Source organism: Stomoxys calcitrans, chromosome 2, assembly GCF_963082655.1.
Source record: "Stomoxys calcitrans chromosome 2, idStoCalc2.1, whole genome shotgun sequence".
In the NCBI taxonomy this organism is placed as follows: Eukaryota; Metazoa; Arthropoda; class Insecta; order Diptera; family Muscidae; genus Stomoxys; species Stomoxys calcitrans.
In genome coordinates, this window is record NC_081553.1 from 13,802,789 (window position 1) to 13,946,967 (window position 144,179).

At 38.6% G+C, this 144,179-nt stretch overlaps 2 protein-coding genes and 1 long non-coding RNA gene across 5 annotated transcripts; 1 reads left to right on the forward strand and 2 right to left on the reverse strand.

The window, feature by feature from the left end:
* Window positions 1-5,095: 5,095 nt before the first annotated feature.
* LOC106087266 (protein phosphatase 1B) lies at window positions 5,096-58,534 on the reverse strand. 3 transcript variants are annotated; one of them, XM_059363111.1, is made up of 6 exons: window positions 58,081-58,534; window positions 34,565-35,583; window positions 29,009-29,126; window positions 20,400-20,502; window positions 13,554-13,608; window positions 5,096-6,094 (listed from the first exon to the last, which is right to left on the reverse strand). In XM_059363111.1, exons 2-6 carry the CDS (start codon window positions 35,375-35,377, stop codon window positions 6,080-6,082), a joined length of 1,104 nt encoding a protein of 367 aa, XP_059219094.1. In that variant the 5' UTR covers window positions 35,378-35,583; window positions 58,081-58,534; the 3' UTR covers window positions 5,096-6,079. The 3 variants fall into 3 exon arrangements, with proteins under 3 accessions (XP_059219094.1, XP_059219095.1, XP_013107707.1); XM_059363112.1 differs by lacking the exon at window positions 58,081-58,534 and adding an exon at window positions 46,701-46,921; XM_013252253.2 differs by lacking the exon at window positions 58,081-58,534 and adding an exon at window positions 40,447-40,636.
* A 4,200-nt stretch (window positions 58,535-62,734) lies between these two features.
* LOC106091430 (uncharacterized) lies at window positions 62,735-63,475 on the reverse strand. The gene is made up of 2 exons (XR_001221998.2): window positions 63,267-63,475; window positions 62,735-63,198 (listed from the first exon to the last, which is right to left on the reverse strand). It is a non-coding gene; the product is annotated as an uncharacterized LOC106091430 (long non-coding RNA).
* Window positions 63,476-65,375: 1,900 nt separating this feature from the next.
* LOC106091429 (uncharacterized) lies at window positions 65,376-66,117 on the forward strand. The gene is made up of 2 exons (XM_013257949.2): window positions 65,376-65,563; window positions 65,626-66,117. Exons 1-2 carry the CDS (start codon window positions 65,544-65,546, stop codon window positions 66,071-66,073), a joined length of 468 nt encoding a protein of 155 aa, XP_013113403.2. The 5' UTR covers window positions 65,376-65,543; the 3' UTR covers window positions 66,074-66,117.
* The last annotated feature ends 78,062 nt before the right edge of the window (window positions 66,118-144,179 follow it).

Consider the following 144,179-nt stretch of genomic DNA (forward strand, 5'->3'; position numbering starts at 1 on the left):
TCGAATCATGGATCGCATTTGTCGAGTTCTATGCGCAGTATCTCTTTTTAGGCAAACAAAGAATACTGACAGCCCAATTCTGAAAACCTCCTGGGAATAAACTCCCAGGGAGAATTAATTTCTCCCTCGAATAAAATCCTCCTATTCTGATTGAATGGGGAGAGAGAATTTCGGTTTCTCGAAAACAGCTGTTTTGCTTCAGCCTTTTATATGGGAGTTGTATCAAGCTATTGATCGATTCAGATCATATTAGACACGTATGTTGAAGGTCATGAGAGAAGCCGTTATACAAAATTTCAGCCAAACCGAATAAGAATTTCGCCCTCTAGAGGCTCAAGAAGTCAAGACCCCAGATCGGTTTATATGGCAGCTATATCAGGTTATGTACCGATTTGCACCATACTAAGCAGTTATTGGAAGTCATAACAAAACACCTCATGCTAAATTTCAGTCAAATCGGATGAGAAGTGCGCCCTCCAACGGATAAAGAAGTCAAGATCCAAGATCGGTTTATTTGACAGCTATACCAGATTATGAACTGATTTGAATCATACTTAACACGGATGTTGAAAGTGACACCAAAACACTACGTGCAAAATTTCAGTCAAATCGGACGAGAATTGCGCCCTCTAGAGGCTCAAGAAGTCAAGACCGGACGAGAATGGCGCCCTCTAGAGGCTCAAGAAGTCATGACCCAAAATTGGTTTATATGACAAGCTATACCAGATTATGGACCGATTTGAATCATACATAACACGGTTGTTGAAAGTGACAGCAAAACACTACGTGCAAAATTTCAGTTAAATCAGACGAGGATTGCACCCTCTAGAGGCTCAAGAAGTCAAGATCAAAGATCAGTTTGTATGGCAGCTATATCAAAAAATGGACTGATTTGGCCCATTTACAATCCCAACCGACCTACACCAAGAAAAAGTATTTGTGCAAAATTTCAAGCGTCTAGCTTTACTCCTTCAAAAGTTAGTTTGCTTACGACAGACAGACGAATGGACGAACGGACGGACAGACGTGCGGACATGGCTAGATCTACTTAAAATGACATGACGATCAAAAACATAATGACGTAATTAGTATACCCCCCTCCTATGGTGGAGGGTATAAAAATGTATGCAATGGAAAAAACTAAACACCTGTCAAAACACGCAGACCTAAAAACCATCACGCGCAGCCTATAGATGGCAAACATCGACCATCTGTACGAGGAGGCCAAGATTCTTAAAGTTATCCATATTTAAAAGCCACAATGGTAAATACCAAAATAACATAAAAATAGACTCCATACCAAGGCGTATTTATCAGGTGGCCGCATCAACCCAGCTGATAGATATGTCAATTCATTTTTGAATACGCCTTACAAAAAAAAACTTCAAAATAAATATTTTTTAAATTGATTTTTGTGTTTACTGCTTTTATGATTCTTAAGCTTAGATTATAATATGATGGCACGCGTCTAACAACCTTAATCGCTGTAAGCTTCACTCAGGAAACCCAAGTCCATTTTGTCGCCCCAAAAAAGATTGAAAAAACGCAGAAGAACCCAGATAAAATTTACGTCAGTACAATGTCAGACATTAGAATGAAGAAGCCAACATGCATGACAAAACGGCGGCCAGGCGGGCTGGAGAGTTCCCTCTAATCTGCCATTTAAAGCCATAGTTGTCAAGAATGGCTAAAGGACTATGTGTCTGAAGATAATTTAGACATATAAAAGCTATTCGTTTAGCCATAATCCTGCACTTACCCCCTCAATTTCTGGGCAATGCCACAATAGTTGCCCAACCGACTATAACTCATCCTCATCTCCAATGTAAGTCCGTCATGTGTCCGGTATGTCGTCAAAGTCCTGACAATGCAATGAGTGAGGTAGCTTCAGCCCATCTAGGAGAAATCCCCTGAACACACCAAATTACCTCTTTGGCCAATCTTGCCACACGGGCATACACCATTATGACAACGTCATCCTCGTAGCCAAAAAAATGTAACTGTCCTCTTCAAATGACCGGAAAATTCCACGAATGTCCAAGAGGATCAAAAAGCCATAAAAAACACCTCTGGTTAAATCTTGCTTTGTGATCCCTTTGCTAGAAGTACGATAATTATTCTGCAACATTTAACATCAGCTTCTGCAACATTCAACATCAGCTTCTAGCGCTACAAAAACATTGTGCCTTCTTGATGGTTTTGTGGGTGAGCCTTTGAAGCTATTGGGAGTTCTTGCTTGACACTCAAAAATATATAAACTTCTTGCTCTGATTGGTCGAAGCTGTATTCGAAATGTCACGGCGAATAGAATTTTATTCGCTTTCTTACAAATTCGGACATATTAAGTTCCCAAAAAAGATGCTTTGTTATGGCAATTCGCCGATGCGGCCACCTAATTAAATACGCCTTGCTCCATACTCTTTCGACGAACAGGGCTGCTGTGGTTTAGAATGCAATTATCGTCAAATTTAACTGTCGACTTTGACTGACGTCATACCAAAAATGCAGAAGAATTTTCATATTCGCCAACAATAATACCATTTTGTAAAAGTTTCGAAATATGGGAAGGGGGGCGGACCCTCCCCCTTACCCCAAAAGTACTACCCAAAAATAAAAGTGGAGCGATCAGGACAATATGGGATTCAAATGAAAGGTATTGAAGAGTAGAGTACGAATTTCATAATAAAAGTTGGGTCCACGTACCTGGGGGCCGCCCAAGCCCCAAAACCCCTTAAAATAGGTTTATTTGGCGATCATGACAATATGGGACTCAAAGGAAAGGTATTCGGGAGTAGATTACGAATATGGCAAGGAAGAAGAAATATGCTTTAAAATTTATTGATATCGGAAGGGGGCGGACCCTCCCCGTTACACCAAAAATACCACCCAAAATCACAAGTCTACCGATAAAGACAATATGGATATGAAATGAAAAGTATTGAAGAGTAGAATACGAATATGGTATTAAAAATTTGGTCCAAGTACTCAGGAATTCGCCCTAACACCAAAATGTCTAAAAACAGAAAAATTGGTCGTCCATATCAATATGGAGCTTAAATGAAAGGTATTCGAGAGTAGATTACGAATCTGGCATACAAAATTAGATCGAAGTATGGGGTGGTCACCCCACCCCCTAAAAACTCCCCAAATGGGCATATGACCCACCATGACTATATGAGACTCGGTTTGTTTGTTTGTTTCGTAGAATCAAAAAAAGGAAACATAGGTTATATAATTTTTAGATATCGGATGGTGGCTGACCCTTCCCCTTACACCAAAAATGCCACCCAAAACCAAAAGAGGACTGATGGGCATTATATGGGTATCAAATGAAAGGTATTGGAGACTAGAAAATGAATATCATGTTAAATTTCAGGTCCAAGTACCCAGCGGGCCGCCTCAACCCAAAAACTCCTCTAAACAGAAATATTCGACGTTCCTATCAATATGGGACTCAAAAGAAAAGTATACGGCAGTAGATTACAAATATGTCAGCCGACCATGGATTCAAATGAAAGATATTTGGATTCAAATGAAAGATATATAGGATTCAAATGAAAGATATTTGGGAGTAGATTCAAAATATGACATTAAAATTTGGGTTCAAGTCAAGGTGGCTCTTTTCCTCCTATAAATACGTCGAATAGTTTAATTGACCCACTATGGGACTCAAATGAAAGGTATTTGAGAGTAGAAAACGAATTTGAAATCCAATTTGGGGGGTACGCCCTAAATCACCGCTTAAACTGAACTTCATTTCCGACTATAGCAATGTGGAGCTCAAATCAACGATATTTGGGAGTAAAGAACCAATTTGATATCTATTTTCAGGTGCCGGTGGCCTCCCCAGCCCCAAAACATCCTCCAAACGGTTCATACTTACCGACCCTGACAAAATGGGGTTCAAAGTAATGGAATTTGGGAGTGGAGATGATTTTGATGTCCATATTTGAGTCGAAATTTCGAAAACCCCAAATATTTACCAATACAGTAATATGGGGTTCAAAAGAAAGTCATTTGGGAGTAGAGGAAAAATATGCCTATGAACCAAGCAGGGCCAAACTTTTTACACATCTATGAGTGCTTTTTGATTCAAGTTGAGTTTATCAACGATAAGGGGCCGATTTTTATAGCCGAGTCCGTACTGTGTGCCGCAGTGCGACTCCTCTTTGGGGAGAATTTTTACATTAACATGCATGGTATGGTGCCTGGCAAATGTCGCCAGCATTAAGGGGGGATTTTGTCCGAAGTTCCGCCAGAATTCGAACGCAGGCGTTCAGTGTCAAAGGCGGATATAGGCTACAGTAGCACGATATCCACTAAGTGAGGGGCTAAGTGTCTCCACTCTAAATAGATATTGGAGAGTTAAAGAAGGCGCAGTGGAGCGGACCCTGTCCAGCTAGTAGTTTATATAAAATATGAGGCCTAGAATTCAATACATCGAGGTATTAGACAAGGTAAAACCAAGTATATTTTCCATCATACGGTACAGGGTATATCTACAAATTGAGATTGGCATAGGTTACGAAAACCCACAATTTGCATTCAATTTCAATTTCTAACTTCATAATGATATCTTAGTTATGCAACTTCATTTTAGCTGACCGAAATATGATTTATAGATTGCAGTTCTTTAGTGAATAGACCACTTGTATAGACCAGAAGTCGCTTTTTTCGAATCGTCTACCTTGTTTTCCAATATTCAAGCGGCTATCCAGCATTTATCTGCAAAGGCCAAAAACTAATTCCATATAAAATGCATGCAGACATTCAACATGTTTACAAGTGGCAAGGAAATCCATATTTTACAATCTTTAAAATATATTCCAAATTTGTATTTTCTCCAAGTTAGAAAAGATTGGTTAAGTAATATGATTATTCGTAAAAAAAACAAAACCATAAACAAATAAGAAGAGTAGAAACTTAAAGGAATCCCTGTGTATGTGCAAACACATAACTTTTTTCATTTTCTCGTTTTTGTTTTTTTAATATTGTGTATGTTTTCCCTCTTTTTAGATTTTTGTTTTTGTTTTTAATATATATATGTATATATATATGATTCCTATTATTAAAACTTACAATTAAAGATTATAAATTGTGTTTTTGTTTTGTTTCATCTTATTCAACTTCTTCCGTTTCTGTAGTATGTCCTTTTTTTGTTGTATGTGTGATATTTATTGTTGCTGGGTTGGTAATTTTCGGTGTTTCATGTGTGTGTGTGGGGGTGTTGTATGTTGTTGTGAATGTGTGTGTGTTGTATACATATTTTCGTATATATAAAAAAAAGAAAAATATGTTTGGTTTTTGTTTAATAACTTATAAATTAGTTTGTTTTGTTTTTAAGTATACGTGGTTTTTGTTTCACTTCACTGTCTCTCAGAACTTGGCGGAGTTGTTTTATATGTGTTTGAGTGTGTTGGTGTTGTTTGGTTGCTTGATGAAATGTGACTGCTGCTGCTAAAAACGTTTTTCTTTTCTTTATTTATTAGGTATTATTATTTATTTTTATTTATTTTTTTTTTTTTTTTTTTGAATGAATGAATTTGATTCTTCTTCCTTGGTATTTTTGTTTGTTTTGTTGCTATTATTTTTTTTTTTTGTGTTTTGTTTTTCTTTTTAGTTTAAACTTAAAAAACATTTGTAAATTATTGTAAAAATTAATTATAATTCTTTTTGTGGTTGTTCTTGTTGTCACTACGATACTTGAGTATGGTTGTGTGTGCTAGGGCTTGAGGATCATTCTGTTTTTCTTCTTTTTTTTTGCCTGGATTAGACGTTCTCTTTAGGGAGGGATGTTGTTGATGTAGAGTGGGCATTTTCATGTGTTGTTGGATTTTGATGGTTGGTAAGTTGTAAGGTATGATAAATAAAAGAGGGATGGCGGGCATTATTCTTCTTAGTATGGATTGTATGCAAAAATATTGTTGTTGTTCATTATGTTTTGCAATTTTTTTTTTGGTTGTTGACATCAGTTTTTGTTTGTTTATAGATGATGTTGTTGGTTTTACGGTTTACAGTTGGTTTCTTATTAAATTTGCACTTTATCATATATATAAAAATCTTTTTTTTTTACCGGGTTTCAATGTGATGCCGTCTAGAAGAGAAAAGAACAGAAAGAAATAGAAAAACAAAACATAAATATTGTTAATCACATGAGACACATGCATATGTTTTTCATTAATGGCTCAATATAGGTACAAATGTAAAAAGGCACATACATATGGCAGTAGAACAAAAAGGACATTAATTTTTATACTAGTTTAAGTAATAAAAAAGCAATAGAAAAAAAGTATTTTAAAAAATAAAAACACTAAAATAAAAAAAATTTGGATACCCACAACCTCGGGTATATATGCAAACCACCTTTCACCAAAATTCGGTGAAAATTGCATACCTTATGTCCCATAGCAATTATATCGAAATATGTGCCGATTTGGAACAAATACTAATAAGTACAAGTCATTGTTCAATTGTGTATAACATAATATTTGTCTTCTTATATATTTGTCTTCTATATTTATATCTAAAAATAAACCGATCTGAACCATATACGACACGGATGTCGAAAAGCCTAACATAAGTCACTGTGTAAAATTTCAGTGAAATCGGATTGTAAATGCGCCTTTTATGGGGCCAAGACTTTAAATCGAGATATTGGTCTACATGGCAGCTATATCCAAATCTGGACCATTTTGGACCAAGTTGCAGAAAAATGTCAAAGAGCCTAACACAAAACACTGTCCGACGAATTTCGACGAAATCGGACAATAAATGCGCCTTTTATGGGCCCAAAACCTTAAATCGAGAGATCGGTCTATATGGCAGCTATATTTAAATATGGACCGATGTGGGCCAAATTGAAAAAGGATGTCGAAGAGCCTAACACAACTCACTGTCCCAAATTTCGGCGACATTGAACAATAAATGCGCCTTTAATGGGCCCAAAACCAAAAACCCAGAGATCGGTCTTTATAGCAGCTATATCCAAATCTTTACCGATCTGTGCCATGATGCAGAAGTATGTCAAGGCGCTTAACTTAACTGACTGTCCCAAATTTCGGCGACATCGGACAATAAATGCGCCTTTTATGGGCCCAAAACCTTATATCGAGAGATCGGTCAATATGGCAGCTATATCCAAATATGAACCGATCAGAGCCAAATTAAAGAAAGATGTGGAAGGGCCTAAGACTCACTACCTCACTGCCCCAAATTTCAGCGAAATCTGATAATAAATGTGGCTTTTATGGGCCTATGACCCTAAATCGGAGGATCGGTCTATATGGCAACAATATCCAAATCAGACCCATCTAGGCCAAATTAACGAAGGGCCTAACACAGCAAAATCGGATAATAAATGTGGCTTTTATGGGCCCTAGGCCCTAAATCGGAGAATCGGTCAATATGGCAGCTATATCCAAATCTGAACCGATCTGGGCCAAATTGAAGAATAATGTCGAAGGGCCTAACACAACTCACTGTCTCAAATTTCAGCAAAATCGGATAATAAATGTGGCTTTTATGGGCCTAAGACCCTAAGACGGCGGATCGGTCTATATGGGGGCTATTTGAAGATATAGTGCGATATAGCCCATCTTCGAAACTAACCTGCTAATGGATCAAAAAAGAATCGCTCCATGCCATTATGGACATACACCTAAGCCAGTAATCGAAAAAGAAAATTTTAAGTAAGGAATTACGTGCTACTAACAAAATCCCTAATTGTTTTCCATAACAACAAACCTAAGTTGGTTCATGTCATGTGTCGTTGACGTCGGCGAGTAGGAATTTAAGAATGGAGGATGGAGACAGTTGGCAATATTGCCGGAAACTAATTCCACACACAAATCGTTCTCTGGACACAGTCCAATGTATCTCACCATATATCCGATACGGCAGAAGCAACCGCAACTACAGAGCAAGGATTGATGCCAAAGTGTGACCTGGGACTACACGACACATGTCACCGGTTTAACTGCCTGGTCAGACCAGTACCGGATTGACCCGGTAACGCTTTCAAAAAATACCCAAGGCAAGTTTTTTTCCTTCGCTTGCATGAAAGCTATATCTAAAGTTAAACCACTTCGCCAGAAATAGCGGAGGAGGAGGATTTGTGACCTACCCATAACTTCAACAGCCTGGTTTCTAAGTCCTTAAAGTCATCTGAGCAAAAAGATATTCTGATTGAAAATACGGTCTGTACTCAATACACAAACATCCATAGTCGATCCGTATACATAAAAATGGCTCTATATCTTTTCCTTTAAGGAAAGGCAAAAGTCGAGCGGTGTCGACTGTATAATACCCTACACCTACCCTATAAATACAAAGTGGGAGCTATTTCTAATCAGAACCAAATTTCGAGAGAATCAGTTAACAAATGAGCACTTTATTGCAATATTTCTCAAAATCGGACGAACATATAAATCTGAACCGATTCTGACTTCTTAAATATTGCGGTAGACGTCGAGTAAAGCGTTGTGTAAAATTTTGGCAAGATTGGTCAACAAATGCACTTGCAGTGGCTCTAGAAGTAAAAATCGGGTGATATACATATATGGCAGCTATATCTAAATCTCGTTTCTATGAAACGCACCTGTAATACTTAGAGTCCCAAGAAAATCTTTCCTGCCAAATTTCTAGAGAATTGGTTAGCAAATGAGCACTTTATTGCAATATTTCTCAAAATCGGACAAACATATATTTGGGAGCTATATCTAAATCTGAGCCGATTTCGGGCAAACTTTATATGGTGATCGGTCCTTTGGGCCGGATCGAGTTTGCTCACCTACAGGAGCTTGACGAGGATCGCCACATCCACATGAAAATGTGGCTACAACAACAAGAACAACACAGTGTTATATCCAAATCTGAACCAATTTTTTCCAATTTCAAAAGGCTTCATCTTTACGCAAAAAAAAAATATGTACGAAGAAGATCGGATGAAAATTGCGACTTGTAGTTTGTATACAAAATAACATGAACAGACGGACAGACAGACAGACAGACACAGCTAAATCGAGTCAGAGAGTGATTCGGAGTCGATCGGTATAGTTATAAATGGGTCTATCTCTCTTCCCTTTGGGTGTTACAAACAAATGCACTAAGTTTTTATACCCTGTACCACATGGTGTAGGTTATAAATATATGGAAAAAAATATCGGAACCCTCTTTTCCAACTATAGACTAAAAAATAAAAATAAAAAAACTATAGACAAAAAAATAAACAAAATAAAAACTTTAGACTAAAAAATAAAAAAAAAGTCAGAGCGTGCTAAGTTCGGCCAGGCCGAATCTTATATACCCTCCACCATAGATAGCATTTGTCGAGTTCTATGCGCGGTATCTCTTTTTAGGCAAACAAAGAATATTGAATACGAATTGTTATACTATTGGTGCTCTATCAAATTATAAACCGATTCGGACCATAAATGAATGCTGAACATTGTAGAAGTCATTTTGTAATATTTCAGTTCATTCGGATAGAAATTGCGCTTTGTAGGGGCTCAAGAAGCAAAATCGGGAGATAGGTTTATATGGGAGTTGTATCTAGTTTTTGATCGATTCGGACTATACTAGACACGTATGTTGAAGGTCACGAGAGAAACCGTTGTAGAAAATTTCAGCCAAATTGGATAAGAATTGCGCCCTCTAGGGGCTCAAGAAGTCAAGATCAAAGATCGGTTTATATGGCTGCTATATCAGGTTCTATACCGATTTAAGCCATACTTATCACAGTTATTGGAAGTCGTAACAAAACACCTCATGCTAAATTTCAAATCGGACGAGAATTGCGCCCTCTAGAGGCTCAAGAAGTCTAGACCCAAGATCGGTTTATACTGCAACTGACCTACACTAATAAAAAGTATTTGTGCAAAATTTCAAGCGGCTAGCTTTACTCCTTCGAAAGTTAGCGTGCTTTCGACAGACAGACGGACGGACATGGCTAGATCGACTTAAAATGACATGACGATCAAGAATATATATACTTTATGGGGTCTCAGACGCATATTTCGAGGTGTTACGAAAAGACGAAATTAGTATACCCCCATCCTATGGTGGAGGGTATAAAAAAGCTTTAGACTAAAATATAAAAAAAACTAAAGACTAAAAAATAAAAAAAATAAACTATAGACTCAAAAATAAAAACTATAGACCAAAAAATTAAAACTATAGACTAAAAAAAACAATATACAATAGAGTGACTAATTTTTGATTTTTTTTTTCAAAAATTATTTCCTGTTGCAAGAACGAATGAACTTTTGCCTATATTGACTAAAATAAAATGTATTCGTGAGCTGATAGCCATAGTAATATAAGATACAGAGATATGATGTAAAAAAGTCATCACCTTAATATACAAATTTGCAAAAAATATATACATATCAATATGTAAAGATAACGCAAACATATGTATAAACATGAATTAAAATATTTGTAAGTAGACAATTAAAAACAAGATCACAATATGCGAATGATTCCTTTTTATTTTATGGTTTTATGTTTTAAACCATATTTGACATGAATGTTGGAAGATGTAACAGAAGTCTACATGATAAATTCTTCCAATTCGGCTAACAACATATCTTTGAAGGTTATCGCTATGGGAGCTACACCAAGTCATTTACAGAATTGAACTATCGCATTATTGAAATCGTAGTTTATATGGGAGCTACAGCAGGGGAAGAACATATTGGAATCATGGTAGCTACAGCAGGGTTAGGAAGTCATAATAGAACTCAACATGCAACATTTCAACTGTGTTTGTATGGAAGCTATATCAAGCAATGCACTAATTCAGAACATCGATTAGAAAACATAATGTACAAAATTTCAACCAAATCGCATTGCACGAAATGAAGAATTCTATCCTATGTAGCCTGAAGAAGTCTTTTTGAAAGGTCTCACAATATATTGTATATGGTAGAAACATCAGGTGAAGGACCGCTTCGGACTTTTTAACCAAAGTATAGAAATTGAAGGCCACCGTAGCGCAGAGGTTAGCATATTCGCCTAAGACGCTGAACGCCTGTGTTCGAATCCTGGCGAGACCATCAGAGAAATTTTTCAGCGGTGGTTTTTCCCTCCTAAAGCAGGCAACATTTGTAAGGTACTATGCCATGTAAAACTTCTCTCTGAAGAGGTAAAGCACTGTGGCATGCCGTTCGGACTCGGCTATAAAAAGGAGGCCCCTTATCATTGAGCTTAAACTTGAATCGGACTGCAATCATCGATATGTGAGAAGTTTGCCCCTGTTCCTTAGTGGAATGTTGCATAGAAATTGTGCCTTCTAAGGACTTAAAAACTCATAAAGGCAGAGCCGTGTATATGGAAACTGTATTATGTTTTAGAGCAATGCATGGCGTGGACGATACACAATTATAACCAAAAATAGGTTAGGAATTGTAAACGTAATTTCATATGCTCAAGATGTTAAAGGACAAATCAACACCGAGAAGGACAAATCAACACCTACCATCTCTTTGTTGACTACAAAGCCGCCTTCGATACTCCTTTACGTTCAAAGGTATTTCAAGCCATGTCTGAGTTTGGTATCCCTGCAAATTAATAAGACTCTGCAGGATGACACTTGCTGATACGCGTTCCTCAGTAAGAATAGGAAAGAATCTCTCCGAACCATTTAATACCAAACGAGGTTTCACACAAGGAGAGAGCCTATCGTGTGATCTCTTTAATATCCTGTTGGAGAAGATTATACGAGATGCAGATGTGAATAGATATGGCACACTTATCACAAGAGAACACATGCTACTCCTTTATGACGAAGACATCAATATCATAGGTCGGTCACCGGAAGTAGTAACTGCAGCCTTTGAAAGAATCGAAAGAGAGTCAGTGAAAATGAGTCTGGCAGTAAATGGAGATAAGACGAAATGGATGGTTTTATCTCCCAAAAAGCCTTGCACAACCGAGCAGATAAAGAAAATGGAGAAAGTTGAGAACCACAACTTTGAGACAGTCAGTAATTTTATCTACCTCGGCACCGCCGTAACCGAAACGAATGACACCAGTTTTTAGATAAAGCGAAGAATAATACTGTCAAACAGATGCTACTTTGGACGAAGTAAGCAGTTTAGAAACAAGGCCACCTCTCGACAGACGAAGATTACACTACACAAGACACTGATACTACCCGTGCTGTTATATGTTTCTGAAGCAGGGGTACTTGTGAAAGCAGATGAGGCAGTGCTTGGAGTATTTGAGAGAAAGATTCTTCGTAAAATATATGGACCAGTTTGTGTTAACGGAGAATATAGGCGACGTATGAACCACGACCTGTATGAGCTGTATGACGACGATAGCATAGTTACACGCATTAAAATATATCGGCTGCGTTGGCTAGGTCATATTGTCAGAATGGATGAAGAAGCTCCAGCAAAGAAGTCTTTTGAAGGCAAACACGGTGGTAAAGGCAAACCGGGAAGACCAAAAGCCCGATGGAAAGATCAAGTTGGTGTCAGAGATTTTAAAATGAGCGCAGAAGATCGAGGCGCTTGGAACGCTATTCTACGTTCGGCTAGTGGAACAAATATTCTGTCATAGCCAATTAAATAAAGGTAGGAAGATGTTAAATTGAGAATTTGGTTTATATGGGAATCCAAACATTTATCGATTAGGAGCAGATGCAACGCTGTTATCCGACAGATACCAAAACGGAACCAATCCCATGGCAGCAGGTTGTACGTACCGGATTTGGCCGAAGGAGTCTTTCATCGGCAAGGGCTGCCGCTTCAGTGTACAACACACTGGTACAACAACAACCAAGACGGAAGGATAGATATGGCTAAGGCGAATTGAATGTCAGGACGAACGAATATAAACTATTGGCCATGCCTCATATATGGGAATATCTCTTATAGCGTACAAGATAAAAGCCCTGCTATATATTTTTTTAAATTTTTGCAAAATATAGTTTAAATATAAAAGCAAAAATGTTATGTATATATTTATATATATATATCGTTTTCCAACAAGAGATGTTATTTGAATCACCCGGTATGGACCTGTAAGCGTGGTCGTTACAGCCATTTGGCCAATATTCTTTTTCATTAACGGCACACATTCTTCTTTTTATGAGTTTTTTTTTTTCGAGTACTAAAATAACACCTCTTATTGGAAAACCCTTTATATCACTAAAAATGTTATTATTGCCTTCATTCTATGTTACCACCTCCACCATAATTAATAGTTAAAGAAACAAAATAAAAAAAAATTAAAAATAAAAATTAATAATTAAATGAAAATTGTAAATGAAAATAAAAAATAATTTAAAAAAAATTAAATAAAAAACCGAAAAGGGTTTGGAGAAAATTTTGAAATGAAATCATTTGTAGTTAGTTTAAATTGAAATATTTTTTTTAATTATTCATACAACTCAAAGCCAAAAACTAATCAATCAACTAAATCAAAATGAATAATTATTATTTGGTTATTAAATTATAGTTTAAGCAGTGCCTCGCTATTATGTCCATGATGAAGCTGAATTATTAATGGATAATTTGTTTCTACATATTATAAAATATATTGCGTACTTCACACTGTTCTTCGGGGAACATTTCCTTAAATATCCGCTCTATAATATGATACCTGCAAAGAAAAGGGGGAAAAATATACAAACATTAGTATGAACAAATAAAATGTTTGGACACATCTTAAATATGAAAATCTTAAATATTACAGTTTTATACTATATAATTGTAATAACACTGTCGAACACAACAAAAAACAAGTAAAAAGGCGTTAAGTTCGATCAGGCCGAACTTTGGATACCCACTGCCTCGGGTATATATGTAAACCACCTTTCGTCAAAACCCGGTGAAAATGCATACCTTATGCCCCATAGCAGCTATATCGAGATATGTTCCGATTTCGACCAAATACTAATAAGTACAAGTCATTGTTCAACTGTGTATAACAAAATATTGGTCTTTTTAGTAGCTGTATCTAAAAACAAACCGATCTGAACCAAATACGACACGGATGTCGAAAAGCCTAACATAAGTCATTGTGTAAAATTTCAGTGATATCGGATTATAAATGCGCCTTTTATGGGGCTTAGACTTTAAATCGAGATATCGGTATATATGGCAGCTATATCCAAATCTGGACCGATTTGGGCCAAGTTGCTGAAATATGTCGAAGGGCCTAGCACAACTCACTGTCCCAAATTTCAGAGACATCGGACAATAAATGCGCCTTTAATGGGCTCAAAACAGAGAGATCGGTCTATATGGCAGCTATAGTCAAATCTCGACCGATCTGAGCCTATTTGAAGAATAATGTCGAAGGGCCTAACACAACTCACTGTCACAAAATTCAGCGACATCGGACAATAAATACGCTTTTTATGGGCAGCTATATGCAACTCTTGATCGATCTAAGCCAAATTGCAGAACTATGTTGAGGGGCCTTAACTTAACTCACTGTCCCAAATTTCGGAGACATCGGACTATAAATGCGCCTTTTATGGGCCCAAAACCTTAAATCGAGAGATCAGTCTATATGGCAGCTATATACAGATCTGGACCGATGTAGGCCAAATTGAAGAAGGATGTCGAATGGCCTAACACGACTCACTGTCCCAAATTTTGGTAAAATCGGACTACAAATGCGCCTTTTATGGGCCCAAAACTTAAATCGAGAGATCGGTCTATTTGGCAACTATATCCAAATCTGGACCGATCTGGGCCAAATTGAATATGGATGTCAAGGGGCTTAATACAACTCACTGTCCCAAATTTTTGGCAAAATCGGACTATAAATGCGCCTTTTATGGGCCCAAAACCTTAAATCGAGAGATCGGCCTATTTGGCAACCATATCCAAATCTGGACCGATCTGTGCCAAATTGAAGAAGGATGTCAAGGGGCTTAATACAACTCACTGTCCCAAATTTTGGCAAAATCGGACAATAAATGCGCCTTTTATGGCCCCAAACCCTTAAATTGAGAAATCGGTCTATATGCCAGCTATATGCAAATCTTGATCGATCTGGGCCAAATTGAAGAAGGATGTCGAAGGCCTGTCCCATATTTCAGCAAAATCAGATAATAAATGTGGCTTTTATGTGTCTAAGACCCCAAATCGGCGGATCGGTCTATATGGGGGCTATATCAAGATATAATCCGATATAGCCCATCTTCGAACTTAACCTGCTTATGGACAAAAAAAATTAATCTAGGCAAAGTTTCAGCTCATTATCTCTATTTTTAAAGACTGTAACGTGATTTCAACAGACAGACGGACGAACATGGCTAGATCGTCTTTGATTTTTACGCTGATCAAGAACATGTATACTTTATAGGGTCGGAAATGGATATTTCGATGTGTTGTAAACGGAATGGCAAAAGAATATACCACCACCCTTTGGTGGTGGGTATTGTAACAGGGAAAATCACACAGATTATGAAAATAACCAAACAAGAGGGGGAAGTTCTCCCCTTATCGAAATTCTTTTTAATTTTTGACTTACAATTAATGGTAATCCTTTGAATTTGGGTGTATAGCAAAGGCCAGCCCAAGACCATTCATTTCTACGTTCAAGACACACTAACAATCATAGAGTTTTTCAAGAACTGAAAAATACCACGTTGTATGAGACAATTGAGAACTGAGTAAAACAGATAAACAAGACACCTAATAACGAGATGAGTGAATGCATAAAATGAGCCCTTCGGTGAAAAGAAAGATTGATTCGGATTTCAGTGAGTGCACGTTACACAATGCATGTATTTGGGTACATATTGCTTCAGATAAAGTACTATTTTTCTTGTCGTCTGCTTTCATAGTACGAAATTCGTACGAAGACAATGTGGTTGATTTGGCAAAAGCATGTGTAAACACACACACGCCTATTTTTTTAAATATAAGAAAACAAACGGTTTGAAAACAATTTGTGTGATTAGTTCATATTTTGAAAATGACAGCGAGACGCTTTCACAGCGAGTAATTTCTCATAACTCACTGTAGCGGTGAAAAGTTCGAAATAAAAATACTCCCAAGCACTGAATGGTGGTTGTTTTTCAAAATTATCTACTCAACACCAACTTGTTCGTTTTATTTACTCTATCTTCAGGGTGTCGCTCTTCAGTAGTCTTCAAATACAACATCATGTGGGTTCAGTGTTTACGAATTCAGCAAAAACCGTCACCAATGAATGGATTTTGTGCAGGCCTTTGATGTATAGTGTCTTCAGCAATATTACTGACAGTACTGCGAGGAATATTTTTGTCCCACATTTTAGCCCTCAAGCGATTCACAAAATGGGTATGAAGGTTCCTTTTTTAATAAAAAGAGCTTAAAACTCTTTTAAAATGGATGTGTAGCTGATCACAATGTTCTGCAAAAATGTTCGCGCAAAATTTCACTAAAGGTCTCTGAATGCACCAAATTCCAAATTGGAATTTAGCCAAACTACCACAATTTTCAAAGAAAAAATATTTCCCATCAAATTTTAATGAGTCTCCGAAGAAATGAAATCTGTCAATATAATACAAAAAAAAAGTTTGCCAATGAACATTGCAAAATTGATTAATTTATAACAAAAACCAGTAAGGAAAGGTAAAAGTCGGGCGGTGTCGACTTTATAATACCCTACACCTACACTATGGGTACAAAAAGGTAGCCATATCTGATTCTGAACCAATTTTGATGGACCTCGGCGTATGTTTTCAGATGGGTTATTAAATAATCCGTATTAAATCTCGAGCAAATATGTTCAAACTGTAATAAATACGGTGGATAAATGACATTATTGCAAATCTGACGAACATATATATGGCAGCTATATCTAAATCTGAACCGATTTCTATGAAATTCACCAGTAACGTCGAGAGTCATTAGAAAATCTTTCGTGCCAAATTTCGAGAGAATCGATTGCCAAATAACCATTTTATTGCATTATTACTGCAAATCGGACCAACATATATATGGGAGCAATATCTAAATATCTACCGATTTCAACTAAATTTTGTTGATATTGTGGAAGGCGTCGAGGAAAGCGTTTCGTCTTTGGTTAGAAGATTTTTCAACCATATTAGATGTGATGGCTTCAAGGGCCGTGCGTTGGTATGTTGTATTTGAATCGTACTAATAGCGAAAACGCATCTATGATACAATTACCACATTAACCAAGCTCGACAACCCTGCTTATTAGCTATACTTTTCCCAATGCATGTATTTTTGTGTAATGACAGACATTTGTCTGTGGCAAATTACACTTCTTCCGTACTACACATGATTTTGTTCATCTGTTGGAAGTTGCATTGATGGCTTCGAACAACAACAAATGTAGAAGGGACTAATGCAGCTTAATAGAATGAGAAATGAACCGTTCTTCAAAAAAACAGAAAAAATATGACAAAAAAAAATTTTTTAATTAAAAATGAAAATGTTTTCAATTAATGTTTTTTTAATTGAATATGCATTTTTTCTAATTGAAAATTTTTTCAATCACCTTTTTCCAAACATTGATTGATATTCATATCATTTTCGCGATTGAAGTAATTTCAATAAAAAAACAAGTAAAAGCGTGCAAAGTTCGACCGGGCCGAATCTTATATACCCTCCACCATGGATCGCATTTGCCGAGTTCTTTCCCGGTATCTCTTTTTAGATAAACAAAGGATAAAAGAAAAGAATTGCTTGGCTAATTGAATTGATTTCATCCAAATCGAATAAGAATTGGGCCTTTAAGGGGCTTAAGAAGTAAAATAGGGAGATCGGTTTATAGGGGAGCTGTATCAGGCTAAAGACCTATTCAGACCATATTTGGCACGTATGTTGGAGGTCATGGAAGAAGCCGTTGTTTCTTCCAAATCGGATAATAATTAGGCCTTCTTGAGGCTCAAGAAGTCAAGATCATAGATCGGTTTATATAGAATCTATATATATATAGGTTATAAACCGATTTGAAGCATATTTGGCACAGTTGTTGGAAGTCATACCAAAACACCTCATGCAAAATTTCAGCCAAATCGAATAGCAATTGCGCCCTTTAGTGGGTAAAGAAGTCCAGATTCAAGATCGGTTTATATGGCAGCTATATGAGGTTATTTACCGATTTCAACCATACTTTGCACAGTTATTGGAAGCCATAATGAAACACGTAATGCAAAATTTCAGCTAAATCGGATAGGAATTGCGCCCTCTAGTGGGTAAATAAGTCTAGATTGATCGGTTTATACGGCAGCTATATGAGGTTATTTACCGATTTAAACCATACTTGGCACAGTTGTTGGAAGTCATAACAAAAGACCTCATGCAAAATTTCAGCCAAATTGGATAGGAATTGCGCCCTCTAGAGGCTCAAGCAGTCAAGATCCCAGATCGGTTTATATGGCAGCTATATCAAACAAGGACCGATATGGCCCAGTTACAATCCCAACCGACCTACACTAATAGAAAGTATTTGTGCAAAATTTCAAGCGGATAGCTTTACTCCTTTGAAAGTGAGCGAGCTTTCGACAGACAGACGGAAATTTTGTAAAAATACTTCTTATTAGTGTAGGTCGGTTGGGATTGTAAATGGGCCATATCGGTCCATGTTTTGATATAGCTGCCATATAAACCGATCTGGGATCTTAACTTCTGAGCCGCTAGAGGGCGCAATTCTCATCCGATTTGATTCTTATCCGATTGAAATTCAGTATGAGGTGTTTTATTACGACTTTCAACAACTGTGCTGAGTATGGTTCAAATCGGTCCATAACCTGATATAGCTGACTTCTTGAGCCTGTAGAGGACGCAATTATTATCGGATTTGGCTGAAATTTTGTACAACGGCTTCTTTCATGACCTTTAACATACGTGTCGAAAATGGCATGAATCGGTTTATAGCCTAATGCAGCTCCTCTATAAGCCCATCTCCTTATTTTATTGGGTTGCCCAAAAAGTAATTGCGTATTTTTTAAAAGAAAGTAAATGCATTTTTAATAAAACTTAGAATGAACTTTAATCAAATATACTTTTTTTTACACTTTTTTTCTAAAGCAAGCTAAAAGTAACAGCTGATAACTGACAGAAGAAAGAATGCAATTACAGAGTCACAAGCTGTGAAAAAAATTGTCAACGCCGACTATATGAAAAATCCGCAATTACTTTTTGGGCAACCCAATATATCCGAGGTGGTGGGTATCCAAAGTTCGGCCCGGCCGAACTTAGCGCCTTTTTACTTGTTTGAAGTACATATTGTACCCCTTAAAGTTGACATAGTTTGTTAAAACTTCAATTAAAACGCAGCTGTCCTCTCCTCAAAATAAAAAGAACAAATGAAGGTATTTAAGCATATTTTATATACCCTCCACCATACGATGGGGGTAAACTAATTTCGTCATTCTGTTTGCAACTCCTCGAAATATTCGTCTAAGACCCATATAAACCGATCTTGGGTCTTGACTTCTTGAGCCACTAGAGGGCGCAATTCTCATTCGTTTTGGTTAAAATTTTGAATGAGGTATTTATTATGATTTCCAATATTTGTGATAAGTAGGTTGAAATTGGTCTTAACCTGATATAGCTGTCATATAAACCGATCTAGCGTCTTGACTTCTTGAGCCTCTAGAGGACGCAATTCCTATCCGATTGCGCATGAAGTGTTTTGGTATGACTTCCAACAACTCTGCTTATCATAGTCCAAATCGGTCAATAACCTGATATAGCCCCCATATAAACCGATCTCCCGATTTAATTTCTTGAGTCCTTACAAGCTGCAATTTTTGTCCGATAAGGCTAAAAATTTGCACGTGGTGTTCCGTTATGAATTTCAACAACTGTGCGAAGTACGGTTCGAATCGACTTTGAGCGAGCTTTAGCCCCGATTAAATTCAATATACCCGTTTCTGTCGCCATGATTAGGAGGGGATAACCACAGATGGACAGTTTTATTCCCACCACCATAGGATGAGGGTATACTTATCTAGTCTTTTCGCTTGTAACACCTCGAAATATTCGTCTAAGACCCCATAAAGTATATACATTCTCGATCGTCTCGACCTTCTGAGTCAATCTAGCCATGTCCCTTCGTCCGTCTGTCTGTCGAAATCACGATACCGGTCGAACGCGTAAAGCTAGTCGCAATTTTTACTAGATTTGGCTGAAATTTTACACAATCACTTCTACTATGGTCTCCAATATACAGTTCAATTATGGTTCGAAATGAACCATAACTTGATATTGCTCCAATAACATAGCAATTGTTTTCTTGTATCCTTTGTTTGCCTAAAAGGAGATACCGTGGCAACAGCTCGACAAATGCGATCCATGGTGGAGGGTATATAAGATTCAGCCCGGTCAAACTTAGCACACTTTTACTTGTCTGTCCTTAAAAATATATATTTTTTTTTTTTTGAAAAATTAAAAATTTTGTTAAAATCAACTTACTTTGAATGTAAACCGCCACCTGGTGGAAGACCCTCAATATTTTTACTTTGTATAGCGTCCATTAGTTCACAAATATATGTGAAATCATTGGTTTCGATTTCCTCTGCAAAAAAAAAGAAAAAGACAAATAAATAAGTTAAAATCACTGGGGTAAACACAACACATTTTTTTGCAAAAAAGAAAACTATTTCCAAAAATATTTTAACAATGGAAAAAAACATCGAAACAATATAAAGGGTATTGTCTTAATAACTAAATACGCCTGCAACATGCCATACCAAGAAAAAACAGCTAAAACGAATTTGTCCGACAATACCAAAAGGGAGTGAAAGGCCATGTCTAAAGCAAGTGATGAGATTTTATGATGTAAAGACCACTTATATTTGTATTCTTTAGGTTTTTTTTTTCAAATGCTCTTACAGTTGTGATATGGAAGGGGTAGAACTTCAACAATTAACAATTCAAGTTGTAAAAAGTAAACATTGCAGTCAGGTTTAGGTTTCATATATCATCCTCATCATTGAACTTTTTGCCTTTTTATTTTCACTTTTTTTTTGTTTTTGTTAAAGGTGTTCTATTAAATGGTGTTAGCAGACTCTTGGTTGTGGCCTAATACAGGTGAATGGCAATGTTCTAGAAATTAAATTTCTTCATTTCACATGCAGGCAGATAAATATGACAATTACAGAAAAAAAATTAACTAACTATATATAATAATATATGTACATAGATAAGATTAATACAACGTAGAGAAAATAAAATTATAGCCAAATATTATGTTTTGAGTAATTAAAAATTTATAATAAAAAACATACCTTATGCTCACTTTAGAACACAACAATTCACTTTCTCTTGTAACAACGACAACAACAACAACACACAACACTGTGTCTCAAGCGTTTTCAAAGGCACACATAGTTCCAAATAGTCGTTTTTTTGTTTTTCTTTAGATTAATTTAACATAATTTTTTTTATACATTTTTATTGAGTTGAAGGAAGAAGGGGATTTGAAAAGTTTTTGCAAGTACTAATGCATGGTATATATGATTCTAACCCAGAAAAATTTCAAAATTTCTATATTGATAGTCTTTGAAGTTGTATGTATAGTTTTATAATTTTTTTTTTCTAGATTTATTTTCCTTTTTTGCAACAAATTACATCAGTCGTTTATTTTCTTTGAAAACGTATATACAGCTGTGGTCAAAATAATAGCACCATTTACATATTAACTCGAATTTTTATAGTAGTTTACTTTAAAAACTTTTTTGTTGTTGTTTTAAAAACTTCATTTAGCTTTAAGATTTATTAAACAGAAGAATTTTATGAGGTTTTAGATTATTCCACAATGTATTCTTTTTAAATTATGAAAACAACTTAAAAATCTAGCAGTCAAAACAATAGCATCGATTAGCATGTCCGCCTATGACGCTGAACGCCTGGGTTCGAATCCTGGCGAGACCATCAGAAAAAATTTTCAGCGGTGGTATTCCCCTCCTAATGCTGGCAACATTTGTGAGGTACTATGCCATGTAAAACTTCTCTCCAAAGAGGTGTCGCACTGCGGCTCGCCGTTCGGACTCCGCTATAAAATGGAGGCCCCTTATCATTGAGCCTAAACTTGAATCGGACTCCACTCATTGATATGTGAGAAGTTTGTCCCTGTTGCTTAGTGGAATGTTCATGGGCAAAATTTGCAATTTGCTAAAAAACACAATGGAAACTTAAACCATTTCAACATTTTAAGTAAACATGGCATTAATAAAAAACTTTCAATATTTATTTGAATGTCACTTGTTCAAAATGACAGCTTCGCAACGCTTCCCCATTGAAATGACAAGATTTTCATATCTTTCTTGGGAAATGGAGTTCCATGCTTGTTGGTTTACGAAAATGCACTCCCTTCTCAATATCTCTTCACAAATTTTCAATCGGGTTTAAGTTCGGAACTTGTGCCTTGGCAGAAGCCAATCTTCTAGATATGCGCTTAATGGAAAGTATATGCACTTTTCTTGGACTAGCAAACGGCTTTTTAGTAAAGGTGTGATAATTTTTTGAATCTGGTTAAGCCTTGTATTTGAGAGTGTTTATAATCATTTTGTTAGAACAACCAATTAATTTCCTTAGTTCCGAATAAAATTATCATTAACAGAAACCAGATTTTTATAAAATCTCGATTTTCTGTACTATACTGTATTGCGGAAAATTTAACAGATTTGTAATCAAGGCAAATGAAATATAACTTTTATATAATTCAATTCATCCAGCACAGATAAAGGGATTTAAAACGTCAGTTGGTGCTTTTTGCATTATTTTGACTGCTATAATAGTGACGCGAACACAAGTTATTGATAACAACTTGTAAACAAATATCATATCTTGTACTAATCGATACGTTTTAAAGAGATAACACATTTATCTAACGTTTGAATTGCTTTTCTGCGTCCATTGTATGCCAAAAGCTAGGTAATGGCATTGGTGTTATTATTTTGACCGCAGCTGTATATACAACATTCGAGTTTTCTTTGGTTTTTCTTTATGAATTTTTGTTTTGAATTGTTTAGAGCATACAAAAAACTGTGGTGAGCATAAGGTTTTACAATGTAGTTATTAGGGTAGGGTGATTTGTTTTTTTTTTCTTCTACTAATCTATACTTGAAGTAAATAAAATTAAGTACACATGATAATACACTATAATCGTGCCATTAAGTGTGGCACGATTTTCTTTATAATCGATTTTTGTTTTTGTTTTTCTTATTGGAAGTATGTATTTAGGCTATGCTATCATAATCTTATAATATAAAAATGATTGTGATTTGTTTTTTCCTTATTATTTTTATTGCACACTTCTTTGGTGATAAAGTGATTACTCATATATACTTTAAACACTTTTTGGTATATATATGTATATATATTTCTTTTTCTAATTTATATTGGCTCTATTTTATGTTCCTTTGTTTAAACATATTTGGTGTATCATCTTTTGATTGTTTAGAGATTATAGTTATATATAAATATATAATCATAAGAAATATTCCTCTAAGTGAATATACAAATATTTATTTACACTTGTAGTAGGCACACAATACACACATTCGACTTAGTAATATACTGGACCAAAGGCCAATAAGGGATATATCGAATAAAATTTAAAAAAAAAAATAAGTAAAAACCAGCCATGGGAGAAGCCGTTGTACAAAATTTCACCCAAATCAGTTAATAATTTCGCCCTATAGAGGCTCGAGAAGTCAATACCCCAGATCGGTTTATATGACAGCTAAATAAGGTTATGGAACGATTTGAACCATACTTTGCACAGTTGTTGAAAGTCATAACGGGACACGTCGTGCACAATTTTTGCGAAATCGGATAGCATTTGCGCCCCCTTTAGGCTCAAGAAGTCAAGACCCCAGAAGGGTTTATATGACAGCTATATCAGGTTATGCATCGATTTCACCCGTACTTGGCACAGTTGTTGGAAATCATAACAAAACATCTCATGCAAAATTTCAACCAAATCGGATAAAAATTGCGTCCTCTAGTGGCTCAAGAAGTCAAGATCCCAGATCGGTTTATATGACAGCTATATCAGGTTATGGAACGATTGGAAACATACTTGTCACAGTTGTCAGAAGTCATGACAAAACACGTCGTGCAAAATTTCAGCCAAATCGGAAAGGAATTGCGCCCTCTAGAGGCTCAAGAAGTCAAGACCCAAGATCGCTTTATATGACAGCTATATCAGATTATCAACCGATTTCAACCATACTTAGCACAGGTGTTGAAAATCATTAAAAAAACCACCTAAGGCAAAATTTCAGCCAAATCGGATAAAAAATGCGCCCTATAGAGGCTCAAGAAGTCAAGATCCATGATCGTTTTATATGGCAAATAATTGCAAATTTTGCTCATGAACATTCCATTAAGGAACAGGGGCAAACTTCTCACATATCAATGAGTGCAATCCGATTCAAGTTTAAGCTCAATGATAAGAGGCCTCCTTTTTATAGCGACACCTCTTTGGAGAGAAGTTTGACATGGCATAGTACCTCACAAATGTTGCCAGCATTAGGAGGGGAAAAACACAATTTTTACTGATGGTCTCGCCAGGATTCGAATCCAGGCGTTCAGCGTCATAGGCGGACATGCTAACCTCTGCGCTAGGGTTGGTTTAGTTTACCCATATTTTGGACAATTCTTGAAATTCGAGTTCTTTTCCTAGTCCTCTTTCAGACTCTTTTCCTCTTTTTTTGCCATCAGATTCCGCATCCCGTAAAACATTTCACTATATATTGATTAACTTATTGAACTATAAACTAGAATATTTGGAGGATCAATCTTATCATGTATATCTTTTGGCTGTTTCTATCTGATCTTTCAAAAAATAACAAATTTGTTATGACTACTCCTATTATCAATCCTACTGGGCAAAAATTGAAATTGAAAATCATCTCAAGAAGTCGATTGGAAGAGCATATATAAATGATGGTCTAACCAACTATCAATGATTATTGAAAAACCGATGACTCCACAAAGAGAGACCATTTGGTGCGGTTTATGAAATTATTTCCCCCTTATTCCGGTTGGCGATGGCGTAATCGAAAGTCGAAATTTTTACAGAATAGTATTATGGTTGTCGAAGACGAAAAATAGTTTACATTTTTGGTATCACCTAAGTCGATTTCGACAAACGATCGATAAATAAGTTAATTGCATTCTAAACTACATCGGGCCTGTTCGTCGAAAGAGTATGGAACCTACTTTTATATAATTGTTCTTATTTACCACAATATTTTTCTACTATCAAACTGTCGAAGCCGAATAAGTTACAGAATGCCATCAAATGTGAAATTCGCCTTCCACTACGACTGGTGTCGATATTCGCCTTCAACAACGAGAAAAGAGTGATTATTCCTTATAAATTGGAAATTTGCCCATAAAAAATCCATTAGGAAAGAAAAATTTACACGGATGATATCCTCAAAATAGTCGCCTGTATTGTGAGTGGATAAAAACCGCTGACTTTTTTTTCGAAATTTCCCGACAGGATTCGAACTCAAGCGTTGTTGTTGTAGCAATGTGTTATACACAGAGGCGCTAGACTCCATCGGGTCAATCCGGTACGTACAACCGGCTGCCCTGGCGTTCGACTTCATAGGCGAAGGTCACCGCGCTACAATGACTGTGCCTTACTTCTTCGAAAATGAGGTCACCAAAGCATTTACCCTAGAAGGAGCTTGGATTCACGGTTACCCTGGAAGCGGTTCGGTTCACGAAATTTCTTACGGCCAAAAATTAAGAATGTCGACCTGGATGTAGTGTAAACAGAATGCTTTTGCAACATAACCAATAAAACTATGGATACTTTGCACGCCCAATGGTAGAATTATGTGTTATGAAGAGTCAATGTTCACTGGCCACAAAGATCATATATTTGTCATCGTTTGACTCCTTCTTTGGGAACAACAATCCGAGAACAATTGTTCGGCACATTAGCTCTGGTGAATCTCAATTATATGTCATTGAAAATATACACCATCGAAGTTACACCGCCAAAATCGTGACAATATTTTGTTTCCAACATATTTGTCATTTATCTGGAGGCCACCGTAGCGCAGAGCATGGCCGCCTGTGACGGTGAACGCCTGGGTTCGAATCCTGACAGGAACATCAGAAAATTTCTCAGCGGTGGTTATCCCCTCCTAATGCTGGCGACATTTGTGAGGTACTTTGCCATGTAAAAACTTCTCTGCCGCTCACGGCCGCGGCACACCCTTCGAAATCGGCTATAAAAAGGAGGTCCCTTATCATTGAGCTTAAAATTTAATCGGACAGCACTCATTGATTTGTGAGAAATTTGCCCCAGTTCCTTAATGGAATGTTCATGGGCAAATTTGCTTTTACGAATGTCATAGATCGCCCTTTCACATTAAAAATAATCAAATCGAGTTATCCGAGTAGCATCACACATTTGCCTAACATTTCAAAAGGTTTTTGCTTCGCTTTTCTTTGAAGCATTTATCTTAATGGTCTATAGTTAAATACCAAAAAAAAATTTTAAATATCAAAATTTGTTTTTAAATAGCATTAACTTCGTCAATTATGGTTAGACCATGCGATATCAAGCTTTATTTGGACCATATTTGAGGTAGTTAGTTTTATAATATCCAAAGGTGACTTCGTTTCTCACTTGGTTACAGAAATGAATGTGCCAAGGAACAATCGCAGACACTATGTCATCTTCAATTTGTGGTATATGCAAAAAAAAAGCCCCCAAGTTTTCCTATAGAGCCTAGGTAACGAAAATATTGCATTAGTTTACAAATTTGTTGAGTGATAGATTTTTTGGTTCTCATATCGTATGAATTATGCAAGTGCGACTTGGGTTAAAAGAAAACAAATAAGAGCGTTCTAAGTTCGACCAGGCCGAATCTTATATACCCTCCACCATGGATCGCATTTATGGAGTTCTATGTGCGGTATCTCTTTTTAGGCAAACAAAGAATATTTAAGAAGAACTGTTATGCTATTTTAGCTTTATATCAAGTTATAGTCCGATTCGAACCATAAATGAATGCTGAACATTGTAGAAGCCATTGTGTAATATTTCAGTTCATTCGGATAAGAATTGCGCCTTGTAGGGGCTCAAGAAGCAAAATCGGGAGATAGGTTTATATGGGAGCTGTATCATGCTATTGATCAATTCAGACCATATTAGACACGTATGTTGAAGGTCATGAGGGAAGCCGCTGTACAAAATTGCCAAATCGGATGAGAATTGCGCCCTCTAGAGGCTCAAGAAGTCAAGATCCCAGATCGGTTTATATGACAGCTATATCAGGTTATGCACCGATTTGCGCCATACTGCTATTGGAAGTCATAAAAAAAACACCTCATGCAAAATTTCAACCAAATCGGTTGAGAATTGCGCTCTCTAGAGGCTCAAGAAGTCAAGGTCCCAGATCAGTTTATATGGCACCTATATCAGGTTATGTACCGATTTGCTCCATACTGTTATTGGAAGTAATAAAACAACACCTCATGCAAAATTTCAACCAAATCGGTTGAGAATTGCGCTCCAGAAGTGAAGATCCAAGATCGGTTTATATGTCAGCTATATCAGATTACAAACCGATTTGGATCATGCTTAACACAGTTGTTGGAAGTGATACCAAAACACTACGTGCAAAACTTCAGTCAAATCGGAAGAGAATTGCGCCCTCTAGAGGCTTAAGAAATCAAAACCCAAGATCGGTTTATATGGCAGCTATATCAAAACATGGAACGAATTGAACCATACTTAGCGCATTTATTGGAAGTGATACCAAAACACCACGTGCAAGATTTCAGTCAAATCAGACGAGAATTGCGCCGTCTAGAGGCTCAAAAAGTCAAGACCAAAGATTGCTTTATATGACAGCTATACCAGATCATGGACCGATTTGAATCATACTTAGCGCAGTTGTTTAAAGTGACACCGAAACACTACGTGCAAAATTTCGGTCAAATCGGACGATAATTGCGCCCTCTAGAGGCTCAAGAAGTCAAGACCGGACGAGAATGGCGCCCTCTAGGGGCTCAAGAAGTCAAGACCAAAGATTGCTTTATATGACAGCTATACCAGATCATGGACCGATTTGAATCATACTTAGCGCAGTTGTTTAAAGTGACACCGAAACACTACGTGCAAAATTTCAGTCAAATCGGACGATAATTGCGCCCTCTAGAGGCTCAAGAAGTCAAGACCGGACGAGAATGGCGCCCTCTAGGGGCTCAAGAAGTCAAGATCCCAAATTCGGTTTATATGGCAGCTATATCAAAACATGGACTGATTGGGCTCATTTACAATCCCAACTGACCTACACTAATAAAAAGTATTTGTACAACATTTCAAGCGGCTAGCTTCACTCCTTCGAAAGTTAGTGTGCTTGGCGCATGGCTAGATCGACTTAAAATGACATGGCGATCAAGAATATATATACTTTATGGGGTCTCAGACGCATATTTCGAGGTGTTACAAACACAATGACGAACAAATTTGATTGAATATTTTTAGTAAATTTTCGATATTTTTGGGTATGATAGCCTCCCTAAAACAGTCAATCAAAAATAATCTAATAGAGTTAAGGCTTATAGAGAGCGAATGAAACAAATCGGAAAATTCACCTAACAAAATACTCAAGGGATTCATGTCATAAGTATTTCAATATTGTATATTAAGATTCTACATTCCATTTGTATATACAAAACCTAATTGTTAATTATAATAGTAAATAATACTTTTTCGTTTGGCAAAACAGGTACACATAATAGTTTTAAGGAATCCAATAAGATCTTTGGTAAACGGAGTTGAGATTTTTCTCTAATTCACTAACAATTTATAAAAATTGTGTGGTTGTTGTATTCTTGTTATCTCAAAAACAAATATTTATGTCATACTATCCTAACCTTTCTTTTTGTGTTATTCGTATGTGTGGTTAATTAAGTATGGAATGCTATTAATAATAATAAATGTTTGAATTTAGAATTGAAAAAAAAAGTAACTGCTAAAATATTTCGAAAACTCAATTAAATGAAATCTTTTCAAAAACATAGAATGCATTTAAAACAACCTCTTGCAATTTTTTCGATTTGTTTATCCAACCGTCTGTCGTTGGCCATGGCTTCTTCGGTAGGTTTAGGTGCTCCAGGAAAGGATATAATAATGATACTCATATTATCTCGGCTGCCCTGTAAAAAGAAAATGCTGTATTAGTTTATGGGTAAGACAAATCGTTCGCTTAATAGATTATGCTTTGCATATATGAACTTTTATGTATGTTCTCCACAATGTTTAACAAAATTTACCATCACTTTGGCGCAACATTTTGTGCGAAAACCATTAATGAATAATGTTGAAAACATTAAAGCATTATACAGTAACATATCATTGCAAGCTATGGTCTAATAGAGACAAGACTAGAAGAAGCATCCTAAAGAAGGCGGTAGAGGCCGAAACACAGCTTTTCGGGGCCAAAGATGCTGCTGAGGTCATAAAACAGAGACAAACCAAAAAAGGCCTGGAATATCGATGCTGATGCTCAAGCATATAGGTCTGATACAAAAAATAACCATTATTTTAAATTTTTTCAAAAAGTCTTTATTCATTCATTAATAACTATCAAAGTAATCCCCACCAATCCTCAAACACTTATTTTTGGTAACACAAAACGTATGCCGAATTACTGCATAAGTAAACGAGTAAAGTTGTTTGAAAATTTTTGGGTTGGCATTACCGCATTCCAGGGACGTAGCCTGGATTTTATTTTGGTGGGGCCCACTCCACATTTTTATACCCTACACCACTACTGTGGTACAGGGTATTATAACGGGCGGACCCTCCCCCTTACCCTAATTTTTAGAAACGCCAGATCTCGGAGATAGGTTGTGCGATTTAAGCGAAATTTTGTGTGCTCTCATATAGTACCCTAAAAATAAAAATTTGGTATCCAAATTTCGAATGGGGTACCTAAGGAGGCCACCCAACCCAAAACCTACCAAACATACATTTAGACCAATCACGACAATATGGGACTCAAATGAAAGGTATTTGGGATAATAAAACGTATCTGATATCCAATTGTCAGACCAAGTGTAAGGGGGACCACCCCAACCCCCAAAACACCCCTAAATCGGACATATTTACCGACCTTGGCAATATGGGACTCAAATGAAAGGTATTTGCGAGTAGAATGCGAATCCAATATCCAAATGTGGGACCACGTTTCTGGGGGTCCACCCCCCAAACAGGACCTATTTACTGACCATGGGAATATGGGGCTTAAATAAAAGGTATTTAAGTGTAGAATTCGAATCTGATATCCAAATATGGGTCTAATTGTTTGGGGGCCGCCTCTGCCCAAAAACATCCCCCCAGGGCGACAAATTTACGACCATAGGAATATGGGGCTCAAATGAAAGGTCTTTGGGAGTAAAACATGAATCTGATATCAATATTCGGGAAAAGTGTCTATGGGGCCACCCCACCCCCACAACACCGCCCAAATAGGAAGTATTTGCTGACTATTGCAATATGCGGCTCAAATAAGGGGGTTTTTAGAGTAGAACACGAATCCGATATATATTTTCAAGGCCAACTCACTGAGTGGCCGTCCATTCCCCAAAACACCCTCCAAGCCAACTAGGGAAATATGGGGCTCAAATTAAAGGTATTTGGGAGTAGACCACGTATCTGATATCAACATTAGGGGCCAACTGTCCAGGGGACGTCCCACCACCAAATACGCCCCCATTGGGTGTATTTGCTCACCAAGGCATTTTGGGTCTTAAAGAGAGCAGAACTTAATATTTTTAGTTTTTACGGCCAATACCCCAAACCGGACATATTTGCAAACTTTTGCAATAAGGGGTTTAAATGACATTAGAAAACGAATTTGATATCCAATTTTGAGGCCAATGGCAATATGGGGTTCAAATAAATGATATATGGTTATATGAGAATAGAGCACGTTGCTGATATATTTTCCGGGCTTAATGTTTGGGGGACCATCCCAATCCCCAAAACACCGCTAAATCGGGCATATTTATCGACCATGTCAATGTGGAGTTTAAATGGAAGGTATTGGGGGGTAGAGCAAGAATTGATACCCACCTTTCCCAAAATACCCCACAAACAGCAATTTTTTTCTGGCCATCGCAATATGGGGCTTAAATAAAGGTATTTGGGAGTAGAATAGAATTTTTATATCCAAATGTAGGACCATGTATTTAGGGCATCACCCGTTCCCCAAAACACCCCCCAAAGGGTACAATTTTTCGACCATGCCAATATATGGCTCAAATATGAGGGTCATGAGTTTGGGGACGCCTCATCGTGTAAACTCCCCTAAACCAATGGCAGTATGGGGTTTAAATAAATGGTGTTTGAAAGAAGAGTATGATGCTGATATTTTTTCAGGGCCAAGTGTCGGGGGGACCACCTCACACCCGAAAACACCGCTAAATCAGATATCAAGATAATATCGGGCTGAAATAAAGTATTTTAAGAATGGAGTACATTTTACATCCAAACTTAAATTCGTAGACCATAAAAGATCATATGGGATTCAGATAAAGGCACTTATATTGTTAAACTGTTAGTCAAGCGATATACTATTTTCGTAGCATGGTATTTCACTAAAAGCTCTTTAATAAATATTCCAAGGAAAATTTTGTTCCATATAAAGTAAATGAAGGCGCAACGGAAAACGCTTCCCTCAACGACTTCCACAGTATCTGATTCAGATTTAGATATAGCTCCCATATACACGTTCGTCCGATTTCGAGTAATAATGCAATAAAATGGTCTTTTGTTAACCGATTCTCTCGAAATTCGGCAGGAGGGATTTTCTCTTAACTCTCAATATTACTGGTGAATTTCATAGAAATCGGCCCAGATTTAGATATAGCTGTCATATATGTATATCGCCCGATTTTCACTTTAAGAGCCACTGCAAGCGCATTTATTGACCAATCTTGCCAATCTTTCAATCTTTGGCACAACGCTTTCCTCAACGACTACCACATTATCCAAGAAGTTTCCTTGAAAACTTTTTAGATTAGATATAGCTCCCATATATACGTTCGTCAGATTTTGGGTAATCTGCCATAATGTTGTCATATGTCAACCGTTGTTTTTACAGTTTGAATATATTTGCTCGCGGAGGTCCATCAATATTGGTTCAGAATTGGATATAGGTCCCACATTGTACTTATAGGGGGGTTGTAGGGTATTATACAGTCGGCCGTCAGTCAGTCTGCAGAAAGTCCCGCTGTTTAGTCCCAAAATGAACGACTATTCGTTCGTTACATAGTGCCTAAATGTAACTGTGTCCTAAATTTCAGCTCAATCTATAAAGGAAGTACTAAATAGTACCAATTACAGAACTTAAGTACTCCTGGTACTTAAGTACTCCTGGTACGATTTAAACATTTCATATTTGGTACAACTTATCGTTTGTTTGTCAAGACATCGATTGTTTTTAGCAATTTTTTTTATATTACCCTTCTCCGTTCACTGTAAAAGTAAATGAGCCAACTCGTTACTCGTTATTATTAAAAATTACTTGGTCAGCCAACATATATTTTTTAGTAGAATCTACATATAATACCTCACAGGTCTAGTTCAATCCGTAAAGAAAGTATGAAATGGTACCAAATACGGTACTAAAAGTACGTTTGTTCCGTTTCCATTACTATTTTGCATATTTTTTCTATATATACCCCTTTATTTTGCAGCAATAACCATTTAAGCCAAATTTCAAAGTTCTAGCTCTACCCGTTCGCCCTATACAAAGTTCACTTTTTTCGAACCTTTTTTGGGTAAAAAATCACCATTTCGCACTTTTTAGTACCTTAACGTACGAGTATCACAATACCCCGTCTTATCGCCAACCTACGACCCAAGACCATCATTCGTGCCAACTTTCATGACTCTAACTTTAGCCGTTTGGGCTGGGCGTTGATCAGTTAACCAGTCAATAACGCGTCTCTTTTTCATATAGAGATAAAATTTCATCAAAATCGGACAACGGAATCGAGGGTCAGGGGTCATGGTTTAAAATTATGTCTTTAAAAATATTTTTTGAAATTTGTCTATAGAAGAAATTTTAGGAAAATTTCTTTTGGGACAGATAAGCATAATAAAAAGACTTTAAAAATGGTTATGCAGAATTTAAATTTAGTTTTAAAAATTAATCTCGAGGTTAGGTTGTCTTTGGAGAGTTTTTTGCTGAAAGTTAATCCTTAAAAAGTTTAATAAAATGTATCTTTAGAAAAATTTAAGAATTTTTTTTTATAAAAATTTTGTCTAGAAAAATTTTAAAGAAATTTTGTCTAAAAAAATAATTTTGAGGGGGATCCCCCTAAAGTTTTATCACAAGAGAATATTTAGCTGAAGTTTTGTCTCTAGAAAAATATCATTAAATTTTTTAGAAAAAATTTTGTTTTTACTAAACTATTGCATTACAATTTTGTCCTTAAGAAAAAAAATTTAAGGCGACCCTGGCCTCTGCAAAATTTTGTCTTTGTAGACTATAAAAAATATGAAATTTTGCCATTATAAAAATGTATATAAAATTTAATATAAATTTTCTCTTAAAACAAAATAATTTTGGCGGAGGGCTCGGGCCCGAGGGCCTCCCCTGGCTACGTCCCTAACGTATTCGTTAACGAATAAGCACTTTCGACATTCAAGATTATGGAATTCGTTAACGAGAGCGTAATCGAGTATCAGCTGTTCGAAATCCACTCGTGAGCTCTGGAGCAATCGAATAGATTTGTTACTTGGTATACATAATTAAAAGAAAAGGCGACCCTGGCCTCTGCAAAATTTTGTCTTTGGTGGACATGATCCCTTTGAAGTTGAGCTCAAATCAATCAAAGTAAATGCAATTTATTATCAATCAAAAACGTTGGTCGCTGTTTTTGGAGCCTTGGCCAAGCAAATGTCGTTACGTACCTCTCCAGTACTAAAATTAAACACAGCAAATATCATATGATAAAATCATTTGATGAATAACAACACACTGCTACAACAAGCAACAAGAACACACTGCTACCCGATGTCTGGCAGGTGGGCAGAGTAATCCCGCTGCTGAAGACTGAAAAGTACCCGAGTAAGGGAGAATCATACAAACAGATCTCTCTTCTCTCACCAGTAGCAAAGACACTTGGGAGACTACTCCTCCCGAGGCTCGTTGGAAAATTTGCATTCGCCGAGCATCGGCCTGGATTTCGAAGACTACAAAGCACAACAACTGATTTTTGCATGCCAATGCTGAGTCGCGAATTATCTGTTTGGTCGCCAGTCATTTGTGGAATTGAGGGAGAAGAAGTCGAAACAAGGAGTTCCCCAAGGCGGAGTGACATCTCCGACACTGTTTAGCCTCTATCTATCCACCATTCCACCTAAATTTCCATTGCAGCTAAATTTTATTACAAAATATTGCCATATTTACCAAATTTCCGGAAGAAATAACATTGACATTGGCCCATACATTTTGAAGAAAAACATTGGCCAATACATAATTGGAATTGTAAAGAGTATACGCGGTAGAATCTCTCATTATTTACAAGTTATATGTGGTGGTGGTGCAGAAAAATAAAATGTTGTTTACGTGTTAACTTACCTTGTGCAAACATGTGTCTACGACTTCATTTGCTATCTCCACCAAATCATTGGAGATTTTCAGCCTCGAGTGTATAAAACTGCAGACATCTTCGTTGCTCATAACATCCCAGATGCCATCGCAGGCTAAAACTAGAAACTCATCTGTGTCTTGCCGTGCTTGGCAAAAGATTTCCGGTTCGGGTGAGACCAGTTGTTCACACTGACCCTTGTCTTCCACATTTTTAAAATCGTAATCTCCCAAAGCTCTTGAAACCGCCAGTGTGCCATTGACACGTTTTATCATTACACTGCCACCGGCATTGTGTATGCGCTCCTTCTCCTCTGGCAATATGGGTTTATGATCTTGGGTGGCAAAGACCGGTGTACCCTGGCGACACAGCACGGCGCGTGAGTCTCCGCAATTCGCTATATACACTTGTGTGGGTGAGACAAAAGCACAAACGACGGTAGTGCCGCCACATTTTGAGGCACTCTCACATAATTCAGGCATTGAACGCATTTTATTATCGATGTCTAAGAAACCTTTGCGTATACCCTTCACATGGTTGCCACTTCGAAATTCCTTTGTGCCAATGATGCTGTTGAGCAAATGCTTGGCACAATGCTCCGAAACTTTGTAGCCAGCATGGCCATCGAACACAGCAAAGAATGACCAATCGTCTAGACCATTACCAAGACCAGCTCGGGCGTAATATGCATCTTCCATTTCACATCGCCAGCCCTGCATGGAACTAACACCGAAGAGCAATTTGTTACCCTCACCACCGTCATTGTGCTTATTCGTTCTCGGTTTATCCAGGAACGCTCCCATCTCTTCTATTCATGCTGTGTTCAACGTATGCGGGAGAAAAAGCCTATCCTTGCCTAGTATATTCTTTAAATGATGATGACGACGATCGATCGATTTAACTCGCCCGCTTTCGCTTTGCCTTCCTGTTTAGCTTTTACAATATGTGGCAACTAATTTCACAATTTTTTCAACGTATGAGATCAATTAAATATGCAGTCGAACCAACACTGAAAGAAAGAAATTTTAAGCAAAATTCATTAATAAAGCCAAGGTTTAATGAAAAATTGGAAAATTATGATTAGCATAGGTCATGAGCTGAAATGACGACGATAGCATAGTTACACGCATCAAAATACAACGGCTGCGTTGGCTAGGTCATGTTGTCAGAATGGATGAAGAAGCTCCAGCAAAGAAGTGTTTTGTGGTGGGAGACACCTCGAAACTTGGTGTCCGAGATTTTAGAATGAGCGCAGAAGATCGAAGCGCTTGGAACGTTATTCTACGTTCGGCTAGTGGAACAAATATTCTGCCATAGCCAAGTAAAGTAAAGTAAATAGAAAGGTCGTCGTGGCATTTGATTTTAAGCCGTTGATTGTGCAAACTTCCGATCTTGCCGCTTTCTTTGCTTCAAGTAACTTAAGAGATATTCGTGGAGATATTCATTGCATGTGGAATGTGAGAGTCAAGGCAACAGAGAACATGTTGTCTGGAAACTTGGAAGGAAAGGAGAAGTTTCCGATCGGATACCTGGGATGAGTCTTAAAGTCGAGTGCGAGGCACTGCTGCCATCGGCATAGTATTTGATTGACGGTACGCTAATATTGCCATCTGGAAGATCATGTTACACGGATGGATCAAAGCTAGAGAACAGAGTGGGCCCAGGGACTGAGATCTGTTTTAGACCGCCTGACCATAATACGGTAACGCAGGCGGAGATCCGGGCAATCACGGAATGCGTGAAGTGGTGTGGTGCTAACACAAGGACGTCGAGTATGAACATCTTTACCGACAGTAAAATTGCCATAAAAGCGACGCTAAGGTCACGAACAGTCTTGCAGTGTAAGAAGGAGATTAATGCCTTCTCTGAGGATGTCAAAATCCGCATCGTTTGGGTGCCGGGCCATACCGTAAGTAAGGGGAAATTAAAAGGTAGAGTAGGAAAGTTGAAGCATTTCCTTTGCCATTGCCCGGCTTTCGCGTCTAACAGATACCGGCACTTAAGTGTAGACACAATACCAGACATGAACCAAATTAGGGGAGTGATATTGAAAACAATTAAGTATTTTATAAGAAGCACGGAATTCCTAACTTAAAATTTTCTTTGCTTATAGTTTTAAGAGCGCACAACAAGCCGATTACTGGCTTAGTTGTATGTCCATAGTGGCATGGGGCGGCTTAATATCTGCACCGTCTTTTTAACCTAACCTAGCCTGAAACTATCTCCTTGAAATTTTGGGCCATATGGGTCCAGATTTGAATATAGCCCCCATATAAAATGGCCCTTCGACTTAACTTCCGAGCTTCTAATAGCTGCCTCTAGTTGGGGTGCGGGTAGCTCGCATTACTGGAAACTTTTACTCGGATTTCTTAATAGGCAGGAGCACCGGAGCAGAAGCCTTCATTGGCTTCCTTGGAATCAGAAATTCATATTGGCTTCTGATATCGGGTTTATCAGTAAGAGAATTATTTTTGAATTAAAAAAGAAAAAGGGTTGTAGATATCAATGAAATACAATAACGAGCCGGTTTTGATCATCATGGAAGAAATACGGCCACATGACGCCGGCGGCCCATAAACCGTAATTTTGCGGGATGCAATGACTCATGGAGTACGTGTGGATTGCTGTCTGACCAATAACCCATATTTTGTCTATTGACGACGTCTTTCAGCCAGAAATGAGCCTCATAGCTAAATTGAACATAGCATTCTTAACGTTGAGGTCACTGACTTCGAATTTCGGTACTAAATTTTGTTGTTGGCTCGTATATCTTTCCATCATAAAAAGGCAAACCTTACTGAAGAGAAATGTCAAAAGAGCAGCAAAAAAAACGTTGTTTGCTGTCTCTATCGGTCCACTTTTGTAGCGTCTCTGAAACAATAATCCTTTGTAACATCGATCAGGCAGATGTCTTCGCTAACCTGAAGGCACTGGAGAAATTTTCGATGCGGTAACGGCTACCAGATTATAATGTCACAATATACTTGGACAGTCAGGCGGCGCTGACGGCATTACAGCTGTGGGTTACAATCCCATGGCAGCCGGTTGTACGTATCGGATTGACCCGATGGAATCCTTTATCGGCAAGGGCTGCCGCCTCGGTGTACAATACACTGCTACAACAACAACAACAACAATAGTCGTCGCCTTCCGCGTCCTCGTCGTCGGAATATTTGACACCTCCAACCTCTCCCGTACGGCGATATACGCAACAGCAGCACCCCAGGCCCAATATTGTCGAGCCAGTGCCGGGAAGTGTATCTTTCTTGCAATGGTTTGCTGGGAAAGATCGACGAGATAGTGAATTTTATGAGTCGGAAGAACATATTGGATGCTATCCAGGAAACAACGCTGACCAAAACATTCAGCCTGCATAGTTGCCACGGATACAAAGTGCTAGGTAAGATTCGCTTAAGGAATAAAGGTGGGGATTGGACTTCCTGATACACCACTCCCTCGAATTGGCCGACCTATGTCTTTCTCGTAAACAGATAGATTTCAATCTTCCATGTTTTAACGTCCAGAACCCTACCGCATTAATGTGCAACCTTCAAGACACGGAACAGCTGTGAATTCTACGCAGGCTTGAACTTTGAGATCCGATCTGCGTAGTGTTCAACGCTGTCCCGATAAACTTAGCTGTGAGCTGCCGGGCGCGTCCACAGGTTGCGGATAGTGGGATGCTGCGTATACGGAATAGCTGCAACTGCACTCACGGATAATCAGTGGTCTCGAGTGGAGAGTCTCAGTGGGAGGTCGGGCGGGACTGTCTCTTGCTTAAATCTGAGTGCCTATGATGCTCGATATGACTAGGCGAGTTATTGGCGATCGATCCTTTGGACCGGAACAAACTTGTTCACCTGCCGGAGCTTGACGAGGATCGCCACTTCCACATGAAAATGTTTCTACAACAACAACAACCCTTAAGACCCTTTCAGGCTTCCTGCACAACTGATTTTGACTTCTTCCGCTAGAAAGTATAAAAACATCGTCTACAACATCAACAACCCTTAAGACCCTTTTGGGCTTCCTGCACAACTGATTCTGACTTCTTACGCTTGGAAGTATAAAAACATCGTCTACATAGCTGACGTGTTCAAACCCCCTCCAATCAGAGTCCGTAGAGGGCTTTTTTTGGGTGGTTGTTGTTATAGCCACATTGCATGTGGAGGTAGCGATCCTCAGCTACCTGTGGACGCGCCCGGTAGCTCACAGCTGAGTTTCTTGTGATAACTACATATGACAACCAAACAATCCCATGGCAGCCGGTTGTACGTACCGGATTGACCCGATGGATTCCTTCATCGGCAAGGGCTGCCGCCTCAGTGTACAACACACTGCTACAACAACAACCAAACAGATCGGAGCTCAAAGTTCCAGCCTATGTGGTGTTCATAATTATCCCGTGCTGGGCGGTCACCCATAGGATTGGCGATAAAATGCCCACCATGGCGTCCCCTGTTCCGTCTTATCCATTCTTCTGTTTCTTAGCATATGACTTATCCAGTCTCAAAGGCTCCTGGATGGAATCCGTGTATCGATCCACACAATGTAAAAAGCCCTTCGGCCATGTTAAACTTCACTACTAAGAGGTGTCACTCGATGACACCTGTTCGGACCAAAGCTGCATAGTCGAGGGCAAACTCAGAGTCTGACTATTGGGCCGGAGTCGGCATTCGTTTCGGAATTGATCATGCTAGCCCCGACTCCGGTTCAATAGTCAGATTCCGACGTCGAGGGTCGGACACTGCAACAAACATGCCCCTTACCAATTACAAACAGGACCCTTATCACTGAGCCCATAGCTTTAATGCATCGCACAGTACTTGTTAATGGCTATATTCACACAAAAAGTAGATGTTTGTTGGTTCCAACTCGATTTGCATATGCCATTTATGAGTTCGTTAATTGGTCAGTTCCATTAAGGAACAACTTAAAGGCTTACACCGGTATTCACAAAACTTAAAACAGACATCAATCAAACTGGACAAAGTCATCTGGAACAAGGACAAAGAATCCTTGTTAATGTGTATTAGTTAGCTTAAGAACAAAGAGAGGGTAACTTGTTCCAGTCAAGATCCTTTAAAAAGCAAAATAAGCGTATATCCATAAATTAACCGAAACATTTGATTCACCAACCATTTTTTTCTTTCTAAAAATTGCTTTACATTCGTCTTCTAACAATCCATGTTTTTATCCCACCTGTGTTTCACATTCCTTTAAAACATGAGTAAAGAAAAATGTATTCCCATTTGGCTGGTTGTAAACACAAGTTTGTCCTTAATTAATCGGCAGCAAAGAAGGAGAAACAACCAGTTGCGGTTACGAATGAAAACATAATAAAGGAAATAGGGAAATATCAACAACAAAAACAACAATAATAATAAGCAAATGAATATGAAAAATCAATAAAAATTGGCACCAACGCAGACGCAAAATTTATGCCAAAAGTGAATGGTGAAGAAGTTTTCGAGGGCACAAGAATACTTTCAGGACAGTTGCAACAAATGGTAATGGAATTAGAAAAACATTAATGTAACTTCAGCACTATAATACACTGCAAGCAGAGGTGTTTTTTATTTTGAATACTTGACCCCTGATGTGAAGGCCAGCAAAGCCTAAGGTCCACCGTGCCAAAGGTCTTTGTGGGCCAACTTAAAGATCGCAAATTTACAACAGAGCAAGGATAGGATGGATTATATCACAATAGCACCGACTACAATGCCAACGATGGATGGCCCACCACCACTCGTTGTTGGGTGTGGGTGTGTGTGTGTGTGTATGTACGTTTTGTGCAAAATAACAAAATCAAATTTGGAACAAATTCGACGATTTGGTTCTTGGTTCAATGGGAACAACAGACTACTACTACCTTTTTCGTTTTCCCTTCACAAAACACTTCGTTGCTATCTTGAGTAATTTGGCAGTTTTGTTATTTGCGTTATTTTATTTTTCTATTTCACCGAAATTCTAATTATTTGTACACCAAAAAAAACAGCGCAAATACTTGAAGAGGAGCGAGAAATCGAAAATCTTTTTCTTCGTCCGTCCGTTTGGATACTTTTTTTTTGTATTTCTTCTCGTACTAAAAAGCCAGACCGTCAGATTTTGACAAATGAGGAGAGCATAAGATAAACAAAACAACAAATTCTCTTTGATAAGAAGTATATAGAGAACGATGGTAAGAGAAAAAAATGGCTGCGATGCAGGGTTGCCATTCCTTAGGTATATGAGTTTGACAGTTAAGCCCAATGAGTACAGTGGAGAACAAACGTTCACACCCGGAATTCTCAAGTACAAGCAACCAATAGAAATTCGTGTATTATTCATCTTTGGGCTGTATCTAAATAACAAAAAATAAAATAAATAGATTGATATTAAATTGAATAAATTTGTTTCAAATAAAAAAATAAAATTTCACCCATTAACGACGAATGTAGGCTGTTTATAGTCGCTTATCGATGTTTATACCCTACACCAGTACTGTGGTACAGGGTATTATAACTTAGTGAATTTGTTTGCAAACACCCGGAAGAAAGAGTGATAGACCTATTGATAAGAATGCCGATTTAGCTATGTCCGTCTGCCTGTCTGTCGGTGTTTATTTATGTATTGGGTTGCCCAAAAAGTAATTGCGGATTTTTCATATAGTCGGCGTTGACAAATTTTTTCACAGCTTGTGACTCTGTAATTGAATTCTTTCTTCTGTCAGTTCTGCCAGCTGTTACTTTTAGCTTGCTTTAGAAAAAAAGTGTATTTGATAACAGTTCATTCCAAGATTTATTAAAAATGCATTTACTTTCTTTTAAAAAATCCGCAAATACTTTTTGGCCAACCCAATATAAAGTACAGGTTGCAATTTGAAGACGTTAGGATGAATAATTTCTTGGGCCTAGCCTATTGAAATTGGAAAAATTCGTCCAATTTGGACTAAAATTGCAATTATTTTGTCATTTGTAAACCGATGCTCACGAAATTTTGCACGAGGGATTCTCTTATAGGTCTCGTCATTATCGATCTGGATAGATTTAGATATGCTCCCATATATATACGATTTGGACTAGTATTGCAATAGTTTGCACATTGGTTAACCGATTCAAACGAAAATTGGCACAATGGATTCCCTTATGACTCCCGGTATTGCCATTGAATTTAATAGAAATCGGTACAGATGTAGCTCCTATATACATACATCTCACGATTTTCACTTTTAAGGCCTTTGCTAACCGATTTATTAATCCAACTTCAGAAGAATTTGCACAACGAGTTACTCTAGGGCTTCTTCAATATGTACGGATTTTGATCGAAGTTCTACATATCAAATTTAAGCAAATTTTAAATTCGACGACTCAACCTGCACATCCAATGCGGTGTAGGTCGGCGTAGCCCGACTTTGGCCCGTCTTTACTTGTTTTAAATGTAAATTTTTTTAATTACTTCTTCAAAAAAGGTAAATGATATTATCACTTTCGTGATTGAAGCCGTTTCAATTAAAAAATTAATTGGATCAATTAATTTTGTGATTGAAACCATTTTTATTTTTTTCTGTTTAAAGAAGGTTGTAGAGTCTAACACCAATTTGTAATTCGATTTGCCGTCCCAAAGATCTGACATTAGTAACGCGAAAGCAATTTTCCTTTTCACATATTAATACATATTAATAGAGGACGCCGTAGCGCAGAAGTAGCATGTCCGCCTATAACGCTGAATATGTGAGTTCGAATCCCGGCGAGAACGTCAGAAAAAAAGAGGCTACATGTGTGAAGTTTTCCCCTGTTCGTTAGTGGACTGTTCACCGGCAAGATTGCATTTTTACATATGTACGTTTTATAACGGACGTAGTGAAGTTAGAACATTTTTAAACATATTATTTATATGGTCAGAAAATTGAAGACTAATATCGAGTTATGACAAGGCACTCTAAGTTGTCAACAAACTTAACTGATTGACCGTCTATATGTATGTTTAATGCACGACCCAAATAAATATTGGGTTTAAAAAGCAAAGCCATGGTCTTAACTGTATTCACACAAAGTCCATTTTCCGTTCCGGTCTATACGCCAATTTATAGGCGCTAAAAACTCCCCTTGTCATATCGTGCATCACTCAGTATTTAAGCAAGAGCCGGTGCCTGCTACTCCGTAGGGAACATTCCACTAACCGCAACCGTCCGGTAGCTCCCAGCTAAGCTTCTTGTGATAACGAAGAACACCACACAGATTGGAGCTTAAATTTCTAGCCTTTGTGATGCTCATAGTAATCCCGTACCGGGTCTAATCTAATTTAATCTAAGTCTAATCTAATTTTCTATTTATTTATAATGCAGTTCAAAGCCACATTACGCCGATTTGAAGAAATTACATTGAACTACTCCTGTGTTTGAAACATAATAGGTAAAGTGTTATCAGATTCGTGCTTTCGTCTCCTTCTCGGTTCATGCAAATGCCCTGTTTGAGCATCCTTTAGCCTTATATTGTTGTGATCGCTATATTTCTATATCCGATTCTGCGGAAGGTACTTTTTGATTGCACGCCCCCGGCAATTGGCCTCAAGCAGTATTACTTTCAGTATCATATTGCTATGGTAAGTTAACACATATGTCCTATCTGGGGGGGGGGGGGTGTTGTTATTGTAGCGGTGTGCCGAGACCAGGTCCTGTCTGGGGGTGTTTTGGGATGGATATACCCCTTATAAGATATCAGGTACCAAAATAAGATATCAGATTCATTTCTACTATGAACACCTTTCACTTTAGCTCCATATTGTACTTATTTCGATTTGTAGGATTTTTGAAGGCCCCCATACACTTGAAAATTACTTTTTTGGGTTATTATATGAATGCAACAAAATTTCACTCAACTCGATTAACCAATCTCCGAAATCAGTCGTTTTTTTAAAACTAGGATAAGGGGAGACTAAGGAGTCTAATAATTTGACGCCTCGACTATCGTAAAGTTTTTGAACCCATAACCAGCGCATTTATAACCCTCTTAAATTTTTTAGCAATGAGTTATATTAGAGCGACATCCGTGCTGAACAAGAAGTAAAATAGGGAGATCGGTTTATATGGGATCTTTGTCTGGCTAAGGACCGATTCAGACCGTATTTGAAACGTAAGTTTGATGTCATAGAAGAAGCCGCTGTACAAAATTTCAGCCAAATTGGATAAAAATTACGCCCTCTTGAAGCTCAAGAAGTCAAGATCCTCCATCGGTTTATATGGCAGCTATATCAGGTTATGGACCGAATTGAAACATATTTGGCACAGTTATTAAAAGTCGTAATAAAACACTTCGTGCAAAATGTCAGCCAAATCGGATGAGAATTGTGCCCTCTAGTGGCTCAAGAGGTCAAGATCCCATATTGGTTTATATGGCAGCTATATCAGGTTATGGCCTGATTTCAACCAAACTCTACACAGTTGTTGGACGTCATAATAAAACTCCTCATGCAAAATTTCAGCCATATCGGATAAGAATTGTATTCTCTAGTGGCTCAAGAAGTCAAGACCCGAGATGGGTTTAAATGGCAGCTTTACCAAAACATGGACCGATATAGCCCATTTACAATCCCATCCCACCTACACAAATAAGAAGTACTTGTTCAAAATTTCAAGCGGATGGCTTTACTTCTTCGAAAGTTAGAGTGGTTTCGACAGACAGACGGACGGACGGACGGAAGGACATGGCTAAACCGACTTAAAATGTCACGACGAACAAGAATATATAAAATTTATAGGGACTTATTCGAATATTTCGAGGAGTTACAAATAGAATGACGAAATTAGTATAAAAATCCAGAGCGGGGAGGGGGAAGTCCTCCAGATGCGGACCATAGGAAAATATCGAAAAAGTGGGGCAGTAGTGCATTCTGCTCACAAACACGCAGCCCCTGTGGGAGTTTCTGAGCCCAGTGTTCGACGAATTCTCCATCAAGACATTAAACTTCATGCCTATAAACTGGCTGTTTTGCTAGAGTTATCTGTGGCCAAAATTGTGGCTTCAACTGCCTTAAAAGTCCATATCGTTTGAAATATACACATTGGCGCTATATCTAAATCACGAAAACACTTCATACTACATCTTGTAAAGATCGGACTAAAATAGTGGCTGGTACAGCCTTTAAACTCCATATAGGATAAAGGATATATGTGGAAGCTATATCTAAATCTGAACCGATTTTTATGAATTTCTACAGTCGTATTCAGACTTTAAAGAAAACACTTCGTGCAATATTTTTTGAAGATTGGATCAAAATTGTGGCTGCTATAGCCAAAAAATTCCATATCGGATAAAAGTTATATATGGGAGTTTTATCGAAATCTTTACCAATTTTACCAAAATTTTGCTCACATATGAGGACGTTGTAAAAACACCCCATTCCAAATTTTGTAAAGATCGAACCAAAACAGTGGCTTCTTCAACCTTAAAAGGCCATATCGGATGAAAAATATATATGGGAGCTATATCTAAATCTGAACCTATTTTTATGAAATTTTGCACACATCTGAAGACGTCAAATGAAGCACCTCACGCCAAATTTTGTAAAGATCGGACCAAAATTGTGGCTTCTACAGCCTTAAAGGGTCATAAGGGATGAGAGATATATTTGGGAGCTATATCTAAATCTGAACCGATTTTCTTCAAAATCAATAGCGTTTGTCCTTGGGCCAAAAAAGAGACTTGTGCAAAGTGTCATGACAATGGGACAATAAATGCGACCTGTAACTTGATCTTAAGAATACATGGATAGACGGCATAGCTAAATCGAAGGAAGTGATTCTAAACCGATCGGTATAACTATCAATGGGTCTAGCTCTTCTTCTTAGTCTCTTCTCCTTGCACAAAGTTATAATACCCTGTACCGCAGTGGTGGTGTAGGGTATACAAAAGGAACCAACACAATAACTGATGTATTGGGTTGCCCAAAAAGTAATTGTCGGTAATATAGTCGGCGTTGACAAATTTTTTCAACGGCTTGTGACTCTGTAATTGCATTCTTTCTTCTGTCAGTCATCAGCTGTTACTTTTAGCTTCCTTTAGAAAAAAGTGCGCGAAATTTTGTTTACATTTGTTTATTTGGCGTCAATTTTAATATGGGTACCACATGTATTGAAAGAAATTCATTTAACAAACCGAATCAACGCTTGTGATATGCACCTTAAACGCAATGAATTCGATCCGTTTTTAAAACGAATCATGACTGGAGATGAAAAATGGATTGTTTACAACAACGTTAGTCGAAAACGATCATGGTCCAAGCATGGTGAACCAGCTCAAACCACTTCAAAGGCTGATATCCACCAAAAGAAGGTAATGCTGTCTGTTTGGTGGGATTGGAAGGGTGTGGTATATTTTGAGCTGCTTCCAAGGAACCAAACGATTAATTCAGATGTTTACTGTCAACAATTGGACAAATTGAATACAGCCATCAAGGAGAAGCGACCAGAATTGGTCAATCATAAAGGTGGCATATTCCACCAGGACAACGCTAGACCGCACACATCTTTGGTCACTCGCCAAACACTGAGTGAGCTTGGCTGGAACTTTTGATGCATCCACCATATAGCCCTGACCTTACACCATCATACTACCATTTATTTCGATCTTTGCAGAACTCTTAACTCTTTGCACTTAAATGGTAAAGCTTTCGGCAATGATGAGGCTATAAAATCGCACTTGGTTCAGTTTTTTGCAGATAAAGGCCAGAAGTTCTATGAGCGTGGAATACTAAATTTGCCAGGAAGATGGCAAAAGGTTATCGAACAAAATGGCAATTATATATTTGATTAAAGTTCATTCTAAGTTTTATTAAAAATGCATTTACTTTCTTTTAAAAAATCCGCAATTACTTTTTGGGCAACCCAATACTTTTGTTCTTATTGAATTTTCAAATAAGGCAGTTACTCTGGCTGACAAATTATAACAGTTCTCTCTATATTTCCCGAATATCGGATATTTATAGACCACAAATTTTCTATGTATAACACGCCTTTTATTTTTTGTCTTGGGGAAAAATCAAAACCCAAAACCCTTCATTACAAGATGCAAGCAATTTATGTTCAAGGACTACCGACTGCAAATTTTTTATTTCTCCCCATTTAATAGGAAAAATGGCAATGTTTACCTGTAATTGAATGTTTGTTTGTACACTATCAATAAAAACATTTGTAGATATGTAATCCAGTTGTTATTGTTTTTTGCTATTGCTTTTGTATACCCAATATGGAATTGTGTGATTCACATGGGGAAGAGTTAACAGTTTGGTTTTGTGTTCGGACGCGTAATTTTAGTTTTGACAAAAAAATTGTTAGTCATAAAAAAAACAAAACATTTCAAAACTGAATGTAATTGAAGATTGTTTTGTTTTATATTATTCGCGCGCACTCTCTCACACAACCAACACACACACACACTTTCGCTCGCACAAAGAATATGAAAATTTATTATTGTAAACTTTGCGTCATCATCGGAGGTTTTAAATTTAGCGCCATAGCAATGGTAGAAGAAAGAAAGGTGCAAACCATCAACGACGTTGGGACACAAAAAAAAACGCGATGCAACGAAATAATCAAAACAAAAAACCGCCAAACGGAGCTCTTTTTAAGCGCTGAGAAATTGTTGGGAAACAACTACGAGTATCTCTAACAATTCTAGCAAAAGAGAAAAGAAAGAGAGATGCCACCAATTCGAAATCAGTGTTGACAAGCTATCAACAATTTCATATTGGGGGATTTAGAGGTTTTGTCAGTTTTATAGCCACCACCATCGCGAGCGAACTTTTGACAGAAATCAAATGTTTTTGTTTCCATACCAAAACACGTTTCTTTATCTGCACTTATTGTTTTCTCTATTTGATAAATTTTTTCTAACATAAATAAAGAAATACGAACCATTGAAACCAATGAAACAAACTAAAATGATTATGGCAATAGTTTCAAGTGTTGTCACTATAATAAAGGGTGATTTTTTTGAGGTTAGGATTTTCATGCATTAGTATTTGACAGATCACGTGGGATTTCAGACATGGTGTCAAAGAGAAAGATGCTCAGTATGCTTTGACATTTCATCATGAATAGACTTACTAACGAGCAACGCTTGCAAATCATTGAATTTTATTACCAAAATCAGTGTTCGGTTCGAAATGTGTTCATTCACCGTAACGTTGCGTCCAACAGCATCTTTGAAAAAATACGGTCCAATGATTCCACCAGCGTACAAACCACACCAAACAGTGCATTTTTCGGGATGCATGGGCAGTTCTTGAACGGCTTCTGGTTGCTCTTCACTCCAAATGCGGCAATTTTGCTTATTTACGTAGCCATTCAACCAGAAATGAGCCTCATCGCTGAACAAAATTTGTCAAAATTTGAACACATTTCGAACCATTTGCAACCCCTAAGCACATTCTTGATCGTCGCAAAAGTCTAAACAATCAGCTTTGTCCTTCTGTGATATCACCCTACAGTAAGCGTTCACAGGTTGCGGATAGGGGAATATTCCAAAACTATAGTAGCTGCAACTGTTGTCTTTTTATTTCTATGGACAGGTTAAGTTCGAAGATGAGCTATATCCAATTATATCTTGAACACAGACGATAACTTATAATAAATGAATCAAACCTCTCAATGAAAAAAGGCAATAATCTACTGGCTATGACTACGACGAAGAACGATTAGAAATCTGACATTGGACGGACGGACAAACTGTAGAAAAACACAAGTGAAATAAAAAAAGTTAGTGTAAAAATAAGTTTAGGTTAGGTTAAAAAGAGGGTGCGGATATTAATCCGCCCCATGCCACTATGGACATACACCAAAGCCAGTAATCGGCTTGTTATGCGCACTAGATACTAAAAAAGCAACCTCGAAAATATAAATAAGTTAGGAATTCCGTGCTGCGTACAACATTTTTATTTGTTTTCCATGCCACGCCCCAAAGTTGTCTTGTCTGGTATTGTGCCCTTACCTAAATTATGGTATCTGTTAAATTCGAAAGCCGAGCAATGACTAGGAAATGCTCCAACGTCTCATCATCTTCCCCGCATGCCCTACATATACTATCACTGGCCGCACCGATTTTATAGAATTGAGTCCTTAATCGTATGTATGCCGTTATGATACCGAGAGCTATATTGACCTCCTTCTTACGTTCTTTCAGTAACGGACTATGTCAATCCGAAAGGGTACGGTTTAAACAAGTTTATTGACGGCAATTCTCTTGCCTTCACTGCCAAATCGTCTGCTTTCTCATTCCCAGTAACTATACGCTATAGCACGGCACCCAAACGTGCAATCCTCAGAGAAAGCGTTAATCGCCTTCTTACATTCCAACACTGGCCCTCCAGTAAATGGGCATCTTGGGAGTAGGGGATGATCTCATCGTCTGCTCACTGTTCTTTAGACTGCATCCTGTCACTGCACTGCCTGATGTTATCGTATTAGGTTCTTTGCATATCCTTGTCTTCCGAATCATTATAAAGTCGGTAATCATTATAAATTTCGGGTCCCTGTTCGTTAGGCTGTTTTGAGTTTCCAGTCCCTGAACTGCCTGATGTTTCAAAACTAGGATTTTTGACTATCTTAGTCTTCCAAATCTTAAGTAAATGGGCTTCTAGGGAGTAGGTAATGGTAGCATCGTCGGCTCCCTTTTCGTTAGGCTGCATTGAGACTCCTGTCGCTGCGCTGCGTTGCCTTATGTTTCAATATTAAAATCTTTACATCCTAGTCTTCCGAATGTTGGAAGTCGGTGATGGATCCGTCGTTGGCTTCCCGTTTGTTCGGCTGTGTTGGATCTCGCTCCTGCACTGCCTGTTGTTTTAGTTTTAGTATCTTGATCAAGTCTCCGTAACAAGTTTGGCTAAGACTTAAAGCATGGCGCACTACGGGAGCAAGGCTGTCTTTCCAAAATTGAGAGAGAAGATAATTGTGTCGTCGTCAGCCTCCTGTTTGTTGGGCCGTATTGAGTCACCTACCACCGCACGGCCTGATGTCTCAATATGAGGATTTCTGCCTATCCTAGTCTTCCCAAACTTGAAAAAGACAGCTTTGCTCCCGTAGTGCGCCATGCTTTTAGTCTTAGCCAAACTAGTTACGGAGACTTGATCAATGCCAACCACAAGGAGAGTTCCTTTCTTGTTGGAGACCTCCCAATTCTCTGTGACCAAACCTTTGTTTTGCTTCCCCAAGAATCCCAAAATGGGTTCCATCGCAAATTTACTGCCCCAACGAATGAAGACCGTCGCATTTGTGAGCTGTGGGATGCCCATCTTTCTCACCAGGTTGAGCTTTGTGCCCTCCCAGGGAACGTGTTTGACGATATCAATACATTTCGGCGACGCAAAATGCAGCGTAAAGATGTCCCCTCTATATTCGCAGCTCATCATTCGTATGGGTGGACCCTCTACAGAGTTCCACACATGTTCGAAAATCCGATCGTTAACCAGATCCTCCATTTGGGACCGATGATCTGGTGGAATCCTACCGGATGCACTGCCGATGTTTATGACTACATAAGTCAGCTCATCTCTGTTGTGCTTTCTTGCCACTCTGGCGTAAGAGGGCGACTCGTTACCATTCTTAGCGACCATCTTCCCCTTCCGTGATGGCTGTGGCGTCCTTTTGGAAGTCACAATCCTCCATCAAGACACAGGGGCCCTGCGCGCTTCCTTCGTTCCTGTTCCGACTTTGTTTACCTCCGCAGGACACTGTCTGAAGTCTATATTGCGGAAGGGCTGGCTTGGTTTTCCCAGAGTACTTGAAAGCGAGGAGTTCTTCTTCTTTAGAAATTTAGCAGTGTTACGCTCTTCGGGAGATCTGATTCTCTTTCAAGCTTGCTTGGAATATCAGTTCTATCCCCTTCACCATCCTGTACTTTCGAATGATTGCGCTGCCGGTACATTCTCCTCTGTCTCCTTCTTCGTGCCCCGGATCGCTTTCTCGGTCTGCTTGTGAGCTTAGCAAAGCCATCGCTCACTTCTGCCGTCATCCCGCTGCCCTCATCTCTCGATTCGGCTGCTATGACTGTTTCATTGACACTGTCTGAATACGAGTCGGAAACACCACCTTTACTTAAAGGCTGGGGACGAACTGGGGACCATCGCTCTGGTTTGTCCGTCTCTTCCTGATTAATTAGTCTGACGACTAGTTGTGCGCTTTAAGCATTATTCTCGACTACAGGTGCCAAGGCAACCACACATATAGAAGGGGAGGACAACATGCTACCGTCTGACGCCACCATCGTAGCTGTTCGGTCTTTGAAGTCCATTTCTAGCCTACTCCTAAAAAGGCTTTAACATTTTTTATAATAGGTAGTACCTATTTCGAGATACAGGTAGTTTTCTTTGAGGAGCGAAAGTTTAAACTTATTAAACGAGAAAAAGTGTCCACAATCGATTGAAAAGGAGCTAAATTAGATTCATCGTCCATTCACATTTGTCTCTAAATTCTCTTTTCTTAATTTTCTTCGTTTATTTCTAATCTTTGCACTTGGTGCCCCTTTAAAAATCGCATAACACATCTCTCTATTTTGAACATCTGTGATTTTGGTATAGCCCCCATATAGACCGATCTGCCGATTTAAGGTCTTAGGCACATTAAAAAAGACACATTTATAGCCCGATTTCGCTGAAATTTTTTGACATGGAGTTGTGGTAGGCTCCTCCTCATTCCTGGCCAAAACTGCCCAGATTGGTCAATATCTGGATATAGCTGCCGTATATACCGATATCCCGATTTAAGGTCTTGGGCCCGTTAAAGGCGCACTTATTATTCGATTTTACTTAAATTTAGCACAATGAGCTATGTTAGGCTTTTGGACATTTTGTATTTATATAGCCGAGGTAGGGGTAACCCAAGTTCGGCCGGCCGAATTCATTGCCTTTTTACATGGTTGTATTAAATATTTTATATGTATCAGACTCAGGCATGCAGTGCAGTCGATTTAAGTTTAGGCTTAATAATAGGAGGCCTTTCTTGTTTATGCCGAGTCCGAACGGCAAGTGCGGGCGCCTCAGTGTACAACACACTGCTACAACTACAACAAGAACGTATGGCATTACTACCGTATCTATACACACAATGGAATCGTTTTACGATCAATGAAAACCATCAGAATTATCAACCAGTCATGAGACCTTAATCATGACAATATTTGGCCACATGCTGCCAGACCGGTCAGAAGCTATTTGGAAAACGGTGGATGGGAAAATTTGGCTAATTATGTGTGGTGTTCACAACTATTTCGTGCCGGAAAGTCTAGTCGTGGCATTCGCGAACTATCAGCGTTAACGAGCGGAGTCTCAATGAGAAGTAGATCTTGCAAACTATCGATAATTGCAACATTTGATATTGTAAATATCTATGAAATTGTAGATGTCTCTGAAATTCTTTATTTCTGTGAAAGTACGTTCGATGCCTTTTTGTATGGAACTCGATTTCTTCGCATGGCCCCCACGGACACTCTTGCATAAGTCCAGAGGCTGAACCCAATTTTCGATGGTTTTCATGCATAAATCGATACTGATAAACGATAAACCGATACTGTTGCAATTTCGTGTTCGATATTCGTATGAAGTTCATCACTGTCTTGTTGGCATAGACCCATGGCGAAACAATTAAAGGTGGTGTCATTTGTACTACAACCATAAATAATAAGGTGCAATCCGCCATCTTGGTACCAAGCTGATCGACGTTTTCCCAACACACATTAAGAAATTTGTGTGCGTGTGTGTATACCTGTGAGTACATGAGTAGAGCATATACGAGAAAGAAGATAACAACAAAGAGAATGCAAACAAAAATCTGTCATCTTAGTACCTTCAAAGCTGGCCGGCTGCTAACAGTAGTTCGCGTGAGATCAACTTTTTAAATCCGCCCTGACAAAGACCATCGACTTGAAGTAGCCTCACAGGAAATAGTTTAAAGTCGTCAAATCGCACGACCGAGGCGGCCAATCGACTGGACCATTTCGTGAGAAAACACGTTTTCCAAACTTGGATTCAAACAAATTGATTGTGACATTCGCTGTGTGGCTTGTGGCGCCGTCCTGTTGGAAACCACATGTCCACCAAGTACATGTCATCCAATTGGGGCCTATTCTGTTCTCGAACGGTATTATTGTTATATTGAACGGTGGCGATTCCCATTCACAGTAACGGCAGGGTCTTGTTCACCACTGCCGCCGGCCAATAAACCGTAATTTTTTCTGCATGCAATGATGAAGGGTGCATTACCTGTGGATTGATATCTGACCAATATTTTGCGTATTGTCGAAATCAGACAGCCTGAAATGGTAGAACATTATCAAGACCATAAATTGGACGTAGCGCGTTGATGACACTGACGAATTTTAGTAGTAAATTTTCATAATTTCGACTCGTATATCTTTCCATTACGAAATGACAAACCTTACTGAAGACAAATGTCAAAAGAGCGGCAAAAATATGGCGTCTTTTACTGTCCCTATCGGTCTACTTTTGTAGCGTCCTTATTGAAAAAACCCTGTATACAAGCGATATCAATGCACAGACCGAATAAAACCGAATTTTATTAATAAATTTAGAGACATGAGAGACATTATTGTATAATAATTTTAAGGCCAATCGGATAAAAATTGCGCCATCTATAGGCGCAATGTATCTTATAGGAAACATTCAGTGTCGGATCGCTTATTTTTGATAAATTTTGCAAAAAGAAAGCTACGTCGTAAATATCGATAGGAAAAATATCAATCGGTATTCAGACAAAAAATAAAACATCGATATGCCATCGATATTTTGCCAGCTTTAAAGAGAGCCCGGGCGTCACCGGCTCTTGCATAAATATTGGGTACCTATCATCCTCGATATGACAAGGCGAGTAATTGACGCCGTAAATAACTAATGGCCACCATGTTCCCACGGCGATCGGTCCCTTGAACCGGAACGTGCTTGCTCAACTTCAGGAGCTTGACGATGATCGACACCTGCACATATAAATGTGGCTACAACAACAACAATCAACAGGGAGTTCCTCCGGCAAATTTTACCCTCTACTTCACCTCTATTCCACACCCTTCTGACAACACCACCTCTATCAGAAGACAAAGATCTTACCCGTGCAAATACTGCCAAAGCGGTATCTGCTGGGCTGAGATCATTGCAATCTTCTAGATAGGCATAGGCATCTACCTCTCGTTCAGGCGGATCAAATGGATCAAATCTATTCGAACCAGTGAAATATTCAACGCAAACTGTCAGGACTGGCTTAATGACAAATTAGACATACAAGGACAACGTTAATCCAACATGGGGTTGACATTTTACCCACATATAAGCATATTACGCAATGAGGTGGCGACTCTTCCCACAAAACTTACATTGATCAGTAAATGGGGTTGCGATGAATCATCAGGATAAAGCATTTATTAGCAATGGATATCTTCCGCTGAAACAATATCGGGCGCAAATATCTTTATGGCCTCTGTTGTTCCTTTGTGGCTAGTATCTGACGTCTCCCTTCTCTGAAAAAATTCACGTCCTAATAGATCAGTGCATTATTGCCGACCAATAATTTTTCAAATTGCAGAAGAATCTGGAAAACTCATAAGTGCAACGGTGAAGGATATTGAACAACAAATAAGCAAGATTGAGCCCACAGTGTTAAACATTGGAGGAGGCAAATATATTGAATGCAGCTACTAGTTCCATCTGAGTATGGTTGATGGAAAAGTCGCAAACGAACTGACAGAAACAACCTCAACATTGTCATGTCCAATTTGTAAAAAGTGTCAGAAGAACTTCGGTAATTTGAGCTATTCTACAAACAAGGAGAACTACGAATATGGAATGTCACCTATGCATGCGAGGATACGATGCATGGAGTTCTTGCTCAAATGATGGAAACACTTCTAGTCATTGGAATTGACAATAAAAACGTAAAAAGATTAGGAACTACTTCAACTGTCTTAAACTGCAAGGAAAGCATCAATTCTACAAAATATGGAGAATATGCATCAAAAACTGCAACACTTTTAGCGGAAATTGATCCCAACAGTCCATAAAATATTGGCAAATGGCAGAGATGTAATTGCCTACAATCGTTGCCAATTGGAGAGCTTTCTGAAGAAGCACAGGAGTCTCTTAACAAATTCTATAAAAAAAAATATAGATTACAGAATACGTTTAAAGCATCACGGGTGAGGCAAAATGGGGACCTATACAATATTTTCGCAGCATCCTCCGATCCACAAATTTTTTCAAAGCGTTATGTGAAGTCACGAAAAAATTATAGTTTAGATATGATTAGTCTTTTAGAAGATTCATATACGAATTCTGATGAAAATTTAATAGAAACATATCAAAATATCAATTTCCGACCCCACAAAGTGTATATATATTTCGGATCGTCGTAAAGTTCTAAGACTATTTAACGATGTCCGTGTGTCTATCCGTTAGTCCATTGTAATCACTCTACAGCCTTCGAAAATTGATATATTGAGCTGAAATTTGGCACAGATACGTTTTTTTGATGTACGCTGGTTAAGTTATTGTATGGGCCAAATCGGAGCATATTTAGATATAGCTGCTATAAAGACCGATCTGCCGATAAAGGGTATAATGCCCATAAATGCTTCATTTTTTAGCCGATTTCGCTGAAATTTGAAACAGTGTGTAGTTTAAGGTTTCCCCGACATCTGAGACAAATATAGTCAGATCGGACTATATTTACATATAACTGCCATATGGACCGATTTGCCGATAAAGGGTCTGAGCCCATAAAAGCTTTAATTTTTAACCGGTTTGGCTGAAATTTTATACAATAAGTAATTTTAGGCCTCCCAACATCTGATTCATATATGTTTCTGGTCTATATTTTGATATAGCTGCCTAATAGACCGATTTGCCGATAAGGGGTCTAGCCTATAAAAACTTAATTTTTATCCGATTTCGCTCAAGTTTGAACCAGTGGGTTATATTAAGCCCCCCGACATCTGACCTAAGTATGGATTAGATCGGGCTATCTTAGATATAGCTGCCATATAGACCGATCTCCCGATAAAGGGTCTGAAGCCCATAAAAGCTTCATTTTTTATCCGATTTCGCTGAAATTTGAAATAGTGAGTAGTTAAAGGCCGCCCAACATCGGACATATATATGGTTCATATCGGACTATATTTAGATATAGCTATAATATTGACCGATGTGCCGATAAAGGGTCTTAAGCCCATAAAAGCTTTATTTATTACCCGAATTCGCTGAAATTGAATACAGTGGATTATTTTAAGCCTCCTAACGTTCGACATCTGACCTAAATATGGATTAGTTCGGACTATATTTAGATATAGTTGCCATGTAGACCGATCTCCCGATAAAGGGTCTTAAGCCATTAAAGGCTTAATTTTTTATCCAATTTTGCTGAAATTGAAATCATTGAGTAGTCTAAGGCCTTCTGACATCTGACCCGAATATGGCTCAGATTGGACTATATTTAGATATAACTGCCATATAGACCGATCCCCCCATAAAGGGTCTGAAGCCCATAAAAGCTTTATTTATTACCCGATTTCGATAAAATTTGAAAGAGTGAGTAGTTTTAGGCCTCACAACATAGGACTTTAATATGATTCCGATAGGACTATATTTAAATATAGCTGTCATGTAGACCGATCTTTCAATTTAGGGTCTTAACCCATAAAAACAGATTTATGTTGTTGTAGCAGTGTGTTTTACACTGGGACGGCAGCCCTTGCCGATGAAGAACTCCATCGGGTCAATCCGGTACGTACAACCGGCTGCCATGGAATTTTGCACATTTATTGTCTGAATATGTTACCTGTATATGAATTCCCGGGATCTGAATAAAATATGATCGAGACCAGCAACTATTTAGATATATCTACGAATATAGTAGTGGAGTTATAATAAAATAGTATGATTATTATATCCTTAATTTGAAATTTGACGCATTGACTTATGTTAGGCTTTTCAACATCCAACTCCTATATGGTTCATATCAATTTATATTTGAATATAGCTGCCACTCAATATCCGTGCCGAATTTATGTGCTTAAGTTATCCAATTTTCACTTTTTTAATTTTTTGTAGTTAATAATTTAAAAAAAATATGGCTTTGAAAATAGGGAAAACCTATAAAATTTACAAAAAATGTTTCTTTAATCCACTTATTTAAAATTTTTCCACAAATTATGATTTTGATGAGCTATACAAGGCTGAGCATCCTTTTCGAAAATTTATCTTTCATGCCGTTAAATCAAATTGCAAATTTTGCCCATGAACATTCCACTAAGGAACAGGGACAACCTTCTCACATATCAATAAGTGCAATCCGATTCTAGTTTAAGCTCAATGATAAGGGTCCTCCTTTTTATAGCCGGGTCCGAACGGCGTGCCACTGTGTGACGCCTCTTTGGAGAGAAGTTTTACTTGGTATAGTACCTCACAAATGTTGAGAAGTATCCCCTGTTCCTTAGTGGAATGTTCATGGGAAATCTAGTAAATAGCGTTTACGCGTTCAGGATAGCAAAAGCTGTTAGTGAGGCAGTCCTTAGGAATCGACCGCCACGCATTGCACCTGAAGAAGTTAGCCTGCCTAGACAAACCAAATGCGTTCCGGCAGATGCAGCCACCTCAACTCCTACAGTGGTAGGATTGATGTCATCGTGTTGAAAGTAACCAGGGATAACACGACACATGCCACATCTCGGCCAAAGCTACTCGGCTTAGGACAGGATCCCTCTGGACGCACTCCACCCTAGTCGCAGATACTACTGGATACTTAACAAAATCCACCAGACAGATTGACAACAACAACAAAGAGAACTAGTCGTTAAAAAAAAAACACGCTACATTAGCTATACAGTATAAAATTAATTGGTAATTCTAAATTTAGAAAACAATGACAACATACAACAATTTGCATTGTTTTTAAAAGGAAAATCATCACAGTTAGATCGATCGGCTTGTAATTTTTGTTTTGTCTTAACATTCCTTCCATCATGATGATCCCATGAACAAAAATATCCACCAGCAACAAAACAAAAACAATAGAACGACCAAGTGTTTGAGCGATGTACAATTGCGGTCGGGTCGGTTGTTTTGGCAATATCATCACGGCAAAATATAAACAATATACAAAAACAGATTAAGATCAGAGAGTTCTGTAAACACCACAGAGAAAAAAAATCGAGGGGATGGACGTAGGCAAGGGGGCTGTGAACTTTCCAAGCACAAGCATTTTAGTTTTGTTGGTTATGTTCACCGTAACCAATGTAAACATTTAGAGGGCCTTCTCTTCTTATCAAACTCTAAGTGTTCATCGCCCCCTCGTTTGTCCATTATGGGGGCAAAAAGAAATTCACTTTTCACTTCTATTCAACCATTCGCAGCAGCATGTGTAGACATATAAATACATATATATGTATGTCCGATTATAGAGTTAAGAAAAAAGCTTCGCTACAAGGACCTGAAATACTACGAAGAGATTTTCCAATAGCGATCAAATGCTTACCCAATGCAAAAACACACGAACAGCCACCAAACAACGAACTGCCGAATTGCAGTGTTTTTACAAAATTTATTTTTCTCCTTGTCGTCTTTCTTTTCTTTTTGTTAACAAAATAATGTAACTTTGTAACTACTTCTGATGGAATGGAATAAAAATCGACTACTCAATTCAGTTCGCGATTCCTTTGGATTGGTCTATTATTAAACTTCACGCTAAAATGCTAAGAAAGGTTAAAGGCCTCTCCGTCAGGTTCGTTTCTTTTTTCGCAATGCACAATGCGATTCAATCACCGAAACTTTGCTGTTTTTTTCTTCTTTTTTTATTTGCTGCAGCACTTGGCGTTTGTAGGATTTGATTTTAAAAACGAGAGTTTTTTCTTCCAAAACTTTAGACTTTAATTTGTTGAAAAGCCATGGGGAAAAATCCAATGAGGCAATAAACTGATAGCACGTCAGACTCGCTCTCACTCTCTCACTTGTGCAACCATAACCCCCCGCAACCCTTTCAACCGCACTACCATTTATCATCCTAACGTGTTGATGTGCCATGTAAAGTCCCCATAACAATTCGTCGCATAACCACTAATAATGGGGACTTTACATGGCACTTCATGATGCGTGATCATTGTAAAGGGTGATTTTTTTGAGGTTAGGATTTTCATGCATTAGTATTTGACAGATCACGTGGGATTTCAGACATGGTGTCAAAGAGAAAGATGCTCAGTATGCTTTGACATTTCATCATGAATAGACTTACTAACGAGCAACGCTTGCAAATCATTGAATTTTATTACCAAAATCAGTGTTCGGTTCGAAATGTGTTCATTCAACGTTCAGCGATGAGGCTCATTTCTGGTTGAATGGCTACGTAAATAAGCAAAATTACCGCATTTGGAGTGAAGAGCAACCAGAAGCCGTTCAAGAACTGCCCATGCATCCCGAAAAATGCACTGTTTGGTGTGGTTTGTACGCTGGTGGAATCATTGGACCGTATTTTTTCAAAGATGCTGTTGGACGCAACGTTACGGTGAATGAACACATTTCGAACCGAACACTGATTTTGGTAATAAAATTCAATGATTTGCAAGCGTTGCTCGTTAGTAAGTCTATTCATGATGAAATGTCAAAGCATACTGAGCATCTTTCTCTTTGACACTGAAATCCCACGTGATCTGTCAAATACTAATGCATGAAAATCCTAACCTCAAAAAAATCACCCTTTACAATAATAGTATTGATGAAAATAAGGGTGTATGCTTCACATGTACACATAACCATCAGTCATGTCTGAAAATCGTTTTCGTTGATTGGCGTCTATCGATTACAGTTTAAAGCCAAGTACCCACGGCGAAACAATTAATTGTGGTCTCATTTGTACAGCAACCACAAATCATATGCTACAATCCGCCATCTTGTCATCAAGCTAACCGACGTTTTGCCAACACGCACAAAGAAATTTGTGTGCGTGTGGTTGGTTATACGTGTGTCTAGATGAGCAGAGCGAGAAGGAAGTTAATAACAAAGAGAATGCAAACAAAAATCTGTCATCTTAATACCGTCAAAGCTGGCCGGCTGTTAACAGCTGTTCGCGTGAGATCACCTTTTTAAATCCGCCTTGCCTAGTACCTGGTACAATTAGTAGGTAAGTCATAATCACTACCCCCACATGCAAATGTGTGGCTATAACCAAGCCATATTCTCAGCGAAAATGCATATTAAATTATGGCGAAGTCCAACCGACTATGTTCTTCAGGTGCAACCTTGCAAACAAATCCCGCAAATCAAAGCACAAAAGTTAAACAATTTTTAACTTTGACGCCATGACTTAATTATTTTAAAGGTTGTCTCACAACAACATAAAAACCATATAGTGGCATCGCCATCTGGCCATCAAGCTGATCAACATTTTTCCAACACAAACAAAGAAATGTGTCTACGTGGGCAGAAGGTGTGAGCGCCTTAGCAGAGAACATGCGAGAAAAAAGATAACAAAAAAGGGAGTGCAAAAAAAATCTGACATCTTCATACCGTCATATCTGGCCTGCTGTTAACAGCTGTACGCGGGAGGCCACCTTTTTAAATCCGCTTTCATCAAATAGAAGAAAACATAAACAAGGAATGGATATATTGTAAAAAGAGAACAAGTTGACATCATCGATGCCAAAAATTAAAAAAAATTATGTCGACTATTCGCTTGACTTAACCTTATTCATAGCCATAGTCATATGGCGCAATGACTGACGGATTGCGCCATATGACTTTTGGTTGTTGTACAAATGAGACCACCTTTAATTGTTTCACCATGGGTCTGAACATAGTAAAGGGTGATTTTTTTGAGGTTAGGATTTTCATGCATTAGTATTTGACAGATCACGTGGGATTTCAGACATGGTGTCAAAGAGAAAGATGCTCAGTATGCTTTGACATTTCATCATGAATAGACTTACTAACGAGCAACGCTTGCAAATCATTGAATTTTATTACCAAAGTCAGTGTTCGGTTCGAAATGTGTTCAAATTTTGACAAATTTTGTTCAGCGATGAGGCTCATTTCTGGTTGAATGGCTACGTAAATAAGCAAAATTGCCGCATTTGGAGTGAAGAGCAACCAGAAGCCGTTCAAGAACTGCCCATGCATCCCGAAAAATGCACTGTTTGGTGTGGTTTGTACGCTGGTGGAATCATTGGACCGTATTTTTTCAAAGATGCTGTTGGACGCAACGTTACGGTGAATGAACACATTTCGAACCGAACACTGATTTTGGTAGTAAAATTCAATGATTTGCAAGCGTTGCTCGTTAGTAAGTCTATTCATGATGAAATGTCAAAGCATACTGAGCATCTTTCTCTTTGACACCATGTCTGAAATCCCACGTGATCTTTCAAATACTAATGCATGAAAATCCTAACCTCAAAAAAATCACCCTTTATTAACCAAGATATATTCAGTAGTAACGGTTGCTCAACAACAAAATATTTAGTGCTCTATCTGTCAAAATCAGTGATTAGCGCAACTCTGATTTTATGTATGTTGCTAGTTCGCGTCATTTTTGTGTGTGGTATTTTTTCGCGAAAAAAAATACTCATCTGTTTACGGTACTATACCTGGTAATTATGCCATGGTATTAACCAAGGTATATTCATTTCTAGGTAGTGGCAGTTGTACAACAGCAAAATATTGAGTACACTATCTGTCAAAATTAGTGATTAACGCAACTCTGATGTTGAGTATGTTACTAGTTCGCGTTAATCTTCGTTGTTTGTGTGTGTTGTGGTTCTTAACTAGAATGTACACACACAACCAAAACTCGTTGACAGATAGTGCACTTTGCGAGAAAAATTGTACTCAGCTGCTTACGGTACTTGGTAATTTTGTCATGGTATTAACCAACAATTGCTGTGTTTTATTTTCGTACTATATATTGAAAACCAGGATTAATCGGTTTTTATTGTCTGTTATTGCATGATATGATATAAATTACCAGTGCAACTTTGCACATTTAACATGCACCGGATAGGACTAAAATAAAACACAGCAAGTACTGGTGAAGATAAAGGTGTATACCTCACATTAACACATGACCAACAGTAATAGTTTAAAATATCAAAATAATACCGTTTAAACAGAAATGTGTAATAATTACTTAACAGATATTGAAAAACGTCCAAAATAAAAGAGATGAAAAGTATGGAAAATTGTACCATTTTTGGCAAAAGGAGTAATGAACATGTACACACGATGAGTACGATCATGATGTGCCGTATAAATGACCTAATAGTCCTATCCAGTGCAAGTCAAATTTTAATCCAATGTTGTTTGGTAGGTTATCGATAACATGCAATAACAGGTAATAAGAAACGATTAATGGTGATTTGCGCTTTAAGTACAAACATACAACACAGCAAATGATCAAAATTTTTGTCTGGGTTTACGAATTGTTAATAGAGGCATATAGCACATCAAGGCTTAAATTGAACCAGCTTTTCATTATATGTATGTTCACTGATGAACGAAAAAAGATAACCGCTTGAGATTTTGCATAAATACTTCTTATCGATGTAGGATTTCCAAATGGGACATATCGGTTGAGCATTGGATATAGCTTCAATATAAAATTGTACTTCGACTGAACTTCGTAAGTTCCTGGAAACCCCAATTATTATCCGATTTAGCCAAAAAAATTGCAAGTGTACTGTTATGACTACAAACAACCGTCCTAAAAAGGATTAAACTCGGTATATAACTTGATATATCATCCATATAAACTGATCCCTCTATATGACATCATGAGCTCATTAAACCGACTTCATTCGCAACGAAAATTACTGTTAGGTTATTGCATTTGCTATTAATTGAAGCGAAACGTATACTGCTCATTAAACTCAGTACCACCTCTACAGAATATGTTCACATTATCTTCGTCACCTTTTTTATAGTGCGTTTTGACAGTTGTTCGGGCGAAAAGTCGAAAGCTTTATTTACAACGCCAACCTATTGCATTGACAGGCGCGAATGCCGCAACATATGATTTAGGTCCACTTATGCAGGGGGTTTCCCGAATATAATTTTACAATTTATCATTTGTCGTTTATTCGACAAATAAACGTCACTTAATATCTTGCCGAATGTAAAATGTAATTTGAAATGTATATAAAACATTTTATATATTTAGTTATTTATTTAACTCAATTTCTTTTTGTCAAAAACTATTTGAAATGAAAAATTAACTGATGTTGCAAGGGTCGAGACAAAAAAGCCTTCGCAATCATTTGCTCCGATTTTTCATTCATTATACCAACGCCTTTTTCTACCTTCTCGTCAAAAATTGTGTACTGCCGCAAAACCTCCACAAGGATTGATAGCTCTTTTCGTTTGTTGTTTTTTTTTGTTCTGGTCTTCTTCAAGTTCCAATATTTTGATTTTTATTTCGACGATTTTTTTGGCAACGCCTAAAAGAAATTCTTCAATTGAACCCCTTTTTTTGGCCAGATCTAAAACACTCAGCATATAATCTGGAGAAGTCTTAGTACTGTAATCCAAAATTTCAATTAGAGTCGCTTCATGTTCACTTAAAAGCCTTTTAAACTCCAAATCCCATCGACGGATCTCCTTTGTTGCTTTCCTTTAGATGATAATTTAGTTAAGGGAAATTATATTTAGGTGTTTGGGGAACATTTATGGCAAACTTACCTTTTAATATCCATGGCTTAAACTTGTGTCACACTTCGAATTAATGGCACGGTGCAGTAATGGAATCAAAATCTTTGTGGGGGATAGCGTATTTAAAATCGATTATTTGATGAAAAAATCATCGATTGCTTGTACGAAGTCATTATGGAAAATTAACATGATACATCATGAGTATCATAGTAAATGAAATGTGAAATAAAGCTTTTCGATTTAAAGAAAGGGTTCTGGCACTGAAAAGAACTAAAGGAACTTTTCACTAAATGTTCGTTACTCTTTCAACTTTGAAGGCGATTTTAATGTGAATACTTTTCAAAAATTGTTTTGCAGTCCGTAAATTTGAGAAATTATTTTATTAAACTCATATTAAACCACATTATTACCAATTTCCATTAAAATGAACTTTGGAAATGACATATATAAGCTAATTTATAGAAATTCGTGCGCAGAAAAAGGCGCATGGCATGTAACTAAACCAAGAGAACGCATGTGGGCGCAAAAAGCGGATTTAAAAAGGTGGTCTCACGCGAACCGCAGTTAACAGCCGGCCAGGTTTGATGGTTTTAAGATGACAGATTTTTGTTTGCATTCTCGTGTTGTTATCTTCTTTATCACATACTCTCTGCCCACACATACGCACACAAATTTCTTTGTGTGTGTTGGCAAAACTACGATTAGTTTGATGACAAGCTGGGGGATTTCGCCATATGATTTGTGGTTGTTGTACAAATGCGACCACGTTTAATTGATTCGCCATGGTGGGCGCATTAGATTGCTAAAGTACTCATGAGTAGTGTTACCAGTTTTCGTAGGTTCCTACCAAAATTTTTAGGTTTTTATTCTCTTGGTAGGTTGGTAGGCTGACCTCAATTTTCGGTAGGTTTTTCCAACGTAAAAATACCAAGTTAGTTACTGATATAAAATATCAAAGCAAGATGCCAAGCAGATGATTTGTTATTGCCACGAAAACAACTACAAAGAACAATAAAACGACCATGCATTTTTCATTTTTTCAATTTCTCAAAACTTTTTTAATTTGCAAAAACTAAACCTGAATAAAAAAATACAACCAACGCTCAGTATTTCATTTTCCAAGTATTTTGTTTTCATGTAAACAATACACATACATATGAAAGCACACACATCAATGTTTAAGCTGAGTACCGTAAAAAGCTGAGTACAATTTTTTCTCGCGAAGTGCACTACCTGTCAACGAATTTTGGTTGTTTGTGTATTATAGTTAGGAACCATAACACACAAACAACGAAAAATGGCGCGAACTAGTAACATACACTAGATCACATATTTTGACAGGTAGTGCACTCAATACTTTACTGTTGGACAACTGCCACTACCTGTAAATTAATATATCTTGCACTACCCGTAAATTAATATATCTTGACCCATGGTACAATTAAGAGGTAGTAACATTAGCACAACAACAAAAGTCTAACTCCAACGAAACTGCCTTTTAAAATGGCAAAATGATTTAATAAACATTGTTTTACAACTTATTTTCTTCAAATGTGTTTTACATTTATATTTTCATCCTTATAAGACCGTGTGGAATATCGGCCAAACAGAACATGCCCTCAAGGTTAAAAAAATCACAACTGTGTTATCAAACCTTTAACATTAAGATATACAGGAAAACCAAAACAAAAATAAAAAAATTGTACTCAGCTGTTTGAATGACATTACCTTATAAGTACATCCTGCATGCACCTATGACAATTACCAGGCAGTGTTACGGTACACTGCCAGCTGAGTACAATTTTTTCTCGCGAAGTGCACTATCTGTCAACGAGTTTGGGGCTGTGTTTGCATTGCAGTTAAGAACCATAACACACACAAACAACGAAAAATGGCGCGAACTAGTAACATACACAAAACAGAGTTGCACTAATCACTGATTTTGGCAGATAGTGCACTCAATATTTTGTTTTTGAGCAACTGCCACTACCTGGAAATGAATATATCTTGCATGTACCTTTATTTTCACCAGCACTATTACAATGACCACGCATCATGTCCCATGTAAAACCCCCATAATTAACATGTTCACACGATGAGTACGATTATGATGTGCCGTATAAACTGCCTATTACATAAGTATGTGCACACTCCCGCATTTGCAAATTCAAGCACGCGGGTTAATGTTCTTGTGTATGGAAACAAAAGCCCCATTGATGCTTTAAACAGTTTACCGGAACGTCGATTAAAACCGAGATTCGCATTTTCTAGTTCGGTAATTCTAGTTTCTTGGTAACATACCTTTTAATGAACATGGATTTTAAAATGTAAGTTATATATTATGGTAATATAAACTCTGTAATTTTGTTAACAAATTTATAATTTTCAGAAGAGCAGTGCAGGAGATTCGCCAGTGGGAGTCGGATCTTAAAAAGTATTTAGGTGAATTGGAAGATGCCGCATTTAAATGTTTGGAAATGATCAAAGCACCGGATGGAACCGATACCTTTCGGCAAAAAGCTGAAATGAAGCTGCTGGATGTGTTGTTTATTGGGGAATCCTGCGAAATGATATTGATATGCGTTTGTAAAAAGATCCAGCATTTAGGAATTAAAATGTTAGAACTAGAAGGTTCTCAAAACTCAAGTAATCGCAAGGAAATTCAAGTTCTTGTGGAAACTCTGTGGCAATACAATCTTTTCGCGGAGAGCGTACGGGAACGAATGATCGTTTTTTTTAAAAAGATGGAACAAATTGCTATAGATGAGCATTTGCTGCCGAATCTGACGAATAAATTATGGCCGCAGTTCAAGCGAATTATTGTTGTAATGCGTTAACTTTCATCATTAGAGAATGTTAAATAAATTGTTTGCATTAACAATGTAGCATATTTATAAAAATGTTGGGATACAAATTATGTGGAATGTCCAATTGGTGAGTATGCATATTAGGGAATTGGCCTATTTTATATACGTATTTGCATAGAATAGAGATCAATATGACATGGGTACCAAATGCCTTTAACCATAATGGAAATGATGGTTAACTATTCCATCGTCGTTTTCCATTCTCAAGTGTGGGTTATGAAGCTGTTATTTTTTGTGACCATGAAATTTATCTTTCGATGACCAACTATTATTATGCGGGGAATCCCCGTTCTATAATTTGTTGGACACGCAACAGAGACAGTGACGCGCGACATATAGAGCTGGATAGTTATCGATAACATATTTTATGGAAATTTTATGCTCAGTTTAGATGGCACATCATGATTCGTGGTTATTGCAATTTGCCAGACATATTAAGCCAGATAGTGTACAGCAAACAGCTGAGTACAATTTTTTCTCGCAAAGTGCCCAAGTAAATGAGTTTTGGTTGTACGAAAAATGGCGAACAACGAAATCAACTATACATCCCTGTGCGAATGGTGGCGAAAATTCCTACTAGGCTGTCCAATTTTTGGCACTTCCTAATTGACATTCTAGTTTTTATTTGGATTATCATGTGAAGCAGCCACAAGATCAAAAGATTTATGATTATAAACTTGTAAATTATAAATTCAAACGATAAAAAAAAACCTTTAAAATCCAAACAAAGCATTTGACGTTCTAGTGAGATTTGCAAACAACTCTGAAATTAGAAAATTTCATCAGCTGGGCTAACGACTTAACCTTGTATACAATTGCAATTCCTTTTTTAAAACACTACACAAATAACAATTTTATTAAAATTTTACGCGAAGAAATGAGGAAATGTTATACCGAATGAAATCAGCAAGTTTTTTTGCTTTAAAATCTATTGCCTAAAAAAAATTAATCGACGAAAAGGATAACGAAAAGCGATCATAGTACCTTTAAAAATAAATAATCATTTTGATTTGATTTAATATTTTTCGATACTTTTCAATGTGTTTCAGAAATGTGTAAACGTTACCAGACAGAAGTTAAAAAACAAGATGTGTCCAAAATAAAAACCAAAAAAGGGAAGAAAATATAAAGAAATCAGTGCGTACAGTCGATGAATAAACGGTTGAAGTGGCATGTAAACTGCTTATAACATGGCACATCATGATCGTAATCATCTTGTGCGGGTGTCAATTCTATTTTTATACCCACTACCGAAGGATTGGGGTAAATTCATTTTGCCATTCCGTTTGCAACACGTCGAAATAGCCATTTCCGACCCTATAAAGTATATATATTCTTGATCGTTGTAAAAATCGAATACGATCTAGCCATGTCCGTCGGTCTGTCTGTTGAAATCACTCTACAGTCTTTAAAATTAGACATATCGAGTTGAACATTTGCACAGATTCTTTTTTTGTCCATAAGAAGGTTAAGCTCGAGGATGGGTTATATCGGGCTATATCTTGATATAACCCCCATATAGACCGATTCGCCGATTTAGGGTCTTAGGCCCATAAAAGCCATATTTATAATGCGATTTCGCTGAAATTTGGGACAGTGAGTTGTGTTAGGCCCTTCGACATCCTTCTTCAATTTGGCACAGATGGGTCTAGATTTGGATATAAATGCCATATAGACCGATCTCTCGATTTAAGGCTTGGGCCCCTAAAAGGGGCATTTATAATCCGATTTCGCAGAAATTTGGGAAAGTTGGGCCACTCGACATCATTCTGCAATATGGCCCAGATCGGTTCAAATTTGTATACAGCTGCCATATAGACCGATCATTAGATTTAAGGTCTTGGGCCTCTAAAAGGCGCATTTATAATCCAATTTTGCCCAAATTTGGGACAGTGAGCTATGTTAGTCCCTTAAACATTATTTTTCAATTTGGCTCAAATTTCAAATGTGCTCAAAATTTTAACCGATTTTGATAAAATTTAACAAAAATATCAACAGAATTATGTTGTTGCAAATTACTCAAAGTCGAACGAATATGTAAGCTATATCTTAATCTGAGTCCATTTCAACCAAACTCTTTAGATTTTGTACAATGCTTATTCCAAATAAGTTAGCTAATTTTAATCTAAATTGGTTACTTTGATTAAAACAAGGAAAAAACAAAAAAAATGTTAGTCAGTTTTACATGTTCTAACTTCAAATTTTGTTAAAATAAACTTAAGTTGACAGATTTTGTAAGAGATGATTAAAACCATTAACTGCTAAGTAATTCCAAACCTATTTTTAATGAAGGTGCTTTCAAGATATATTCATTTACAGGTAGTGGCAGTTGCCCAACAATAGTGCAAGTCCGATTTTGTATATGTTACTAGTTCGCGCTATCGTTGTTTGTGTGTGTAATGGTTCTTAACTACAATTCACACATACACAACCAAACCTCGTTGACAGATAGTGCACTTCGCGCGAAAAAATTATACTCAGCTGTTAACGGTACACTACCCGGTAATTATGTCATGGTCATAATCATTCAGAGCAAAGGCGTCACACAGATAACAGCTGCAAAAAATGAAAAAGTGCAAAAATGAAATAAGTACGTGAACAGACGCGTACTTTTCCAGTAAAAATTTGCAGGAGAGTAAGAGCCAATTCACTCTCTTTAAAAAATTTGCAAACAAAAGTGCGCGAACAACTTCCAATAAAAATTTGCAGAAAAATAGCCGATTTTTGTTTTGGTTGGTTTTTTATTTGCTTGCTTGGAAAAAATTTTTTTAAATAAAAAAATGCTGGCGATACTTGTAGTATTTTCCTTAGATAAACATCAATTTATTCACCCGAGAGTGAAAAGGCTAGAAGGGGAGCCATTCGTATATCCGTGATCTCCGTGCCGCTAGACAGCCATCATAAATTACCGTGCAATCCCATGGCAGCCGGTTCTACGTACCGCATTGGCCCGATGGAGTCTTTCAGTGTAAAACACACTGCTTCAACAACAACAACCGTACACGAAGCTGGGAATGTCATCCGTGGCGCCAAGTCACGCAAGGCGCTAGTTTCACAGATGCTGAAGAATCTGTAGCTGTCTGGAGTCAATTACCTTACAACTGTCCTCAGCCTATCTGAACACTATTACCCGATGTTTGGAAGTTGGGCAGTCTGATCCCGCTACTGAAACCTGAAAAGGACACGAGCAAGGGGATGTCTACAGACCGATCTCCCATCTCTTATCAGTAGCCAAGACGCATGAGGGGCTAGTCCTTCCACTCTTCTCGTTGGACAATTTCCATTCGCCGCATTTCAAAGGCTGCATAGGTCTACAACTGCTTAACATGCCATCACCATATACAAAAGTACACTTTTTGTGCTGACAAAGATACCTTGGACTAACCATCTAATGCTTTTAGATATTGTGACTAGAAAAATTGCTACGGCCACTAATGTGAGGCTAAGAGAGCTTTCTATTCATGTGGCGGCGACGGACACTTGTTACCACTGAAGATATCTATCCGTTCACAATTGGCGGACCAATTTGCGTGGTGCGTCACTTGTATAACTGTCCAGGTAGACCCATCGCAGCATGTTCCCCCCCCCCCCTTAACTAATTCAAAGAAACGGCGTTGGTTTCATCATAGTTCTCCGATGAGAATGACTCCATCAAAACTCTTAAGAAACCGATAATTGCTCTTTTCTTGATGTCTGGAAGGATACAATGTTTTAACTTTCCAAGAGTTCTAAATAATTTCCAATATTTTGCAATTACCTTCTAATGTAGAACACCCGACTTGAGGTAAAATTACAACTTTGTCGAGTTTTTTGTACCTGCCATGAATCTCCATTAAAAGTAAATAAAAATGAAACAAATTTAATAATTACCAATAAACAATATTTATATTTTTTACTTGCCTCTGCCTTTTTGATTCATTTTGGCGTTAGCTTTTGTATTTTTATGTAACGGCTGAGTTTCATAAAACAGCTGACCCTTACAAAACATGTGTTCAAAGTTGCAAATTTCTGCTGGCAAAAAAGTCCTAGTAGAAATTTGTAGGTTCTCTATTTTCTAGCTGTCAAAATATGCCTTCTTTCGCGCTTTCTTCTGCTGGCAAAACAAAGTACGCGAACGACTTCCAGTAAAAATTTGTGCAAATTTTCACAAATTGTGGAGTTCCCGAACACAGCTAAAATAACCAAGGTAAATTTGGGGTGTTGCGATATCCATCTCTTATTTTTATTCAAAAACGGTTTTCTTTTTCGTCTCAGAAGATAATTACAGGAATAAATTTAATACGCTGCAATAGAATGTATAGTGGAAATTAGTTCTCATCTCTACCGCTTAGAATAGCCCAAATAAGCAGCGTGACATGGCCTGAAATTTTGGTAAGCATTAGAAATTAAAACCATATTTCCACTAGAGCCCAAATCCACTCGATTTGAGATAATCTCCGAAACCCGTTTCCACTACGATTTATGCAGTTTTTATTTGTCAACAGTGACGTTTTTGTCAGCGTTTTTGTTGTGATTAGCATTTTTATTGTGTTCAGCATATACATTGCGGTCAGCAATTAAGTTTGTGAAACGATTTTATTAAATTACTACTAAATTCCATAATTTCAATAAGAAATTGTCGGATGTTAAGAAAAAGTGCTGCCCAATAATAACCGGTATTCAATGCAAACGCAGTGTTGCGTTTAAATTTGGAAGGAGATCTGCTGCAAATCTTCTCAAGCAAGTAGATTTGCTCTCATTGAAAATGTATGGGAAACCTCGTTGCAAAACAAGGGATTTCCGAAATCTCGTCGCAAATCCAGATTTGCTCCAAGTGGAAACATGGTCTAAAAAAATTATTCTGCTCTTTATTTTACTTTGTTTGCAGGAAATTGTATGCGCAATGACAAAACTTGAGTAAGGCCATTAACCGTATTATTGTGAATGACACGATGTTTATTCGATTGGCAACACGGCAGAAACAGCTGACCGTATAGGTGCCTATGACTGGTCGCTTGGGGACAAATACGGACAATGAGAAGAAAAGTGAAAGGAAAATGGCCATGACAGGAAATTTTTGGAAAATAGATGATTTCCTGGGCTTTTTCCTTTCTCTTGGATTCGAAAATTGGAGCTGGCTGGATGTGTGGATCGTGTGAGGAAAAAAACGATGCATGGTAATCCGAGCGAAGTTGCTTACCGAACCAATTAAAATAGCCTGGTGAACCAAACAAAAACAAACAACCAGGAAGGTAAGGTCACGAACAGTCTTGCAGTGTAAGAAGGAGATTAACGCCTTCTCTGAGGATGCAAAATCCGCATCATTTGGGTGCCGGGATCCGTTATGGCCCGGCACCCAAATGAAAGGGGAAATGAAAGGGCAGACGATTTGGCGGTGAAGGCCAGAGGACTGCCGTCAATAAACTTGATTAACCCGGAGCCTTTGTGGTCGACGCGGTCCGAGTTAAGGGAGTGGGCGACGAATGCGCATGCAACATTTTGGAACAGCGAAACGGTCGGTAGGACGGCGAAAATCCTATGGGGGATCCAGATCGTAAGAAGACGAGGCTATTACTGAAAGAAAGCAAGAAGGAGGTCAGTATAACTATTGGTATCATAACGGGACACATAGGACTACGAGCTCACTTATGTGAAATCGATGCGGCAAGTGATAGCATGTGTAGGGTATTTGGGGAAGATGATGAGACGTTGGAGTATTTCCTTTGTCATTGCCCGGCTTTCGCGTCTAACAGATACCGCCACTTAGGTGGAGAAACAATACCAGACATGAACCAACTTAGGGGTGTGGTATTGAAAACAATTACGGGTTTTCTAAGTAGCACGGAATTCCTTACTTAAAGTTTTCTTTTTAGAGGTTACTTTATAGTTTTAAGAGCGCACAACAAGCCGATTACTGGCTTAAGTGTATGCCCATAGTGACATGGGGCGGATTAATATCTGCTCCCTCTGTTCAACCTAACCTAACCTACCTACAAACAGACATACATGTACGGACGGACAGTTCAGCGGAGGGTCCATCATCATCTACTGTCACCATCGGCCAAGCCTCAGCTCTGGTTTTGGACTGGAAGAAGAGGAGAGAGGCAACTTCAGTATATTGGATTTTTCGTCTGAATTTGTTTTTTATATGAAATTTTCCTAATATTATCTTTTGTAGTTTTAGTAGATTGGATTCTTGTTACTGGATTTTTATTGACATTTCCTCTGTATTTAGTCTTCCAAAAGATCATTATTAAACTTTTATAACGTTTATTGTAAGGAATTCTAAACATGTTGTTGGCTTACGCTAATTTAGAAAGGTGGTAGGTAACATTTAGAAAAGGTAAGTAAAGGTAGCAAGTAAGGAGAGGAACTTTTGGGAAAATATAGTAATTAACCCTATGCGACTTATTTGCAATTGCGAAGTCATCAAGGAATGCAAGTCATCAAGGAATGGATCCCTGAAATCCGGAGATCTTGCCATGGAATCAGTGAGTGCTCCACTGTGCGAGCTTCTTGGCCTTCTACGGTGACTGCGCGAATAAGTCGTGGGCTGGTGCTATAGGGTGCCAAACGCTATGTGGCCAAGCATTTCGTGAAACAAGACGTCGTTTATCTGGGGGCTGAGAAAGCATGACTTAGGAGTCCTGACAGGTCAGGCCTTACACCTCGCGCTGGGCGCAGGGTGTTGACTACGAGAAGTTTTAGACGGTCGAGCACCTGTTGTGTCACTGCTCCGCAATTGCAAGGAGAAGATACAGCCTGGTTTCCCTACAGGTTATTAGCCCTCTTGTCATTATTAAGTTCTGTAGAGTTGCCTGACTGGATCATGCTCTCAACGGGAAGTTTTTGGTTTTTTTATACACTCCACCATAGGATGGGGGTATAATAATTTCGTCATTATGGTTGTAACATCTCAAAATATGCATCTTAGATCCCATAAAGTATTTATATACCTGATCGTCATGACATTTTTAGTCGATCTAGCCCTGTCCGTCCGTCTGTATGTCGAAAGCACGATAACTTTCAAAGGTGTAAAGCTAGGTGCTTCAAACTTCACACAAATACTTCTTATCAGTGTAGGTCGGTTAGAATTGTAAAAGGGCCAAATCCGTCCATGTTTTTATATAGCTGCCATATAAATACCAATCTTGGGTCTTGACTTCTTGAGCCTTTAGAGGGCGCAATTCTTATCCGAATTGACTGAAATTTTGCACGTGCTCCAAATCTGTTCATAACCGAATATAGCTGCCATATAAACGGATGTGCCGATTAGACTTCTTGAGCTTCTAGAGATTCTTTATGTCCTTTATCTTTAGGATTTGGTTGAAATTTTGCACATATCGTTGAAGAATGACTTCCAACTGTGCCAAGGTATGGTTTAAATAAGTCCATAACCTGATATAACCGCCATATAAACCGATCTCCTGATAGACTTCTTGAGCTTCTAGAGGACTAAATTCTTATCCGAATTGACTAAAATTTTGCACATATCCTTGAGGAACGACTTCCAATAACTGTGCCCAGTATGGCCTAAATCAGTCCATAACCTGATATAACTGGAGGCCACCGTAGGGCTGAGGTTAGCATGTCCGCCAATGACGCTGAACGCCTGGGTTCGAATCCTGGCGAAACCATCAGAAAAAATTTTTTGCGGTGTAACCCGGTATAGCCCCCATATAGACCGATCCGCCGATTTAGGGTCTTAGGCCCATAAAAGCCACATTTATTATCCGATTTTGCTGAAATTTGGGACAGTGAGTTGTGTTAGGCCCTTCGACATCCTTCCTCAATTTGGCCTAGATCGGTCCAGATTTGGATATAGCTGTCATATAGACCGATCCGTCGATTTAGGTCCTTAGGCCCATAAAAGCCACATTTATTATCCAATTTTGCTGAAATTTGGGACAGTGAGATGTGTTAGGCCCTTCGACGTCCTTCGTCAATTTGCCCAGATCGGTCCAGATTTGGATATAGCTGCCATATAGACCAATCTTCCGATTTAGTGTCATAGGCTGATTTTGCTGAAATTTGGAACAGTACGTTGTCTTAGGCCCCTCGACAACTTAGCTGCCATATAGACCGATCCTCCTATTTAGGTTCTTGGGCCCACAAAAGCCACATTTATTATCAATATGGCTCAGATCGGTGCAGATTTGGATATAGCTGCCATATAGACCGATCCTCCGATTTAGGGTCATAGGCCCATAAAAGCTACATTTATAATCCGATTTTGCTGAAATTTGGGACAGTACGTTGTCTTAGGCCCCGCGACATCCTCTGTCAATATGGCTCAGATCGGTTCAGATTTGGATATAGACGCCATATAGACCGATCTCTCGGTTTTAGGTTTTGGGGCCATAAAAAGCGCATTTATTGTCCGATGTTGCCGAAATTTGGGACAAAGACTTAAGTTAAGCCCCTCCATATATTTCTGCAATTTGGTCTAGATCGATCAAGATTTGCATATAGCAGCCATATAGACCGATGTCTCGATTTAAAGTCTTGGCCCCATAAAAGGTGCTTTTTTAATCCGATTGCACTGAAATTTGACACACTGACTTGTGTTATGCTTTTCGGCATCCGTGTCTAATATAGTTCATATCGGTTTATTTTTGGATATAGCTACTAAAAATACCAATATTTTGTTGTATACAATTGAACAATGACTTTTACTTATTAGTATTTGGTCCAAATCGGAACATATATTGATATAGCTAATATAGTTTTGCACCGGATTTTGACGAAAGGTGGTTTACATATATATCCGAGGTGGTGGGTATCCAAAGTTCGGCCCGGCCGAACTTAACGCCTTTTTACTTGTTAGTTAATGCAGTTCTAAAATATAATTACATCATATGAACGTTAAATAAATGGAACTAATTTTTATTCTTTTTTCAGTTCAGTTCAGTTCATTTTAACTCAACCATTGGGTATTTTTTTTTGAGTGTAGGTAAAAAACGTCTTTTGGTATGAAAATGAAAACAATGCATAACTGTCAGATTTCCGCGACTATTCCGAAAGCAGAATAGAATACCAGCCCTTATTTGGTTTCGCCGCTAGTGATTTCTTCCGACTCTGACCCTTTGGTTAGGTTTAGGGTTGGTATTCTATTCTGCTTTCGAAATAGTCGCGGAAATCTTTAATTGTTCCGCGTCTTTTCATACGTTTGGTTATGGTTATATTATTTTTTTTCGCATGTAAATAAAATAACAAGAAGATAAAACGAACCATTGAACCAATAAAACAAAAATGATGCCAACAATGATGTCAAGCGCTGCCACAAAATTTTTTTTTGCCGTTTTCCTCACTATAAACAGTTTACTACTTTTTCACCTATTTTCCTCCAACGTTTCGCCGACGTTTTTTTTATATAGAGTTTGGCAGCATTCCGCCTGAAAAGCTGAACACAATACTCAGCTTATACTCGCTTGCAAAACAATTACAAATTTCAGCTGCTATCCCGTAAGTAGTATAGAATACCAACCCTAATGGTGATTTCGATTCTGAAAAAAAATGTTACACTAATGTTGCACTTATACGGGACAACATTTTGGGAATGCTGCCTTATCCCTCTCATAGTTTTACACTTTTTACATTTTCAATCGAACATGTTAATATGCCCGTATATTGGAATTTCAACCAAATAATGCTGTAAAATGTAGCAATGCATCTAATATGCCGTTAGCTAAATAAAACGCGATTACTTTTTCCTTTTTTTATGTATTTCTTTTTAATATTTTGCCAAACATTCTAAAAATTGTTTTCTTCTTCTTCTTTTCAACCAAAATTTGCTTGAACGGTGGCATGCACATGAGATGATAGCAGCTGATTTAAAGTGCGGCATTCTCCATCCTAGCCTATCCACGGTGTAGAAAATGCAGCATTTTTTCACTTTCAGTGGGCAACACCATTACAAACGAACATTTACCCGGTGGTGGGGTTACACTTTTTTGGAGAATCGAACACAAAATTTCGATCTCAGTGCAACATGTCGAAAAAATGCTGCACTTTTTTTCACAATCGAAATCACCATAAGACTCTAATGCTGGTGACATTGTGAGGTATTCTACCGTGTTAAACTTCTCTACTAAGTGGTGTCGCTCAGCTGTAGTTCTTTCGGTTACGGCAATAAAAAGCTAACCATTGAAAATAAATTACATCATATCATTTATAAATATCTGCGATCAAGATGTATCATGTTTTAGCCCATTAGGTGGTGCGACTGTAAAAAAAATTATTAAAACCGGAAAACCGAAAATTCCTACTAGGCTGTCCAATTTTTGGCACTTCCTAATTGACATTCTAGTTTTTATTTGGATTATCATGTGAAGCAGCCACAAGATCAAAAGATTTATGATTATAAACTTGTAAATTATAAATTCAAACGATAAAAAAAAACCTTTAAAATCCAAACAAAGCATTTGACGTTCTAGTGAGATTTGCAAACAACTCTGAAATTAGAAAATTTCATCAGCTGGGCTAACGACTTAACCTTGTATACAATTGCAATTCCTTTTTTAAAACACTACACAAATAACAATTTTATTAAAATTTTACGCGAAGAAATGAGGAAATGTTATACCGAATGAAATCAGCAAGTTTTTTTGCTTTAAAATCTATTGCCTAAAAAAAATTAATCGACGAAAAGGATAACGAAAAGCGATCATAGTACCTTTAAAAATAAATAATCATTTTGATTTGATTTAATATTTTTCGATACTTTTCAATGTGTTTCAGAAATGTGTAAACGTTACCAGACAGAAGTTAAAAAACAAGATGTGTCCAAAATAAAAACCAAAAAAGGGAAGAAAATATAAAGAAATCAGTGCGTACAGTCGATGAATAAACGGTTGAAGTGGCATGTAAACTGCTTATAACATGGCACATCATGATCGTAATCATCTTGTGCGGGTGTCAATTCTATTTTTATACCCACTACCGAAGGATTGGGGTAAATTCATTTTGCCATTCCGTTTGCAACACGTCGAAATAGCCATTTCCGACCCTATAAAGTATATATATTCTTGATCGTTGTAAAAATCGAATACGATCTAGCCATGTCCGTCGGTCTGTCTGTTGAAATCACTCTACAGTCTTTAAAATTAGACATATCGAGTTGAACATTTGCTCGAAGATGGGTTATACCGGGCTATATCTTGATATAGCCCCCATATAGACCTATTCGCCGATTTAGGGTCTTAGGCCCATAAAAGCCATATTTATAATGCGATTTCGCTGAAATTTGGGACAGTGAGTTGTGTTAGGCCCTTCGACATCCTTCTTCAATTTGGCACAGATGGGTCTAGATTTGGATATAAATGCCATATAGACCGATCTCTCGATTTAAGGTCTTGGGCCCCTAAAAGGGGCATTTATAATCCGATTTCGCAGAAATTTGGGAAAGTTGGGCCACTCGACATCATTCTGCAATATGGCCCAGATCGGTTCAAATTTGTATACAGCTGCCATATAGACCGATCATTAGATTTAAGGTCTTGGGCCTCTAAAAGGCGCATTTATAATCCAATTTTGCCCAAATTTGGGACAGTGAGCTATGTTAGTCCCTTAAACATTCTTTTTCAATTTGGCTCAAATTTCAAATGTGCTCAAAATTGTTATAACTACGGCTCTATATATGCAAATTGGGCGAAGCTTAATATAAATTTTAACCGATTTTGATAAAATTTAACAAAAATATCAACAGAATTATGTTGTTGCAAATTACTCAAAGTCGAACGAATATGTGAGCTATATCTTAATCTGAGTCCATTTCAACCAAACTCTTTAGATATTGTACAATGCTTATTCCAAATAAGTTAGCTAATTTTAATCTAAATTGGTTACTTTGATTAAAACAAGGAAAAAACAAAAAAAATGTTAGTCAGTTTTACATGTTCTAACTTCAAATTTTGTTAAAATAAACTTAAGTTGACAGATTTTGTAAGAGATGATTAAAACCATTAACTGCTAAGTAATTCCAAACCTATTTTTAATGAAGGTGCTTTCAAGATATATTCATTTACAGGTAGTGGCAGTTGCCCAACAATAGTGCAAGTCTGATTTTGTGTATGTTACTAGTTCGCGCCATTTTTCGTTGTTTGTGTGTTATCGTTCTTAACTATAATACACAAACAACCAAAATTCGTTGACAGGTAGTGCACTTCGCGCGAAAAAATTATACTCAGCTGTTAACGGTACACTACCCGGTAATTATGTCATGGTCATAATCATTCAGAGCAAAGGCGTCACACAGATAAAAGCTGCAAAAATGAAAAAGTACAAAAATGAAATAAGTACGTGAACAGACGCGTACTTTTCCAGTAAAAATTTGCAGGAGAGTAAGAGCCAATTCACTCTCTTTAAAAAATTTGCAAACAAAAGTGCGCGAACAACTTCCAATAAAAATTTGCAGAAAAACAGCCGATTTTTGTTTTGGTTGGTTTTTTTTTGCTTGCTTGGAAAAAATTTTTTTAAATAAAAAAATGCTGGCGATACTTGTAGTATTTTCCTTAGATAAACATCAATTTATTCACCCGAGAGTGAAAAGGCTAGAAGGGGAGCCATTCGTATATCCGTGATCTCCGTGCCGCTGGACAGCCATCATAAATTACCGTGCAATCCCATGGCAGCCAGTTCTACGTACCGCATTGGTCCGATGGAGTCTTTCAGTGTAAAACACACTGCTACAACAACAACAACCGTACACGAAGCTGGGAATGTCATCCGTGGCGCCAAGTCACGCAAGGCGCTAGTTTCACTGATGCTGAAGAATCTGTATCTGTCTGGAGTCAATTACCTTACAACTGTCCTCAGCCTATCTGAACACTATTACCCGATGTTTGGAAGTTGGGCAGTCTGATCCCGCTACTGAAACCTGAAAAGGACACGAGCAAGGGGGTGTCTACAGACCGATCTCCCATCTCTTATCAGTAGCCAAGACGCATGAGGGGCTAGTCCTTCCACTCTTCTCGTTGGACAATTTCCATTCGCCGCATTTCAAAGGCTGCATAGGTCTACAACTGCTTAACAATGCATCACCATATACAAAAGTACACTTTTTGTGCTGACAAAGATACCTTGGACTAACCATATAATGCTTTTAGATATTGTGACTAGAAAAATTGCTACGGCCACTAATGTGAGGCTAAGAGAGCTTTCTATTCATGTGGCGGCGACGGACACTTGTTACCACTGAAGACATCTATCCGTTCACAATTGGCAGACCAATTTGCGTGGTTCGTCACTTGTATAACTGCCCAGGTAGACCCATTCAATCCCATCGCAGCATGTTCCCCCCCTTAACTAATTCAAAGAAACGGCGTTGGTTTCATCATAGTTCTCCGATGAGAATGATTCCATCAAAACACTTAAGAAACCGATAATTGCTCTTTTCTTGATGTCTGGAAGGATACAATAATTTAATTTTTCAAGAGTTTCCAAATAATTTCCAATATTTTGCAATTACCTTCTAATGTAGAACACCCGACTTGAGGTAAAATTGCAACTTTGTCGAGTTTTCGGTACCTGCCATGAATCTCCATTAAAAGTAAATAAAAATGAAACAAATTTAATAATTACCAATAAACAATATTTATATTTTTTACTTGCCTCTGCCTTTTTGATTCATTTTGGCGTTAGCTTTTGTATTTTTATGTAACGGCTGATTTTCATAAAACAGCTGACCTTTACAAAACATGTGTTCAAAGTTGCAAATTTCTGCTGGCAAAAAAGTCCTAGTAGAAATTTGTAGGTTCTCTATTTTCTAACTGTCAAAATTTGCCTTCTCTCGCGCTTTCTTCTGCTGGCAAAACAAAGTACGTGAACGACTTCCAGTAAAAAGTTGTGCAAATTTTCACAAATTGTGAAGTTCCCGAACACAGCTAAAATAACCAAGATAAATTTGGGGTGTTGCGATATCCATCTCCTATTTTTATTCAAAAACGGTTTTCTTTTTCGTCTCAGAACATAATTACGCTGCAATAGAATGTATAGTGGAAATTAGTTCTCATCTCTACCGCTTAGAATAGCCCAAATATGCAGCGTGACATGGCCTGAAATTTTGGTAAGCATTAGAAATTAAAACCATATTTCCACTAGGGCCCAAATCCACTCGATTTGAGATAATCTCCGAAACCCGTTTCCACTACGATTTATGCAGTTTTTATTTGTCAACAGTGACGTTTTTGTCAGCGGTTTTGATGTGATTAGCATTTTTATTGTGTTCAGCATATACATTGCGGTCAGCAATTAAGTTTGTGAAACGATTTTATTAAATTACTACTAAATTCCATAATTTCAATAAGAAATTGTCGGATGTTAAGAAAAAGTGCTGCCCAATAATAACCGGTATTCAATGCAAACGCAATGTTGCGTTTAAATTTGGAAGGAGATCTGCTGCAAATCTTCTCAAGTAAGTAGATTTGCTCTCATTGAAAATGTATGGGAAACCTCGTTGCAAAACAAGGGATTTCCGAAATCTCGTCGCAAATCCAGATTTGCTCCAAGTGGAAACATGGTCTAAAAAAATTATTCTGCTCTTTATTTTACTTTGTTTGCAGGAAATTGTATGCGCAATGACAAAACATGAGTAAGGCCATTAACCGTATTATTGTGAATGACACGATGTTTATTCGATTGGCAACACGGCAGAAACAGCTGACCGTATAAGTGCCTATGTTCACGACTGGTCGCTTGGGGACAAATACGGACAATGAGAAGAAAAGTGAAAGGAAAATGGCCATGACAGGAAATTTTTGGAAAATAGATGATTTCCTGGGCTTTTTCCTTTCGCTTGGATTCGAAAATTGGAGCTGGCTGAATGTGTGGATCGTGTGAGGAAAAAAACGATACATGGTAATCCGAGCGAAGTTGCTTACCGAACCAATTAAAATAGCCTGGTGAACCAAACAAAAACAAACAACCAGGAAGGTAAGGTCACGAACAGTCTTGCAGTGTAAGAAGGAGATTAACGCCTTCTCTGAGGATGGCAAAATCCGCATCATTTGGGTGCCGCGATCCGTTATGGCCCGGCACCCAAATGAAAGGGGAAATGAAAGGGCAGACGATTTGGCGGTGAAGGCCAGAGGACTGCCGTCAATAAACTTGATTAACCCGAAGCCTTTCTGGTCGACGCGGTCCGAGTGAAGGGAGTGGGCGACGAATGCGCATGCAACATTGTGGAACAGCGAAACGGTCGGTAGGACGGCGAAAATCCTATGGGGGGATCCAGATCGTGAGAAGACGAGGCTATTACTGAAAGAAAGCAAGATGCGGCAAGTGATAGCATGTGTAGGGTATTTGGGGAAGATGATGAGACGTTGGAGTATTTCCTTTGTCATTGCCCGGCTTTCGCGTCTAACAGATACCGCCACTTAGGTGGAGAAACAATACCAGACATGAACCAACTTAGGGGAGTGGTATTGAAAACAATTACGGATTTTCTAAGTAGCACGGAATTCCTTACTTAAAGTTTTCTTTTTAGAGGTTACTTTATAGTTTTAAGAGCGCACAACAAGCCGATTACTGGCTTAGGTGTATGCCCATAGTGGCATGGGGCGGATTGATATCTGCTCCCTCTTTTCAACCTAACCTAACCTACCTACAAACAGACATACATGTACGGACGGACAGTTCAGCGGAGGGTCCATCATCATCTACTGTCACCATCGGCCAAGCCTCAGCTCTGGTTTTGGCCTGGAAGAAGAGGAGAGAGGCAACTTCAGTATATTGGATTTTTCGTCTGAATTTGTTTTTTATGTGAAATTTTCCTAATATTATCTTTTGTAGTTTTAGTAGATTGGATTCTTGTTACTGGATTTTTATTGACATTTCCTCTGTATTTAGTCTTCCAAAAGATCATTATTAAACTTTTATAACGTTTATTGTGAGGAATTCTAAACATGTTGTTGGCTTACGCTAATTTAGAAAGGTGGTAGGTTACATTTAGAAAAGGTAAGTAAAGGTAGCAAGTAAGGAGAGGAACTTTTGGGAAAATATAGTAATTAACCCTATGCGACTTATTTGCAATTGCGAAGTCATCAAGGAATGCAAGTCATCAAGGAATGGATCCCCGAAATCCGGAGATCTTGCCATGGAATCAGTGAGTCCTCCACTGTGCGAGCTTCTTGGCCTTCTACGGTGACTGCGCGAATAAGTCGTGGGCTGGTGCTATAGGGTGCCAAACGCTATGTGGCCAAGCATTTCGTGAAACAAGACGTCATTTATTTGGGGGCTGAGAAAGCACGACTTAGGAGTCCTGACAGGTCAGGCCTTACACGTCGCGCTGGGCGTAGGGTGTTGACTACGAGAAGTTTTAGACGGTCGAGCACCTGTTGTGTCACTGCTCCGCAATTGCAAGGAGAAGATACAGCCTGGTTTCCCTACAGGTTCTTAGCCCTCTTGTCATTATGGAGTTCTGTAGAGTTGCCTGACTGGATCATGCTCTCAACGGGAAGTTTTTGGTTTTTTTATACACTCCACCATAGGATGGGGGTATAATAATTTCGTCATTATGTTTGTAACATCTCAAAATATGCATCTTAGATCCCATAAAGTATTTATATTCCTGATCGTCATGACATTTTTAGTCGATCTAGCCCTGTCCGTCCGTCTGTCTGTCGAAAGCACGATAACTTTCAAAGGTGTAAAGCTATGTGCTTCAAACTTCACACAAATACTTCTTATCAGTGTAGGTCGGTTAGAATTGTAAAGGGGCCAAATCGGTCCATGTTTTTATATAGCTGCCATATAAACACCAATCTTGGGTCTTGACTTCTTGAGCCTTTAGAGGGCGCAATTCTTATGCGAATTGACTGAAATTTTGCACGTGCTCCAAATCTGTTCATAACCGGATATAGCTGCCATATAAACGGATGTGCCGATTAGACTTCTTGAGCTTCTAGAGATTCATTATGTCCTTTATCTTTAGGATTTGGTTGAAATTTTGCACATATCGTTGAAGAATGACTTCCAACTCTGCCAAGGTATGGTTTAAATAAGTCCATAACCTGATATAACCGCCATATAAACCGATCTCCTGATAGACTTCTTGAGCTTCTAGAGGACTAAATTCTTATCCGATTTGACTAAAATTTTGTACATATCCTTGAGGAACGACTTCCAATAACTGTGCCCAGTATGGCCTAAATCAGTCCATAACCTGATATAACTGGAGGCCACCGTAGGGCTGAGGTTAACATGTCCGCCAATGTCGCTGAACGCCTGGGTTCGAATCCTGGCGAAACCATCAAAAAAAATTTTTTGCGGTGTAACCCGGTATAGCCCCCATATAGACCGATCCGCCGATTTAGGGTCTTAGGCCCATAAAAGCCACATTTATTATCCGATTTTGCTGAAACTTGGGATTGTGAATTGTGTTAGGCCCTTCGACATCCTTCCTTCATTTTGGCCTAGATCGGTCCAGATTTGGATATAGCTGTCATATAGACCGATCCGTCTATTTAGGTCCTTAGGCCCATAAAAGCAACATTTATTATCCAATTTTGTGAAATTTGGGACAGTGAGATGTGTTAGGCCCTTCGACGTCCTTCGTCAATTTGGCCCAGATCAGTCCAGATTTGAATATAGCTGCCATATAGACCGATCTTCCGATTTAGGGTCATAGGCCCATAAAAGCCACATTTATTATCCGATTTTGCTGAAATTTGGGACAGTGAGTTGTGTTAGGCCCTTCGACATCCTTCCTCAATTTGGCCTAGATCGGTCCAGATTTGGATATAGCTGTCATATAGACCGATCCGTCGATTTAGGTCCTTAGGCCCATAAAAGCCACATTTATTATCCAATTTTGCTGAAATTTGGGACAGTGAGATGTGTTAGGCCCTTCGACGTCCTTCGTCAATTTGCCCAGATCGGTCCAGATTTGGATATAGCTGCCATATAGACCAATCTTCCGATTTAGTGTCATAGGCTGATTTTGCTGAAATTTGGAACAGTACGTTGTCTTAGGCCCCTCGACAACTTAGCTGCCATATAGACCGATCCTCCTATTTAGGTTCTTGGGCCCACAAAAGCCACATTTATTATCAATATGGCTCAGATCGGTGCAGATTTGGATATAGCTGCCATATAGACCGATCCTCCGATTTAGGGTCATAGGCCCATAAAAGCTACATTTATAATCCGATTTTGCTGAAATTTGGGACAGTACGTTGTCTTAGGCCCCGCGACATCCTCTGTCAATATGGCTCAGATCGGTTCAGATTTGGATATAGACGCCATATAGACCGATCTCTCGGTTTTAGGTTTTGGGGCCATAAAAAGCGCATTTATTGTCCGATGTTGCCGAAATTTGGGACAAAGACTTAAGTTAAGCCCCTCCATATATTTCTGCAATTTGGTCTAGATCGATCAAGATTTGCATATAGCAGCCATATAGACCGATGTCTCGATTTAAAGTCTTGGCCCCATAAAAGGTGCTTTTTTAATCCGATTGCACTGAAATTTGACACACTGACTTGTGTTATGCTTTTCGGCATCCGTGTCTAATATAGTTCATATCGGTTTATTTTTGGATATAGCTACTAAAAATACCAATATTTTGTTGTATACAATTGAACAATGACTTTTACTTATTAGTATTTGGTCCAAATCGGAACATATATTGATATAGCTAATATAGTTTTGCACCGGATTTTGACGAAAGGTGGTTTACATATATATCCGAGGTGGTGGGTATCCAAAGTTCGGCCCGGCCGAACTTAACGCCTTTTTACTTGTTAGTTAATGCAGTTCTAAAATATAATTACATCATATGAACGTTAAATAAATGGAACTAATTTTTATTCTTTTTTCAGTTCAGTTCAGTTCATTTTAACTCAACCATTGGGTATTTTTTTTTGAGTGTAGGTAAAAAACGTCTTTTGGTATGAAAATGAAAACAATGCATAACTGTCAGATTTCCGCGACTATTCCGAAAGCAGAATAGAATACCAGCCCTTATTTGGTTTCGCCGCTAGTGATTTCTTCCGACTCTGACCCTTTGGTTAGGTTTAGGGTTGGTATTCTATTCTGCTTTCGAAATAGTCGCGGAAATCTTTAATTGTTCCGCGTCTTTTCATACGTTTGGTTATGGTTATATTATTTTTTTTCGCATGTAAATAAAATAACAAGAAGATAAAACGAACCATTGAACCAATAAAACAAAAATGATGCCAACAATGATGTCAAGCGCTGCCACAAAATTTTTTTTTGCCGTTTTCCTCACTATAAACAGTTTACTACTTTTTCACCTATTTTCCTCCAACGTTTCGCCGACGTTTTTTTTATATAGAGTTTGGCAGCATTCCGCCTGAAAAGCTGAACACAATACTCAGCTTATACTCGCTTGCAAAACAATTACAAATTTCAGCTGCTATCCCGTAAGTAGTATAGAATACCAACCCTAATGGTGATTTCGATTCTGAAAAAAAATGTTACACTAATGTTGCACTTATACGGGACAACATTTTGGGAATGCTGCCTTATCCCTCTCATAGTTTTACACTTTTTACATTTTCAATCGAACATGTTAATATGCCCGTATATTGGAATTTCAACCAAATAATGCTGTAAAATGTAGCAATGCATCTAATATGCCGTTAGCTAAATAAAACGCGATTACTTTTTCCTTTTTTTATGTATTTCTTTTTAATATTTTGCCAAACATTCTAAAAATTGTTTTCTTCTTCTTCTTTTCAACCAAAATTTGCTTGAACGGTGGCATGCACATGAGATGATAGCAGCTGATTTAAAGTGCGGCATTCTCCATCCTAGCCTATCCACGGTGTAGAAAATGCAGCATTTTTTCACTTTCAGTGGGCAACACCATTACAAACGAACATTTACCCGGTGGTGGGGTTACACTTTTTTGGAGAATCGAACACAAAATTTCGATCTCAGTGCAACATGTCGAAAAAATGCTGCACTTTTTTTCACAATCGAAATCACCATAAGACTCTAATGCTGGTGACATTGTGAGGTATTCTACCGTGTTAAACTTCTCTACTAAGTGGTGTCGCTCAGCAGTAGTTCTTTCGGTTACGGCAATAAAAAGCTAACCATTGAAAATAAATTACATCATATCATTTATAAATATCTGCGATCAAGATGTATCATGTTTTAGCCCATTAGGTGGTGCGACTGTAAAAAAAATTATTAAAACCGGAAAACCGAAAATTCCTACTAGGCTGTCCAATTTTTGGCACTTCCTAATTGACATTCTAGTTTTTATTTGGATTATCATGTGAAGCAGCCACAAGATCAAAAGATTTATGATTATAAACTTGTAAATTATAAATTCAAACGATAAAAAAAAACCTTTAAAATCCAAACAAAGCATTTGACGTTCTAGTGAGATTTGCAAACAACTCTGAAATTAGAAAATTTCATCAGCTGGGCTAACGACTTAACCTTGTATACAATTGCAATTCCTTTTTTAAAACACTACACAAATAACAATTTTATTAAAATTTTACGCGAAGAAATGAGGAAATGTTATACCGAATGAAATCAGCAAGTTTTTTTGCTTTAAAATCTATTGCCTAAAAAAAATTAATCGACGAAAAGGATAACGAAAAGCGATCATAGTACCTTTAAAAATAAATAATCATTTTGATTTGATTTAATATTTTTCGATACTTTTCAATGTGTTTCAGAAATGTGTAAACGTTACCAGACAGAAGTTAAAAAACAAGATGTGTCCAAAATAAAAACCAAAAAAGGGAAGAAAATATAAAGAAATCAGTGCGTACAGTCGATGAATAAACGGTTGAAGTGGCATGTAAACTGCTTATAACATGGCACATCATGATCGTAATCATCTTGTGCGGGTGTCAATTCTATTTTTATACCCACTACCGAAGGATTGGGGTAAATTCATTTTGCCATTCCGTTTGCAACACGTCGAAATAGCCATTTCCGACCCTATAAAGTATATATATTCTTGATCGTTGTAAAAATCGAATACGATCTAGCCATGTCCGTCGGTCTGTCTGTTGAAATCACTCTACAGTCTTTAAAATTAGACATATCGAGTTGAACATTTGCTCGAAGATGGGTTATACCGGGCTATATCTTGATATAGCCCCCATATAGACCTATTCGCCGATTTAGGGTCTTAGGCCCATAAAAGCCATATTTATAATGCGATTTCGCTGAAATTTGGGACAGTGAGTTGTGTTAGGCCCTTCGACATCCTTCTTCAATTTGGCACAGATGGGTCTAGATTTGGATATAAATGCCATATAGACCGATCTCTCGATTTAAGGTCTTGGGCCCCTAAAAGGGGCATTTATAATCCGATTTCGCAGAAATTTGGGAAAGTTGGGCCACTCGACATCATTCTGCAATATGGCCCAGATCGGTTCAAATTTGTATACAGCTGCCATATAGACCGATCATTAGATTTAAGGTCTTGGGCCTCTAAAAGGCGCATTTATAATCCAATTTTGCCCAAATTTGGGACAGTGAGCTATGTTAGTCCCTTAAACATTCTTTTTCAATTTGGCTCAAATTTCAAATGTGCTCAAAATTGTTATAACTACGGCTCTATATATGCAAATTGGGCGAAGCTTAATATAAATTTTAACCGATTTTGATAAAATTTAACAAAAATATCAACAGAATTATGTTGTTGCAAATTACTCAAAGTCGAACGAATATGTGAGCTATATCTTAATCTGAGTCCATTTCAACCAAACTCTTTAGATATTGTACAATGCTTATTCCAAATAAGTTAGCTAATTTTAATCTAAATTGGTTACTTTGATTAAAACAAGGAAAAAACAAAAAAAATGTTAGTCAGTTTTACATGTTCTAACTTCAAATTTTGTTAAAATAAACTTAAGTTGACAGATTTTGTAAGAGATGATTAAAACCATTAACTGCTAAGTAATTCCAAACCTATTTTTAATGAAGGTGCTTTCAAGATATATTCATTTACAGGTAGTGGCAGTTGCCCAACAATAGTGCAAGTCTGATTTTGTGTATGTTACTAGTTCGCGCCATTTTTCGTTGTTTGTGTGTTATCGTTCTTAACTATAATACACAAACAACCAAAATTCGTTGACAGGTAGTGCACTTCGCGCGAAAAAATTATACTCAGCTGTTAACGGTACACTACCCGGTAATTATGTCATGGTCATAATCATTCAGAGCAAAGGCGTCACACAGATAAAAGCTGCAAAAATGAAAAAGTACAAAAATGAAATAAGTACGTGAACAGACGCGTACTTTTCCAGTAAAAATTTGCAGGAGAGTAAGAGCCAATTCACTCTCTTTAAAAAATTTGCAAACAAAAGTGCGCGAACAACTTCCAATAAAAATTTGCAGAAAAACAGCCGATTTTTGTTTTGGTTGGTTTTTTTTTGCTTGCTTGGAAAAAATTTTTTTAAATAAAAAAATGCTGGCGATACTTGTAGTATTTTCCTTAGATAAACATCAATTTATTCACCCGAGAGTGAAAAGGCTAGAAGGGGAGCCATTCGTATATCCGTGATCTCCGTGCCGCTGGACAGCCATCATAAATTACCGTGCAATCCCATGGCAGCCAGTTCTACGTACCGCATTGGTCCGATGGAGTCTTTCAGTGTAAAACACACTGCTACAACAACAACAACCGTACACGAAGCTGGGAATGTCATCCGTGGCGCCAAGTCACGCAAGGCGCTAGTTTCACTGATGCTGAAGAATCTGTATCTGTCTGGAGTCAATTACCTTACAACTGTCCTCAGCCTATCTGAACACTATTACCCGATGTTTGGAAGTTGGGCAGTCTGATCCCGCTACTGAAACCTGAAAAGGACACGAGCAAGGGGGTGTCTACAGACCGATCTCCCATCTCTTATCAGTAGCCAAGACGCATGAGGGGCTAGTCCTTCCACTCTTCTCGTTGGACAATTTCCATTCGCCGCATTTCAAAGGCTGCATAGGTCTACAACTGCTTAACAATGCATCACCATATACAAAAGTACACTTTTTGTGCTGACAAAGATACCTTGGACTAACCATATAATGCTTTTAGATATTGTGACTAGAAAAATTGCTACGGCCACTAATGTGAGGCTAAGAGAGCTTTCTATTCATGTGGCGGCGACGGACACTTGTTACCACTGAAGACATCTATCCGTTCACAATTGGCAGACCAATTTGCGTGGTTCGTCACTTGTATAACTGCCCAGGTAGACCCATTCAATCCCATCGCAGCATGTTCCCCCCCTTAACTAATTCAAAGAAACGGCGTTGGTTTCATCATAGTTCTCCGATGAGAATGATTCCATCAAAACACTTAAGAAACCGATAATTGCTCTTTTCTTGATGTCTGGAAGGATACAATAATTTAATTTTTCAAGAGTTTCCAAATAATTTCCAATATTTTGCAATTACCTTCTAATGTAGAACACCCGACTTGAGGTAAAATTGCAACTTTGTCGAGTTTTCGGTACCTGCCATGAATCTCCATTAAAAGTAAATTAAAATGAAACAAATTTAATAATTACCAATAAACAATATTTATATTTTTTACTTGCCTCTGCCTTTTTGATTCATTTTGGCGTTAGCTTTTGTATTTTTATGTAACGGCTGATTTTCATAAAACAGCTGACCTTTACAAAACATGTGTTCAAAGTTGCAAATTTCTGCTGGCAAAAAAGTCCTAGTAGAAATTTGTAGGTTCTCTATTTTCTAACTGTCAAAATTTGCCTTCTCTCGCGCTTTCTTCTGCTGGCAAAACAAAGTACGTGAACGACTTCCAGTAAAAAGTTGTGCAAATTTTCACAAATTGTGAAGTTCCCGAACACAGCTAAAATAACCAAGATAAATTTGGGGTGTTGCGATATCCATCTCCTATTTTTATTCAAAAACGGTTTTCTTTTTCGTCTCAGAACATAATTACGCTGCAATAGAATGTATAGTGGAAATTAGTTCTCATCTCTACCGCTTAGAATAGCCCAAATATGCAGCGTGACATGGCCTGAAATTTTGGTAAGCATTAGAAATTAAAACCATATTTCCACTAGGGCCCAAATCCACTCGATTTGAGATAATCTCCGAAACCCGTTTCCACTACGATTTATGCAGTTTTTATTTGTCAACAGTGACGTTTTTGTCAGCGGTTTTGATGTGATTAGCATTTTTATTGTGTTCAGCATATACATTGCGGTCAGCAATTAAGTTTGTGAAACGATTTTATTAAATTACTACTAAATTCCATAATTTCAATAAGAAATTGTCGGATGTTAAGAAAAAGTGCTGCCCAATAATAACCGGTATTCAATGCAAACGCAATGTTGCGTTTAAATTTGGAAGGAGATCTGCTGCAAATCTTCTCAAGTAAGTAGATTTGCTCTCATTGAAAATGTATGGGAAACCTCGTTGCAAAACAAGGGATTTCCGAAATCTCGTCGCAAATCCAGATTTGCTCCAAGTGGAAACATGGTCTAAAAAAATTATTCTGCTCTTTATTTTACTTTGTTTGCAGGAAATTGTATGCGCAATGACAAAACATGAGTAAGGCCATTAACCGTATTATTGTGAATGACACGATGTTTATTCGATTGGCAACACGGCAGAAACAGCTGACCGTATAAGTGCCTATGTTCACGACTGGTCGCTTGGGGACAAATACGGACAATGAGAAGAAAAGTGAAAGGAAAATGGCCATGACAGGAAATTTTTGGAAAATAGATGATTTCCTGGGCTTTTTCCTTTCGCTTGGATTCGAAAATTGGAGCTGGCTGAATGTGTGGATCGTGTGAGGAAAAAAACGATACATGGTAATCCGAGCGAAGTTGCTTACCGAACCAATTAAAATAGCCTGGTGAACCAAACAAAAACAAACAACCAGGAAGGTAAGGTCACGAACAGTCTTGCAGTGTAAGAAGGAGATTAACGCCTTCTCTGAGGATGGCAAAATCCGCATCATTTGGGTGCCGCGATCCGTTATGGCCCGGCACCCAAATGAAAGGGGAAATGAAAGGGCAGACGATTTGGCGGTGAAGGCCAGAGGACTGCCGTCAATAAACTTGATTAACCCGAAGCCTTTCTGGTCGACGCGGTCCGAGTGAAGGGAGTGGGCGACGAATGCGCATGCAACATTGTGGAACAGCGAAACGGTCGGTAGGACGGCGAAAATCCTATGGGGGGATCCAGATCGTGAGAAGACGAGGCTATTACTGAAAGAAAGCAAGATGCGGCAAGTGATAGCATGTGTAGGGTATTTGGGGAAGATGATGAGACGTTGGAGTATTTCCTTTGTCATTGCCCGGCTTTCGCGTCTAACAGATACCGCCACTTAGGTGGAGAAACAATACCAGACATGAACCAACTTAGGGGAGTGGTATTGAAAACAATTACGGATTTTCTAAGTAGCACGGAATTCCTTACTTAAAGTTTTCTTTTTAGAGGTTACTTTATAGTTTTAAGAGCGCACAACAAGCCGATTACTGGCTTAGGTGTATGCCCATAGTGGCATGGGGCGGATTGATATCTGCTCCCTCTTTTCAACCTAACCTAACCTACCTACAAACAGACATACATGTACGGACGGACAGTTCAGCGGAGGGTCCATCATCATCTACTGTCACCATCGGCCAAGCCTCAGCTCTGGTTTTGGCCTGGAAGAAGAGGAGAGAGGCAACTTCAGTATATTGGATTTTTCGTCTGAATTTGTTTTTTATGTGAAATTTTCCTAATATTATCTTTTGTAGTTTTAGTAGATTGGATTCTTGTTACTGGATTTTTATTGACATTTCCTCTGTATTTAGTCTTCCAAAAGATCATTATTAAACTTTTATAACGTTTATTGTGAGGAATTCTAAACATGTTGTTGGCTTACGCTAATTTAGAAAGGTGGTAGGTTACATTTAGAAAAGGTAAGTAAAGGTAGCAAGTAAGGAGAGGAACTTTTGGGAAAATATAGTAATTAACCCTATGCGACTTATTTGCAATTGCGAAGTCATCAAGGAATGCAAGTCATCAAGGAATGGATCCCCGAAATCCGGAGATCTTGCCATGGAATCAGTGAGTCCTCCACTGTGCGAGCTTCTTGGCCTTCTACGGTGACTGCGCGAATAAGTCGTGGGCTGGTGCTATAGGGTGCCAAACGCTATGTGGCCAAGCATTTCGTGAAACAAGACGTCATTTATTTGGGGGCTGAGAAAGCACGACTTAGGAGTCCTGACAGGTCAGGCCTTACACGTCGCGCTGGGCGTAGGGTGTTGACTACGAGAAGTTTTAGACGGTCGAGCACCTGTTGTGTCACTGCTCCGCAATTGCAAGGAGAAGATACAGCCTGGTTTCCCTACAGGTTCTTAGCCCTCTTGTCATTATGGAGTTCTGTAGAGTTGCCTGACTGGATCATGCTCTCAACGGGAAGTTTTTGGTTTTTTTATACACTCCACCATAGGATGGGGGTATAATAATTTCGTCATTATGTTTGTAACATCTCAAAATATGCATCTTAGATCCCATAAAGTATTTATATTCCTGATCGTCATGACATTTTTAGTCGATCTAGCCCTGTCCGTCCGTCTGTCTGTCGAAAGCACGATAACTTTCAAAGGTGTAAAGCTAGGTGCTTCAAACTTCACACAAATACTTCTTATCAGTGTAGGTCGGTTAGAATTGTAAAGGGGCCAAATCGGTCCATGTTTTTATATAGCTGCCATATAAACACCAATCTTGGGTCTTGACTTCTTGAGCCTTTAGAGGGCGCAATTCTTATGCGAATTGACTGAAATTTTGCACGTGCTCCAAATCTGTTCATAACCGGATATAGCTGCCATATAAACGGATGTGCCGATTAGACTTCTTGAGCTTCTAGAGATTCATTATGTCCTTTATCTTTAGGATTTGGTTGAAATTTTGCACATATCGTTGAAGAATGACTTCCAACTCTGCCAAGGTATGGTTTAAATAAGTCCATAACCTGATATAACCGCCATATAAACCGATCTCCTGATAGACTTCTTGAGCTTCTAGAGGACTAAATTCTTATCCGATTTGACTAAAATTTTGCACATATCCTTGAGGAACGACTTCCAATAACTGTGCCCAGTATGGCCTAAATCAGTCCATAACCTGATATAACTGGAGGCCACCGTAGGGCTGAGGTTAACATGTCCGCCAATGTCGCTGAACGCCTGGGTTCGAATCCTGGCGAAACCATCAAAAAAAATTTTTTGCGGTGTAACCCGGTATAGCCCCCATATAGACCGATCCGCCGATTTAGGGTCTTAGGCCCATAAAAGCCACATTTATTATCCGATTTTGCTGAAACTTGGGATTGTGAATTGTGTTAGGCCCTTCGACATCCTTCCTTCATTTTGGCCTAGATCGGTCCAGATTTGGATATAGCTGTCATATAGACCGATCCGTCTATTTAGGTCCTTAGGCCCATAAAAGCAACATTTATTATCCAATTTTGTGAAATTTGGGACAGTGAGATGTGTTAGGCCCTTCGACGTCCTTCGTCAATTTGGCCCAGATCAGTCCAGATTTGAATATAGCTGCCATATAGACCGATCTTCCGATTTAGTGTCATAGGTCCATAAAAGCTACATTTATAATCCGATTTTGCTGAAATTTGGGACAGTACGTTGTCTTAGGCCCCGCGTCATCCTCTGTCAATATGGCTCAGATCGGTTCAGATTTGGATATAGACGCCATATAGACCGATCTCTCGGTTTTAGGTTTGGGGCCATAAAAAGCGCATTTATTGTCCGATGTTGCCGAAATTTGGGACAAAGACTTAAGTTAAGCCCCTCCATATATTTCTGCAATTTGGTCTAGATCGATCAGGATTTGCATATAGCAGCCATATAGACCGATGTCTCGATTTAAAGTCTTGGCCCCATAAAAGGTGCTTTTTTAATCCGATTGCACTGAAATTTGACACACTGACTTGTGTTATGCTTTTCGGCATCCGTGTCTAATATAGTTCAGATCGGTTTATTTTTGGATATAGCTACTAAAAATACCAATATGTTGTTGTATACAATTGAACAATGACTTTTACTTATTAGTATTTGGTCCAAATCGGAACATATATTGATATAGCTGCTATGGGGCATAAGGTATGAGTTTTGCCCCGGATTTTGACGAAAGGTGGTATCCAAAGTTCGGCCCGGCCGAACTTAACGCCTTTTTACTTGTTAGTTAATGCAGTTCTAAAATATAATTACATCATATGAACGTTAAATAAATGGAACTAATTTTTATTCTTTTTTCAGTTCAGTTCATTTTAACTCAACCATTGGGTATTTTTTTTGAGTGTAGGCAAAAAACGTCTTATGGTATGAAAATGAAAACAAAGCATAACTGTCAGATTTCCGCGACTATTCCGAAAGCAGAATAGAATACCAGCCCTTATTTGGTTTCGCCGCTAGTGATTTCTTCCGACTCTGACCCTTTGGTTAGGTTTAGGGTTAGTATTCTATTCTGCTTTCGAAATAGTCGCGGAAATCTTTAATTGTTCCGCGTCTTTTCATACGTTTGGTTATGGTTATATTATTTTTTTTCGCATGTAAATAAAATAACAAGAAGATAAAACGAACCATTGAACCAATAAAACAAAAATGATGCCAACAATGATGTCAAGCGCTGCCACAAAATTTTTTTTTTTGCCATTTTCCTCACTATAAACAGTTTACTACTTTTTCATCTATTTTCCTCCAACGTTTCGCCGACGTTTTTTTTATATAGAGTTTGGCAGCATTCCGCCTGAAAAGCTGAACACAATACTCAGCTTATACTCGCTTGCAAAACAATTACAAATTTCAGCTGCTATCCCGTAAGTAGTATAGAATACCAACCCTAAGACTCTAATGCTGGTGACATTGTGAGGTATTCTACCGTGTTAAACTTCTCTGCTAAGTGGTGTCGCTCAGCTGTAGTTCTTTCGGTTACGGCAATAAAAAGCTAACCATTGAAAATAAATTACATTAGGTCATTTATAAAGATCTGCGATCAAGATGTATCATGTTTTAGCCCATTAGGTGGTGAGACTGTAAAAAAAAATTATTAAAACCGGAAACCAGAGATTAGCTAGCCATCTTTATGTCAATAAAATGCTTACAGTTAAATTTTTAAATTTAACTATAAGTATCTCCGGTAATCAGAGAGTAGCTAGCCATCTTTATGTGAATAAAATGCTTATAGTTACATTTGTTGTATGAAGGTGTTTTTCTCTGCTAAATAGTTGAAAAATTTAGTTTGTTTTCTCTCCGCTGGCGTAGTTTAGTGCCAATATGAAAATCTTTAAGGGTTGTTCGCATTGAAAAATTATTGGGTAGTATTTAACAGAAAATATTATTTTAAATATTAATAATAATGAGAATGTGACGTAGATTCCTACGAACCAATCCCTGGCGACGGTAAAACAGAATCACAACAATTTTAGTCCAATGCAATAGCACATTTTTTAAAGGATCCCATGACATCGTACGAACCATCACGAAACACCTCACCTTTGGAGCGTTCAAGAAAAGAAGTCACCCGATTGAAGAGCACTAATGTGCAGAAATCTATGAGTTGCTTTTAGGGCTATGAGCTTTGGGCTTGGAACACTTCTGAGTTTGGAATTCGTGCAAATTTCAAATTTGCCAACAAGGAACTACGGGGATAATATGAATGCTGTTCGGTTCGGTTTAAGTTCAACAACTGACAAGTAAAAAGGCTTTAGTTCGGCCGTTTGGATACCCACCACCTCGGGTATATATGTAAACCACCTTTCGTCAAAATCCGGTGTAAAATTCATACCTTATGCCCCATAGTAGCTACATCGAAATATGTTCCGATTTGGACCATATATTGGGTTGCCCAAAAAGTAATTGCGGATTTTTCATATAGTCGGCGTTGAAAAATTTTTTCACAGCTTGTGACTCTGTAATTGCATTCTTTCTTCTGTCAGTTATCAGCTGCTACTTTTAGCTTGCTTTAGAAAAATAGTGTAAAAAAAGTATATTTGATTAAAGTTCATTCTAAGATTTATTAAAAAGGCATTTACTTTCTTTAAAAAAATCCGCAATTACTTTTTGGGCAACCCAATACTAATAAGTACAAGTCATTGTTCAATTGTGTTTAACAAAATATTGACCTATTTAGTAGGTAGATTGGTCTATATGGCAGCTATATCCAAATCTGGACTGATTTGGGCCAAGCTGCAGAAATTAACACAACTCACTGTCCCAAATTTCTGCGAAAGCGGATAATAAATGCGCCTTTTATGGGCCCAAAACCTTTAATCAATAGATGGGTCTATATGGCAGCTATATTAAAATCTGGACCGATCTGGGTCAAATGGGCCAGGGGTCTAACGCAACTCACTGTCCCAAATTTCAGCAAAATTGGATTATAAATGTGGCTTTTATGGGCCTAAGGCCCTAAATCGACGGATCGGTCTATATGACAGCTATATCCAAATCTGAACCGATCTGAGCCATATTGACGGAGGATGTCGAAGGGCCTAACACAACTCACTGTCCCAAATTTCAGCAAAATCGGATAATAAATGTGGCTTTTATGGGCCTAAGACCCTAAATCGGCGGATCGGTCTATATGGGGGCTATACCGGGTTACACCGCAAAAAATTTTTTCTGATGGTATCGCCAGGATTCGAACCCAGGCGTTCAGCGTCATAGGCGGACATGCTAACCTCTGCGCTACGGTGGCCTCCGGTTATATCAGGTTATGGACTGATTTAGGCCATACTGGGCACAGTTATTGGAAGTCGTTCCTCAAGGATATGTGCAAAATTTTAGTTATAAATCGGATAAGAATTGAGCCCTCTATAAGCTCAAGAAGTCTAATCAGGAGATCGGTTTATATGGCGGTTATATCAGGTTATGGACTGATTTAAACCATACTTGGCACAGTTGGAAGTCATTCTTCAACGATATGTGCAAAATTTCAACCAAATCCCATAAAGAATCTCTAGAAGCTCAAGAAGTCCAATCGGCACATCCATTTATATGACAGCTGTATCAGGTTATGAACAGATTTGGAGCACGTGCAAAATTTCAGTCAATTCGGATAAGAATTGCGCCCTCTAAAGGCTCAAGAAGTCAAGACCCAAGATTGGTGTTTATATGGCAGCTATATAAAAACATGGACCGATTTGGCCCTTTTACAATTCTAACCGACCTACACTGATAAGAAGTATTTGTGTGAAGTTTGAAGCACCTAGCTTTACACCTTTGAAAGTTATCGTGCTTTCGACAGACAGACGGACGGACAGGGCTAGATCGACTAAAAGTGTCATGACGATCAGGAATATAAATACTTTATGGGATCTAAGATGCATATTTTGAGATGTTACAAACATAATGACGAAATTTTTATACCCCCATCCTATGGTGGAGTGAATAAAAAAACCAAAAACTTCCCGTTGAGAGCATGATCCAGTCAGGCAACTCTACAGAACTCCATAATGACAAGAGGGCTAAGAACCTGTAGGGAAACCAGGCTGTATCTTTTCCTTGCAATTGCGGAGCAGTGACACAACAGGTGCTCGACCGTCTACAACTTCTCGTAGTCAACACACATTCTGCAGAAGTCTGCCTCTCCCTGCGCCTAGCGCGACGTGTAAGGCCTGACCTGTCAGGACTCCTAAGTCATGCTTTCTCAGCCCCCAGATAAACGACGTTTTGTTTCATGAAATACTTGGCCACATGGCGTTTGGCACCCTATAGTACCAGCCCACGACTTATTCACGCAGTCATCGTAGAAGCCCAAGAAGCTCGCACAGTGGAGGACTCACTAATTCCATGGCAAGATCTCCGGATTTCAGGGATCCATTCCTTGATGACTTGAGACCAAGCAGAGATGGACAACTTTTCCCAAGGTTCGACCAATTTTGATCCCACGCAGCGCGACGTTAGAGTCTTCTTGACTGTCCACGTACATCGTCTCCATGCCTTCAGGATGGCGAAAGAGACGTTTCACCCGCCCATAAGACTATAAGATACCCTGATTCCATGAAATTCCATGAAGACTGCAGCTGCAGTGCCCCCAAACAATTTAGACCTATCCGTGTATACAGAGGGCACCGGAAAGGCCGGGTGCCCCTAACCCAGAGATACCTTTTCGGGAAAACGACTTTCAACCCGTTACAAGAAATAACTCCTCTGGTATATACTCAGTCGCGCCGCATTAAGCTTGGCGCCAAGAGGCATCACCATTCACCCACAGAACAAAAGAATGGTCTAAATCCTCAGTCTCATGGCGAACTTTGTCGCCACACGCCCAACATATGGGTGCAAAGGCATAAGTTTGAGAATGACATTCAGCGCCTCACTCGGGCCACTTCTCCTTGCCCTAGAGATTAGCACTGCAGCGGTAACCTTCTCGATCATTCTGCGAAGGGTACAGTTGTTCAGAGCTTTGAGCACCGTAAACATTCAGTACTCCGTCCCCAGCCTTAGCCCCCAACTCCTTCCTATCGAGTTGCAACAGGAATGCAGCGCATACAGTCCCCTTTTTACCCTTTCTTCAAGTATTTGGCTTTCGAAGAGAGCGGTAGCTGCCCTAAATGGGTTGGAGCTACCGCTCTCTTCGAAAGCCAAGTAGTCCATTAAAAACACTCAGCTTCCTCCTCCTGGTGAAAAGGACCAGTTCTGTGTTTGTGAGATTTACTCCAAGCCCGTTGGCTTTCGCCCATTCGGACAGATTCTTCAAAGCCACCTGAACGAGGTCCGTAATAGAAGATAGAAAACGGTCACCCATCATTATGATGGGTGACCGGTCGAAAGACCTCAGAATCCCTTTGATCACCAGAGGTTAGCATTTTCGCCATGACACCGAACGCCTGGGTTTGAATCCTGACGAGAACATCAGAAAAAATTTTTATGCTGTGATTATCCGTGATTATGATGGCGACATTTGTAACATTTATAGAAGCCATGTAAAAACTTCTCCCAAAAGAGGTGTCGCACTGCAGCACCCCGTTCGGACTCGGCTATAAAAAGTAAGTCCCTTGAATCTCAAAACACTCATTAGTATGTGAGAAGTCTGTCCCTATTCCTTATTGGAATGCTCATGGACAAAATTTTAATCTTCCGTCCATTGAATCATCATTGAACTTAAACTTGTATCGGAAATCACCCATTGATATGAGAAGTTTCTCTGCTGTTCCTTTATGAAATGCTCATGGGAAAACTTCAATTTGCAACTCTTTAATCCACAACAGCCTCAAATTTCCTTAAATTAAAAAAAAAACCTAAATTTAACAAGTAAAAGCGTGTTAAGTTCGGCCGGGCCGAATCTTATATACCCTCCACCATGGATCGCATTTGTCGAGTTCTTTTCCCGGCATCTCTTCTTAGGCAAAAAAAGGATATAAGAAAAGATTTGCTCTGCTATTAAGGCGATATCAAGATCCGGTCCGGTTTGGACCACAATTAAATTATATGTTGGAGACCTGTGTAAAATGTCAGCCAATTCGAATAAGAATTGCGCCCTTTGTGGGCTCAAGAAGTAAAATAGAGAGATCGATCTATATGGGAGCTGTATCGGGCTATATACCGATTCAGACCATAATAAACACGTATGTTAATGGTCATGAGAGAATCCGTCGTACAAAATTTCAGGCAAATCGGATAATAATTGCGACCTCTAGAGGTTCAAGAAGTCAAGATCCCAGATCGGTTTATATGGCAGCTATATCAGGTTATGGACCGAATTGAACCATATTTGGCACAGTTGTTGGATATCATAACAAAATACTACGTGCCAAAATTCATTCAAATTGGATAAGAATTGCGCCCTCTAGAGGCTCAAGAAGTCAAGACCCAAGATCGGTTTATTGACAGCTATATAAGGTTATGGACCGATTTGAACCATACTTGGCACAGTTGTTGGATATCGTAACAAAACACGTCGTGCAAAATTTCATTCCAATCGGATAAGAATTGCGCACTCTAGAGGCTCAAGAAGTTAAGACCCAAGATCGGTTTATATGACAGCTATATCAGGTTAGGGACCGATTTGAACAATACTTGGCACAGTTGTTGGATATAATAACAAAACACGTCGTGCAAAATTTCATTCCAATCGGATAAGAATTGCGCACTCTAGAGGCTCAAGAAGTCAAGACCCAAGGTCGGTTTATATGACAGCTATATCAGGTTATGAACCGATTTGAACCATACTTGGCACAGTTGTTGGATGTCATAACAAAACACGTCGTGCAAAATTTCATCCCAATCGGATAAGAATTGCGCACTCTAGAGGCTCAAGAAGTCAAGACCCATGATCGGTTTATATGGCAGCTATATCAAAACATGGACCGATATGGCCCATTTACAATACCAACCGACCTACACTAATAAGAAGTATTTGTGCAAAATTTCAAGCGGCTAGCTTTACTCCTTCGGAAGTTAGCGTGCTTTCGACAGACAGACGGACGGACGGACGGACGGACAGACGGACGGACATGGCTAGATCGACATAAAATTTCACGACGATCAAGAATATATATACTTTATGGGGTCTCAGACGAATATTTCGAGTAGTTACAAACAGAATGACGAAATTAGTATACCCCCCATCTTATGGTGGAGGGTATAAAAACAAGTAAAAGCGTGCTAAGTTCGGTAGGGCCGAATCTTACATACCCTCCACCATGAATCGCATTTGTCGAGTTCTTTTCCCGTCATCTCTTCGTAGGCAAAAAAAGGATAAAAGAAAATATTTGCTCTGCTATTAGAGCGATATCAAGATCTGGACTGGTTTGGACCAAAATTATATGTTGGAGACCTGTGTAAAATGTCAGCCAATTCTAATAAGAATTGCACCCTTTGGGGGCTCAAGAAGTAAAATAGAGAGATCGATTTATATGGGAGCTGTATCGGGCTATAGACCGATTCAGACCATAATAAACACGTATGTTGACGGTCATGAGAGGATCCGTCGTACAATATTTCAGGCAAATCGGATAAGATTGCGACCTCTAGAGGCTCAAGAAGTCAAGACCCAAGATCGGTTTATATGGCAGCTATATCATGTTATGGACCGATTTCAACCATACTTATCACAGTTGTTGAATATCATAACAAAACATGTCGTGCAAAATTTCATTCCAATCGGATAAGAATTGCGCCCTCTAGAGGCTCAAGAAGTCAAGACCCATGATCGGTTTATGTGGCAGCTATATCAGGTTATTGACCGATTTGAACCTAATTTAGCAAAGTTGTTGGAAGTCATAGCAAAACACGTCGTGCAAAATTTCATTCCAATCGGATAAGAATTCCGCCCTCTAGAGGCTCAAGAAGTCAAGACCCATGATCGGTTTATGTGGCAGCTATATCAGGTTATTGACTGATTTGAACCTAATTTAGCAAAGTTGTTGGAAGTCATAGCAAAACATGTCGTGCAAAATTTCATTCCAATCGGATAAGAATTGCGCCCCCCAAAGGGCTCAAGAAGTCAAGACCCATGATCGGTTTATATGACAGCTATATCAGGTTATGGACCGATTTGAACCATACTAGGCACAGTTGGTGGGTATCATAACTAATCAAGTCGTGCAAAATTTCATTCCAATCGGATGGGAATTGCGCCCTCTAGAGGCTCAAGAAGTCAAGACCCAAGATCGGTTTATATGACAGCTATATCAGGTTATGGACCGATTTGAACCATACTAGGCACAGTTGGTGGGTATCATAACTAAACAAGTGGTGCAAAATTTCATTCCAATCGGATAAGAATTGCGCCCTCTAGAGGCTCAAGAAGTCAAGACCCATGATCGGTTTATATGACAGCTATATCAAAACATGGACCGATATCGCCCATTTACAATCCCAACTGACCTACACTACTAAGAAGTATTCGTGCAAAATTTCAAGCGGCTAGCTTTACTCCTTCGAAAGTTAGGGCGCTTTCGGCAGACAGACGAACGAACAGACGGACGGACGGACGGACGGACAGACGGACGGACATGGCTAGATCGACATAAAATGTCACGACAATCAAGAATGTATATACTTTATGGGGTCTCAGACGAATATTTCGAGTAGTTACAAACAGAATGACGAAATTAGTATAAATAGCCTCCCCATCCTATGGTGGAGGCTATAAAAATACTACTTGTCCTGCCTAAAAAATCGTCTACAATTGTCAAATGACGGTACATTAAAAGGAATGTGCAAATATTTTTTCCTCTCCACAACTCCAAACTCCTAATCGATTTGCTACCTCATAGGGATAACAAAACCACACAATGCGTTTAACTGTATCGTCGGATAATAAAACAAAGTGGGTGGTTCTCAGTTCTGTAGCAGAAAATTAACGGCATCTAAATCTAGACAGACAAACCAACATTCAAAAAAAAAAACTGCTATCAATGAAACCCAATCTTGCATGGCAATAAATGACATAATCGTGTCTGACATAAAAGAAATCCTAAAGATTTGTGGCAACTAAAACGGGGTAGTAATGTTATCAAAACCAGTGACCACCCTCATGATGAACTGTCCCAAAACACTTGATCGATAGATGAAAGAGTCTGTGCCACTGCTGAAGATGTTTGAGGGCGGTCACTACATATCCAAGTAGACAGACTACCTGTACACACACTCTTTTGACGTCTTTCTTATGGCCGTCTCAATGGGAGTTTAAGGATGAGAATGGTCCATCTTTGTTGTTATCCTGGGAAAATAATCATGTCCTTTAAAGATTTCTCAATTAATTGTGTGTAAAATTTTGTCATAAAAAATCAAAAAAAATCAAAAGAATGAAAGTAGTCAGGTGAGCAGCAGTAATGAATGACTAAGAAATAGTAACAAGGATTGAACATGCAATAAAAGATGCGGCTGAACATCTAAGGATTTTATATGCAAGGATTAAACAAGCAAAATATTTCAAAAACCAGTGGTCAAAAATTTAGTGGCTGTGCCTTTCCCCTATGCCATAGTTGTGATTGCTGTTGTAGCAGTGTGTTGTACACTGAGGCGGCAGCTTTTGCCGATGAAGGAATCCACCGGGTTTATCCGGTACATACAACCGGCTGCCGTGGGATTGCCATTGCCATAGTATCTGGCATTTAAGACCAAATTCAAGATTTCAAAGAAGATTTTTTCTACTTTTTTCCGATAACCCACTGTGCAACGTGCAACCAGTAGCGAATTTTTTGTAGTCTGTACTTGGATATCAAAAGCCTCCCCAAGAAATCCACGCTACTGAAGCCAAGTAGGCGGTATACATGGCAACCCTTCAATCAGTAGCAACAAGATAAGCGAAGGAGTTTTTAGGGAAAAAATGAGATAGTCTGTTCCGCAGGAAAAGGTGATGGAAACACGTGGTTGTAAGGGAAATGAGATGTTCAGGAGTCAGAATGAACTCCTGAAGTTATAACAAAGAAATAAACATTAAACCGATGATAGGCACCTCCTCTTTTAGAGATTAAGAGGGAAATCAAGTAAAAGATAGAGATAGGGGGTCTTGAAATGGAAAACTATTTTTCTGGATCGCGATAACACAGAATCAATCCCTGATGACGATAGCCGTAGGTTGGGTTTGGTTACTACATTGTGATACCACAGTAGCGACAGACCAGGAAGTTAAGCCCACGACCCCCAAACTGGTAATTCTGCTGAAAAACAACAAGGCAGAAATACTCTAAGGGTTGCTGGGTAAACTATTTAAGAGCGAAAGCGACACGCTGAGGTTGGTGTGTCTGACTGATATGATTAAAAGAACGCTCGTTCCTATCGCATACAAAATACGGTGTGAGAAGACTATAAGGCCTTATCAATGCGTCGTTTGACCACAAATCCCCCATAGGCAAGATAACTTCAAAATCCTGCAAAAGACCCATGCGAGCGAGAGAGAGAGAGAGACGCATCGAAACTTTCCCCTTATTTCGTTAACTAAAAGGCCGTTTTCGAAAGCCTCATACGTTCAAATGTGTTGATATGACGACACTAACGAACACAAGTTCCCAAATGAGAAGAGGAAAGAACCTCTCCGAACCGTTTCATACCGAACGAGGTTCCAGACAAGTATACAGATTTTTATACCCACCACCGAAGGGTGGGGGTATATTCATCTTATCATTCCGTTTGCAACCCATCAAAATATCCATTTCCGACCCTATAAAGTATATATATTCTTGATCAGCGTAAAAATCTAGGACGACCTAGAAATGTCCGTCCCTCTGTCTGTTGAAATCACGCTACAAGCTTTAAAAATACAGATATTGAGCTGAACAGATTCTTTTTTTGTCCATAAGCAGGATATGTTTGAAGATGGGCTATATCGGACTATATCTTGATATTGCCCCATATAGACCGATCCGCCGATTTAGGGTCTTAGGCCCATAAAAGCCACATTTATTATCCGATTTTGCTGAAATTTGGGATAGCGAGTTGTGTTAGACCCTTCGACATCCTTCGTAAATTTGGCTTAGATCGGTGCAGATTTGGATATAGCTGCCATATAGACCGATCCTCCGATTTAGGTTCTTAGGCCTATAAAAGCAACATTTATTATCCGAATTTGCTGAAATTTGGGACAGTGAGTTGTGCTAGGCCTTTCGATATTCTCCGTTAATTTGGCCCAGATCGGTTCAGGTTTGGATATAGCTGCATATAGACCGATCCTCCGATTTAGGGTCTTGGGCCCATAAAAGCAACATTTATTATCCGATTTTGCTGAAATTTGGGACAGTGAGTTGTGTTAGACCCTTCGACATCGTTCGTAAATTTGGCTTAGATCGGTGCAGATTTGGATATAGCTGCCATATAGACCGATCCTCCGATTTAGGTTCTTAGGCCTATAAAAGCCACATTTATTATCCGATTTTGCTGAAATTGGGACAGTGAGTTGTGTTAGGCCTTTCGATATTCTTCGTTAATTTGGCCCAGATCGGTTCAGATTTGGATATAGCTGCCATATAGACCGATCCTACGATTTAGGGTCTTGGGCCCATAAAAGCAACATTTATTATCCGATTTTGCTGAAATTTGGAAAAGTGAGTTGTGTTAGACCCTTCGACATCGTTCGTAAATTTGGCTTAGGTCGGTGCAGATTTGGATATAGCTGCCATATAGACCGATCCCTCGGTTTTAGGTTTTGGTGCCACAAAAGGCGCATTTATTGTCCGATTTTGCCGAAATTTGAGACAGTGAGATGCGTTAGGATCTTAGACGTCCTTCTTCAATTTGGCCCAGATCGATGCAGATTTGAATATAGCTGCCGTATAGACCGATCTCTCGATTTAAGGTTTTGGGCCCATAAAAGGCGCATTTATTGTCCGATTTCGCCGAGATTTGTTACAGTGCATTGTGTTAGGCTTTTCTATATCCGTGTCGTATATGGTTCAGATCGGTTTATTTTTGGATGTAGCTACTAAAAAGACCAATATTTTGTTAAACACAATTGAACAATGACGTATCACGATTAGTATTTGGTCCAAATCGGAACATATTTCGATGTAACTGCTATGGGACAAAAGGTATTCAATTTACACCGGATTTTGATGAAAGGTGGTTTACATACAGGGTGGCTGATGAAAGCCGCTACCAAAAAAAAATGTAATAACTTTTTTTCTATTTAATAATAATAATTTAATAATTAATTTAATTAATTAATTAATTAATTTAATTAATAATAATTTAATAATTAATTTAATAATTTAATTTAACATGAATAAAAGAAAAATGTATTCCATACACCGAAAAAAAAATGTAGCAATATTCATCATTGTAGCAATATTCATCAGCCACCCTGTATATACCCGTGGTGGTGGCCCGGCCGAACTTAACGCCTTTTTACTTGTTAATTTTTCTTCGGATTATGACGGAAGGTGGTTTAAGTATATATCCAAGGTGGTGGGTATCCAAAGTGGGTATCCGGATGAACTTAAAGCCTTTTTACTTGTTTTTCAACTTTTCGTTTCAAAGTTAGTATGCTTTCAGCACACTCACGGACGGACATGACCAGATGGAATACGGAGTTCATAATTGCACGAATAGGGTCTTTCATCAATACTTCTAGGTTACAGAAAAATGTGGTACATCTATAATGGTAGGTACAAAAATATGTACATTTCAAACGCCGTCACACAAGGTGTACCATCAACTCATAAATTGAATGACCCAACCATTTACTAGTAGCAATAGTTTTGTTTATGGCTTTGCCAACCTGACATTTTTACGAGCTACAAACAAGTTAATTACTGAGGCCTGTCGAAAATTTAGGAACTTTGTCCTTCATTCCTTTTTGACCTGTTTTGGTCAGCTGGTTGTAAATCAATTATTAGGTTTGCGACGCATTGCATCATTGTTCTACTCTTATCCTATCTGAAGTATGGCACGCATAACGTTTAAGTTCGGTGTTTTTGTGACACAATTTTCAAAGATTACACAGCAGAGGCAATTGGTTTACCTGAGCCGAAAAAAAGAAACAAAAGAAAACGAAAGATAGCTAAAGAAATCCACACTTTGATTAGATGGTAGTGTAACAATCCAAGGATAATGTGGGAAAGATTTAAGGACTCACTTGAAACTGCAGTCCTTTGCCATAGATAATGCTGTGTACATATTTTCATAGATTTTTATAACCTCTTGATTTCCCAGGAATTTTTGAAAGAAATCAACCATCGTCTTTTATTAATTGTTCAAATTAAAAACAATAACAATCATTTGTTCCATATGTAAGGCGACAATACAATAGTACTCCACAATGACCAAAGAAAGAATGAATGAATGAATGCACCACTTCATTCATGCATTCCTTTCTCATTCATGTTTAGTCTTTACCATCAAACCATTGAGTACTACTACCAGTCCGGTGTATGGTCAATAGGCTGTTCAAAATTGTAACACCTAATAAAAAATAATTTTCCTCCTTTTCAAGTGCAAAAAATCCATAACTAAACCAGGGTTCTGCTCCAATTGTTCGAGAAATGTCACAAAGGTCTTAAAATAAATCTTCAACGAATAATGCAATTTAGAGAACTCTATTTATTGCTCGACGACTATCCATTGAAGTTTTGGTAAGATTATGTTGTAATACTCGTACCTTTTCTTTTATAATGGGATGTCAATTGAAGAGTGTCTTCCCATTCATTGAGAAATTGGCTAAACAATAATGCGTGGAAATTAGGGAATAGCCTTAAATTGAATTTAAACGATGATATTGGTTTAAAATGTATGATGAGAGGTGGGTTCCTAGATTTTTAATAAAACATATGAACATCGTTGGCGGTCGAATTTCTAGTCACCACAATATAACCCATAACAAAATTATAAGAGGACTTTTAATCATTCCAAATAAAGCGAATAAAACTGACTATCGAAAACCCGTATATTTTCGAAGAAGTAAAATTTTGTGTTTGTATAGGGATTTCCAATATTTTTGTATTTAAAGAAAAATCAAATTTGTTGGGATAAATGATCGGATGTTTATTTCATAACAAAGAGCAAAGGTCACCACGACCACGTCTACCATAACTTGGTCCATATTGTGATATAGCTCCCATATTAATGAACCAATTTTTATACCCTTCATCATAGGATGGGGATATACTAACATCGTCATTCCGCTTGTAACTCATCAAAATAATTATCTGAAATCCAACAGAGTATATGCATTCTTGATCATCTTGACGTTCTGAGTACATATATATGGCAATGTCCGTCCGTCTGTTCGTTAGTCTGACTGTCTGTCGAAAAGGCGCTAACTTTCTAGAAGTAAATTTATGTGCTTGAAATTTGCACAAATTGCAGGTTGGTTGGGATTATAAATGTTAATGTTTAGATTTAGCTGCCATATAAACCGATCTCCCGATTTGACTTCTTGAGCCTCTAGAGGGCGCAATTATTATCTGACTTGGCTGAAATTTCTCATTAGGTGTTTTGTTTTGACTTCTGATTATTGTGCCCCACACAGGCTGGAATTTTGAGCTCCGACTTGTGTGGTGTCCATCGTTATCCCGGGAGCTTAGCTGCGGATGGTGGAAAGTTTTTATGCGGAGTAGCTGCAAATGCGGCCGCGGGCAGTCAGCGATTTTCGAGAGAAGAGTCTCAGTGAGGAGTTAGGTGGCACTGGCTCTTAATTAAATACTGAGTGCCAATCATACTCGAGATGACAAGGCGACTTCGTGGCGCCTTTAAATAACCAATGGCCAACATTGTTCCCAGTTTAGGGGCGACTGAACGCGAGCGTTGCCACAACGAGGGATACATGTGTAATACCACAAAACTCATGCGGCCAGCAACCCGCCCCCGGAAAACTATGAGAACTACTATGAGAAACAAAAGAATAGTAAAAACGGACCCCCCCAACGTTGAAGACCCACGCAAACGAAAAAAGGACCATGATTTGCTGATTTGCACCTGGAATGTCCGCACTCTTTGTAGAGGAGGTGCAGTATATGCGCTGGCGGATGTATAAGAGAAGTACAAGGCAGATATTACCGCCTTACAGGAAGTGCGATGGACTGAGAATGGCGTCACTACAACACCAAACGGTGACGAACTATACCATAGCTGCCATAACACGAGGCATGAATTTGGCTACGGATTTGTGGTTAGTCGGAGACTGAAACACCTAGTCTCCAGCTTTACTCCGGTGGATGAGAGGCTAGTCACAATCCGCATAAAAGCCAAATTCTTCAACATCAACCTTATTTGTGCCCATGCCCCGACGGAAGACAAAGACGAGCAGACCAAGGATATTTTCTATGAGCGCCTAGAGAGAGAATATGACCGCTGCCCCGCTCATGATATTAAAATCGTTCTGGGAGATTTTAATGCGATGATGGAGAAGGAAGACATTTTTGGTCCAACAGTCAGAAAGTTTAGCCTCCACGAGATAACGTCCAGTAATGGGTTGAGGCTGATAGATTTTGCTGCGGCAAAAAACATGGTAGATAATAGCACCAGATTTCAACATAAAAATATTCACAAAGCCACATGGCTGTCACTCGATCACAATACGTGAAACCAAATTGATCACGTTGTAATAGATAGAGGAAGGCATTCAACCAGTGTTAGATGTGTGATCGATCAGTAGAGAGAAAATAGATTCGAATCATTACCTTGTTGCAGCAAAGGTTCGCAACCGTTCAAACATGGCGAGAAAAGTACGATCTGACACTGCACGGAAGGTGGACATTGAAAAGCTGCGAACACAACAAATGGCAGCGGCATACTTCACTCGACTGACCCAACTGCTTGATAAAAGCACTCCTTGTTCCGATGATATAATGGCGCAGTGGCAATTTGTTGCCCAAGAATGCGGCATATAGAGCAATCCTGCAATGAGAAGCAGAGGTATCGGGAGAAAAGGAGAGAAGAGAAACGTCTATTCCGCAGGAAGAAAAACGAACGGAAAGGCGTGAGTGTGAACGAATTGAGGTGTACAGGAGTTAGAATGAAGTGTGGAAATTTTACCAGAGAATTAAACATCAAATCGACGTTGGAGGCAAAGAGGATACCGCAGAACCAATCCCTGTGACCGGACTAAAGAACAACAAGGCAGCAGGAGCCGACGGGTTACCCGCTGAACTATTTAAGACCGGAGGTGACACGCTGATAAGGCGTATGCATCAGCTTATCTGAGCAATCTGCATAGAAGAACGCATACCCGATGATTGGAACCTCAGCATACTAAGTCCCGTACACAAGAAAGTAGACAAGACGGAATGTGCTAACTACAGAGCAATAAGTCTCCTCCCCATCGCATACAAAATACTCTCGAGCGTACTGTGTGAAAGATTTAAACCTAAAGTCAATGAGATAATTGGGCCCCATCAATGCGGCTTTAGACCTGGTAAATCCACCCTGGTCCAGATATTCACACTGCGCCAAATCCTGGAAAAGACCAGAAAAGGACAAATCAGCACCTACCATCTCTTTGTTGACTACAAAGACAGCTTCGATTCTCCTTTACGTTCAAAGGTATTTCCAGCCATGTCTGAGTTTGGTATCCCTGCAAAATTAATAAGACTCTGCAGGATGACACTTGCTGATACGCGTTCCTCGGTAAGAATAGGAAAGAATCTCTCTGAACCATTTGATACCAAACGAGGTTTCAGACAAGGAGACAGCCTATCGTGTGATCTCTTTAATATCCTGTTGGAGAAGATCATACGAAATGCAGATGTGAATTGATATGGCACACTAATCATAAGAGAACACATGCTCGAAATAAGACGAAATGGATGGTTTCAACTCCCAAAAAGCCTTGCACAACCGAGCAGATAAAGAAAATGGAGAAAGTTGGGAACCACAACTTTCAGACAGTCAGTAAATTTATCGGTTACCGCGGCACCGCCGTAACCGAATTGAATGACACCAGTTTTCCGATTAAGCAGAGAATAATTGTGGCAAACAGATGCTACTTTGGACTAAGTAAGCAGTTTAGAAACAAGGCCCACCTCTCGACAGACGAAGACTATACAAGACACTGATACTACCCGTGTTGTTATATGGTTCTGAAGCATGGGTACTTGTGAAAACAGATGAGGCAGTGCTTGGAGTATTTGAGAGAAGGATTCTTCGTAAAATATATGGACCACTTTGCGTTAATGGAGAATATAGGCGACGTATGAACCACGAGCTGTATGAACTGTTTGACGACGATAGCATAGTTACACGATGGGGCTTCCAGCGACCCATCGTGTTTGTTTTCATATCCGTGCAAGCGGGACACCATATAAAAAAGTTTTTAAAATTCAAATAACATACGAGAATATACAACCAACGAAATACTTGAAATTTCAACTCTGTTGCTGTTTAAGTTTTGTTGACATTAGCAGCTGTTCGCTAATAATCAGGGTTGCCAAATTTTGTAATTACTTGTTACTTTTACTCACCAAGGTGTTCTAAAGGAACTTAAATTTGAAAGAATGTCATTTTGAAACTTTGTCTTTTTGTCTTTTTGTCGCTGTTTTGCGATTTCCGTCCATACTGCCATGATTGAGCGTTTTAGCCAGCCAAACAAATTGAAGCGTATGATAATTACAATTATTGTAAATATCATACTCACATGGCATACCACAAAACTGCAAGTTCTAATCTCTTACCAGATAAACTTAACCTAACTGCCCTTTCATGAGAATTCTCAAGAAAAATGTCTCAATTTAGATAACTATATAAACAATGAAGAGAATTCCCATGTATATACAAATTTGAATTTAAATTCTCTTTTAATCATATGAGAAAAGCCTAACAAAAATTATATGGAATTTGGGTTATGCCCTTGAGACGACACCCCTTTAAGGCTTCATTTTAATGTGGTCATTAAAACTAGGAAGATTAAAAACTAAAATAACCGAAAAAAATATAATGAATTACATCATAAATAGATCTTGACTGATATCTCAAGAGGAAAACAAGCGCAACAATTCAATGAAGAAAGAAAAAAATACAGAAGCGTCGCCATGGCATGACAAAGTTTCAGTAAAGAACAAAAACATGGGGAGTGGTATTGACTACCCCCTGTCCCTGGTAAAGGTTTCTTGTTTGTTTTTTTGAAGGGAGCCCCAGAAATTAATAACTTCATTAGCTGCGTTAACCTTTTTATATAGCATTTAATTTAACGATGCATCATTTATTTACCAATTGATCCATTCAGGTCTTCGGGGATGAAGACAGGCAGAAAAACAGTTTTTGTTATTTTTTTTTTTTGGGCGGCGTATTCGAAAATCTTATCTCTCATTACATCGGATTATCAGATCATTAAAAATGTCAACTTGAATTTTACACAACCTGAAGAGAGCTACCGTGTGTATCGTCTGGTGTATCCTTGGCCATTTGATGATGGGCTCAGCGTGATAATGTTGCACTGCACACTGCCCCTTGGGTGTGTGTGATGATGACGCTGCACGTTACGGTTACGGCAAGTGTTTGCCAGCCCAGTCATTTTTTCGACATGAGGCACCTGAGTCTGTCCTGTGTAGCCACACCAGCTACAACAAATGACGACAAACATTCTAAACACCCAATTCGAGATAAGAACAACAAAACTACCGAAGGCAGGAATTAACGAGAGAGAAAAATAATTACAATAATCATCCACATCATCCTAAGTGATGTGATAACGACAACGATAGGAACGAGTAAGAGGAAACGCGATATTGCACACACACACAATGGTTACTGAAATTGCACTTGGGATGGTAAATGATATTGGGAAAAATTTCTGTAAAATCCAGGCCAAATAGATTGCTTGGAGAATTCTTGAGTTACAAACGAAAGAAAGAAGTTAATAAACCCCATTCTTATGGTGATGGTTATAAAAATGACTGCAATAGAGTAATTATACCTAAATTTTTTCCCAAGTCGAAAATCTTTAAGAATATGGCTTAGGAGCTGGTCTAGTTACGCGCTTTGTAGAAAAAATGAGAAAACGCACCCACCTAATGCTAACGACCATCGCGATCGAATTGAGGACCATGATTTGCGATCCCTATACAGGAAGGTGTAGTATACGCATTTGCGGATGTATTGGAAAAGAACAATGCAAACACCACCGACTTACATTAGTTCGATGAACAATATAAGTGCTTTTGTCCGAATCCCATATGATCTTTATTGGTCTACGAATTTAAGTTTGGATGTAAGGTGTACTCCATTCTTAAAATACTTTATTTCAGCCCGCTACTCTCATGATATCTGATTTAGGGGTGTTTTCGGGGGTGAGGTGGTCCCCCAGGCACTTCGTTTTCTAAATCGAAAATTTTTTACCCTCGAAAATTGTTTACCCTTTACGAGGTGTTTTGGGGAGGGGGTGATTCCCTAAATACATGGTCCTAAATTTGGATATCAAATTCGTATTCTACTTCCGAATACCTTTTTATGAGCACCATTTTGCGATGGTCACTAAAACAATTGTTGCTTCTGGGGTATTTTGGGAAAGGGTTTAACCCCTAGAAAATTGGTCCCGAAAGTGGGTATCAATTCTTGCTCTACCCCCAAAAGCTTTCATTTAATCTCCACATTGACATCGGTGGTCCCCCAAACACTAAGCTCGGAAAATATATCAGCAACGTGCTCTATTCTCATATATCTATATATCATTTATTCGAACCCCATATTTTGGGAAAGGGGTTGACCCCCAGAAAATTGGTCCCGAAAGTTGGTATCAATTCTTACTCTACCCCCCAATACCCTTCATTTAAGCTCCACATTGACAGGGTCGGTATATATGGCCGATTTAGGGGTGTTTTGGGGATTAGGGTGGTCGCCCAAACACTAAGCCCGGAAAATATATCAGCAACGTGCTCTATTCTCATATATCTATATATCATTTATTTGAACCCCTTATTGCCATTGGCCTCAAAATTGGATATCAAATTCGTTTTCAAATCTCATTTAAATGCCTTATTGCAACAGTCAGCAAATATGTCCGGTTTGGGGTATTGGCCCTAAGAACTATAAATATTTAGTTCCACTCTCTTTACGACCCAAATTGTCTTGGTGAGCAAATACGTCCTATTTGGGGGTTGTTATGGTGGTGGGACGTCCCCAAGACAGTTGGTCTCTAATGTTGATATCAGATACGTGGTCTACTCCCAAATACCTTTAATTTGAGCCCCACATTTCCATAGTCGGCAAACGTGACCGGCTTGGGGGGTGTTTTGGGGGATGGGCGGCTACTCAGTGAGTTGGCCTTGAAAATATATATCGGATTCGTGTTTCACTCTAAAAACCCTCTTATTTGAGCCTCATATTGCAAAAGTCAGCAAATACTTATTGTTTAGGTGGTGTTGTGGGGGTGGGGTGGCCCCATATTGATATCAGATTCGTGGTTTACTCCCAAAGACCTTTCATTTGAGCCCCATATGGCTATGGTCGTAAATTTGTCCCCTATGGGGGATGTTTTTGGGGAGAGGAGGCCCTCCAAACAATTGGTCCCGTTACATACACTCAAATACTTTTTATTTAAGTCCCATATTCCCATGGTCAGTAAATAAGTCCTATTTGGCGGGTGTTTTGGGGAAGGGGTCCTACCCCCAGAAACTTGGTCCCACATTTGGATATCAGATTCGTATTCTACTCGCAAATACCTTTCATTTGAGTCCCATATTGCCATGATCGGTAAATATGTCCGATTTAAGGGCGTTTTGGGGGTTGGGTGGTGTAGTGGGGGTGGGGTGGCCCCATAGACACTTTTCCCGAATATTGATATCAGATTTGTGCTTTACTCCCAAAGACCTTTCATTTGAGACCCATGTGGCTATGGTCGTAAATGGGTCCGCTTTGGGGGAGGTTTTTGGGAAGAGGCGGCCCCCAAACAATTGGTCCCGTTACATACACTCAAATACTTTTTATTTAAGCCCCATATTCTCATGGTCAGCAAATAAGTCCTGTTTGGCGGGTGTTTTGGGGAAGGGGTCCACCCCCCAGAAACGTGGTCCCACATTTGGATATCAGATTCGTATTCTACTCGCAAATACCTTTCACTTGAGTCCCATATTGCCATGATCGGTAAATATGTCCGATTTAAGGGCGTTTTGGGGTTTGGGGTGGTTACCCTAGCACTTGGTTCGACAAATGGATATCAGATACGTTTTCTTATCCTAAATACCTTTCATTTGAGTCCCATATTGTCGTGATTGGTCTAAATATATGTTTGGTAGGTTTTAGGGTGGGGCGGCCCCCCTAGGTACCCCATCCGAAGAAAGGGAGAATATATTTGGACCAACGGTCCAAGAAATGTATAATGTATTAAGGCTATGGAAGTTCCCGGTTAAAAATAGATTACGACTTCCAAAAAACTGTGCCCAGTACGGCCAAAATATTGTATGTCTATAACCTGATATAGCTTCCATGTAAATCAGTCTCTCGATCATACTTGTTTGGTTCCTAGAAGCTTTAATTTTTGCAGGTTTGACAGAATTTTGGTATGTAGAATAAAAAACTTTGTACACATTTTTAGCAGAATCCATGGTGGTGGGTACCCAAGATTCGGTCCGGCCGAATTTAGCACACTTTTACTTGTTATAGCCAAGTCCGAACGTCGTGCCGCGCTGCGACACTTCCTTGTACAAAAGTTTTTACATGGCAGTTTTTACAAATGTCGCCTGCATTAGGAGGTGATAAACACCACTGACATTTTTATACCCTCCACCATAAGATGGGGGGTATACTAATTTCGTCATTCTGATTGTAACTACTCGAAATATTCGTCTGAGACCCCATAAAGTATATATATTCTTGATCGTCGTGAAATTTTATGTCGATCTAGCCATGTCCGTCCGTATGTCCGTCCGTCCGTCCGTCCGTCTGTCTGTCGAAAGCACGCTAACTTCGAAGGAGTAAAGCTAGCCGCTTGAAATTTTGCACAAATACTTCTTATTAGTGTAGGTCGGTTGGTATTGTAAATGGGCCATATCGGTCCATGTTTTGATATAGCTGCCATATAAACCGATTTTGGGTCTTGACTTCTTGAGCCTCTAGAGTGCGTAATTCTTATCCGATTGGGATGAAATTTTGCACGACGTATTTTGTTATGACATCCAACAACTGTGCCAAGTATGGTTCAAATCAGTCCATAACCTGATATAGCTGCCATATAAACCGATCTTGGGTCTTGACTTCTTGAGCCTCTAGAGTGCGCAATTCTTATCCGATTGGAATGAAATTTTGGACGACGTGTTTTGTTACGATATCCAACAACTGTGCCAAGTATGGTTCAAATCGGTCCATAACCTGATATAGCTGTCATATACACCGATCTGGGGTTTTGACTTCTTGAGCCTCTAGAGTGCGCAATTCTTATCCGATTGGAATGAAATTTTGCACGACGTGTTTTGTTACGATATCCAATAACTGTGCTAAGTATGGTTCAAATCGGTCCATAACCTTATATAGCTGTCATATAAACCGATCTTGGTACTTGACTTCTTGAGCCTCTAGAGGGCGCAATTCTTATCCAATTTGAATGAATTTTGGCACGTAGTATTTTGTTATGATATCCAACAACTGTGCCAAATATGGTTCAAATCGGTTCATAACCTGATATAGCTGCCATATAAACCGATCTGGGATCTTGACTTCTTGAACCTCTAGAGGTCGCAATTATTATCCGATTTGCCTGAAAATTTATACGACGGATTTTCTCATGACCATTAACATACGTGTTTATTATTGTCTGAATCGGTATATAGCCCGATACAGCTCCCATATAAATCGATCGCTCTATTTTACTTCTTGAGCCCACAAAGGGCGCAATTCTTATTCGAATTGGCTGACATTTTACACAGGTCTCCAACATATAATTTAATTGTGGTCCAAACCGGACCATATCTTGATATCGCTCTAATAGCAGAGCAAATCTTTTCTTAAAGAAAAGCATCCTTCTTTCTTTAAGAGAGATGTCGGGAAAAGAACTCGACAAATGCGATCCATGGTGGAGGGTATATAAGATTCGGCCCAGCCGAACTTAGCACGCTTTTACTTGTTTCTGATGTTCTCGCCAGGATTCGAACCCCCTGGGGGATAGGGGGACATGTTAACCTCTGCGCTACGGTGGTCTCTATGAAAATAGGTCCATCAATCAAGATTCGATAGCCCGAAAAAAATTTTTCCAAAATGCCGAGGGAAGCAATTTTAGCGCCTTGGCCAGAGGCGCTCGAACCAACTAGGGCCTTGAAATTTTGCACATGTTCTTTACCAGCTCCAACCATTTAAAATTTCAAAGGGTTAGCTCTATCCGTTCTCATATGGGAATTTTTTTTATAACCGGCATTCCCCCGGTATCCGAGTTGGTAGGGTGCTTGGATTACCAGTGAAGAGATCGTGGGTTCGATTCTCGCCAGAAGCATTGGTCTGTCGCTACTGTGGTATTACAATGGACATAAAATTGTCTAAGTGAGTCTGTAAAGGACTGCCACTCATACCTAACCTAACTTCGCCATTCCGTTTGTAACACGTCGAAATATTGGTCTAAGACCCTATGAAGTATACATATTCTCGATCGCCATGACATTTTAAGTCGATCAAGCCACGTCCTTCCAACTTACCGTCTGTCTGCGGAAAGAATGCTAATTTTCGAAGGTGTCAAGCTAGGCAATTTTAATTTTGCACAAATACTTCCTATCAGTGTAGGTCGGTTGGAATTGTAAATGGGCCATATTAGGTCATGTTTTGATATAGCTGTCATATAAACCGATCTTGGATCTTGACTTCTTGAGCCTTTATAAATTTTGTATGAAGTGTTTTGTTGTGTCTACCAACAACAGTGTTAAGTATGGTCAAAATCGCATTCTTGAGACTTTGGAGGTCGCAAATCCTATCCGATTTCGCAGAAATTTTATACAACGGCTTCTCGTATGACCTTCAAGATGTGTGCCAAAGATGGCCACAATCGGTCTATAATCTGATATAGCTTCCATATGAACCGATTTCCCGATATTCCTTCTTGAGCCCCTGTGGGTCGCAATTCTTATCCGATTTGCCTGACAATTTGCCCAATGACTTCTACTATGGTCTCCAACATCCAAACCAGGTAGGGTACGAATCGGTCCATAACTAATAGCATGGGAATTTTTATCCATTATCCTTTGTTTGCCTAAAAATAGATACCAATTGTGGAGGGTACATAAGATTCGGCCCGGTCAAACTTAGCACGACATCTGTTTTAGACTGCCTAACCATAATACGGTCCTGCAGGCGGAGATCCGGGAGATCACTGAATGCATGAAATAGTGCGGTGCTAACGCGAGGACGTCGAGCATCTTTACCGACAGTAAAATTGCCATAAGGGCATTAACAACCAGGACGGTAAGGTCACGAACAGTCTTGCAGTGTAAGAAGGAGATGAACGCCTTTTCTGAGGATGGCAAAATCCGCATCGTTTGGGTGCCGGGCCATAACGGAGTAAGGGGAAATGAAAGGGCACACGATTTGGCGGTGAAGGCCAGAGGACTGCCGTCAATAAGCTTAGTTAACCCGAAGCCTTTCGGGTTGACGCAGTCCGAGTTAAGGGAGTGGGCGACGAATGCGCATGCAACATTGTGGAAAAGCGAAATGGTCGGTAGGACGGCGAAAATCCTATGGGTGGATCCAGATCGTGAAAGGAAGCAAGAAGGAGGTCAGTATAGCTATTGGCATCATAACGGGACTCATAGAACTACGAGCTCACTTATGTAAAATCGGTGCGGCAAGTGATAGCATGTGTAGGGCATGCGGGGAAGATGATAAGACGTTGGAGCATTTCCTTTGTCATTGCCCGGCTTTCGCGTCCAATAGATACCGGTACTTAGGTGGAGACACAATATCAGACATGAACCAACTTAGGGGAGTGGCATTGAAAACAATTAAGGATTTTGTAAGTAGCACGGAATTCCTAACTTAAAATTTCTTTTTAGAGTTTACTTTATAGTTTTTAGGGCGCATAACAAACCGATTACTGGTTTAGGTGTATGTCCATAGTGGCATGGGGCGGATTAATATCTGCACCCTCTTTTCAACCTATCCTAACCTAACCTACTTGTTTACCACTTTTTTCGTGTCTATTCCACTGTGCGATGTGAGAAATCAAATTAATAACGTTGTGATCTACGGAAGGCATAAATCCATCGTGAGAGACGTTCGGAGTACTAACCGTTACCGTTAATTTGTCACACTTTGATGTAGATCTCACTTCGGTTATAGAAAAACTTTTAAGAATAACCTCTTCCCAAACTGAAGGTAACACAATGACAATATTTTGCATCATAAACCATTTAGTACCGAACGAGGTTTCTGACAACGAGACAGCCTATCGTGTGATGTCTTTAATATCCTGCTGGAGAAGATTATACGAGATGCAGATGTGAATCGATATGGCACACTAATCACAAGAGAACACATCTACGCCGACGACATCGATATCATAGGTCGGTCATCGAAAGTAGTAATTGCTATCTTTGAAATAATCGAAAGAGAGTCAGTGCAAAGGGGTCTGGCAGTAAATGGAGATAAGACGAAATGGATGGTCTCAACTCCCAAAACACCCTGTACTACCGAGCAGATAAAGAAAATGGAGAAAGTTGGGAACCACAACTTTGAGATAGTCAGTAATTTTATCTACCTCGGCACCGCCATAACCGGTTTTGAGATAAAGCAAATAATAATACTGGCAAACAGATTCTACTTTGGATTAAGTAAGCAGTTTAGAAACAAGGCCACCTCTCGACAGACGAAGATTATACTCTACAAGACACTGATACTACCCGTGCTGTTTTGTGGTTCTGAAGTATGGGTGCTTGTGAAAACAGATAAGGCAGTACTTGGAGTGTTTGAGAGAAAGATTCTTCGTAAAATATATGGACCAGTTTGCGTTAATGGAGAATATAGGCGTCGTATGAACCACGAGCTGTATGAGCTATATGACGACGATAGCATAGTTACACGCACCAAAATACAACGGCTGCGTTGGCTAGGTCATGTTGTCAGAATGGATGAAGAAGCCCCAGCAAAGAAGTCTTTTGAAGGGAAACACGGTGGTACACGCAAACCGGGAAGACCAAAAGCCCGATGGAAAGATCAAGTGGTGGAGACACCTCGAAACTTGGTATCAGAGATTTTAGAATGAGAGCAGGAGATCGAGGCGCTTGGAACGCTATTCTACGTTCGGCTAGTGGAACAAATGTTCTGTCATAGCCAATTAAAGCAAGTTAGTACATATCCGAGATGGTTGGTATCCAAACTTCGGCCCGTCTGAACCTAATTTAAATTTTAAAAACTTTTGTTTTTTTATCTATGGGTTGCCCAAAAAGTAATTGCGGATTGTTTAAAAGAAAGTAAATGAATTTTTAATAAAACTTAGAATGAACTTTAATCAAATATACTTTTTTTACACTTTTTATACCCACCACCGAAGGATGGGGGTATATTCATTTTGTCATTCCGTTTGCAACACATCGAAATATCCATTTCCGACCCTATAAAGTATATATATTCTTGATCAGCGTGAAAATCTAAGACGATCTAGACATGTCCGTCCGTCTGTCCGTCTGTCTGTTGAAATCACGCTACAGTCTTTAAAAATTGAGATATTGAGCTGAAATTTTGCACAGATTCTTTTTTTGTCCATAAGTAGGTTAAGTTCGAAGAGGGGCTATATCGGACTATATCTTGATATAGCCCCCATATAGACCGATCCGCCGATTAAGGGTCTTAGGCCCATAAAAGCCACATTTATTATCCGATTTTGCTGAAATTTGAGACAGTGAGTTGCGTTGGGCCCTTCGACATCGTTCGTCAATTTGGCTCAGATCGGTCCAAATTTGGATATAGCTGCCATATAGACCGATCCGCAGATTTAGGGTCTTAGGCCCATAAAAGTCACATTTTATATCCGATTTTGCTGAAATTTGGCACAGTGAGTTGTCTTAGGCCCTCCGACGTCGTCCGTTAATTTGGCCCAGATCGGTACAGATTTGGATATAGCTGCCATATAGACCGATCCTCCGATTTAGGGTTTTAGGCCCATAAAAGCCTCATTTGTTATCCGATTTGGCTAAAATTTGGGGTAGTGAGTTGCGTTAGGCCCTTCAGCATCCTTCGTCAATTTGGCTCAGATCGGTCCAGATTTGGATATAGCTGCCATATAGATCGACCCTCCGATTTAGGGGCTTAGGCCCATAAAAGGCGCATTTATTATCGGATGTCGCCGAAATTTGGGACTGTTAGTTAAGTTAAGCCCCTTGATATACTTCTGCAATATCGCACAGATCGGTCCAGATTTGGATATAGCTGCCATATAGACCGATCTCTCGGTTTTAGGTTTTGGGGCCATAAAAAGCGCATTTATTATCCGATGTTGCCAAAATTTGGGACTTTGAGTTAAGTTAAGCCCCTCCACATATTTCTGCAACTTGGTCTAGATCGATCAAGATTTGCATATAGCTGCCATATAGACCAATATCTCGATTTAAAGTCTTGGTCGAATAAAAGTCGCATTTTTAATCCGATTGCACTGAAATTTGACACACTGACTTACGTTATGCTTTTCGACATCTGGTTCGTATATAGTTCAGATCGGTTTATTTTTAGATATAACTACTAAAAGGACCAATATTTTGTTATATACAATTGAACAATGACTTTTACTTATTAGTATTTGGTCCAAATCGGAACATATGTTGATATGGCTGCTATGGGGCATAAGGTGTAAGTTTTGCACCGGATTTTGGCAAAAGGTGGTTTACATATATACCCGAGGTGGTGGGTATCCAAAGTTCGGCCCGGCCGAACTTAACGCCTTTTTACTTGTTTTTTCTAAAGCAAGCTAATAACTGACAGCTGATAACTGACAGAAGAAAGAATGCAATTACAGAGTCACAAGCTGTGAAAAAATTTGTCAACGCCGACCATATGAAAAATCTGCAATTACTTTTTGGGCAACCCAATCGTATTATATGAAGTGTAACTAATTTCTCAATTTTTATAACGACTCAAAAACATAATTTTGTCAACCTTCATATTGGTTTTCAAAGACGGACATAGAGGCCCTATCTTTGTTAGCATAGAATAGACACAAATTATAAACAATTTTTTAATGCAAACATGCTCGTATCTTAGCAAATACAGCTTCTAATGAAATAACTTAATTATTGTTCCAAAGTCAACAAAGGCTAAGAATAGAAACCGTATTAGAAAAACATATTTAAGTTGTTTTTCCACATTTCTCAACAGTTGCACACTATTTTTAATATTTCGTCTCTGTTCCAACATTGGTAGCAATTGAATAAAAATTATTTTTCGCCCAAGGGATTTCAAATTGAACAATAGTCGATGTATTTTCTTTGGACAAATAATGTTAGCTATGCTTCCGTATGTTTGCTTTGCCAAAGTCAGCAAACACTTGTTGTGAAGGTGAGACAGACGGTGACACCACCGTCATGCCAACAATTAATTTTCATTTGTGATCAACTTTGCTCTGATCCAAATGGAGCTTATGATTATCTATGGCCTTTTATTTCACCAACCCATTTCCCATTTACGCGCAATACCAATTTTTATTTAATTTGCCTGTTTTAATTGTCACTTTTATTTGAGCTTGTTGTTGCTTGTTATTTAAGTCAGCACTTTATTTGCTTCATGCCTCCTAAAATAATAGGGAGCTAAATTTTGTTTACTGTCCAAATATTGAATAGAATATTAACGCAGAATATTGGAATAGAGCCAGTACCTGAAGTTATATCCAAAATTATTTTTTTTGTTTCTAGTCCACCTAGCTACTTGCGTAGTCTGTGAGCACCTACCTCAGCAGATGTGTTTGTTTGTCATGGCTGCCAATGTTCAATTTGACTTAACTGATTTCGAGATAATATCGACGACAATAGCACAATTGGCCTGGCTGGTTGGCATCTGCTTGGCGCTTTGAGCTCAATTTGTGGCATTTAATTAGGTCATTATAAATGTTTATGTATTGGCTCAACCATGCACGGTTGAATAAATTCATTTAGAATGACTTGGATATTCAGCATCATGAGAAATGCTCAAAAATTAATCAGCGAAAAATAAGCTTTTATGGGCTCAAGTCCTTAAATTGGACTCAAGACCTAAAAACGAAGAACATTGGAAAGAATAAACACAGCAGAGAATTTTACTGATGTTCTCGCCTGGATTTGAACCCAGGCATTCAGTGTCATAGGCGGACATGCCTTCAAGAAGGGTGGTCCACGGACTATACCAAAGCGGGTAATAAACATGCATTTTATAGACTAGATAACGGCCTGTATGATATTCTTATTTGACCATGAACTTTCTATTAAGGAGCAGGGGCAAACTGCTCACATATCAATGAGTGCTATCCGATTTAAGTTTAAGCTCAATGATAAGGGAACTCCTTTTCATTGACGAGTCCGAATGGCGTGCAGCAGTGCGACAGCTCTTTGTTGAGAAGTTTTTACATGGCTGTCATACTAAGTGGTATAGTACCTCAGAAATGTCGGCAGCATTAGGAGGGTTTCACCATCGCTGAATTTTTTTTCTGATTTTCTCGTCAGGATTTTAACCCAGGTGTTCTGCGTCATAGATGTACATGCTAACCTCTGCCTGATGGTGGCCTGCTGTATGATACACTTATAGAAAAAAGTTTGCTGAAAATAGCAAACACTGTCTGCTGAATATTAGTAGTGACTGCAGCTTAATTATGAAGGGGATTTTAGAATCTTGGGAACCCACCATCATGGATTCTGCTAAAATTTATACAAAACGAATTTAGTTGTTGGGCATAATTTTATTCTACATACCAAACTTCTGTCAAACCAGCAACAATTAAAGCTTCTAAGAACCGAACAAGGATAATCGAGAGACCGGTTTATTTGGGAGTTATATCAGGATAAAGACCGATTTGGACCGTACTTGTCGATTGGGACCAGTTGCTGAAAGTCATAACAAAACACTACATGCAAAATTTCAGCAAAATCGGACAAAAACTGAGGCTTCCAAGGGTTCAATCGGTTCAAATCGGTAGATCGGTTAATATGGAAGATATATCAGGTTATAAACCGATTGAGGCATCCAGGGGCTCAAGAAGTCAAATGGGTAGATCGGTTTATATGGAAGCTATATCAGGTTATGAACCGATTTGAACCATACTTGGCACAGTTGTTGGATATCATAACAAAACACGTCGTGTAAAATTACATCCTAATCGGATAAGAATTGCGAACTCTAGAGGCTCAAGAAATCAAGACCCAAGATCGGTTTATATCGCAGGTATATCGAAACATGCACCGATTTGGAGCATTTACAATACCAACCGACCAACACTAATAAGAAGTATTTGTGAAAAATTTCATTCGGCTAGCTTTACTCCTTCGGAAGTTAGCCTGCTTTAGACAGACAGACGGACGGACGGACAGACGGACGAACATGGCTAGATGGACATAAAATGTAGCGACGATCAAGAATATATATACTTTATGGGGTTGACTACAAAATCACTTTCGATACCTCTATACGTTCAAAGGTATTTCAAGCCATGACTGAGTTTGGTATAACTGCAAATTTAATAAGACTTTGCAGGATGACACTTGCTGATACGCGTTCCTCAGTAAGAATAGGAAAGAATCTTTCCGAACCAATTATTATCAAATGAGGTTTCATACAAGGAGACTGCTTATCGAGTGATCTCTTTAATATCCTGTTGGAGAAGATTATAGGAGATGCAGATGTCGGCTATGTCGAGGACATCGATATCATAGGTCGGTCACTGGAAGTAGTAACTGCATTCTTTGAAAGAATCGAAAGAGAGTCAGTGTAAATGGGTCTGACAGAAAAGGAAGATAAGTCGAAAGGGATAATTAAAACTCCGAAAACACTTTGTACCACAGATCAAATTTTATCTCGGCACCGCCGTAACAGAAACGAATTATACCAGTTTGAAAAAAGCGGAGAATAATACTGGCCAACAGATGATATTTTGGATTATGTGAGCAGTTTAGAAACAAGGCCAGCTCTCGACAGACTAAGATTACCTATACAAGACACTGATACCACCCGTGTTGTTATATGGCTCTGAGGCATGGGTACTTGTGAAAGCAGATGAGGCAGTACTTGGAGTGTTTGAGAGAAAGATTCTTCGTATAATGTATGGACCAGTTTGCGTTAATGGAGAATATATGCGTCGTATGAACCACGTGCTGTTAGACGACGCTAGCTTAGTTACACGTATCAAAATACAACGGCTGCGTTGGCTAGGTCATGTTGTCAGAGCGGATTAAGAAGCTGCAGCAAAAAAGTCTTTTGAAGGTAAAGATGGTGGTACGCCAAACCGGTACGACCACAAACCCGATGGAGACTCCCCGAAAGTTGGTGTCAGAGATATTGGGTTGCCCAAAAAGTAATTGGGGATTTTTTAAAAGAAAGTAAATGCATTTTTAATAAAATTTAGAATGAACTTAAATCAAATATACTTTTTTTACACTTTTTTTCTAAAGCAAGCTAAAAATGACAGCTGATAACTGACAGAAGAAAGAACGCAATTACAGAGTCACAAGCTGTGAAAAAATTTGTCAACGCCGACTATATGGAAAATCCGCAATTACTTTTTGGGCAACCCAAAAGTAAAATGAGCGCAGAATATCGAAGCGCTTGGAATGCTATTCTACGTTTGGCTAATGGAACAATTGTTTTGTCATAACCAATTAAAGTAAAAGTAAAGTAAGCGTACTTTAAGATAGCTTCTTTCAAAATTTCGTAGGCGCATATGAAAATTTAGATTTTTTCCACCTGCTTCCTCTGGCCGCGCCATTGTGCTATGGTGGAGGATATACAAACGATTGAAGTAGGGTTTGAATAGTATATTAGCTTAAATGGACTTCAGATCTTAAATCAGGAATTTGCTTTTTATGACAGGTTTATCCAAATATAGTCCCTAAGGCCATGGGATGGGTTAAATCCTGTACTCCCTTTGCATTGAAGCCCTACCAAATTTATACTTATTATGGCTTTTCGAGAGAATACAGTTCCATATGTCTTCGCTTATATCTCAATGCTGTATCATCTCTCCATACTCATTTCTTGTCGTAGGTTTTGAATAGTATATTAGCTTAAATGGATTTCAGATCTTTAATCAGGAATTTGCTTTTTATGACAGATTTATCCAAATATGGTCCCTAAAGCCATGGGATGGGTTTAATCCAGTACTCTCTTTGCATTGAAGCCTTACCAAATTTATACTAATTGTGGCTTTTGAGAGAATACAGTTCCATATGTCTTCGCTTATATTTCATTGCTGTTTCATCTCTCCATATTCATTTCTTGTCGTAGGGTTTTAATTTATTTTTAAATTTGCCAATTGCTCCATGTCTTTAAAGAACATCATGTGTATTAAAGATTTTGATGCAGACAAGATATGAGTCCGATACCCATCTAACGACTAGACGAAAACTGTCAATAAAATCCGGTACAATCCCACAAAGCAAATGAACGATATAAAAAATTAATTAATGAACTCTTTCTCCCTCTTTTTCTTTGACCAGCCCCGAACAGGTTGTACAAATTTTATGAAAACTAAGATTTGTTATGGTAGTCGAAGGAGGTTTTTGTGTCTGGACGACTGGTGCGCCCAGAAAATAAAACAGTACACCCTCCTTTCGTTTGGAAATAAATGTCATTAATTGACATTTTTGGTAAGCAACATTTACAGCTTAACCTTGAATCCTTTTTCCAGTTGATTGTCCACCCTCATAATTAAGTTACTAAATAAATTTTGTAGGAGTACAGGTAGTCCAGACATAGTAACTCCCACATCGTTGTTATTGCTTATCATTGCAATGATCGTAAACATTGTTTGCAAGTGAGGATATTTTGACAATTTTGTAGGTGGTGATATTTTGTGATAACAGTAAAGATGTAACGTTGCATATGTTACCTGGGTATGAGATATTTTTCATTATTTAAACATATCCCTACACATTTTATGAGATATGATAGTGTTGTTGGAATCTAGAATAGTGGTATTCGAATTCGCTCCGCAAGAATATTCTTAGCTCATAATAGGTTATTATTTTCGAAAAAAAAATTGTAAGTCACTCAAGAATAGCTACGATAGTGTTATCCAGTAGGCGGTTGATGATCTGCGTCTGTTTCCCTTGGAGCGGCAGATCTAGAGTCCGCAAGTATGCTTAGCCGGCAGTCGACTGGTCAGCAGGGGCTTTTAACGAAGACATCTGGTTCGATTCTTAAGAACAAGTCCGAACTTATTTTATCTTCATATGTCTATAATTTGCCTAGGCCATTGGCCTTCTCTGGCAAACTTGGAGGGCTTCCCATACCCAAAAGAACTAAGGCGAACAATAGTAGTATGGGTCCAAGGACCTTTACTTATCTCGCTAAGGACAGCTTGGTGATGGTAGTTGTCGACAAGGGAGAAAAACAGGGCTGCATACCTAAGAACAATTGGAGAGGGATAGCCAATGGACTGTCATCTGTATACTCCGATGTCCTAGCGGAATTGCCTGGGGTTGCTCCACTCTGTGGCGATGCAGGCTGGGGTTGGGGTCAATACAAACGAATTGCTTTTAGGATCAATGCTCAGTTGAAAGATTGGCGAGATGTGGCCAGGAGCGGCATTGGATTTAGTCAAGAAGAAGGAAAATATCCCTTCTCGACCAATGGCACACTCTTGGATATCAAGAATTCCCACCTGATCTTTTGGTATCACTTCCAACAACTTTGTTATGTACGGTTCACATCGATTTCTAATCTGACATAGCTGCCATATAAACCATTCTCCCGATTAGACTTCTTGAGCTTCTAGAGGGCACAATTCTTATTCAATTTAGTTGAAATTTTACATATGTCGTTTTGATATGATTTCTAACAACTGTGCTAAGAATGGTCCAAATCGGTTGATAACCTGCTATAGCTGCCACATTGCCAATTTGACACTCTGAGCCACTGGAGACCCAATTTTTACTAGATTTCCCTGAAATTTTGTAGGTGGTATTTTTCTACGACTTCTAACAGCCGTGACAATTACGGTCCATATCGGTCAATAACTTTATGTAGCTCATATATATATTGAAAAAGTCATTCAAAGATCTTGACAAATGCGATCTAAGGTGAAGGGTATATAAGATTTGGCCCGGTCGAACATAGCACGCTGTTACTTGTTTTTATACCCTCCACCATAAGATGGGGGGTATACTAATTTCGTCATTCTGTTTGTAACTACTCGAAATATTCGTCTGAGACCCCATAAAGTATATATATTCTTGATCGTCGTGATATTTTATGTCGATCTAGCCATGTCCGTCCGTCTGTCCGTCCGTCCGTCCGTCCGTCCGTCTGTCTGTCGAAAGCACGCTAACTTCCGAAGGAGTAAAGCTAGCCGCTTGAAATTTTGCACAAATACTTCTTATTAGTGTAGGTCGGTTGGTATTGCAAATGGGCCATATCGGTCCATGTTTTGATATAGCTGCCATATAAACTGATGTTGGGTTTTGACTTCTTGAGCCTCTAGAGTGCGCAATTCTTATCCGATTGGAATGGAATTTCGCACGACGTGTTTTGTTATGATACCCAACAACTGTGCCAAGTATGGTTGAAATCGGTCCATAACCTGATATAGCTGCCATATAAACCGATCTTGGGTCTTGACTTCTTAAGCCTCTAGAGTGCGCAATTCTTATCCGATTGGAATGAATTTTTGGCACAAAGTATTTCGTTATGATATCCAACAACTGTGCCAAGTATGGTTGAAATCGGTCCATAACCTGATATAGCTGTCATATAAACAGATCTGGGGATTTGACTTCTTGAGCTTCTAGAGGGCGCAATTCCTATCCGATTTGGCTGAAATTTTGCATGACGTATTTTATTTTTACTTTCAACAACTGTGTCAAATAAGGTTCAAATCGGTTCATAACCTGATATAGCTGCCATATAAACCGATCTGGGATCTTGACTTCTTGACCCCTTGAAGTCGCAATTATTATCCGATATGCCTGAAATTTTGTACGACGGGTCCTCTCATGACCATCAACAAACGTGTTTATTATGGTCTGAATCGGTCTATAGCCCGATACAGATCCCATATAAATCGTTCTCTCTATTTTACTTCGTGAGCCCCAATGGGCGCAATTCTTATACGAATTGGCTGAAATTTTACACAGGTCTCCAACATATAATTTAATTGTGGTCCGAACCGGACCATATCTTGATATCGTTTTAATAGCAGAACAACTCTTTTCTTATATCTTTTTTGTCTAAGAAGAGATGCCGGGAAAAGAACTCGACAAATGCGATCCATGGTGGAGGGTATATAAGATTCGGCCCGGCCGAACTTAGCACGCTTTTACTTGTTTTTTTTTGCTTTTGAATAATATTGTTGTTGTTATATGTTGGTTTGCAAGGCGAATGCCTTTCAATAAAAAATTTGTACTTTAGGTCGTTGAGATTCGAAATAAATGGTTGCAGGAAAATTGACAAATTTCGTCGTCAGTTTTCCGACAAAAGTTGTTGTTTTTAAAAATTATTTTTATCAGTGTAGTCGTGGAAAATTTCCACTTCAAACACATTTTTTTAGAATTTTGGCCGAGCAAGACTTTGTATTTTGCGACTTACGAAGGCATTTGAGCTTCGGTTTCATTTTGATGCACGATTTTATGACGCTAAGAGTGTCCAAATCCGATAGCCCAGTTAAAACTTATACAGTTTGGAGGACAAAAAATGGATTTTTTTAATTTTTTGGTCAAAAGAGTATTTTCATTGTTTAGTCGTTATTGAAAAAGTGGCTTGTTTTGTAAAAAGGAAATGTTGAAGATGTGTTTTAAGTAAAATTTGAAAAAGATATGTAGACTTAAACGGGTGTTATATGTACTACAAAATACACTTTTTTTAAAAAAATTGGAAAATTGGTTCGAGTTCTCAAAACGCAAAGCCCAGACCCCCATTTGGGTTAATATTTTTTTTCTAACTTCATGTGTTGTTTAGGGAGAAAAATTTACTAAAAAATCCTGATTTTGAAAAAATCTTTGCCGAAATGGGTATTTTAGGAATCTGGGCAGAATTTATTTTTTTTGTGTTTTAAGTATTTTTTTATCTACTAAATTCAAAAACAAAACAAGTAAAAGTTTGCTAAGTTCGGCCGGGCCAAATCTTATATACCCTCCCCCATGGACCGGATTTGTCGAGTTCTTTTCCCGGCATCTCTTCTTAGACAAAAAAGATATAAGAAAAGATTTGCTCTGCTATTAGAGCGATATCAACATATGGTCCGGTTCGGAGCTCAATTAAATTATATGTTGGAGACCTGTGTAAAATGTCAGCCAATTCGAATAAGAATTGCACCCTTTGGGGCTCAAGTCGCATTATTATCCGATTAATAATTGCGACCTCTAGAAGCTCAAGAAGTCATGATCAAAGATAGGTTTATATGGCAGCTATATCAGGCTATGAACCGATTTAAACCTTATTTGACACAGTTGTTGAAAGTTAGAATAAAATAAGTCATGAAAATTTTCAGCCAAATCGGACAGAAATTGTGCCCTCTAGAAGCTCAAGAAGTCAAGTCCCCAGATCTGTTTATATGACTGCTATATCAGGTTACAGACCGATTCGAACCATACTTGGCACAGTTGTTGGATATCATAACAAAACACGTCGTGCAAAATTTCATTCAAATCGGATAAGAATTGTGCCCTCTAGAGGCTCAAGAAGTCAAGACCCAAGATCGGTTTATATGACAGCTATATCAGGTTATGGACCGATTTGAACCATACTTAGAGCAGTTGTTGGAAGCGATACCAAAACATCACGTGCAAAATTTCAGTCAAATAGGACCAGAATTGCGCCCTCTAGAGACTCAAGAAGTCAAGACCCAAGATCGGTTTATATGGCAGCTGTATCAAAACATGGACCGATATGGCCCATTTACAATCCCAACCGACATACACTAATAAGAAGTATTAGTGCAAAATTTCAAGCGGATAGCTTTACTCCTCGTGACCTCGTTAACATCTCAGCCCTCGTTAACATCTCAGCCCTGACCATTCCAAATTTCATAGAGATATCTATACCCGTTCTAAAACGACAGACTTTTTGCTAGTTTTTTTCGATTCTATCCCACAGTGAGTCGCTCTTGCAATTTACATAATTCACACCGATGCTCAGGACATGGAAATGGAAACAGCTTTCCTCTTGAATCGTAGAAAACGAGGAGCTATCAATCTGCTCAACCAAAGCCATACCCGTCTGATCTTTGGTTAGAAGAGAATACCATAAGCCGAGATGCATATTGAAGTCTTCTGGCACCAAACGATTTAGCTGGACTGCAAGCTTATGATGTCCATTATTTCTTCGACTTCATTCTCTTCTCTTCTCTTCATTAAATTGCAAGAACTATGAATTTCCTGGCACGGCATGATTTGGAGTTGAGTGCAGCTTCTTGGGTCTTACTACAGACTACTATTTTTCTGCATAGTTGTATAGCCAGAGTACGGTGCCACACTGGCACCGACCAGCAAAGTGAGGTATCAATGTGTTCTGGTTGCCGATAACAATAAGAAGAACAAAACCAGGGTCCGCATTTCTTATCAATCCCGTCAAGCACAAGCGCTGCGGGATGTGGCTTTTCGAAGCCAAACAAAAAAGAACCAAATACATTGGGCAATGAGGTCTTCATTTTGTCAATCCGGTGCATAGATCCAGTTTTTTTTTTTTTTTTTTTTTTTTATTATTCTTAAGTCTATAGATTATAATCCTTACAGACTAAATTATATGCTAAATATTTACGAATATATACATATTTTAGATTCAAAATAAATAAAACTATGTGTTTAAGTGAAGTATTAATTTTCTTTTAACAGAATCACGTTTTTCAGAGAGATCGATGAGGCTATAAAATTTATTAAATTCAACAAAGAGGCGGCGTAAAGGGTCGTTGTTTGCATAGTTTGATGTGAAATAATTTATTTGAAATAGCTGATAGTTTCGGGATGGCCTTAAGGGAACATTTATGTAAATTCTATTCAAAATAAAATCGGAGATTATTTTGCCTTGCATTATATTGATAAGGAAAGTAACATTCAGCATTATTCGTCGGCTTTTTAATGTTGGTAATTTTATTAAGTTTAATCTGTATTCGTACGATGGTAGAGCCCGAGGGTCCCAGCCACGCCCCTTAAGGCAAAATAAAAGAAATTGTTTCTGAACTGACTCAATCGCATTCGAATGAATGGAATAGGCTGGATCCCATATAATGGACCCATATTCCAAAGTAGAACGTACAAAAGAAATATATAATTGTTTCGTTACTAAGGGATCTGAAAATTCTTTACTCCAACGCTTGATAAATCCCAAACTTCTATAAGCTTTGTTCGTAATTAAGGAAATATGATTTCTAAAATCCAACCTGTGGTCCAACAGAATCCCCAAATCATGAATAGAGTCCACATACTCCACCATACAATCATTCAAATAGTAACTCGTATCAATTCTTCTCAGCCGAAAGAAAGACATATGTTTACATTTTAAAGTGTTTAGTTCTAGCAAGTTAGCATTGCACCATTTATAAAACTCATTAAGATCGGATTGCAGTATACACTGGTTTGCTTCCTCATTAAAAGAGTAGAAAATTTTAACATCATCTGCATACATTAGAACCTTTGATCGATGTATCACGCTGGGCAGGTCATTTATAAACAATGTAAATAAGACCGGTCCAAGATGACTTCCTTGAGGAACACCGGATGTCACAATTATCTTGTCAGAAATAGCATTTCCTACTTTCACCATCTGAGCTCTGCCCATTAGATATGATCTTATCCACTTCAATAACGCATTGGAGAAACCCATAAGATGCAACTTCAACAACAGTAATTCGTGATTGACCTTATCAAAAGCCTTACTAAAGTCTGTATAAATACAGTCAGTTTGATATCGTCTTCTAAATCCTTCATTTACAATCGTAGTTAACTCTAAAAGATTCGTCACTGTAGACCGATGCTTCCGGAAGCCATGTTGAAATTTACAAAAAACAGATGAGACCTGAAAGGATAATATCTCAGTCACAATTTTTTCAAATAATTTAGGAATTGTATTCAGTTTAGCGATTCCTCTATAGTTCGATGCATCAATTCTACTACCCGATTTAAATAAAGGTACAATAAACGATTCTTTCCATATTGGTGGTAAATAGCCAGTATCCAGGGACTTATTGAACATTATAGAGAGAGGAAGAGCAAAATTCTCTGCACAGTATTTAAGAATGCATGAAGGGATTCCATCGGGACCTGGGACCGTTGTGTCCTTTAGACTCTTTAAATTGGCCAACACCGTTGTAATATCCAATAATGGAATACTAACGGTTGAGAATTCCTCAATATAGTAGGGATATTGGAAAGTGGAATCATATACATTATCAGAGTAGGTAGTTTTAAAAAATGATGCAAATATATTGGAAATTCCAGTATCATCATCTGCAACATCAGATCCAAAATGTAAGCTCTTTGGACAATCATTAGATCGACGCTTAGACTTTATGAATCCATAAAAAGATTTCGGGTTGGATACCAATTCATTCTTCATTCTCGATATATAGCCCTGATACAGTCTTCTATTTAAGATGGTGTATTCCGATCTTGTGACTGAATAATTTACAAAGTCCAAAGAAGAACCACTTTTTTTAAACTTTTTATAATGCTTATTCTTTCTATTCTTTAATCCTGATAAAGCAGCCGAATTCCACGGAGGACCAGTATTCCCACATTTAATCATCTTCGGAACAGCTATAGACAATCCATCTTTCAAAATAGAATAAAACATTTCAATCATCTCATCCAGTGAGTTTAGTGATTTAAGTACAGACCAATCAATCGATCTTAAAAATGAATTCATCTGATTATAGTTTGTTTTGGAGAAACAATATCTTGTCTCCTCTAAATAAGAATTAGCAGAGTCACTAGAGCATAACAATAAGGGAACTTGAATTTTTATGGTGGGATGATATCTATCCTCAGGGTGGACTAAAGGATCCCATGGACAAACAAAAATGTCGTGAGGTTGACTTACGAATACAAGGTCAAGAAGTTTACCAAAAACGTTGTGAATATTATTAATTTGTGACAAGCCGGAACCAAATAATGGACCAATACATTGGTTAGTACTCTCACTGATTGCAGTAGGCAAAAGATCATTACTATCTTGACTAAAAGTCCAATTAATACTTGGTAAATTAAAGTCTCCGAGAACAATTAAAATATCGTTTGGTTTTGCTGACTCAAATGCACTTAAAATAGACGACGTGTGGTTGGTATAAATATCAACGCTCGAACTAGGTGGTACATACGAACATGTTACAAAAAGTGTTAAGTTCTTAAGAAACACTTTAACAGCGACTATTTCAGTACCAGTAGACAATGAAAGAGGAATTTCTTCTGCCGTAAATCGAGAAGCTACAGCTATAAGAACCCCGCCACCTCTAGTTTTGGAAGTCTCATTGCGATCACGTCTAAAAATTTGATACTGTTGACATAAAATTTCCCTATCATATACATTATCTTGAAGCCATGTTTCGGTGAAAGTTGTCAGTGTTTATGACCTGAGATCTCTCACAACAGAAACCTTTCTATGATTTTCATAGGCTTCACCCCCAGCCCCAATGAAATGCCGATTTGTACAGATCTCCCATATATACGAGCATGTTTGTTCATTGGCAACATTTTGTAGCGCAAAGTTCAATTGTTCGCGCTCCCATCACTTAGCCTCTTTGCTTGCGCCAAATTGACATCTTCGAATGTAATTCGAATGTCTTAATAAATTCCCAACTCCAACATTTACATGAATTCGAACATAGCGAAGACAGCAAGCAATAAAAACAACAACACCACCACCACAACAAGGTCTCAAGAAAAAAGTATAAAACCAGAAAATTAAAATCGATATTTGTCTTATGGTGGGGGCCCCCAAATACAGCTCCTTACAATTCCCCACCACTCACTTCATCAACAAGTGGTCGAAGCAACAAAGATTGCTCCACCCCGCCAACTGCCTAACATGGCAAAGGCTTAACCTCTGAGGCAACTCCTGCGGTTCAATGGTTGGTTGGGGGTTTTACAAAGAAAAAAAAAACACTTTTAACCCAAGCGTTTCACTGCAAGAAGTATGGATGGACGATGTTGGATCGAAGGACGCCGGGACGTACGGACAGACAGACAAAGTCGTTCTTAGCCGCACTCATTTCATCTTTACCGCCAAAACGTTACGTTTTCTCCAAATTGAATCGTTTACAAATTTTGTTACTCGTTGTACATAACGACTTTGCAACAGCAACAAATCCAAGAACTAAACCAGCAGAAAATAGTGTTTTTTGTTGTTCTTCGCCGGTTGATTTGGCCAATATTGTTTTATTTTGGCTGTAAGCTCGACTAGATTATGACCGTGTTGTCTGTATGTAATGTTGTGCTTGTTGTTGATTGTTTTTGTAGCTCGCTGTGTTGCAATTTCAACTTAAACAAATGTAGTTGTAATAATCATACCACAATCGACTGACCGATGAATGCTGTGTCCGTCTGGCGGATAAACTTTTAAATATGGATTTTTTGTTAAAAAAATTCTATATTTCCCTCGCCTGGCATATGGAGATGAACCAGTGATGAGAATTGGTTAGCAGAGGGTACTTTTTGGAATTTTTTTTATTACCTAGAATAGGCGAAAAAGTTGTTACCGTAGCGCAGACGTTGAACACCTGGGTTCGAATCTTGGCGAGAATATCAGAAAAATTTGTGAAGTACTATGCCATGCACTTAAGCCATGTAAAAACTTCTCCTCCACAGAAGTGTCGCACTGCGGTTAGGATTCGACTATAAAAAGGAGGCGCCTTATCATTGAGCTTAATCCTGAATCGAATAGCATTCATTGATATGCGTCATTCTGTTTGTAACTCTTCGAAATATTCGCCTAAGACCCCATAACGTATATATATTCTTGATCGTCATGACATTTTAAGTCGAACTAGCCATGTCCGTCCGATCGTCCGTCCGTCCGTTTGCCTGTCGAAGGCACGCTAACTTTCGCAGGAGTAAAGCTAGCCGATTGAAATTTTGCACAAATACTTCTTATTTGTGTAGGTCGGTTGGGATTGTAAATGGGTTATATCGGTCCTCGTTTTGATATAGCTGCCATATAAATCGATCTTGGGTCTTGATTTCTTGAGCCGCTAGAGGGCGCAATTCTTATCCGAGTTCGCTGAAATTTTGCAAGAGGTGTTTTGTTATGACTTTCAACAACTGTGTTAAGAATAGTTCTAATCTGTCCATAACCTCATATAGCTGCCATATAAACCGATCTTGACTTTTTGAGCCTCTACAGGGAGCAATTCCTACCCGATTTGGCTGAAATATTGCATGACGTGTTTTGTTATGACTTTCAACCATTGTGTTAAGAGTAGTTTAAATCTGTCCATAACCTGATGTAGCTGCCATATAAACCGATCTGGTGTCTTGACTTCTTGAGCCACTAGAGGGCGCAATTATTATCCGATTTGGCAAACATTTTTTACAACGGCTTCTCTCATGACCTTTAATATACGTGTCTAATATGGTCTGAATCGATCAATAGCTTGATGCAGCTCCCATATAAACCGATCTCCCGATTTTGCTTCTAAAGCCGTTACAAGTCGCTATTCTTATCCGAATGAACTGAAATATTACACAATGTCTTCTACAATGTTCAACATTCATTTATGGCCCGAATCGGACTATTATTTGATACCGCGCATAGAACACGACAAATGCGATCCATGGTGGAGGGTAAATAAGATTCGGCCCGGCCGAACTTAGGACGCTCTTACTTGTTTTTAGTAGCTATATCTAAAAATAAACCGGTCTGAATCATATACGACATGGATGTCCAAAAGCCTAACATAAGTCACTGTGGCAAATTTCAGAGAAATCGGATTTTAAATGCACCTTTTATGGGGCCAAGACTTTAAATCGAGATATCAGTCTACATGGCAGCTATATCCAAATCTGAACCGATCTGGGCCAAGTTGCAGAAATTGAACCCACTGTCCGAAATTCCGGCGGCATCGGAAAATAAATGGGCTTTTATGGGCCCAAAACCTTAAATCGAGAGATCCGTCTATATGTCAGCTATATCCAAATCTGAACCGATTTGAGCCAAATTAAAGAAAGATGTCGAAGGGCCTTAGACAACTCACTGTCCCAAATTTCAACAAATTCGGAAAATAAATGAGGCTTTTATGGGTCTAGACCCTTAATCGGAGGATCGGTCTAAATGGTAGCTATATCCAAGTCTGAACCGATCTGGACCAAATTGACGAAGGATGTCGAAGGGCCTAACACAACTCACTGTCTCAAATTTCAGCAGAATCGGATAATAAATGTGGCTTTATGGGTCTAAGACCCAAAATCTGAGAGTCGGTCTATATGACAGCTATACCCAAATCTGCACCGATCTGGGCCAAGTTAACGAAGGATATCAAAGGGTCTAACACAACTCACTTTCCCAAATTTCCAGCAAAATCGGATAATAAATGTAGCTTTTATAGGTCTAAGACCCTTAATCGGCCGATCGGTCTATATGGGGGCTATATCAAGATATAGTCCGAAATAGCCCATCTTCGAACTTGACCTGCTTATGGACAAAAAAAGAAGCTGCGCAAAGTTTCAACTTAAAATCTCTATTTTTAAAGACTGTGGCGTGATTTCAACAGACAGACGGACGGACATTGCTAGATGGTCTTAGATTTTTGCGCTGTTCAAGAATATATACAATACTTTATGGGGTCTCAGACGCATATCTAGAGGTGTTACAAACGGAATGACAAATTGAATATACCCCACATCCCTCGGTGGTGGGTATAAAAATGTCACTCTATATGGACGAAAAGATGATCCACTGATTATCCACTAAACTTAATCTAGATTTGTAATAGCTTTTTTTTGACAGATTTCCTTTATAGAACTGTCACCTATTCCACCTTTTTCAAATTTAGTTAATAAAATAAAGAATTTTTGAACCCAAGAAGCTTTCAAAATGATCCGCCTATAATCTTATCCAAATTTCCTCCCATCCAAACTCTAGTCATTTTTTGCTTGATACTTGTTGCTTTTGTACATAATTTCGTACATTTTGCTGTAGCAATTCTGCACGCGGCTCTGATCAAATAGACATTTTTAACTCCAAATGTTTTGTGGTACTTATTTGTGGTGTGTTTTTGAACTGGCAGTCAATCGATTTTATAACGATTATGATCTTAAATCAGTTTTGCTCTGCCATCGATGTTGTGTGTGTCGTATGTATGTATGTCGTTGTAAGTTCAAACTTAGAAGTTAACAACGATAAAAATCATCATTGGCCACAACTATGAGACTGGAACTAAATCAACAATTCAATTCCATTATTTCTACTATCTGAGTCTCTGAGAGATTGCAAATCGTTTGTGTGTGAAGTAGAGTTTTTTTGTCTTAGTTGTGATGACTGAAAATGTTCTGGCCAATCATCTGAGTGTTTAGCGGCATTTTCATTCATATTTCCTTTATTACTACAAACTTCAAGACTTCTCAGACTTGCCACTTATATCAGTAAAAGGGGGGAATTTTTTTAGTATTGGAACTTGTTTGTTGTAGGATAAGTGTAACTGTTAACCCTTTGTGGTTATGAATGAGTCAAGTTAGTTTTTTGTTAAGCTCACCGTTGAGAAAATGGAAATTTTTAATGTGACTTAACTGCATTTATTCAATAATGGATCAGAAATCAATTTTTCACATTATTTGTTATCCCCTTCACCATAGGATAGGGGGTATATTCATTAAGTCATTCTGTTTGCAAAATAAACGTTGACGACCCACGCAAACGAAAAAAGGACCATGATTTGCGGATCTGCACCTGGTCTGAACGCACTCTTTATAGAGAAAGTGCAGTATACGCGCTGGCGGATGTATTAGAGAAGTACAAAGCAGATATAACCGCCTTACAGGAAGTGCGATGGACTGGGAATGGCGTCACTACAACACCAAACGGTAACGAACTATACTATAGCTGCCATAACACGAGGCATGAATAAGCCTCCACGAGATAACATCCAGTAATGGGTTGAGGCTGATAGATTTCGTCGCGGCAAAAAGCATGGTAGTTAGTAGCACCAGATTTCAACATAAAAATATCCACAAAGCCACATGGCTGTCACCTGATCAAAACACGAGAAACCAAATTGATCACGTTGTGATAGATGGAAGGCATTCATTTAGCGTGTTAGATGTACGATCGATCTGTGGAGCGAATATAAATTCGGATCATTACCTAGTTGCAGCAAAGGTTCGCACCCGTTTGAACATGGCGAGGAAAGTACGATCTGACACTGCACGGAAGCTGGACATTGAAAAGCTGCAGACACAACAAATGGCAGCGGCATACTCCACTCGACTGACCCAACTGCTTGACGAAGTACTCCTTGTTCCGATGATATAATGGCGCAGTGGCAAACAATTGCCCACTCCATGTAAAATGCCTCGAAATCCGTACTTGGGTACCGGAAGCCTCCTCCAAGAAACCCATGGTACGACCAAGAGTGTCGAGATGCTACTGAAGCCAAGAATGCGGCATATAGAGCAACCCTGCAATCAGTAGCAACGCGCCATATGAAGGAGAGGTATCGGGAGAAAAGGAGAGAGGAGAAACGTCTATTCCGCAGAAAGAAAAAAGAAATGGAAAGATGTGAGTGCGAGCGAATTGAGATGTACAGGAGTCAGAATGAAGCCCGGAAATTCTACCAAAGAATTAAACACCAAACCGATGGCTTTGGTGCAGGCACATCCTCCTGCAGAGGCAAAGAAGGAAATCTGGTAACTGACACAGAAAACATGCTGAGGATATGGAAAGAACATTTTACCCAACTGCTAGTGTCCGATGTTGGCGGCGAAGAGGATACCGCAGAACCAATCCCTGATGATGGTATAGAATCTTTACCTCCTAGTCAGAATGAGGTCCAAGTAGCAGTAATCCGACTAAAGAACAACAAGGCAGCAGGAGCCGACGGGTTACCCGCTGAACTATTCAAGACCGGAGGCGACATGCTGATAAGGCGTATGCATTAGCTTATCTGCGCAATCTGGCTAGAAGAACGCATACCCGAAAGGAGACAAGACGGAATGTGCCAACTACAGTGGAATAAGTCTCCTCCCCATCGCATACAAGATATTCTCGAGCGTACTGTGTGAAAGATTAAAACCTAAAGTCAATGAGATAATTAGGCCCTATCCCTAGACCAGATATTCACACTGCGCCAAATCCTGGAAAAGACCCGAGAAGGACAAATCAACACCTATCGCCTCTTTGTTGACTACAAAGCCGCTTTCGATACTCCTTTACGTTCAAAGGTATTTCAAGCCATGTCTAAGTTTGGTATCTCTGCAAAATTAATAAGACCCTGCAGGATGACACTTGCTGATACGCGTTCCTTAGTAAGAATAGGAAAGAATCTCTCCCAACCATTTAATACCAAACGAGGTTTCAGACAAGGAGACAGCCTATCGTGTGATCTCTTTAATATCCTGCTGGAGAAGATTATACGAGATGCAGATGTGCATAGATATGGCACACTAATCACAAGAGAACACATGCTACTCGCCTATGCCGACGATATCGATATCATAGGTCGGTCACCGGAAGTAGTAACTGCAGCCTTTGAAAGAATCGAAAGAGAGTCAGTGAAAATGGGTCTGGCAGTAAATGGAGATAAAACGAAATGGATGGTTTCAACTCCCAAAAAGCCTTGCACAACCGAGCAGATAAAGAACAGGGAGAAAGTTGGGAACCACAACTTTGAGATAGTCAGTAACTTTATCTACCTCGGCACCGCCGTAACCGAAACGAATGACACCAGTTTTGAGATTAAGCGAAGAATAATACTGGCAAACAGATGCTACTTTGGACTAAGTAAGCAGTTTAGAAACAAAGCCACCTCTCGACAGACGAAGACTACACTTTACAAGACACTGATACTACCCGTGCTGTTATATGGTTCTGAAGCATTGGTACTTGTGAAAGCAGATGAGGCAGTGCTTGGAGTATTTGAGAGAAAGATTCTTCGTAAAATATATGGACCAGTTTGCGTTAACGGAGAATATAGGCGACGTATGAACCACGAGCTGTATGACGACGATAGCATAGTTACACGCATCAAAATACAACGGCTGCGTTGGCTAGGTCATGTTGTCAGAATGGATGAAGAAGCTCCAGCAAAGAAGTCTTTTGAAGGGAAACACGGTGTTACACGCAAACCGGGAAGACCAACAGCCCGATGGAAAGATCAAGTTGTGGGAGACACCTTGAAACTTGGTGTCAGAGATTTTAGAATGAGCGCAGAAGATCGAGGCGCTCGGAACGCTATTCTACGTTCGTCTAGTGAAAAAAATATTCTGTTGTAGACAATTAAAATAAAGTAAGAGGCTCTAGATGTCTTATCGGGAGATCGGTTAATAGGGCGGCTATATCAGGTTATCGACTGATTTAGACCATACCAAAACACCACGTGCAAAATTTCACTCAAATCGAACCAGAATTGTGCCCTCTAGAGGCTCAAAAAGTCAAGATCCAAGACCGGTTTATATGGCAGCGATATGAAAACATGGACCCATTTGGCCCATTTACAATCCCAACCGACTAAAAAGAACTATTTGTGCAAAATTTCAAGCGCCTAGCTTTACTCTTTCGGAAGTTAGCGTGGTTTGGACAGAGGGAAGGACGGACGAGCGGAAGGACAAACGGACGGACATGGCTAAATCGACTTAAAATGTCATGACGATCAAGAATATATATACTTTATGTGGTCTTAGACGCATATTTCGAGGTGTTACAAACGGAATGACGAAATTAGGATGGGGGTATATCCTATGGTGGAGCGTATTAAAATATTACAGATATAGCTGTTTAATAACCCTCCACCGAAGGATGGTGGTACAGTCGAATCCGCATAATTGTAGTACAAAAAATGCAAATCTGCCCATGAACATTTCACTAAGGAACAGGGGCAAATTTCTCACATATCAATGAGTGCAGTCCGATTCAAGTTTAAGCTCAATGATAAGGGGCCTCCTTTTCATAGCCGAGTCCGAACGGCGAGCCGCAGAGCGACACCTCTTTGGAGAGAAGTTTTACATGGCATAGTACCTCACAAATGTTGCCAGCATTAGAAGGGGGAAAACCACCGCTGAAAATTGTTTCTGATGGTCTCGCCAGGTTTTGAACCCAGGCGTTCAGCGTCATTGCCGGACATGCTAACCTCTGCATTACGGTGGCTTCCATAAATAACTGCAAACCCCTTATGTGAAAAATCCCGCTTAAGTGAAATTTGATAAAAAGAACCATTCGTTTTTAGTGTTATTCAATTAAATTGAATTTGCTTTAGGAAAAATCGTATAACTGAACAAGTTTTTAATCCCCAAATACCGTTCTTATATGAATCTGAAATCATATAAGCGAAAAGACAACGTGAAATTAGAAAAATTCCTAGAAACATATTTGAACATTTCCCAATGATTGTCTGTGATGTTTAAAGAGCTCAACTGAGCGTTGCTCTTCTTATTTCATGCATAAAAAGCATTGCGATTCACTTATGCTTTTATCGCTTAATTGGAAATGAATTTCGCTTATCCGAACTACACTAAACTGGAAATTGCGGATAAATGGAACCAAATGGATGCATTTTTAAGCATTTCACTTATCGGGTTTCGACTGTATATCTTTCCGACACTACAAACTACATATTCTTGATAATCGTTATAATCTAAGAGGATCTAACCATGTCCATGTCTGTTGAAATCACGCAACAGTCTTTTAAAATAAACATATTGGGCTGAAACTTTAGACAGATTTTTTATAACCATATGCAGGTTAAGTTCGATACTATCCCCATATAGACCAATCTCCCGATTAAAGGTTTCAGGTCCACAAAATTCGCATTTATATCACTCTCTCATGACTTGTCTTGTCTTTTTCTATACTACCTACAATATAAAGTTACGTATTGAAAGTCTCATTAATCTGCAACTAGCTCACAATGGTTTAAGACAATTTCCAGTTTTAGGCGAAACTGCAATCATTTGCATGTTTTGATATCTTTTGACAATACAAGCGCCAATCGTAATGATTTTTGTCAAAGCATTTATGCCTCATGTTGCACACACAGTAACTGCGATAAATTATAATTTATCAATAAAATGACAACAGCTAAATCGAGTGAGTAGGTAGAGTCAGCTAACCAGCCATCCAGCTAGCTAGCCAGCAGTCAGCATCATGGGATGGATAGTGAGGAACCTGTTTGCTGCACCACGAGACCACATTTTATTTTATTATTTCATTATTGATTAATGCCCAAGCTTAAGTTAAAGCCAAAGCCAAGCCAGGTCGGGCTAGGCCAGGAGGGAGAAAATGTGACAGGCGTCGCGACGCCGACGTGGACTTAAGGAAAAATGAAAAGCGGGCCATAGATTATTTCGTTGCTGGCTGGTAATGACACTAAATGGTCGAGTTTGTCTAGTTAATTTGAAGCTCCATGTGACAAAGAGAGTAGGTTTCAACTTTATTTATTGTTTTTTTTTTTTTTTTTTTTTGGGTGGAATGGCCCAAAATCCGGGCGGATAGTCAAGTTTAAATTATGTTTACCTTTTCTGGGTTATTATTTGTGGAGGAAAAATGCCGGGGTATTAGTGAAATTGATTTAATATTCCAAATTTAAAATATTTTCCTTTATCATTAGGCTTTGTTATGGAAAGAATCTGATATGCTTGACATAGGCCCACTGGCCACTAGTCAGCGGGTGGAATGCCCCCGGTGAAGCAAGTCCACAACACATACTATTCTTGCATTTAAGCTTTGAAGCTCTTAAGTCCAAGACAATAACAATGGGGAGACACTATGTTAGCCAGACAGACATGCAGACATCTCCACAGTGCTGACTTTGTGCTAAGTTTGCTCAGCTTAAAAAGTAAAGGGAGGCTATAGGGACTCATGTGGTGAGTTTAACTAAAAAGTAAATGCCGCCACTGTATATTTTTTCATTGACGATGGTCCATCGACAAAGTTCATGGCTGGAATGGAATACAAATTCTATTGAACAAACATTCGGCCCCAAAAATACAAATTCAATAAACAAACTGCGATTCGAATGTATGACGGAGCCAAAAGGTGAATTGAAATAAATGACAACACAACATTATAAGCGATTATAATAATAATGAAATAAATATTTTTCAAAAATAAGCTAAGGAAACAACTAACATCAAATCGTCCTCACTAGGAGCAATATTAAGGGGACGAGAAGAAGAGAAACAAGTAAAAATGTTTTAAGTTTGGCCGTGCAGAACTTTGGATACCCAGCACCATTCAACCTCTTATATACTAATGATTTCAATACCATAACTATTTTTATATCCAGCTATATTAGGGTGCCGAAAACTCTTATACAAGTCACAGTTTCAGTGAAATTGGGCAATAAATCCAATTTTTATGGGATTTAGACCCTTAATTGGAAGATTAGTCTATATCGCAGCTATATCTAAATATGCTTCGATCTGAACCATTCTCAAGTCAGATGGCGGGAGGCTTCAAGCAACTCACTGTTTTAAGTTTCAGCAAAATCGGGAAATAAATGCGGCTTTTATGGGCTTAAGACCCAAACTCAGAAG

Coding starts and splice junctions, on each gene's coding strand:
- LOC106087266 (XM_059363111.1), bottom strand. CDS start 35,377: ATGGGAGCGTTCCTGGATAAACCGAGAACGAATAAGCACAATGACGGT. Junction 29,127..34,564: donor TAGACACATGTTTGCACAAG/GTAAGTTAACAC, acceptor TTCTTTTTACAG/GGCAGCCGAGATAATATGAG. Junction 20,503..29,008: donor AATCGAAAAAATTGCAAGAG/GTTGTTTTAAAT, acceptor TTTTTTTTGCAG/AGGAAATCGAAACCAATGAT.
- LOC106091429 (XM_013257949.2), top strand. CDS start 65,544: ATGAACATGGATTTTAAAAT. Junction 65,564..65,625: donor ATGAACATGGATTTTAAAAT/GTAAGTTATATA, acceptor TATAATTTTCAG/AAGAGCAGTGCAGGAGATTC.